This window comes from Ipomoea nil, unplaced genomic scaffold (assembly GCF_001879475.1).
Source record: "Ipomoea nil cultivar Tokyo-kokei standard unplaced genomic scaffold, Asagao_1.1 scaffold3105, whole genome shotgun sequence".
NCBI lineage: Eukaryota > Viridiplantae > Streptophyta > Magnoliopsida > Solanales > Convolvulaceae > Ipomoea > Ipomoea nil.
In genome coordinates this window covers 82,298-226,476 of record NW_017619533.1, presented here as the reverse complement: position 1 = coordinate 226,476, position 144,179 = coordinate 82,298, and the positions used below count along the sequence as shown (strand labels likewise).

General features: G+C 38.9%; 1 protein-coding gene, 3 long non-coding RNA genes and 1 pseudogene across 4 annotated transcripts; 4 read left to right on the top strand and 1 right to left on the bottom strand.

Moving 5' to 3' along the window:
* The first annotated feature begins 52,652 nt into the window (after positions 1 to 52,652).
* On the top strand, positions 52,653 to 55,144 carry LOC109166754 (annotated as a pseudogene).
* Positions 55,145 to 67,338: 12,194 nt separating this feature from the next.
* Positions 67,339 to 74,619, top strand: LOC109166740. Its single transcript, XR_002051718.1, has 3 exons — positions 67,339 to 67,513; positions 74,235 to 74,288; positions 74,366 to 74,619. It is a non-coding gene; the product is annotated as an uncharacterized LOC109166740 (long non-coding RNA).
* A 6,940-nt stretch (positions 74,620 to 81,559) lies between these two features.
* Positions 81,560 to 82,180, top strand: LOC109166753 (uncharacterized mitochondrial protein AtMg00810-like). The gene has a single exon (XM_019315644.1). The coding sequence runs from the start codon at positions 81,560 to 81,562 to the stop codon at positions 82,178 to 82,180; it is 621 nt and encodes a 206-aa protein (XP_019171189.1).
* Positions 82,181 to 93,431: 11,251 nt separating this feature from the next.
* Positions 93,432 to 94,375, top strand: LOC109166742. Its single transcript, XR_002051720.1, has 2 exons — positions 93,432 to 93,577; positions 94,142 to 94,375. It is a non-coding gene; the product is annotated as an uncharacterized LOC109166742 (long non-coding RNA).
* A 9,894-nt stretch (positions 94,376 to 104,269) lies between these two features.
* Positions 104,270 to 127,419, bottom strand: LOC109166741. The gene is made up of 3 exons (XR_002051719.1): positions 127,409 to 127,419; positions 109,323 to 109,325; positions 104,270 to 104,342 (listed from the first exon to the last, which is right to left on the bottom strand). It is a non-coding gene; the product is annotated as an uncharacterized LOC109166741 (long non-coding RNA).
* Positions 127,420 to 144,179: the final 16,760 nt, after the last annotated feature.

Sequence of the window (144,179 nt, the reverse complement as noted above, 5' to 3'; positions counted from 1 at the left end):
GAGTATTCATCCGAGAAAGAAGCATAAAGAAATGATGTTGCAAAGAATGATAGGATGAGCCTAACGGCGAAATGGTAGAAGTCCTTACTCAAAATGATCACACCCGAGATTGATTCCCCTTAAGGACTTACTTTTACAAGTCAAATTTTCGGACAAGCACAATGTGCAAAAGAGCACGATGTTCACCAAGGAGCACAATGCTACCGAAGGAGCACAATGCTATCAAAAGAGCACAATGTATTAAAAAGAGCACGATGTATGCTGACAAGCACAATGTGTGCTAAGGAGCACAATGCTATCTAAAGGAGCACAATGTTCTACAGGAGCACAATGTGAACAAGCACGATGTGTCCAAAAGAGCACAATGTGACCAAATCAGAAAAGCACAATGTTCAAGTCAAAGGAGCACGATGTTCAAAGTCAAAGGAGCACAATGTGGCAAAGAAGCAAGATGAGCAGAAATTGAATCAATTCGAAGGAATTTATTCCAAGTCTACCCACATGCCACAAGAATCCAAAATTGCCTGAAAGACATTTGATCAGAACGGAAAAATATTTATGAAGACATGAATATAAAATTATCCTAGAAATAAATTCTATCAGATGAATTTATTTCAAAGATACGTTAGATATTTAATATGACAACAAAATAATATTTTGAACAAATCAATTGGAGATAAGATATTATTTTGTCAGGCAAGTTGACAATCAAATCAAAATTGAAGACCTACTATTGTCAACAATATCAGGCTATGAAGATTCAAATTTCAAATATCAAATTATCCCACTCCAACGGATATATTTGATTGCCTATAAAAAGCCATGAAGACTTGAAGACAAAGAAGTGTGTATGGAGCAGAGGTGTACAAGATAGACACAAGATAGAAGAGCAATACACACGAAAATTCAAAAAGTGCAAGTGCTCAAATATTCTTAGAGACTTAGTCTGAATAGTCTCAAATCTAGTTGGAGAGAGATACAATTACCTTTGTATTTGTAATTGTAAAAAGAGTATAGCTGTGTGAAAAATACTCTAGTGAGTGTAGCTGTGTGCAAAACATTCGTAGTTGCTAAGTGTAGCTGTGTGCAAGACACTTAGTTGGCGTTGAGTATAGCTGTGTGCGAGATACTCAGAGTTGAGTGTAGCTGTGTGCGAGACACTCGGAGTTGGGTGTAGCTGTGTGCAAGACATCCGGAAGAAGTGCTTGTGTAGCGCTTATTCACTATTGTAACTGTGTGTGGAAAAATAGTGAATTTCTCCTAGACGCGAAAGGAGAAAAGTGGACTAGGAAGATTACGTCACTTCCGAACCACTATAAATTGTCTCTCTCATTTACATACCGCACTTACATAATTTGCTCTACCTATCTATCTTATCCGACTAACCCGTTTACTATTCACAATCAATCTTAATCTTTCGGGTTTAGTGTGTCTTCACGTATGCATGTGACTCAAACTTCTCGAGCTTAAATATTGAATTATTCTAAGCAAGTTTGACGTGTTGCATGTAACATTCGTTACACGGTCGACGTGATACGATATTTATTTACAATCTTGAATATTGTTATTATATATTGAGTGAACCATCTCCTTTATATATTCAAGATCCCTCTGTCACTTTATTCATCTTACATGTGTATTTAATTCATTAATTGGGCATAACTCTTTACATACTACCTTTTCCGCTGTGCAGTTTAAACTTGCTCTATTTACTTGCTACTTAGAGTTGAAGTTACCAAAGAGTTATTTAAATTGTGAAAAAGTTTAGAAAGTCTATTCACCCCCCCCCCCCCCCTCTAGACTTTCTACCACCCTATCGGGACCAACACTATGCCACGCTCACCCAAGGGTGAACACACAGGCTAAATCTGCATTGTTTAAAATCTACAAGCATCCAATAGAGTACTAAGTCTAGATTGGCTCACAGGCCACAATACATATAAGGGGAGCTATACTAGCTGGCACTAGACTGCGCACTCGTCTAAGCATCACCTGAAAGAAGCATATAAAACACGGGACGACTCCCGGTCAGCGAATAATGCTGGTAACCCACCAATACATGTGAAATATCATACATAGATAAGGTATAAGTTTATAAAGCCATTTTCGAAACGGAATACATATATATAAGTCAAAAACCAAGAGTAATAGTCAACACAAGACTCAACACTCTCAACAAGAACACGGGAACACATCCCAAGACTACAAGGAACAACAACGACTCACAAGAAGCCTCAAGGCATAATCTATCATCACACAATAGATTAATACCAGACATGCATAACTCAAGGAATAAAGACACAACAAACAGAAACACATGCCTTTGTGACTACACACGTAACAAGAAGAGAACTCACAACAATGGCTACACAAGCCTCGTGACATCACCCATCACGAGTTGATATGCCTTCCTTATGCCCGGTTCCAACCTTATGGCTACACCCAAACTTATATCTTCTTCCAACCATTACCTCCAGGACCCCTGTACACCAAGTCCAACCTTTTCCCTCCGAGGACCGTCGTCCCCATCCGCCAACGACCGCCAACAAAACCACCGATTTCATAGTACACGAAGGTACCGTTCACGCACACGGCAACACATGCCTCTCCCAAAATACATGAACCTGACACACAGGTCACAACTTCATAATCACGTCATGGCCACCACGAGGACCACTGCAATACCTTGGTGACTAGTGTCCCATACCACTAATCGTGCAATCCAGGTAAATCCACACACACATCAGACCTCAACAGGAATCAATCAACGGATCACAACGAAGATATGAAACCATACTCAATCAAGGAATGGATCACAGTCCAACAACAATGATGATTAACACAAGTCATCATCAACAATAGGAAAGTACAAACAATACACACGCTAGCATTTAAACGTCGAACTAGCATGCTTAACAAACGGGTAAACCAAACGTAGTTCCGAAGAACACACAAGACTCATCACGGTTCAACGAAACACAATGTTGAACACTTAGCACGATTCAAGACACCAAAACCTAGATGGATTCCTACCATATAATTCTAGACATACGAAACATCAAGAAGACACTCAAATAGTTCCACAAAAGAACATCGGGATGTCAAAAGACCAAATACCGAGTCAAAAGAATCACGGGGAACAAATCCTTGCACAACCAACATATGTACCCCGCAGGTGGGCCCACGGGTAGGCCCCTACCCGTGGTTCCGCCCGCGGGTACAGGCCCTCCAACTTCTTGTACCCCGCGGGTGGGCGGCGGGTTGGACTCCTACCCACCGTTCCGCCCGCGGGTACACATACCTGCACAAACAATCCCTTCGGGGATTTTCAACTCCAAGCTCAAATTCAAGTCCAAAACATGCCAAATCTCACCAAATACAACAAAACGACTTCAATCAAAGGAATAACCAAGGAATGGAACACAAGAACCCTAATATCAAGCTCTAGATATGCATTTTCACAAGACAATGCATAAACACTTACATTTCATAGCAAAACACATGTAGAATCCAAGAAATATTCACATAGGTAAGCAAAATAGATTTTGTAGAGCATGGGTTACCTCTTGTAGACCAAAAACCTTCACTTAACACCTCACTAAGCACTTATCAAAGCTCACCTTCCAAACCCACTTCAAGAACACACCAAAAGATCATAAAGATCCTATCTTTAAGAAAAGACACCTTAGAAAATACTAAAAGCACAAGATGAACTTAGATCTTACCCTCCTAGATGCCTAAATGTATGAAAGGTAGAATCTTGGAGACAACTCTTGAAGTTTTGGCAAGGCTTAAATCTTGGCTTGGAAGAAAAGCTATCTACCTTTTTAGAGAGAAGGTGGAGCTAGAATTTAGAAAGTGTAAGGAAAGAAATGAGGGTGGTCTACTAGGTTAGCTTACAATACTAACACCAAGTGAAAGGTCAAGAATACCCTTACTAACATAAGGAAGTGTAAGGGAACAGGGGAACTCCTTTTAAAGCTCAAGGTACAAATTTGACTTTGGGGTTGACTAGTCAATTACTAGTCCTCGACTATTGAATTTCAGGAATTTAAGGAATTAGATTACAAATTGAAATAGGTTTAATTACTTAATTAATCCCTTAATCGAATTTTGATTTCGGGGTGTCACAGTGTGCTCAGGGGTTTAGTGCACTGGAAGGACTTGTGTCCTTCTCCCCCGTAGTTGAAGCACCGCTAGGGGTTCCCTAGGCAGTCCTTGCCTCTATGGTTCTGGTTGCATCTTCGGCAGAGGAATGGTCTTGTATTCGCTTCATTGTTTCTCATGGGCGGCCCTTGGCTAGTTGGGTTGACTGTCCTTGCGTTAGAGTCGTTTCTAGTCCTTTTTACAGGTGGCACCCCGCCTCCTGTGTTACTCTTACGGATCTGTTCCTGAACTCCCTGTTGTAGAAGTTGGATTCGATAGAGGTTGGCGGCGCTGGTGTAGGCATTGTTAAGGGTTCGGGGTTTGCTTACGATTAGGGTCTTTTGGGTTTCGAAGTTGAGGCCTGTCACAAACTTCTCTATCTTGGTTGTCTCCGTAGGAACTAATTCGGGTGCTAAACGAGCCAACTCGAGGAATCGTTTGTGGTATTCCATGACGGTGGCCATCCCTTGTTTTAGGTGGAGAAATTCCTCATACGCGAGGTAGAACTGTTCCCGTAGCCGTGCTTTTAGGCACTCCTAGTTGAACCCCGGTTCTTGCCTATAAGAAGGTCCTTCGTGGATCCACCAAAGATCGGCCTCGTGTCCGAAGTGGAATGAGGCTATCTCTAGGCGGCGTTCCTTTGGGCATTCTACTACCTCGAGGATTTTGTCGAAGCTTTGGATCCATTCTTCGAGGATCGTGGGGTCCTCTTCTAACACCCCCTAAAAACATGCTATAAAAAGCCTTAAAACATGCAGATAACGGAACTAAACATACAACACAGCGGAAGTCTGAACGATAGATAGATAGGTAAAGTCTGAAACACAGGGTGTTATGCCATGTTCACCATAATGATGAACGCACAGGCAATATCTGCAATGTTCACAACTAAACCCATAAGTTCAAAGTTCTACATCTACACTGGCTCACAGGCCACAAAACGAGGGGAGAAATCTATTCTAGCAAGTACTAGACCGCGCGCTCGCCTAGACATCACCTGAAAGAACACAATAAAACATGGGACGACGCCCGGTCAGCGAATAATGTTGGTAACCCACCAATACATGTGAAATATCATACATAGGTAAGATATAAGTTGTAAAGCCATTTTTGAAACGGAATACATAAGTATATAAGTACAAAACCAAGAGCAATAGTCAACACAAGACTCAACACTCTCAACAACAACACGGGAACACATCCCAAGACCACAAGGAACAACATGACTCACAAGAAAAGTCAAGGCATGATCTATCATCACTCAATAGATCAAAACCCGACAAGCACAACGCAAAGGAATAAGATTCACCCAACAGCAACACATGCCTTTGTGACTACACACGTCACAAGAGAAGAACTCACCACAATGGCTACACAAACCCTCGTGACATCACCCATCACGAGTTGATATGCCTTCCTTATGCCCGGTTCCAACCTTATGGCTACCCCCAACCTTATTTCTTCTTCCAACCATTACCTCCAGGACCCCTGTACAACCAAGTCCAACCTTTTCCCTCCAAGGATCGTCGTCCCCATCCGCCAACGACCGCCAACAAGACCACCAATTTCATAGGACACGAGGTACCGTACACACACACGGCAACACATGCCTCCCAAGAAATACGTGAACCTTACACAAAGGTCACAACTCCATAATCACGTCACGGCCACCACGAGGACCGCTGCAATACCTTGGTGACTAGTGTCCCACACCCCTAATCGTGCAATCCAGGTAAAGCCACACGCACATCACACCTCAACAGGAATCCATCAATGGATCACAACGAAGATATGAAACCATACTCAATCAAGGAATGGGTCACAGCCCAACCACAACAACGATGAATAACAAAAGTTATCATCAACCAATAAGAAGGTACAAACAACACACACGCTAGCATTTAAACACCGAACTAGCATGCTTATCAAACGGGTAAACCAAACGTAGTTCCGAAGAACACACAAGACTCATCACGGTTCAACGAAACACAATGTTGAACACTTAACACGATTCACGACACCAAAACCTACATGAAATCCTACCATATAGTTCTAGACATACGAAACATCAAGAAGACACTCAAATAGTTCCACAAAAGAACATCGGGAAGTCCAAAGACCAATTATCGAGTCAAAAGAATCACGGGGAACAAATCCCCAAACAACCAACATTACGTACCCGCGGGTGGGCCCACGGGTAGGCCTCTACCCGCGGTTCCGCCCGCGGGTACAGGCTACTCCACCATTGTACCCCGCGGGTGGGCGGCGGGTTGGACCCCTACCCGCCGTTCCGTCTGCGGGTACAACCCTGTACCTCAAAACAACACTTCGCGGATTTTTCATCTCCAACTCAAATTCAAGTCCAAAACATGCCAAATCTCAACAAATACAACAAAATGACTTTAATAAAAGGAAATGCCAAGCAATGGCACACAAGAATCCTAAACACAAGCTCTAGATATGCATTTTCACAAGATCATGCATCAGCACTCACATTTCATAGCAAAACACATGTAGAATCCAAGAAATATTCACATAGGTAAGCAAAATAGATTTTTTAGAGCATGGGTTACATCTTGTAGACTAAAGACTTCACTTTACACCTTAATAAGCTCTTCACAAGGCTAACCTTCCAAACCCACTTCAAGAACAAACCTAAAGATCATAAAGATCCTACCATTAAGAAAAGACACCTAAGATGAAACCAAAAACACAAGATGAACTTAGATCTTACCCTCCTAGATGCGTAAATATAAGAAAGGTTGAATCTTAGAAGCAACTCTTGAAGTCTTGGCAAGGCTCCAACTTGGCTTGGAAGAAAAACTACTCATCTTTTTAGAGAGAAGGTGGAGCTAGATTTTTAGAAAGTGTAGGGATAGAATGAAGATGGTCTACTAGGTTAGGTTACAATACTAACACCATGTGAAAGGTCAAGAATGCCCTTACTAACATTAGGAAGTGAAAGGAACAAGGGAACTCCTTACAAAGCTCAAGGTACAACTTTGACTTTGGGGTTGACTAGTCAATTATTAGTCCCCAAGTATTGAATTTTCAGGATTTTAGGAATTAATTCACTAATTGAAATCGGATTAAGTACTTAATTAATCCGTTAATTGGATTTGGATTTCGGGGTGTCACATCCTCTCCCCCTCCAAAGAAGCTTCGTCCCCGAAGCTTGGGTACGACGAATTAAAAGCAAACGGTGATAGGAAACAACATTGTGATAAGAGGTTCAAAAACACGCTCTTGTGGTCAAAACTCAGAAGATCTCACAAGAGTTTCAAAACGAGAATGAAAGCATATTAAATCAAGGATTGGCAAGAGTTTAACAAACGGATAGATTGAACATCAAGAACTCTAGCCCCAACACAAACACCAACTTCTAGCTAACCACTAAAGACAAAACAACCAACGCAAAACACCAACTACCAAGCTAACTAAACAACTAGGCAACAAGCAAAAACAAGCAAGCACACAAGGCAAGCAACAAACTACCACCAAACTAACAACGGCTAAAAAGGAAACAACAACAAGGAAAAAGGCGAACAGGATTACCACAACACAAGCTAGAACTCCTCACTCTCCGACTCCTCGGCCTCCTCAGACTCCTCTTCGTCTTCGTCTCTGCGGCTCGAACTGGCCTCAATCTGATTTAGCCTCTGATGCACGGCAACGAACTGCGTTTCATATAGGCGAAACCCTCCTCGATCATGCGGTTCTGCCGGCGAAGCAAGGCGACCACGCGCTCCTCGTGTGCCATGGCATCATGCTCCTTCTTCGTGCGAGTTTCTTTCCTTCTCCGATTCTCCTCACTATCCGAATCACTTTCTTCAGCTTCGGCAGCTTCCGGTGCTCCCACCACATCGTTACGATCGGCTTCATCTTCGGCTTCCTCATCACCTCCCAAACTCTGAACGGCGAGGCTCAACTTCCCGGCATGGATTCCCAGCTCGGTTGCCAACTTTGCTCTTTCTTCAGGTACTTTCCTTGCCACTTCTTCAAGCGTGATGTACTCGCCATCATCTAGCTAAAACAGATTACAACTCCGAAGATTGGTGGCATCCAACACCATCTTCCCCATGGCCTTCGGAAGACAACCATCCACGCTTACACCTTTTCTAACCAAAATCCAGCTCAACACCATCCCGTACGGTAGACTTTTCCGATTGTGATCCCGACAGAAAACCATGTGTTGCAACATCAGAGCTAGCAAGTTGAACTTAACCATATTCTTGATGCAAAAGGCAAAGGTGCACTCCAACTTTCCCAACAAACTGCTTTTTGTTGTTATTAGGCAACAAACAATCCGATACCAACATAACCAAGATCCTCTGTTCCGCAGACAACCACTTTTTCTCCGACCTTGAAGCTTGAGTGAAACCACTCGTACGGCCCAACAGATAACTTAAATAGTCCCGGTACCCCATGGTATCCGTACTAATCCAAGAATGACCACTGTACTGAGCAACTCCTAAAGCAGTCAAACTCAAAAGCTGAGCCAGCCTCTTTTCAGATAACACAACCTTCACACCTCTAACTTTAGAAGTGATCTCAAGCTTATCACCTTCCTTTGTCACAACCATGTGACGATAAAATTCCTTAACCAAACTCGGGTAAGTCTCGGCCCTTATGGCGAGAAACCCATCCAACAAACCCTGGAATCTAAGCATATCCAACAAAGAATTAGGAAAAGATTCCAGATCAAAGGCTTTACCTTCAAGAACGAGGTAATGGGCATCCACCCATTCCGCATTTCTAGCTAAGCTTGACATTCTAGGCATGGTAGGAGATGACCCAAAGCTCAACAAAAGGTGCCCACAACTTTCCTCTTCTTCCTCGCGGTTCTCTCTCACTCCCTCGCTGCTCTCTCTCTCTCTCTCTCTCGCTCGGCTTCTCGGCGATGAAGCAGCGCGACGGCGGAACTCCGACAGGCGGCGCACAGCGGCGGCGGCAGGCTGCTGCGTCAGTGGTGGTGCGACGGGCTGGCGGTGGGCGACGGGTGGGGGTGGTCTCACGGTGGGTCACGGGTAGGGAGAAGAAGAAGGGAAGAAATTGGGAAATTAGGGATTGTGGGAAAAATTGGGGAAAAAGATGATTTAATTTGGGGATTTGAGTAAAGTGGAAATTTATGGTTTAGATGGAATTAAAATTGAGTAAGTTCCAAGGAAGACAATTAGTTTAATTGGTTTAGATGTTGGGTTGATAAATCATAGGCTTGGGTTCGAAACTTAAAGGTTATAATTAAACATTTTGGCTTGGCTTTTAAGCTACACAAGAAAGGATTTTTGGTATGGAATTACTAATCTCAACTTTCAAAGAATACTTGGGAAAATTTTAAAGGATCTCTCAAAAGGATAGTTACAATCAAAGAATACTTGGGAAAATTTTAAAGGATCTCTCAAAAGGATAGTTACAAGAATGACCGAATATAAGGATTGTAGGATTAACCCAAGCATACTCATTCAAAATATGGATAGCCAACTTCACAACGAAACTTATTTGCAAAGCTAAGGAAGTCACTTAACAAGAAGAGCTTACACCTAATTCCAAGAAAATCATTACCAAAGAAAAGCATGCCAAGGATTGCCAAGTAACTCATATAGACAACAATGAAACACAAGGTAACACTCAAGACAACAAAGGACACGATACTCGCGAAAACAAGGATAGGCTAGGAAAGGATTACCTGCCAGCTCTTCTTCCACCAAACCCTCAGACTCAGCCTGCGATCGCGCCATCATGAAGACCCTCCTAGATGGCCTAGCTCCAACTGCTCCACGACCCGAACTACCATCCGATGCTCCTCCGGCTCCCGGGGGCGGCGGCAACGCTCTCTGACCAGCCTGTTGGGGACACTCCGCGACTTTGTGATCACGATCTCCACATTGGTAGCACCGAAACGCTTGGCCATTGCAATCTTAGCCCGCGTGCACCTTCCCGCATCTACGGCAAACAACCGTCTTGGCTTGATCCCGATGCTCCATTCTGTTAGGTCCTTGAGGCGAATATGACACGCTGTTGTCTTGAAAACTCAGTCGGGGCTTCTTGAAGGTGGAAGAACCTCCGCTCTCAACCCTCTTCCTGGCTAGCTCGTACGATCCCCTCTGAAGCTGTTGAACGCGATACAGATCCGCGGCACTCAGATACGCATCCTTAAGGAAAATTGGCCTATTCACTATCAACGCTTTTCGTGCCTCATAATTCAGACCGGCAACGAATCTCTCAACTTTAGCAAGCTCCGTAGGCACAAGCATCCTAGCAAAGCGCGCCAACTCCAAAAACTTCTTGTGGTACTCGACCACAATTAGGGACCCTTGCTGCAGGTGAAGGAACTCATCAAACATGGCGGCTCGCACATGCGCTGGGTAAAACCTCTCGCGCATCCTGTCCTTCAGCGCAGTCCAACCAAACTCAGGCTCTTCAAGGAGGGTCGGACCTTCATGGACCCACCACAGATTCGCTTCTGGCAAAAGTAGAACGTTGCCAATTCCACTCTTTTCTCTTCGGGGCAACCCACAACTGTGAAGATCTTGTCGAACACCCTTAACCATTCTTCCAAGACTACCGGGTCTTCCTCATCGACAAAGGTTGGCGGCCTATGCCCCGACACCAAGCGACCTATATCATGGTGCCCAGCAGGTGGAGGAGGCGGCACAGCGTGATTGTTGTTCAGCAAGGCTTCACTGAGCGTCTGCATTGTCTGTGTCAGCTGATGGAGATTCTGAGCGAGCTGCTCGTTTGTCGGGGTCGCCGGGGTGCGTGCTCGGGGACGAGGATGCATCGCAAACATATACAACAACAACACGGTTACCAGAAGATAACAAACAAGTAAAGAGCAAAAAACAACACTCAGCTCACCGTGCAACCTAGAGTCCTAAGCCTAACACTTAGATTCTTAAGGTCGCTTAAGGGTCTCAAACCACACTTAGCCACTAAGAAAGTCTAGACTTACTCTTTCCTAGGCTCAAACCTAGGCTCTGATACCAACTGTAACACCCCCTAAAATCATGCTATAAAAAGCCTTAAAAGATGCAGATAACGGAACTAATCATACAACACAAGGGAAGTCTGAATGACAGATATATAGGTAAAGTCTGAAACACAGGGTGTTATGCCACGTTCACCATAATGATGAAAACACAGACAATATCTGCAATGTTCACAATTAAACCCATAAGTTCAAAGTTCTACATCTACACTGGCTCATAGGCCACAAAACGAGAGAGGAAATCTATTCTAGCAAGTACTAGACCGCGCGCTCGCCTAGACATCACTTGAAAGAACACAATAAAACATGGGACGACGCCCGGTCAGCGAATAATGATGGTAACCCACCAATACATGTGAAATATCATACATAGGTAAGTTATAAGTTGTAAAGCCATTTTTGAAACGGAATACATAAGTATCTAAGTATAAAACCAAGAGCAATAGTCAACACAAGACTCAACACTCTCAACAACAACACGGGAACACATCCCAAGACCACAAGGAACAACATGACTCACAAGAAGAGTCAAGGCATGATCTATCATCACTCAATAGATCAAAACCCGAAAAACACAACGCAAAGGAATAAGATTCACCCAACGGCAACACATGCCAAGGCAACACATGCCTTTATGACTACACACGTCACAAGAGAAGAACTCACCACAATGGCTACACAAGCCCTCGTGACATCACCCATCACGAGTTGATATGCCTTCCTTATGCCCGGTTCCAACATTATGGCTACCCCAACCGTATTTCTTCTTCCAACCATTACCTCCAGGACCCCTGTACAACCAAGTCCAACCTTTTCCCTTCGAGGACCGTCGTCCCCTTCCGCCAACGACCGCCAACGAGACCACCAATTTCATAGTACACGATGTGTAACACCCCGAAATTTTGAAACTTTTAAGACTTATATAATAAAGGTAAATTCTCATTAAATCCCAAAATAGAGTATTACTAAACATAAGGGTGCGGGGTGCTATGCCACATTTGAGCTGGATAACTCAGATGCATAGGCAAAACTAACTAATTATCCTCGATACATCATTGTGGCACGCAGGCTAAAAAGGAAAACTATCTATCTACTACAAGCTTTTCTAGCGCGCTCTGGGATCTAATCAGCTCTGCCTGAAAGCCAAATATATCTGTTCAGCGAATGATGCCGGTAACCCACTCCAACGCGTTGAAATACATTATAGATAGATATATATAGATATACGAAAATCATTTTGAAGCAGGAAGATATATGCTTAAGAGACACTAGTTTTGAAACCGGGAATAGACTCAGCAAGTAGGGACAAGAACATCAAACAATGATAAACAGTTAAGTAGAGATAACATCATAAGGAATACGCATCTAAGGTCACAGAACACTTCTCAATTCCAATCCACATCATCATCCAATCATCATTCATATCACATAATCATCGATGGCGCCACGGGACCAATCGCATGCCCCGAACATGAGGGTTAATGCCTATAGCATTAACACGGCCCCGCAGTACCCTACCTCAGTACCGCGGTACGAGGGGAGTTGATCGCAACCAACCCATTGAGAACTGCTGACGAACTCAACGTCGGACCACGATCCGACACACTGCTGACGTGCCCAGTCGGTGGACCGCGATCCCCTTTACAAGGGGGGACTTACGACCCTACACACCGTTGATGCGCACAATCGGCGGGCCGTTGCGGATCAAGCCCGACACACCGCTGAACTAAACTCAGTTGGTGGGCAAAGATCCTCGGAGACTACGGTCCTACATACCGATGTCCAAGCACTTGGTGGGTCGCAGCCAGTCGTAGCCTTACACACCGTCTGATTACTCAGGTCGGTGGACTACAACCTTCCTCGGCTTGTTGGCCCCATACCGCCTGGCGCGTCCCGGTTGGTGGGTCATATCACCGAGGCCCATGCGGACCTTCAGTCCTATACATAATCTTTATATACCTGACCGGTCTCTACCAGCCTGGTTAACAGTTGGGATGGTTCTCAACCCATTCAACTGCCCGTATAGTGGACTTCAGTCCTATATCATATTAATATCCCTGACCGATCTTAACCGGCCTGGTTAACAGTTGGGATGGTTCTCAGCCCATTCAACTGCCCGTATAGCCCAATTGATCTTAACCAAGTTGGGGCCATGCATCACGTAACACACAATAGCACATAATAACACATAATTCACATAGGGAATGGGGGAGACATATAATTAAGCTTACATGTGATCATTCACATACTAAGAATAATTCCTAAGGGCTCATATAACTTCCACCTAGGTCCACGGGTTACCAATTCAACTAGCATGCATTTCCTAAGACTCGTTTAACCTACGAATGGTACCCGAAATTCCAAACTAGACTCAGGCACGACAAATGGGGTCCGTTGGGACACCATGGGGAACGGGGAACATCAAACGGGGAAGCCGGGGACCCGGGGTGGGGTATGGACCAGCGGGTAGCCGGCGGGCTGCCGGCTGCCCGGTGGCTGCCTGCTGCTGGGCAGCGCCCTTTTGGGCAGCGGGTAGGTGGTGGGTTCCCCCACCCCCACCTACCCCCCACTGACTCATTCGTCACAAATTTGTCCCGGGATCCTTTGTGGAAACCGAAACCATGCTTAGACACTTTTAAACGCAAATAACGACATCACATAAGCAATTAATGGATCAAAAGCAAGAATCATGTAGGACTTATCCTATATATAAACAACACCCGATCATGCGAATTCCCACCCAAATATAAATCAAGAACGTCACAATACAAATTCCAAATCTGACCAAGAGCTCTAATCCCACCAAAATCATCAAGAACATATTTTATCTTTAACATCAAGAAAATATCAAGATTCGTCAAGAATCATCACATCATAATCAAGAATTTCCTTTTAACATCAAGATTATCAAGAAAGCATATAAATCATCTTGTCAATCATCAAGAACATAACATAATTATCATAGAAGAATTCAATCGAGACACAAGAATATAGAGGGAGGCCAAAGAAGGAGATTATAGCGAAGAAAATAGGTTTTGTTGAGACATGGGTTACCTCTTAGCCGTAATTAATCATCCCTTGGCTATTAAGCTTCTTCCCTAAGATTTCCATCCGTTTTGATCTCCCTTGGCTTGGTAGTGGGGAGTCCCTTGGGAATTCTTGTGTGGTGATATCTATTGTGGTGTGACTTCTAGGTGCCTCCTATATCCTTATATATATATATATATATATATATATATATATATATATATATATATATATATATATATATATATATATATATATATATATATAGGAGTCCTAATTAAGGTCTGAATGGTATGGGTTTACTAATTCTATTCCTTATAGGACTAAGGACTTGTTTTAGGGATAAGGGTCCATGGTCCATGGTGGACCATATTAATTAATTAAAGAGAATCCTGACCATAATCTGAATAGTAAAGGTATACCTTCTTTATTCCTAATAGATGTGTAGGCCTAGGATTCCTAATTAGGATCTGATTAGTAAAATGTTGACTTTCTTTATTTCTAATAGGCTTATGCCTTTAGTTTAGGTAAGGGTCCACGATCCGTGGTGGACCATATTAATTAATTAAAGGGATTTCTAATCAAATTAAATCCTTTTTAGTTATTATTTATGGAATTAATTAAATAATTAATTCAGGTTTAAAGGCTGTAATACGGGGTGTTACACTCTCCCCCCTTACAAGAAGCTTCGTCCCCGAAGCTTGGAAATCATTTTGGGGTAAAGAGCCTGAATTAGTATAGTAGTTTATAAGGATGGTATTATATGGGAAGTATATACACATACGCATATAGATTCACTGGTTTTGAGCCTGACTATTCTGCTGGCAAAATGCACCAAATAACAAGGTCACAAATATGCAACACACAGTATGTAAGTTTTACGGGTGACTAATACACAACATAGAAGTTTTACACATGGCATGATCTTTATTTAATTATTTTTTTAATGATTTAACATATAGGATCACAAGTTGTACCGATCGTATACCTATTTATGTACCTAAATGAGAGGCAAATATCACGCGGGTGCAGATTCGGATAGCCACATAATTATTATAAAGTATATATGCACATATATCAACACAGGCGAACCTCATTTACGAATGGGTGTAGACGTTTAATTATGTAGTGTAGTATGTTGTGAGCCTAGATGCCATATATGTACGATCTATGTCTAATCCTTGTGCTTAGCAGATTATACCAACTATTAACAGTTACGAAGCAACAAGCCTAACATGTATGATAATTAACTATTTATGTTATATGCGAGACTTGTAAGTTGGCATGCCTATATGTGTTCAATCGTAATTATGCTAAACATGCAATTTCTTAAGCCTATGGGCATAGAGTGTGAAGGCATGTGGCCCTATTTTAAGTCTTAAATAATAACTAGTCATATGGAATCATAAAGCGCACATATGTATTATTCCACATGTTAGTCTAGTGCATGATTAACAATTAAATTCACGTACTTAATATAAATTCAGGAAGGTCATAAGTCATATAATAATTAGTCAAATAGCGAAAATTAGATTCCGAGGAAAAGATTGTAAGTAATTAGGAGGAAGGCTCTTGCTTCTTATGGGGTAAATAAATTCTGGGGAGGCAATAGAATTAGGATCTTTATTTTTTATTCCATGGATAACGGTGGTTGATCACATAACAAGTATTGGCACTTATATGTAGATTGCTTGTAATTAATAATTTTGTGTATATGCATAGTGGGATGCCTTATCACATACTTTTTTTTTTCTAGCATGCGTGTATATGTATATATACATGAATGTGTGTAAGTGTGTATTTTACATAAACATGTGAGCTATGTGATTTGACATGTAATGCACATGAAAAATATAAATTTCGACTTATGGTTTGGACCATGCAATTTGCATATAAATATTTTAGTAATTATGAGTAAGATAGCCTAGGTTCTCATGTACTAGAAGTTCTATCTTGAGAATTTAATCATACAAGCACTTAGGAAAATTAGTTTTATCTTGGTGGTAATTAGATTTTAGGTAGGCATAAATCTTACCTCTAGAAGCCCGGGATACCTAAACAACTTTAGAGTTGAAGACCCTTGGTTGCTAATTCCTAACTCAATTGATGATCTGATGATGAGGCTAGAGGTTTTAATTATTTAGGGAAGGTAGGAGTGGTAACAGGGAGGTCATGTGAGGGGAAAAGTAGAATTAGGGCTATCCAGGGTATGTGTATATATATAATAGTGATGTAGTTTGTACGGAATGATATTTCAGGGTTAGGATATGCTAAGGTCAAGCTTATAGGTGTGCAAAAGATTATTGTAGCTAGGGTGCATATGTATGGTTTGGGGGCTAGGGATTTATTGTATATAATGTAACAATTTATATGGATACGTATGAATAGGGGAGGATGTTCTATAGGCTCACAAGTTTATACACATATATATAGATTTAAGCGTATAGGGACGTACCGTACATGACGCAACCATTTTTAAGATTAGGCAAGTGATTTAGGATTAGGGTGTAATAAAAATAATAATAATAATAATAATAATAATAATAATAATAATAATAATAATAATAATAATAATAATAACAATTTGGTGTAAGTGTAGCATATGAACGTAATTGGGGTTCACTACATATCTTAGATATATATATATATATATATATATATATATATATATATATATATATATATATATATATATATATATATATATATATATATATATGATAGGAGTTTTAGGGGAGTATATCTAGGGTAGTAGTGATGTACTTATTTATGTATAAATGTTTGTTTAGGGGGGTCCTTATCTTAGTGGTAAAGGGTCCTAAACAAGGTATGGGAAGCTTGTGGTCTATTATGCAACATGGACCAAGGTCTAGAGGGATAGTTTTAAGATAGTTTCGGGGCGCAATATATATTTCCACGGATAATTTTTAGATGACCACTTGTTTTAGGTTTCTACCGGTCTCACTTAGATTGAATTTCGGGTCGAAACTTAATACGCAATGTATTCGAGGGTTTAGATTTCTAGAAATAGGATTAGTCCCTATAATTTCTATGTAACATATAAACAAATCAATTAGGAAGATAATTTGATTTTTATGTTTAAGCATTAGATTGTTATTTATATGTTTAAACACATAGGACGTATCAAGGGAGGCACACAAAGGCACAATGGATCAATAAAAATGAGAAGTCAAGAAAACATACCGGACCAGTGGGCGCGAGGTGGGCGGTCGACCGCCTGTCAAGTCCCCACTGGAATGTGGCAGTGGGCACGTGGTGGGTGGTCGACCTCCTGCCAAGGCCCCACTGGAACGTTACTGTGAAGGAGGAATCACTTCGGGAAAAGCCCCGAGAATGCACAATTTTAAGTTCAAGGAATTTCATACTTATGTGAACAACGAAAGGGGTTTGAATACAGGGAAAAACTCAAGGGATCACGTTATTAATAAGGAATATGGGAGACTTCAACTAAATATCATAAGGATCCCACACCCCATTCTTCCCCTTCTCAATTAAAGCTATGTTCCCCAAAATTTCCCTTTATGCAACTCATGTAAGTACTTATCGGGCTATTTAGTGAGTTAACTATATTGGTCAATTATGATAAGGACAAGTGAGCCCTTATAAGCTGAATAAAATTACTAATTACAAGTTCCAAAATACTTTATCAAGTAACAGATATCCAAATAATGCATGTTTGATCAAATAGTTAAGTAATAATATGTAGTTCCTAACACGGTCTAAAGTCAATTAGGAAAATATGTTTAAGCAAATAAACAAGTATGATAATCAAAGAGTGATAAGCAAAAAAGCAGGTAAAAGTATGCAAGGACATCTCAAATTTCTAGGGCCAGTATGCGGAATGAAGAGTTAGTGTGTTGTACCCTTACCTTGATGTGATAAGCGAAGGGGGAAATTCTTTAAATTAATGTGGGGTAAAGTGAGGGGAGGTTATGTGATGATAGGTAGGTTCACAATCTCACCGCGCGTCCTAAGATTCCTGAATCCTATGTCCCTAAATACCTAGAGTTCAAGCCTAATGTCATAAAGTCTGGTCTTAAGAGTCATATCCTAGGGTCAAACTTAGGCTCTGATACCAACTGTAACACCCCAAAATTTTGAAACTTTTAAGACTTATATAATAAAGGTAAATTCTCATTAAATCCCAAAATAGAGTATTACTAAACATAAGGGTGCGGGGTGCTATGCCACATTTGAGCTGGATAACTCAGATGTATAGGCAAAACTAACTAATTATCCTCGATACATCATTGTGGCACGCAGGCTAAAAAGGAAAACTATCTATCTACTACAAGCTTTTCTAGCGCGCTCTGGGATCTAATCAGCTGTGCCTGAAAGCCAAATATATCTGTTCAGCGAATGATGCCGGTAACCCACTCCAACGCGTTGAAATACATTATAGATAGATATATATAGATATACGAAAATCATTTTGAAGCAGGAAGATATATGCTTAAGAGACACTAGTTTTGAAACCGGGAATAGACTCAGCAAGTAGGGACAAGAACATCAAACAATGATAAACAGTTAAGTAGAGATAACATCATAAGGAATACACATCTAAGGTCACAGAACACTTCTCAATTCCAATCCACATCATCATCCAATCATCATTCATATCACATAATCATCGATGGCGCCACGGGACCAATCGCATGCACCGAACATGAGGGTTAATGCCTATAGAATTAACACGGCCCCGCAGCACCCTACCACAGTACCGTGGTACGAGGGGAGTTGATCGCAACCAACCCATTGAGAACCGCTGACGAACTCAACGTCGGACCACGATCCGACACACCGCTGACGCGCCCAGTCGGTGGACCGCGATCCCCTATACAAGGGGGGACTTACGACCCTACACACCATTGATGCGCACAATCGGCGGGCCGTTGCGGATCAAGCCCGACACACCGCTGAGCTAAACTCAAACGGTGGGCAAAGATCCTCGGAGACTACGGTCCTACATACCGATGTCCCACCACTCGGTGGGTCGCAGCCAGTCGTAGCCCTACACACCGCCTGATTACTCGGGTCGGTGGACTACAACCTTCCTCGGCTTGTTGGCCCCATACCGCCTGGCGCGTCCCGGTAGGTGGGTCATATCACCGAGGCCATGTGGACCTTCAGTCCTATACATAATCTTTATATACCTGACCGGTCTCTACCAGCCTGGTTAATAGTTGGGATGGTTCTCAACCCATTCAACTGCCCGTATAGTGGACCTCAGTCCTATATCATATTAATATCCCTGACCGATCTTAACCGGCCTGGTTAACAGTTGGGATGGTTCTCAGCCCATTCAACTGCCCGTATAGCCCAATTGGTCTTAACAAAGTTGGGGTCATGTATCACGTAACACACAATAGCACATAATAACACATAATTCACATAGGGAAGGGGGGAGACATATAATTAAGCTTACATGTGGTCATTCACATACTAAGAATAATTCCTAAGGGCTCATATAACTTCCACCTAGGTCCACGGGTTACCAATTCAACTAGCATGCAATTCCTAAGACTCGTTTAACCTACGAATGGTACCCGAAATTCCAAACTAGACTCAGGCACGACAAACAGGGTCCGTTGGGACACCATGGGGAACGGGGAACATCAAACGGGGAAGCCGGGGACCCGGGGTGGGGTATGGACCAGCGGGTAGCCGGTGGATGGGGGCCACCCGCCAGCTGCCCGCCGGTGGGCACTGTTCCGGGCAGCGGGTAGCCGGCGGGCAGCCGGCTGCCCGGTGGCTGCCTGCTGCTAGGCAGCGCCCTTTTGGGCAGCGGGTAGGTGGTGGGTTCCCCACCCCCACCAACCCCCCACTGACTCATTCTTCACAAATTTGTCCCGGGATCCTTTGTGGAACCCGAAACCATTCTTAGACACTTTTAAACGCATAAGCGACATCACATAAGCAATTAATGGATCAAAAGCAAGAATCATGTAGGACTTATCCTATATATAAACAACACCCGATCATGCGAATTCCCACCCAAATATAAATCAAGAACGTCACAATACAAATTCCCAATCCGACCTAGGGCTCTAATCCTACCCAAATCATCAAGAACATATTTTATCTTTAACATCAAGAAAATATCAAGATTCGTCAAGAATCATCACATCATAATCAAGAATTTCCTTTTAACATCAAGATCATCAAGATTATCAAGAAAGCATATAAATCATCTTGTCAATCATCAAGAACATAACATAATTATCATAGAAGAATTCAATCGAGACACAAGAATATAGAGGGAGGCCAAAGAAGGAGATTATAGCGAAGAAAATAGGTTTTGTTGAGACATGGGTTACCTCTTTGCCTTAATTAATCATCCCTTGGCTATTAAGGTTCTTCCCTAAGATTTCCATCCATTTTGATCTCCCTTGGCTTGGTAGTGGGGAGTCCCTTGAGAATTCTTGTGTGGTGATATCTATTGTGGTGTGACTTCTAGGTGCCTCTTATATCCTTATATATATATATATATATATATATATATATATATATATATATATATATATATATATATATATATATATATATATATATATATATATATATACATATATATATATATATATATATATATATATATATATATATATGTATATATTTAGGAGTCCTAATTAGGGGTCTGAATGGTATGGGTTTACTAATTTTATTCCTTATAGGACTAAGGACTTGTTTTAGGGATAAAGGTCTATGGTCCATGGTGGACCATATTAATTAATTAAAGAGAATCCTAACCATAATCTGAATAGTAAAGGTATACTTTCTTTATTCCTAATAGATGTGTAGGCCTAGGATTCCTAATTAGGATCTGACTTTAGTTTAGGTAAGGGTCCACGATCCGTGGTGGACCACATTAATTAATTAAAGGGATTTCTAATCAAATTAAATTCTTTTTAGTTATTATTTATGGAATTAATTAAATAATAAATTCGGGTTTAAAGTCTGTAACACGGGGTGTTACACGAGGTACCGTACAACACACGGCAATACATGCCTCCCAAGAAATACGTGAACCTTACACAAAGGTCACAACTCCATAATCACGTCACGGCCACCACGAGGACCGCTGCAATACCTTGGTAACTAGTGTCCCATACCACTAATCGTGCAATCCAGGTAAAGCCACACACACATCACACCTCAACAGGAATCAATCAACGGATCACAACGAAGATATGAAACCATACTCAATCAAGGAATGGGTCACAGCCCAACCACAACAACGATGAATAACACAAGTTATCATCAACCAATAAGAAGGTACAAACAACACACACGCTAGCATTTAAACATCGAACTAGCATGCTTATCAAACGGGTAAACCAAACGTAGTTCCGAAGAACACACAAGACTCATCACGGTTCAACGAAACACAATGTTGAACACTTAGCACGATTCACGACACCAAAACCTACACGGAATACTACCATATAGTTCTAGACATACGAAACATCAAGAATACACTCAAATAGTTCCACAAAAGAACAATTGGAAGTCCAAAGACCAATTACCGAGTTAAAAGAATCACGGGGAACAAATCCCCAAACAACCAACATTACGTACCCGCGGGTGGGCCCACGGGTTGGCCTCTACCCGCGGTTCCGCCCGCGGGTACAGGCAACTCTACCATTGTACCCCGCGGGTGGGCGCCGGGTTGGACCCCTACCCGCCGTTCCGCCCGCGGGTACAACCCTGTACCTCAAAACAACACTTCGCGGATTTTTCATCTCCAACTCAAATTCAAGTCCAAACACATGCCAAATCTAACCAAATACAACTAAATGACTTGAATCAAAGGAATGATGCGGCCCAACATAATGAAGATCCATTAAGAGTACCAATTCGGTCAATCACAATGCCCAAGTCCAAACGATTAAGACAACTCTTCATTGGTGATATTCAAAGATGGTGGAAATCCAAGTCAAGCCCATTTGCAAAAGATGAAGAAGAATTCAAGGCTTTTTATAATTGTTTAAGTACTGATTTTGGTGATTAAATTAGGCCCAAATCAGCCCTATTATTTTTGGTCATCATTAATTTAAATTGTTTGGCATAAAAGATAAAAACACTAGTTGTATTTAGAAAGGATTCCTTAAATCCTTTTCTAAATAAAACTCTATTTACTTGTTTTCTAGATTAGGTTTAGGACTCTTTTTCCCATTGTATTTAGAATTATAATGCTGCCCCTATACCTATAAATAGGGCACATCCATATCAATTTCGGGCAGGCTTCAATTCAATAAAACTCTTAAGTTTTTCTTTACACTTGTGTAAAAAACCTTATGGCTAATTGTGGACTCAATTAGTGGCTAGTCGTGGACTCGACTTGCAAATTGATTCGTGGACTCGAATCAATCTTACTTTCTTCAACCTTAGATTTAGGTTCGTGGACTCGTTCTTGGATCGAAGGAAACTAGATCCGACTCTAGTTGATTGAAGATTGCAATATCAAGGTACTTGAAGCTACATGGGATTCTTCCAAGTCTTTGAGGATTCGAGACAAAGGGTTTCTCGTGAGGTTTAAGGTATTTTGATCCATCTCTATCTTTACTTTGAGAGCATTCTTGGGACAATACTCCATCTTATTTGAATCTTGGATTAGGTTAATATCAATTTGGTATTCAGAGCCTAGGTTTATCTCATTCTTATCTTACATACTACTTTTTTTCGTGTCTTATTCATTAAAAAACCCCAAAAAAAATTTCTTTAGCATTCTTGATTGTGTTCTTGAATCTTGGTACATGTTCTCCAGTTTCTTGAAAAACAATCCCGAAAAAGTTTTCCCTTTTTCCCGTTCAATATCAATGAGACCTCACACCTCCTAAGCACCATATTACCACATATTCTATCAAGAAAACAACCCCATCTCACCCTTACCTATATCCAAAGCTCATATACGCGCAATCACGTCTCAATCACACCCTGTCCAGATTTCCGCGAGCTGTGACCAGTTTCAAAGAATTACCTATATCTCGAGATCCACTGGTTAGTTTTATCTGAAATTTGGATATGTTGTAGATCTCTTCTGGGGCGTTCTTTTGATATATTTTTCACTGTCTAATTCCTTCTTGTTTGTGAGATATTGATCTTCAACGTCAGGGAATTGTTTCTGTTTTTCTGGGCGATTCTTGAAATTCTTGATTCTATTTTGAAGGGGTTGTGTGGTTCCTCTTGGTCCGAAATTTTTGTTGTCATTTACAGTATTTATTTTGAGGTTACCTATAAAAAATCAAAAAAAATCAAGAAAGTTAAAAAAAAAAAAAAGAAAAGAAAGCAATAAAGAAGAAGAATAAGGTTGGGGAAAGAATCTGGTTGGTAGGAGAAATTTGGAGGGATAAGGAAGGGGAAAAGTATAAGGTTGGAAGGAGTTCTTGATATATTCTTATTTGGTTGTGGTACACTTGCACCCCAATTACATTCTATTTGTGTCTATCTTCTGATATTGGTCTTGCATATCTTTCTGCCATACTTCTTTCTTTGCTTCCTTTTTTTTTTTTTTTTTTTTCTTTCAAATCTTTCTTAGTTTCTTTGCTTGTATTGTCCTTTTTCTTTGCTTCTTGCTCTCAATTTTCTTACCTACCTCGCGATACACCTTACTCTCAAAGGCTTGTGAAGTTTTCCAAGGTACGTTTTCTTGAACTTTGAGGTTGAATCCATACCAACTTGAGTTCCGGACTAGAATTTTCTTTTTTGGAAAAAGGCTTGTGAGAGTATCTGCCACCTTGAGCGATACACGAGTGGAGTGTGTATTTGTAAGAGTGTGTAGTGCACCCCCAGAGCCATATAATCCACCTCTTACCTGCGAGTTGAGAATAGTGAGGGAGCGAGCCAACTTTTTGGTTTCACTAACGTGATTACTCACACATATTCTTGTTTTTTTGTAGATTTTTTTTTCCTATACAGATGGCTGATCAAGTTCCAAACTTTCCCCAGACATTAGAACAAAAGATAGACAGGTTACTCAAACGAATGAATAATTTGGAGCAACGCTCACAGCAAGTGCAACCACCACACAATGATGAGCGACACCTGCCACCAGTAGGAAGAGTGGATCCAATATGTCAAAGGATCCAGCAACGTAATGCGGCGGAGTTAGGAAACATTAAACATGAAATTCCTAACTTCACCGGTGAGAAAGGACCTACCGAATACATAGAATGGGAGAATGCTGTTGAAACTCTTTTTTATTTAAAGCAATATTCTAATCTTACAAAAATTAGGATAGTTGCTACATCTTTTAAGAGGTATGCATTATCTTGGTGGCGAAAAAGAAATATAGAAAGAGTTGCTAATTTTATTCCCTATGAATCTTGGGTTCAAGTGAGGGAAGATATGCGCCTAACCTTTCGTCCTAAATCTTTTTTCAATGATCTTGAAAGAAAATTGCAGGGAACGGTGCAAGGAAAAAAGTCAATTGATGAGTACTACCAAACTATAAGTATTTTGCTTAAACAGGGAGACATACATGAAGAAGAGACAAAAACTGTTGCTCATTTTGTACATGGATTAAACTTAGAAATTCGATGTGGAATGAGTATTCAGAGATATGACACCTTTTATGATGCCATGTATGCTTCACGTGAATCTGAGGCAAAAATCAAAGAGATGAAAATGTACAAGTCCAACAATGGTGGATCAAGATGGAACAACACTTGTTCCACCCCTCAAAGGCGTGGTGAACATCCTCCTCCAAGAGATGATTCACAAGACAAAGGTAAGGAAAAGGTAAGTGAGGCAGTGAGGCCTCAACATGATAGAGAATTGATTTGTTATAGATGTAATGGGAGAGGCCACATAGCTCGTGATTGCCCTAACAAGAGGGTAGTTAAGATAACAACACAATCTTAAAATTTTACTTCTTGTCTTGAATGTAAATCTGAGGATGAGGTTTGTGACCATTTTGAAACCCCCAATGAACATGTTGAGAGAGAACCATTCATACCTTTAGATTCTGATTCTAAATATGTTGATAGTGAGTCTAGTCATACTGTTGTTGTTAAGGAGGTTTTGAATGTTCACCCTTTAAAAGAAGATCAGTCTCAAAGAGAAAATATATTTTGTGCTAAAGGGTCAATTAGAGAGAATGTGTGTGCTATGGTAATAGATTCTAGAAGTTGCACAAATGTGGCTAGTGCAACTATGGTTAAACTTCTTCAGTTACCTTTGCTTAATCATCCAAATCCTTATTGTTTGCAATGGTTAACTGATGTAGGAGAAGCTAGAGTAACCAAACAGGCTCTTATTCCTTTATCTATTAACAGTTACTCTGATAAAATCTTGTGTGATAATATCCCAATGCAGGCTGCTCATATCTTGTTAGGTAGACCATGGCAATTTGACAGAAAAATAAGTTATGATGGAATGAGGAACACTTATGTGTTTCACATGAATGGAGTTACATATGTCTTGCCTCATTTGTATCCTAAACAAGTAGAAGAAATTCAATTGACATTGATGCAAGCTCTCAAACCAACATCAAAGGAAGAAATCAAAGAGAGAAAAGTGGAACCTCCATGTTTGGAATTGCAAGCACCACTCCAATCTTCTAACTCATTTTGTAGCCAAACAAAGGGACCACAATCAGTGATACAGTAGAAAGGACCAGCCCAAGGTGTCAAAGTGCAACCTCTCTTGGTAACTACAAAGGATATTAAGCAAGAGAAAAGAAGGGGAGTAACTATTTACTCACTTTTATTTGAAAAGCATGCATTAAAATTCTCTAGATTTGTTTGCCGTGTTTCTATTAATGACTTACTTGCTAGATGTGTTAGAAATTTGTTTGCATCCATACATCCGAGATTCCTTAATTTTGATCTTACTAAAACTTTATTTGATAGAGATAAGGAATCACTGGGAAGTTATAAGGCACATTTGAAAACTTCTTATGTGAAATACTACTTGCTCAAGGGGTTTTCGTTCAAAGTCAATGGGATTGGCACTTTTTGCTTGGATTTGAGAAATGGTTTAATTATAGATTCACATAAGGGACAATTTGATTTTCCAACGAGTGATGATGTTTTGCATGGATATTTTCATTGGCCAAAGAAGAAAAAAGATGTAGAATCTTATGTTCATAATTGTGCTACTTACCACCACAATGCATCTAAATCATTACTTGATATTTCCATGGATTTTGTGTTTGGTTTAGCCTTAAGCTCTAGACGGAAAGATCTTGTGCTTGTTGATAATTCAAACAAGATGGCTAAATTTAATATGTCTCATTTTGTTGAACTATTACCACTAAAAATGTTTAAATTTCATGCTGTGTCATTAGACTTAATGCCCTTGTTGATTGTAGGATGATAATTAGAGCTACTCGTGTCAAGCATCCCAAGAAAAAGTTCCATGAGCATGATAAAACACAAAGTGAGCGTGCTAATTTGTCTTTCATTGAAGATTTGGATTCGTGGACGAATCCTTTTCAAGAAGGGGAGAATAATACGAACCAGTACACATGGAATCCAATAAGGGTCTATAGTGGGCTCATCACAAGACCCATAACTATATCCTTAAAGAATCATTGGTGGAAGAAACAAGAAGGCCCAATAATAATTCCATTCGATAGAGGAAAGTATTATAGTGGCCCATTTCAAGTGATATCATGGATCGAAGACAATGCTTACAAGATTCGAGGTCAAATCATTTTCAAGAAGGGGAGGATGATGCGGCCCAACATAATGAAGATCCATCAAGAGTACCAATTGGGTCAATCACAATGCCCAAGTCCAAACGATTAAGACAACTCTTCATTGGTGATATTCAAAGATGGTGGAAATCCAAGTCAATCCCATTTTCAAAAGATGAAGAAGAATTCAAGGCTTTTTTATAATTGTTTAAGTACTGATTTTGGTGATTAAATTAGGCCCAAATCAGCCCTATTATTTTTGGTCATCATTAATTTAAATTGTTTGGCATAAAAGAGAAAACACTAGTTGTATTTAGAAAGGATTCCTTAAATCCTTTTCTAAATAAAACTCTATTTACTAGTTTTCTAGATTAGGTTTAGGACTCTTTTTCCCATTGTATTTAGAATTATAATGCTGCCCCTATACCTATAAATAGGGCACATCCATATCAGTTTCGGGCAGGCTTCAATTTAATAAAACTCTTAAGTTTTTCTTTACACTTGTGTAAGAAACCTTATGGCTAATTGTGGACTCAATTAGTGGCTAGTCGTGGACTCGACTAGCAAATTGATTCGTGGACTCGAATCAATCTTACTTTCTTCAACCTTAGATTTAGGTTCGTGGACTCATTCTTGAATCGAAGGAAACTAGATCCGACTCTAGTTGATTGAAGATTGCAATATCAAGGTACTTGAAGCTACATGGGATTCTTCCAAGTCTTTGAGGATTCGAGACAAAGGGTTTCTCGTGAGGTTTAAGGTAGTTTGATTATAACTGTGAATGTGCTTGTCCCTACTTGCCAAGTCTATTCCTGGTTTTAAGGCTAGAGTCTCCTAAGTATATATCTTCCTGCTTCAAAATGGTTTTCCTATATATATATATATATATATATATATATATATATATATATATATATATATATATATATATCTATGCCTATATTGTATTTTAACACGTTGGAGTGGGTTACCAGCATCATTCGCTGAATAGATATATTTGGCTCTCAAGCACAGATGATTAGCTACCAGAGCGCGCTAGAGGACCTCGGCTTAGATAATTAGTCTTTCCTTTCGGCCTGCGCGCCTTGATGATGTAATGACAATGTTTTAAAGGATAGTTAGTTAGAATAGCCTGTGCATCTGAGTTCTCCAGCTCAGATGTGGCATAACACCCCAGACCTTATGTTAAGAATACTCCATTTGGGATTTATTTAATAGAATTGCTTTCATATTATAGGATTAAAAAGTTTTAAAATTTCGGGGTGTTACAGTTAGGACTAGAGGTAGTGGAGCAAGGACAAGTGGAGGCCGAGATTTAGTTATTTAGCATGAGGGTCGTGCCCACACTGTTTGAGGAAATAAAAAATGACCAGCAGCAAGACCCCGAATTAATGAAACTAGGGTTTGGCGCGTCAAAGAGAAGAAAAGGGCCGTACGAGCTATTTGATGATGGTAGTCTTCGCTATAAATGAAGGTGGTGTGTGCCCACAACATGTGCATATCTGATGAAACGAATCCTAGAAGAGGGGCACAATTCACCATACTCGGTGCACCCTGGGGGCGACAAACTGTACAAGGAAGTAAAGAAATAGTTTTGGTGGCCTAACATGAAAGGGGAAGTGGCAAGCTACGTGAGTAACTGTCTGAACTCCCAGAGGGTTAAAGTTGAAAGGTGTAAACCAAAGGGACTCGTAAAACCACTAGAAATACCCCAAGGGAAGTGGGACTCCATTTCTATGGATTTCGTGGGAGGTTTACCCGTGACCCGGGCGGGAAAGGACAAGATATGGGTAGTTGTAGACCGACTAACCAAGACCGCACGATTTATCGCCATGAAGGAGGCTTGGACGATGAACCAATTAGCCAAGGCTTATATAAGTCAGGTGGTCAAGTACCACGGGGTTCTACGAGATATTGTCTCGGACAGGGATTCCAGGTTCCTATCCTAGTTTTGGAAATCACTACAAGCAGCTTTGGGGAAAAGACTAAAACTAAGCACCGCTTTTCACCCCACAACCGACGGACAGACTGAGAGAACAATCCAAACCCCAGAAGACATGTTGATGGCATGCATGTTAGACTTCCAGGGATCATGGGAAGAACACTTGGATTTGATTGAATTCTCCTACAACAATAGCTACCACACGAGTATTCGTATGGCACCCTACGAGGCTTTGTATGGTCAAAAGTGCAGGATCCCCTTATGTTGGAAAGACATGGCTAATCCAATGATTCTCGGGCCCGAATACTTACAAGACACCATCACAAAGGTCAAGTGCATTCAAGAGAAAATGAAGGCGGCGCAGGATCGCCAAAAGTCCAATGCCAATTTGGGAAGAAAACAGGGGCCGAATTTCAAGTGGGAGAAAAGGTTTGGTTGAAGATCTCACCCACATGAGGAGTAATGAGGTTTGGAAAGAAAGGGAAACTAATCCCTAGATTCATCGGTCCCTACGAAATCTTAGAAAGAATCGGGAATCTGGCATACAGCCCCGCATTGCTAGCCAAATTAGACCGAGTACACAACGTATTCCACGTGTCGCAACTAAAGAAATACGTGCACGGCGCGACCCATGTCCTCCAACCGGAAGTATTCTTCCTGGATAAAACCTTGTCCTATGAAGAAAGACCCATGATAATCCTAGATACGAAGACAAGAGAAACCCGCAGGAAGACCGTGAAGATGGTCAAGGTCCTGTGGTCCAACCATGAGACCGAAGCAGCAACTTGGGAGCTTGAAAGTGCAATGAGGGAGCACTACCCCAACCTGTTCACCCAAGGTACCCTAGTCTAAACGTTAAGATATGTAGTTTAGGATAAGTCTCGTTATGTCTAAGCTTCGGGAACGAAGCTTCCTATAAGGGGGGAGGGTGTAACACCCCGTGTTACGGCCTTCAAATCTGGATTCATTAATTAATTAATCTCGTTAACAAACAGTTAAAAATGATTTAATTTGGTTAGAAATCCCTTAATTAATTAATGTGGTCCACAATGGATCGTGAACCCTTGCCTAAACTAGAGCCTTAGGCATGTTAGGGATAAAGAAAGTGGGCCTTACCACTCAGATTCCAAATATGATTTCCTAAACTTATAAATAGGGATTGGAAATCATTTAGAACCTCTCTCACCTCTCATAACTCTAATACACGAATTGCTCAAGAAACCTGGCCAGAGGAATTCCCCACCACCAAGCCTAGGGAAATCAATCAGAGGGAAATCTTGGAAAAGAACCTTAATATCCAAGGGAGGATTAGTTAAGGCTAAGAGGTAACCTATGTCTTACAAAACCTATTTTCCTTGCTATTGTTTATTGATTGGCTCCGTTGAACGATTGAATGTATGATTTTGTATTTGTGCTTCGTTAGAGCTTGTCTTTAGGAATTTGTGATATGGATTATTGTTATTCTTGATATTCTTGGTGGCCCTGTAGGCCTTGGTATGTTCGTGTATTTAATTATGTTTAGAGCTTGTCCTTAGGGTTTACATTGTAAATCTTGTTGTTGTGATGTTCTTGATGTTCTTGGGTCGGTTTATGCATGCTCGGGTGTTGATTCATGGTTAGGGCTTGTTTTAGGGCTTTGCGTATAGGTTTCTTGATGATATTGAGGTTCTGATGCTCTTGGACCATTATGTGTTTAATCTCGTGTCTTGGCATGTTTAGGGATTGTGTTTAGGGGATAATCGTGGTGCTTCTTGGTTTAATTCTTGTGGTTCAAGTCCATGATGTTGTTGGTACATGTTGGGATGTGTTTGGACTTGGTTTTGGGTTTAATTGATGATTTCCCGAAGGGGAAAAATGACAAAGTTACCGTCGTACCAGCGGGGGGTCGGTGGGGGAACGATCCTCCACCTGACCACCAACCGGGTACCTACCCTCGTACCAGCGGGTGGACGACCACCCGCCGTGTACCCGCTGGTAAAGTACCCCCCGCCGGTGGGTGGGCCGTTGATGAGCATATTTTATACCTTAATTTAAATAAGATTTTATACGTTAGTTTTATTATTTATATTTTATATTTTATTATTATTAGTACATTTTGTTATATTAGGATTAGATAATTTAGTTAATAAAATTTAAGTATAATTAGGCTTATTAGTTAGTAACATAATTAAATAAGTTAATGGGTCCCACTTGATTAATAATTCCTAATTAGACTTTACTTCCCCTTCTTTATTTTGTTTTCCCGTAAGAAATAGTTAGTAATTTATAATATGTTTCTTTTTTGTTTTGTTTACACATGTTGCAGCAGAGGAACGTACGGAGGGAACGCAGAAGAGGTTTCGGAATGGCGACGCTTCTTTCGGTTCATTCGCGGAGGAATTTTAAACAAGATATTTGAAGATGAAGCTGGTAGAGAAAGATGCGGTAAGAGCAGTAATTTTAGGAAAGATTGTTGATTTGAAACCCTATAAAAGGAGAGCTATTCTGATGTATTTTGGCAGATTGTTCTTTCATATTCTTAATATTTTAGAATAGTTTGATCTATGTTTAGCTAAATTACCTTATTCTGATTCAAGAGATTTGAAGTTTTAGTTGTGAATTTAGGGAGGTTCTATTTCAATTAATTTGTTGGATTCATGTACTTCCTGCTCTTTCAGAGTTAATTTTTCAGGAAGACTGATGTTGGTCCAAAAGGGATGAGGTAAAAGTCTAGAGGGGGGGGGGGGGTGAATAGACTTAAACTTTTCGCGAATGCAACAAATGCTAAGGCAACAGAGATATCAAAACTCTTAACTAGATTGTTAGAGTCTTGTACGCAGCGGAATAATTAAAGTAAGCGTGTGTGATGATTTTGTCAAGTGTATTCTCGTGATAGCAGTAAGTAAATAAAGCAGTAAATGACACAAGGCAATTTATAGTGGTTCGCGAGGTGATGTAATCCTCCTACTCCACTTGCTCTTTTCTCCAAGAGCCAATTCACTATATCCACCACTTCTTGGTTCCAAGATACAATGAATTTCCGTGATCTAGTGCTTTGATCACTAAGCCCACACTAATCACGCCCAGTGCCTCCGACACTGCTGCTTCGGATTTCACAGCTCATTGCTACTTTCCAGGATTTCAAAGCTCCGTGCTACTTTCCCCCCATCTTCCATGATCCGGTCGACGTATCCCGTGATCTGGTGCTTTGATCACCAAGCCCACACCAATCATGCCCAGTGTTCTCCAACACTGCTGTTTCGGATCTCACAGCTCCGTGTGACAATCCAGGATTTCACAACTCCGTGCTACTTTTTCCCCCGTCTTCGACGTCCCGTGAACTAGTGCTTTGATCACAGAGCCCGCACTAATCACGTCCAGTGTTCTCCAACACCGTTGATTGTTTGTAGAAAAACAAGTTTCACTGGCTTTCCAACTTTGAGACTTCTTGAATAGATCTTCAATGTGCAGCAACTCTCTCAATGATGAAGAATTAAAACACTCTTGAATATTTTCTCTTTGAGCTCTCTGAGTGTTTTTCTCACTTGAATATTTTCTCACTTGAGTATAACACTTGTTCGTATATGCAGTTCGTTGCTTGTGTTGGAAGTTCTCTTCATCTGCTTCATTCTTCATCCTTATATAGCTGGTTTGAGAAGTTGTCCGTTGGAAAAAGAAAATCTCAAATTTGAATTGTAGATCTTCAAATTTGAATTCCAAATCTCAGATTTGAATTCTTGTAGCCTTTTGCAGAAGATCTGTAGCTTTTTCAGAGGATCATATTAAAAATAATATCTCTCTGATATTTCGGTCGTTGCTCTGTATGTGGTCCATGTGAAGAGACTTAAAATATTTCTACTGTAGATCTGTCTTCACGTGAAGGCTCTTAAAAATAATTCTGATGTAGATCTTGCCTTCTTGGACTTTCATCTTCTGTGTATTTTGTTCTCTCTGTATGTGGCTACTGATGAAGTGTTTTGACCAATGAGATGTCTTTGATCTGGGTCTCATTTTGATGGTGAGATTTGATTGAAACTTAATCTCCAACTTCAGCTCTTACTATTTATAGCTTTGGAACCTCTGCTCTTACTATATATAGCTTGATGAGACTTCATCTCTAACTTCATCTATTTTGACTTTAACTTGCAAACTGCTTCTCCAACTTCATCTCATACTGCATCTCTTACTTCATCTCTTGCTTCATATTGACTTGACTTATGAAGACTTGACTTTGCAAACCGCATCTCTTACTTCATCTCTTGCTTCATATTGACTTGACTTATGAAGACTTGACTTTGCAAACCGCATCTCTAATCTCTAAACCTCTTTTGAAACCTCTGCTCCAACCGCTGCTCTTACCTTGTCTCCAAGTTCTATTATTTAATTGATTTCGAAACTTCTTTGGAAACTTATGCTCCAACCTCTTCTCTTCCTTATTTTCGAAACCTTATTGAAACTTCATCTCTTACTTCATCTCCTTCTTAGTTTCAAATTTCTTGTATTTAATTTCCTCTTCTCTTGTATTTAATTTTGAAACCTCTTAACCTCTTTTCAAACCTCAGCTCCTACTTCATCTCTTGGAACTGATTTAAGGCTTCTTTATAAAATTATAAAGAGTGAGTTTTGAACCTGAAACCTTGCGATTTATACACCAAGCTTCCATCCATCTCGACTGTACAGATTATTAGTAAATATAGCATTCCTCTTGATGTATTTCTTTCTCTCTATAGATGCTTGAGCTTCAAGATTACTTTATGAAATTTGCGGTTGCTTCTCGTTTCTTCCATATGAGATCCATCACTATGACTTTCTTCTTTGAGTTGGGCGTGTGGGCTATTTTAGTATACATATCATACGCATACATCTTCTTCTTTGTATTTTTCCCTTTCTTCATATTTGTTAATTTTCCTTTTGTGGTCTATGACACGCCTAGACTTAACAAATAAAATTGGAGATTCTAAAATACAATTTGGCATATCAAAATCTATTACATTATATTCCTAACAATTCCCCCCTTTTGATAATGCCAAAATCCTATACTCAGTCATTAGCTTTAAGTCTTTTCAAAAAATATTTTTGCTCAATTTTATTTGACAAAGCCATGATGAGTTTAACAAAATATTTTCTAGGAAAAATAAATTGACTCGTGAATTAATTTTAGGCAAGTTCCTAATACGCAATTGCATTTTTAATTCTAGTCATTTTTCTCTTTTGTTATGCGTTTTACATGCTTGTCTTTTAATTCACATACTAGTTACAAGTTAAGATATTAAAAACAGATATAGACCACTTTAGGAAATTAACATAACTTGTACGATCATAATAAGGGAAAATACTTCAAAATTTCGAAACACCAGTTTTACAAAAAGTTTCGAAAAATAAGATCAGATTACCTCTTTTGCCTCTTATCACTTCTTCCGTTCTTCAAAACATCTTTGATGTGTTCTCTCATCTTGTACACATCATTCTTGATACGTTCACAGAAGAATTCCTTGTTGACTTGTTCGGCGAGGTAATTTTCATATGCTTCTTTCAGATTTGATCCCGGGACCCCAGCTTCAATCCATTCTATGCACTCATTGAAGCTTCTACCGTGACCAAGAGAATTTCCTGTGGTTCCAGTGAGTTTTTGCAACTCAAACCACATATCCATCTTCTTTCTCTTTAGCTTTTCTTCCTTATTCTTTTCACTTACCCAGTGAGCTACTTCAGCTGGGGATTGCTTCTTGATCATGGCAGGTGCGTTCTCTTTGGTCCACACGATAGATGGTATATCGGTTTTGGAGCAATAGAACCAATCATCAGCTTTTCTTTTGGATGAACCTGCACCTATACCAGAGTTAGAAAATTGAGCAAAACCTAACACACTTGGAGATGTTTGGCGTCCACGGCCTCGGCCTCGGCCACTTGGTGGTGTAGCTTGTGTTTGCCCAATGAAATCTTCATGCTGTTGAGCTGCCATATGACTGAGATATTCTTCCCCCCTTTTGGCTTTATCAGCGAGATAATTGAGAGTACGGGTATCTCGGTCTTGGTTGGCCATCACATGCTTGATTCCGTCATTAGCCACGTCAGAAGTATTCTGCAAAATTTCCAACTTCTGAGTCATAGATGATAGCTCAACTTCAAGTTGATTGATTCTTCGTTCTTGTTCTTTTATGGCCTTCAGTTGCCTGATATGTCTTTCATAATTTATCTTCTCCGCTTCTTCCTTCTCTTTCTTCAGGTTTTTGATCACTTCAACCAAATTGGCAGTGATATTGGCCTTCAAACGATCTTCAGTTCTTTCAATCTTGGATTCCAAAGACACATGCTTTTCGAACATCTGTGTGAAATTTGACCTTTTGTTGTCAAATTCTTGCATTGCTAAGTGTCCTTAATCTCTCAAAGTTGCTCCGATCTTATGGCATATCGTATCACCGAATTCGAATACTTTGGCAAATAAAGTAGTCAAGAGATCGTCTTCATCTTCTTCAGGCCGATGGTGTGCTGTCCAGTTCAGATTGTGTAAAGATCTGAGAAACTTCCTTCGTGAATCTGCTAGAACTGGAGTTTCCACAAGTTGTAGATTTCTTCCTTCAGATGATTCGGTCATGGTGGTATTTTCTCTACAACTGGTTTCTTCTTCAAGATTATCTTTTTCAGTGTTGACTTCCTCTTCTCCTTGATAATTATCAATGTCTTGTGAGAAGCTAGGATTTGAAAGAATTGGTTGCTCAGACAGAGGCATGTCTTCTAGTGGGGATTGGAAGATAGTAGTAGCTTTGACAGAGACATTTTGTACTGCCACTTCAATTAATTGTTCCCCCCCCCCCCCCCCAATTAATTCTCTATTTTCAATCTGAACTTCTTCTCTTACTGGTTCTCCCATCTCTTCTCTGTTCTCATCTCCAGCATCTTCTCTAATTTCTTCTCTGGATTGTGATGAGTATCCACAATTGATCTTTGCAGTGCAATCTGTAATTGAGCCTCATTGATCTTTTCCAACTGAGCCGGCGAGATTTGTGTCACATTTTGTTCGGCCACCGCTGCAACAGATTTGCCTCGTGCATTTTTCTCTTCAAGTTTTAATTTGTAAACTTGATCGATGTTCATCTTGAGTGCCTTTAGTATAGAATCTGTTCCACACCATTCCAAGGCAAATTCTTCACTTCCTATCAACTCTGAAGTAGTCTTTTGGATGAATGAATGATATTTTTCAGTTCTCCAATTCATCCATTCTTGGACTCTGTACTTCTCGTTCATCAAATCTGGATCATCTTGGATAGTGTTGAACACTACCAGTCCGGCACTTGCTTCTCCTGTTGATTGGCTCGAAATTCTTCTTTGTAACTCATTGGAAACTCGTACTTCGACTCCTACTAGTTTCATCCGTGTTGTGTCATCAATGGGTTCGGTTGGCAATCCCGGATGACAAACATTTTGAGCTTCATTCTCAATCACTCCTTGAAACGGTATAACTGCCATGGATGTGCTCGTGGTTTCTTGATCTCTGATTGTCGGGTTACTGGACCCCATAAAATTACTTGCAGATGATGCGGCTTTGTTGCTTCTAATTTGAGATCCTTTTGATTGAGGTGTTTTTGTGCTTGCAGAAGTTCCTCCTTTGGATGCTCGTCTCTTCTGACTTTTCTTCCCATAATCTGGTGAGTACTTCCAGAATAAATACCTATAGATTCCAACACTTTTGTGTTTTCTCAAAGGTATTTTCTTCTTCCTCAAGATTTCTCCAATAACAAGTCCATAGCCTACACCTTGAAAAAATTGATCTCCTTCGAGTGAACTTCCAATTGGCTTTGCAGCAAGAATAAATCCTATGATTTTTGTGAAAATGTAGTTCGCCCAATTGAACTTGATTCCACTCATGATTCCATTCATCAAGCAGATATATGGAGAGGAATAGTTATCCAAAGTTCCCAATTTATTGTCCAGAGCTTCGTAAATAACATCCACTAGCATCTCATATTCATGCTTCAAAAGTTTCTTCTTATCACAAGTATTTGGTATCACTGGTGCTTTAGGTCCTCGAATTTCTTCCCAAAATTCTTGAAGATCATAGTGATGATTGTCTGCCAAGATTTGAGAATTTGTAAAATTGAAGCAGCTTCTGATGTCTTCTTCTGAAATTTCAACTTGTGTTCCACCAACAGTAGATAGAATTCGGCCATTGTTCACGTTTGCATGGAGATAGAATTCTACTACATCTTCTTCGAATGCTCCAGAATACTTGTAGGTGAGAAAATCATATAGTCCAAAGTCTTTCAGGGCTTGTATGATTTTTGCGGCTAGAACCTTGTCTTGTGCTCCATTCATGAAGTATTCTTCATTGAGAACCATTCCTACCGTGAGTTGTTTCACAAGCACGGTCAAATCCATGGATTGTTTTGTTTGCGCCATTGTGAATGATTCGGACAGATTGAGTCGGTTGGGAGAGAGATTTAGGCTTTCTGAGTGATCTGAGATTTTCTTTTGGTAGAGAAGATGAATAGTTTTGTATGAGAGAGGGTTTTAGAGGGTTTTTCGAGGGAGAGAGGGTATGGACGATTAAGTCCTTTGAGTAAGGGTTCCAAAAGTGACTTTTTAAGGATAGATGTGTCTTTTTGGTAAGGGTGAGTTAGGAGAGAGAGAATGCAATCATTATTGGACAGCAGCATTTAATGCTCACAGTTTCTCAGAAATCCATTAAGCACGTAATTGATTCTCGAAAGGACACATAAGGTGGAGATTGAGTAGGAGAGGAGGTTTAGGATTTGATTTGGAGATATGAGAGGAGATTTGAAAGGAGATTAGGTTGGAGAATCGGTTTAGGAGGAGGATTCTCAAACAGATTGGTTAGTTCTCTCACAAAATAAACAAATAATATAGCATAAAATATCTCCAACTTTCAGAAATTGAATTTTCTTTAAAAACAATAACAACCACACGATAAATAATAATTTAAACACTTTGGTGGTATCAAATGTCTTTTGGGATTTAATTACCAAAAACAATTAGGAAACAATCACATTTATTTATATTTATATATATACACGCACACACGGCAATACATATATAAACCACACAAGTTTTGGTAAATAATTAAATTTGAAACTTCTTCCCAAAAACAAGATTTAGAAACCAAAAATAACTTCATACCAATTTTTGAAAAAGGTTTTTCGTATGACAATTTCTAAAACAACACAAATAATAATTAAACACATATATCACATGCAATTTACGTAACAAATATTTATCATGCCACAAATAATTTAAAAACAACTTAAGAGCGATTAGGCATGTAAATAAATCATTCATAAAGATTAATACACATATACGAAAATTTACTTGCAACCCAAGTAACGATTTAAACTAACATGCGATTAGCCTCAAAAATTCCGAAAATTGCATATTTATCAAAACAATTTTGCATGGCACATTAATATACGTAAAACATCACATGCAAATATATAAACACATAGATAACACATATTGCAAAATTATTCACGTAATTTTCAAACAAAAACATGAACAGACAATACTAAATAAATTAAATTGAGCACATGTATCAATTAGAATAAAGAAATTAAGTCCAGTGATACTTAACTCAATTTGATCATTCCCAATTCATGCCTTAACGTAGCATATCTCGTTTCACATAACGACTTTGTGAGAATGTCTGCAACTTGGTTCTCCGTAGGGATATACTCGATTTTTAGATCTTTCTTTTCAACATGATCCCTTATGAAGTGATGTCGAATGTCGATGTGTTTGGTTCTTGAGTGAAGCACCGGATTGTGAGTAATTGCAATTGCACTAGTATTATCAGAATAAATACTAACTTCATCACAATTTACTCCATAATCTTTTAATTGTTGCTTCATCCACAATATTTGAGCACAACAACTCCCTGCAGCAATGCATTCGGCCTCGGCGGTACTAGTTGCGATGGAATTTTGCTTTTTGCTAAACCAAGAAACAAGCCTTCCCCCCAAGAATTGGCATGTCCCGGAGGTGCTTTTTTTGTCTATTTTACAACCTGCAAAATCCGCATCTGAAAAACCCGTTAGAGTAAAATCTGTACCTTTAGGATACCATAGTCCTACGTTGATCGTTCCTTTTAGATATCTTATAATCTTCTTTGTTGCGGTGAGGTGGCCTTCTTTTGGATTTGCTTGGAATCTTGCACACACTCCCACAGCATAAGATATGTCCGGCCGTCTTGCAGTGAGGTATAGAAGTGAACCAATCATTCCTCTATATTTAGTTTGATCGACATCTTTTCCATCTTCGTCCTTGTCTAGCCTCAATGATGTACTCATAGGAATTTTGATCGATGATTTCCCATCAAGGCTAAACTTTTTGATCAAGTCGCGGGTGTACTTGGCTTGATTGATGAAAATTCCTTCTTTCATTTGTTTAACTTGTAAGCCCAAGAAGTAATTAAGTTCACCCATCATGCTCATTTCGAATCTTTTCTGCATAAGCTTTGAAAACTTCTCACACAAAGAATTGTTAGTGCTTCCAAATATAATATCATCAGCATATATTTGCACTAATAAAATATGATCACCATCTTGAATTCTAAATAAAGTTTTGTCAACTTGGCCTTTGGTGAATCCACAGCTTATCAAGAACATTGACAAGGTATCATACCAAGCTCTTGGTGCTTGTTTTAACCCATACAATGACTTTTTAAGTTTGTACACTTTGTTACCTTCGGCTTTTACCTCAAAACCTGGGGGTTGTTCGACATAAACTTCTTCTTCAAGTAATCCGTTCAAGAATGCGCTCTTGACGTCCATTTGATAGACAGTGAAGTCCTTGTGTGCGGCATAAGCTAGGAAAATTCTTATTGCTTCAAGTCTTGCTACGGGTGCAAAGGTTTCATCAAAATCTATTCCTTCTTCTTGCGAATATCCCTTTGCAACGAGCCTTGCTTTATTCCTAACAATTACGCCGTCTTCGTTGGCTTTGTTCCAGAAGACCCATTTTGTTACTACAACGTTATGATCACATGGTCTTGGAACAAGTTCCCAAACGTCATTTCTTTTGAATTGATCAAGCTCCTCTTGCATGGCCTCAATCCAACTCGGATCATTTAAAGCTTCGTCCACTTCCTTTGGTTCAATTTGAGATAAATAGCACGTGAACAATGCTTCCATGGTTGAGGATCTTGTCTTCACGCCATCGCGTATATTTCTAATGACTAAATCTGGAGGGTGATTTCTGAGCCATCTCAAATCTGGTTCAAAATGGTGCATGATACTGGATGGGTTCGCTGGTTGAGAATTGGAGTGCACTGTTCGAATTTCAGCATTAATTCCTTGGTCTCCAACTTGATCTTCAACCTCATCTCTAATTGGCTCTCCAACTGGATCTCCAACCTCTTCTCTAATTGGATCTCCATCCTCATCTCTATTAATATTATAATTAATTGTGCCACTTGCACTTTCTGGATGAGAGATGGGATTTTCTAGAGAATTGGTTTCCAGCTCATCTAAACCCTGCAAAACATCTTCACACGTATCATTAATATCACCAAAATCAATTTGACACCTGTTACCATTTTGCATGTCATCCACGTCCAGTGCATCATTTTTGACGTGTGATTTTTCATCAAACACCACGTGTATGGACTCTTCAACCACCATTGTTCTTTTGTTTAATATTCTGAATGCTTTGCTGGTAGTCGAATATCCTAGAAAAATTCTTTCACCTGCACGCTCATCAAAAGCTTTTGGATGCAATTTATCATTAATATGAATAAAACATTTGCATCCAAAAATATGAAAATAATTAATATTTGGTTTTCTCCCTTTGTATAATTCGTATGGCGTCTTCTTGTATTGCTTGTGAATCATGCTTCTATTTTGTGTGTAGCAAGCAGTGTTGATAGCTTCCGCCCAATATCTTTTCTGGAGATCGGATGCACTAATCATCACTTGTGCGGCTTCTTTAAGCGTCCGGTTTCTTCTTTCGGCTACGCCATTTTGTTGCGGCGTCCTTGCGGCAGATAGTTGATGAGAAATTCCTTGTACATCGCAAAATGATTGAATCATGCTATTCACGAACTCGGTTCCACGATCAGTTCGGATTTTTGATATTTTCATATCCTTCTCATTTTGTAGTTGCTTCAACAGCTTTGGTAGCTCTTGTTCAACTTCGCTTTTCTTCTTGATAAACACGGTCCAAGTGTACCTGGAAAAATCATCAACAACAACAAGAGTATATTTCTTACCACTCACACTTATTGGATCGACCGGTCCAAACAAGTCCATGTGTAGTAAGATTAGCGGTCTTGACGTTGACTCTTGCGTCTTTGATTTGAACGACGATTTAATTTGTTTTCCACGTTGGCATGCGTCGCACACTTGGTCCTTCTTGAAGACAATATTTGGTAAACCTTCAACAAGATTTTTCTTTGCAAGTTGATTGATTGTCTTGAAGTTTAGATGGTTGAGCTTCCTATGCCATTCCCAATTTTCTTCCTTCGAATTTCTGGCCATTAAGCATACTGACTCTTTGCTTGAGCTCCAATCAACAACGTACATATTTTTCTTCATTGCTCCAGTGAGTACTACTTCCTTTGTTGCTTCATTTTTGATTAGGCACTTATCTTTGGAAAATTCCACAAGATAGTCTTTATCACAAAATTGACTAGTACTCAGCAAGTTGAACTTCAATCCTTCTATGTACGATACATCTTCAATTTTTACTCCATTTCTTTCAATCGTACCAACTCCTTTGGTCATTCCATAATTTTGATTTCCTCCAAAAATCACTTTTGGTCCATCGATTTTCTTCAAATTCACTAGATATGATTTATTTCTCGTCATGTGGCGGGAGCAGCCACTATCGATGTACCAGACATCCTACAAAAAAGATTAATTATTTTTAGGTATCCATTCTTGTTTGGGTCCTTTGTTGTTAGTGATTTTTGGTAACCAAACCCACTTAGATCTTATTGAATTAAGATAAGGTGGTTTGTAACCATTTGAAACTTGATAATCATAATTAACTCTAGAAAATATTTTTGGTGCCCGGTTTTGAAAATTATTTTTGTACTTTGGCACCTGGGAAGTAGATTGTTGTTTTAGCCTATGAAAAGCATTAAACCTGGACTTGGTCCATGGTTTATAGTCACACAACCAATCTTGCTCAGTGGGATATAATCTCCCAGCCCCAATCCTTGGAAAACTTCCCTCTTTCCTATGAGGTCTTTTTGCACTTAACTCATTAGCATATCTTTTGTACTTAATGATTCTTGAATGCTTAGCCGTGTAATTAACGTGGTTCGGCCTAGCAGTATTCATCTTTGCATTTGGTTGATAGCCAAGTCCTCGTTTCATTCTGCTATTCTGACTCTTAACAAATTTTACCACTTGAACTTTATTATTTAAAGTAGTAGCAAAATTAGTCAGATTTTGAGGGGTTTGAGAACATGTGGAGTCATAACCAATTCCGGTTCTATCTCCTGATGGCTTTTGCATGTTTACCATTTTATCCATTATTTTGGACGAATTAGTAAACGTAGCAATGGTAGCTCTTAGATTATGTTCTCTAACCTCTCTAGCTTTACACTCTTCTTGAAGGAAAATATTTTTACTCTTCAAGTTACTCACTTCAAGTAAAGCATCTTGCAATTTTTTATTCATCTCTTCTTTTTCAAGAATTAGAATATTATTGCGCTCCTTGAGTTGAGAATGAGTGGCTAAGATCTCTTGCCAATCTCGCATTAGATTGCCAATAGATTCATGAGAAAAGGAAGAACTAACTGTAGTAAAAGAATTAGATGTTACCTCTTCTTCCTCTGCTCCAAGTGCCATTAGATAATCTTCACTCAACCCATTTGATTTCCATACTAGTGCTCTATCATTTTCTGAACTTGAACTTTCATTGCTTGATGACGATTCGTCGGACTCATCATCTTCATTCGGCTCATTGCTAAGTAGCGCCTTTCTTTTGTCACGTTTGAATCTTCGATCTTTGTTATCGAATTTATTCGGTGTAGATTCAACGTTTTTGCCTTGATATTTGCTAACGATCGGATGCGGACAATTTATTTTAAAATGTCCAGGTTTGCGGCAGTTGTAGCATAGATCGTTCATTTCATCAACTTTTTCTTCATTCGGCTTCCATGCGGCATTTTGATTTCCACGAGAGAAATTTTGATTTCTTCGTGATGAATATTTGTTGTCTCCTTTTCGCATGAATTTCCTGAAATTTTTAACAAAGAGAGCAAACTGTTCATCAGTCATAAAATCAATATTATCTACTGACTTGGAGGTTGACGGTTGTTCGACTAATAGAGCTGGATTTCGAACTTCATAATCTTCATCATTTTTGGCTTTCATTTCGAACTCATATGCTTTAATATCACTAAACAATTTGTCGGTTGACAACGTTCTTAGATCTCGGTGATCTCGCATAGCCGTAACCTTCATGTCCCATGCGGATGGTAAGCCTCGTAGAATTTTGAGATTAATTTCTTTTTGGCTAATTTCTTTGCCAAGATCATTAATCTCTCCAAGAATTTTAATCATTCTTGCTTCCATATCAACAATTCTTTCACTTGATAGCATTTTAAAATCTTCGAACTTCTTCATGGCTATCGTGAGCTTGTTGTCCTTCTCTTGTTCATCGCCTTCACCGATCTTGATGAGAGTATCCCAAATTTCTTTCGCAGTTGTGCATTTTCGAATTTTTGGGAATATTGTATCATCAACGGTTTTGAATAGAATATCTTTGGCAACGTTGTCAAGATTATTTCTTTTTCTATCGTCTGATGACCATTCCGGTTTCGGCTTTGGTACATATTGTTGAGCATCGGATGATAGAAGAAATGCCGTGTTGACTTTCAGTATTTCTATCGGTCCATTAGAAATGACTTCCCACATTTCATCGTGTAATGCCGATAAATGAACCTGCATACGAACTTTCCAATCATCAAATTTATCAAGTGAGAATAATAAATTCTGTGCCAAATCTTTATTCATTTTCACGTGGGAAAAGAATAATACAATCCAATCACACACTGGTAAAATGGATCTGTCAAGCAGTCAGAAACAAGGTTGACCCAAATAGGTAACTTGCTTTGAAACAAATTGACCCAAATAGACAACCTGCTCTGATACCAATTGTTGGTATCAGTTAAAGACAAATGCTGACTCGGATAGGCACCTGCTCTGATACCAATTGTTGGTCCCAAAGGGGTGAGGTAAAAGTCTAGAGGGGGGGTGTGAATAGAGTTTTAAACTTTTCGCGAATGCAACAAATGCTAAGGCAACAGAGATATCAAAACTCTTAACTAGATTGTTAGAGTCTTGTACGCAGCGGAATAATTAAAGTAAGCGTGTGTGATGATTGTGTCAAGTGTATTCTCATGATAGCAGTAAGTAAATAAAGCAGTAAATGACACAAGGCAATTTATAGTGGTTCGCGAGGTGATGTAATCATCCTACTCCACTTGCTCTTTTCTCCAAGAGCCAATTCACTATATCCACCACTTCTTGGTTCCAAGATACAATGAATTTCCATGATCTAGTGCTTTGACAACTAAGCCCACACTAATCACGCCCAGTGCCTCCGACACTACTGCTTCGGATTTCACAGCTCCGTGCTACTTTCCAGGATTTCACAGCTCTGTGCTACTTTCCCCCCGTCTTCCACGATCCGGTCGACGTATCCCGTGATCTGGTGCTTTGATCACCAAGCCCACACCAATCACACCCAGTGTTCTCCAACACTGCTGTTTCGGATCTCACAGCTCCGTGTGACAATCCAGGATTTCACAACTCCGTGCTACTTTCCCCCCCACCCCCCCCCCCCCCCCCCCCCCCCCCCCCCCGTCTTCGACGTCCCGTGAACTAGTGCTTTGATCACAGAGCCCGCACTAATCACGTCCAGTGTTCTCCAACACTGTTGATTGTTTGTAGAAAAACAAGTTTCACTGGCTTTCCAACTTTGAGACTTCTTGAATAGATCTTCAATGTGCAGCAACTCTCTCAATGATGAAGAATTAAAACACTCTTGAATATTTTCTCTTTGAGCTCTCTGAGTGTTTTTCTCACTTGAATATTTTCTCACTTGAGTATAACACTTGTTCGTATATGCAGTTCGTTGCTTGTGTTGGAAGTTCTCTTCATCTGCTTCATTATTCATCCTTATATAGCTGGTTTGAGAAGTTGTCCGTTGGAAAAAGAAAATCTCAAATTTGAATTGTAGATCTTCAAATTTGAATTCCAAATCTCAGATTTGAATTCTTGTAGCCTTTTGCAGAAGATCTGTAGCTTTTTCAGAGGATCATATTAAAAATAATATCTCTCTGGATCTGTCTTCACGTGAAAGCTCTTAAAAATAATTCTCTGATGTAGATCTACTGCATCTCTTGGAACTGATTTAAGGCTTCTTTATATAATTGTAAGGAGTGAGTTTTGAACCTGAAACTTTGCGGTTTATACACCAAACTTCTATCCATCTCAGCTGTACGAATTATTGGTAAATGTAGCATTCCTCTTGATGTACTTCTTTCTCTCTATAGATGCTTGAGCTTCAAGATTACTTTATGAAATTTGCGGTTGCTTCTCGTTTCTTCCATATGAGATCCATCAGTATGACTTTCTTCTTTGAGTTGGGCGTGTGGGCTATTTTAGTATACATATCATACGCATACGTCTTCTTCTTTGTATTTTTCGCTTTCTTCATATTTGTTAATTTTCCTTTTGTGGTCTATGACACACCTTGACTTAACAAATAAAATTGGGGATTCTAAAATACAATTTGGTATATCAAAATCTATTACAATATATTCCCAACAACTGATAATAAATTAAATTGACGACTTAGTTTATTATTGTTTATCCTATTGCTATCTATGAGTTTATGATCCGTAATTGTCATAGATGATTAGACCGAGTAACTTGTATTAATTATATTGATGTGATTATTACATAAAGGCTAGGAAGACTAAGTTGGATATTGTAGCTATCTCAATATGTAATTTAGGTTTAGTTATTTTCCATTAAAGTGTATTTATGTTATTGGCTGAATATGGAACGCTATCGTCCCCAGTTCATTCAATAATAGTTGTTGGTTCGAATGCTTGGTTTGAATCAGTTAATTCAGAGAGATCAAAGGCTAGTTACGGCTATCCTAATTAGTCTTTGGCTAAGTACTTGAATCTAACTTTAATTTTTAAGAGCCGATGATCTGAGTCACATCTTTAAAATTCATTTTCCCTTGAATCAGAATTCAACATCTCTGAACTCGTTATTAATTATTGTTTATTTTATTTATTTTATTTATTCTTCTCAAATCCCCCAATTTTCCTTACTTTGAGTCATTTTATTTTAATTAAAGAAACGAAATTCATTAGTTCTCTTGGGATTCGACCTGGTCTTGCCACTACTACAAATTTGTGGAGTGAGCCAGTATTAAATTTGTAGGGCTTCGACAACCTTGCCAGATTTTTCAGTTAATTCAGGGAGATCAAAGGCTAGTTATGGCTATCCTAATTAGTCTTTGGCTAAGTACTTGAATCTAACTTTAATTTTTAAGAGCCGATGATCTGAGTCACATCTTTAAAATTCATTTTCCCTTGAATCAGAATTCAACATCTCTGAACTCGTTATTAATTATTGTTTATTTTATTTATTCTTCTCAAATCCCCAAATTTTCCCTACTTTGAGTCATTTTATTTTAATTAAAGAAATGAAACTCATTAGTTCTATTGGGATTCGACCTGGTCTTTCCACTACTACAAATTTTTGGAGTGAGCCAGTATTAAATTTGTAGGGCTTCGACAACCCTGCCAGATTTTGGCGCCGTTGCCAGGGAACTAAAATCGTTTCTTGAGTTTTTCTTTGTGATTGTCTCTGTTGTCCTTAGTGTTGCATGACTCGCTCCTCTCATTCAGGAGAATTGCAATATATCCCTGAGATTGAGAAAGTCGCAAGGCAACTAAGGAAAGAAAAAAAGCAAAGGAATAGCTCCTCGAGTTCTAAAGAGGTAAATTCAACCTGTGATCCAGTAAACGAGGAGGTTGTAAGTAAAATGGCTGAACCAAATAATAGAACACTTAGGGAGTTAGCTGCACCGAATCTAAACCAACAACCTTTATGTATAACAATACCAAATATTGAGGTTGATTTTGCTTTAAAATCTGGTTTGATTCATTTACTCCCTATTTTTCGAGGTTTGGCTGGTGAAGACCCACATAAACACTTGAAAGAGTTTCAAGTAGTTTGTGCAGGTATGAAACCACGTGGGGTGACTGATAAGCATCTAACACTAGTACAAATTGAACATAGAAGATTGACCATAGGCCACCATTTTTAAAAGAATGGTTGCCTAATCTTAGCCCAAAAATTCGCGATGGCAATTTTGTAAATAAGTGATCACTAATCCGCCACCATTGTTAGTTGTAATGGTTGCCCATTGTATTTTGTATTTATTTAAAAAAAAATTGATTTATAATAGACAACCATTTCAAATAAAAATGGTTGTCTTAAAATAGCAATTGTTTTATAATAGACAACCATTTCTATTAAAAATGGTTGTCTAATATTAACCCTAGTTCTACTACCTTTATAAAAAATGGAACGCATCTCAGATCTAAAACGATCTTCATCCACAGGTCGATCGCTGCTCCCTGCTCTATACCACCACAACCATCGTCGCAACCCCGCCGCGCCGACCACCAATCGATGTCACTCCCCGAGTCGCCGACACAATGACACAACGACCGCCACCACCGCCGAATCAGGTTCGCCTTCTTGCTCCCTTAATCCCTTTTTAGTTTTGGAAGCTATGCCCCTTCAGGTCTTGCACAATATTAGTGTGTCTCTCTTTTAGGGCTTTTCCATTTTCCACTGTAAATCCTTGATTAAAATGCTTTAGAGGAATCTCCCCTTGCCTAGTCGTAGGATGTTGTTAGCGAGTTTCTTTATGCCCTTACATTTTTTTTATAAGTGAATGTTTCACTTTAAAGTGACTTTTCACTTGATCGAAGCTGCCAAATGGCTACAGGTATACTTTAAGAGATTTTGTTCACCCACTTTTGCATTGCAATTTAAGACAGGATTTTTGAACTATGGGAGCTACTAGTTTAGACTAGAAGATGAACTGGTCAGGCTAAGTTGAGCAACTCTTTAGCTTTTGCATCCGTGTTTAGGATTGTTCAAGACCGCCCCTAAACTCACCCTATTTGGCTTCTACTTCTTGCTTGCTTTTGTCGGCGCCACTAGTAAATTCCTTATCTCTTTCCTTCTTCCTCGAATTGAATTGCATTGAATTTAATTTAATTGAATTTCTTCTAGCTATATATCCTTTTTTTTTTTCCTGAAATTTTATAAATTAAGGTGATATTCATTTTGGTAGTAAGATTTACGGAGTAATAGATTGCTAGCAACTTTAATTTCTGCAGCTAGTTTCATCTATGCTATATTTCGACTTGAAATAGTTGAAAATATTAATTGTATTTATCATGCTGTAATTTTTATTATTATTTTTTCATTTTATTCTGCCTTTAGCATTATGTTAACTGTAACACTGATCTTTACTTGTGGTTCTTTCAATGCTTCAACTCTGCCATACAGTTCCAGCAGGCATTTATGGTAATTTCCTCCCACTTTATAGAAAACTTGCTATATTATGTCTTCATTTTGAAACTTCTAATAGTCTGTCATTTGACAATGCAGGTCTTTTGCCTTGTTGCTATGGAGAAGCCTATTTCTCTTAAACTTGAGCACATACGAGATGAGAAAGTGAAGGTGCGTATCTAAGAATTTTCTAGATGTATTGTTTATGCATAAATATAACATATCTCATTATATTTTCTTCTGTGCTGATAATTGCTTATAACAAAAGCTATCCTCTTGCAATCACCAAGGTTGAAGAGTCTGGAGAGCACACAATTTTGGGTACTGGAGAGCTGTACCTAGATTCCATAATGAAAGACCTATATTCTGAAAGTTGAAGTGAAGGTGTTTCTTAAACCCATTGTATTGGATTGTTCTCTATGTCGAATGTCTCCTTAATTCATGGCTTGATTTGTTCCTTCTTCCATAAACATAGGTTGCTAATCTAGTTGTCTCCTTTTACGAAACAGTGGTGGAGTCTTCTTCAATGAAGTGCTTTGCTGAAACTCCTAATAAGAAAAACAAAATCACTATGGTACGACTCTTTGGCACTGATCTATGGATTATTAATCCTTGAAAACTTAAGTTCCCACTTCACTTGTTGCACTTGGAATTCTGTAGATTCCTGAACCACTAGAGAAAGGACTTGCTGAGGACATTGAAAATGGTGTTGTGAGTACAGATTGGTCGCGAAAGAAACTTGGTGACTTTTTTCAGACAAAGTATGACTGGGATCTGCTTGCCGCACGATTTATTTGGGCATTTGGACCTGATAGGCAGGTAATGTAATCTCAGAATTGCCTTCCCTCTAATATAGTTTAACTTTCACTAAGGAATTGCTTTTAGTTATATTTATATCATGTGATCTCACTTATGATGAGGTTTGTGTTGCTGGCTGATGGTTCAATGCACTAACAGGGACCTAACATTATGCTGGATGATACCCTTTCAAGTGAAGTTGACAAGAGCTTCTTAAATGATGTTAAGGATTCTGTTGTAACCTAAACTATTTCCTCTTCATATTTCATGATTTGGGTCCTTACCTTGAAATGGGACTAAATTCTTTTTAACAGGTTTCAGTGGGGTGCTCGAGAAGGACCCCTTTGTGATGAGCCCATCAGAGGTGTCAAATTCAAAATAGTTGATGCACCTGAGCCATTGCACCTTGGAACAGGCCAGATCATCCCAACCGCAAGACAGGTGGCTTACTCATCCTTCCTTATGGCTACCCCAAGGCTTATGGAACCTATATATTATGTGGAGGTATATTTTGTTAGACCAAAATTACAAGTTTGATGTTGCATAGGAACAAGCTGAATATTTAATGACTTTATTTCCTAGATTTGTTTGCTTAGCCATTGTATTTGCCAATGGAATAGCTTGTTATTTGCATGCCAGTCCATGTAAACCTTCTCATTATCTACTTCTAGATTATGAGCCTATGTTGTGCTCTTAGTATAATCTACCATCTACCATAGCTTTGTGGTAGAAGTGCCTAACAGTGACAATATAATATACTTGTCATTTGTTTGTTTTACTTACTAGCTTATGTGATAACTTTGCTTACTTTACCAAAACCTGTAAAATCTCTCCATGATATATAAACCATCTTATTGTATAGAGACTGAAGTTTTGAAATCATGGACTTGAATGTTGAAACTAAGATCTAATATTTTCTTTTGTAGCTTTCAATTAATTTTAATTTAGAATTGTAAATATGTAATTGTACATGGTGCTTTTCTGTCTTTCTCTTATTGGTTAGTTAGCGGATTTCTGCATCTGTTTCTTAACATTTGAATCATTGGAAATAGAATATTTTATGAACACATTTCTGACTTTGGTGCAGGTATGCTAGTGCACTAGAGCGAAATCCAGAAGATTACGATGCACTCTACAACTGGGCACTAGGTCTTCAGGTATAGTTATTTTCATTTAGGGTTTTTTCCTTAAGCTTCTCTTCCTGACATTTTTCTTTTTTACCTCCCTGCTTTAAACTTTCACTAACAAAGCAGTGATTCTGTAAATTTGAATTAATTTGTCTCTAAACCATATATTTTTTCCCTCCTGTAGGAAAGTACGTGCTGACAATGTTGGTCCAGATTCTGGTACACCTTCAAAAGATGCTTTGCTTGAAGAGGCATGTAAAAGGTATGAGGAGGCAACTCGGCTTTGCCCTAGACTAAATGATGTAAGCATATAGACCTTCATTTGGAGTGCCATTTTTGACAATTATTACATTAACTCACTCCAGAAAGTTCACAATTCAATATGTCGATGACTGCTGTTAGAGTTTGAGATGTAATCATTACCTGAAATGTGTTCATTGAGAGTGCAGGCTTATTATAATTGGGCTATATCCATCTCAGATAGAGCAAAAATGTGGGGTCGTACAAAAGAAGCAGAAGAACTTTGGAAATAGGTAAATTTTTAGCTGTATTATGGAACCATACTGTATGCTTAGTCATTTGTCAAATATCTTCATCCTTTTATCCACATATGAGTCAAATGTATTCCTTAAAAAAATTATATACACTATGATAATGAAATTTTTCACTTTGACTCAGTTCTTTACTAGTGAATTTTATATGCAAATTTATTCAACAGTAATGAGTGAACAATTTGTGGTGCAAACCTTGTTACTCTCCATTGTTTTGTTCTCGGTTAACATTATGATTAATTTTAATCAACAGAAAATCTTTAAATGTTTTCCAGCTATTTTTAACCCTTACCCTTGCAATTTTCAGGCAACTAAAAACTATGAAAAAGTCGTTCAGCTCAATTGGAACAGTCCTCAGGTAACCTCTAACTCAGCCCAACTTACCCATGTTAAAACACTTTTTTTTCTTTCCAAATTCTATTTGTAGGTTCTATCTACCCAGGGATACCTCATCTTTATATCATAATTTCCCATGCCCTTATATCTTTTTTGTTGTCAGTTCTTTGTTACTTTCTTTTTATAGCTTGCAAAATTGTTGTCTCATTATTCTGATGCAACTATATTTTTGAAAGTTTCTGAACATCTCTTGATCTGAGTCATCATGTAAGCCTTGTTAGCTGGCTAATGCTGCCTTTTAATTTTTATTTCAAAGTATTTCTCTTCTCTTACTTAAATTTTTAATCCAGGCACTCAACAACTGGGGACTGGCTCTGCAGGTATCCCTACTTAGTCATTGCTTAATATTCTTTAATATGTTAGAATCTTACCATATGTTTTATATTTTTCTTGTGAAGGAACTTAGTGCAATTGTCCCTGCTCGATAAAAGCAAACAATTGTTAAAACTGCATCGTTGTCTTTGTACTTGCAAATTTTATTCCCAGCATTTGGGATGCATTCCATCCGAATCCCCAACTCATTCCCCATATGTGTTTTTTAAAGTTAATCTACGAAATTAGTTATATCTGTTCAAATTAGATTAGATATGGAGTAAATATTTGTGTTATTACTTATTAATTTAATTTAATTTTGGTGAAATTAGGTATTCGGAATTGTGTAGAATGACACATAAGCTGGTGAATATACTGAAGCAAATGGACACAAGAGATCCGTTTCGTATTGAAATGACCGATGCCCTTCTCGAAAAGCTGTAAGCTTTTTAATGCTTCGCTACTTAATTGCTTTTCTTTGCCATTTGGTTTTTTATTAGCTCCCCATAATTAGTTTGTCATAGAGAATGCCATTTAAGCTCAAACAATGTTGGGGAACTTAAGAAAAACATAAATGAAAGATTCAGTGCAGACATTTCAGATGAATAGAAAAGAGAGAAAGGGGTATACTTTCTGCATACCATGGGTTCAGGCTTAAGTATACTTTAGTGTGATGGTATATATTAACATATGCATCGCTTTTGTTTCTAGTCATGAAGTTAGGGACCCAGTGGTTTAACTGGGATTCAATTTTGTAGCAAATTCAGAAGATGAATGAAATTTAAAAAGGATAAGTAATAAGGGCTTCTTTTCTGCCCAAACCTTCTATTTATCCAGTCTTTATATTTTGTATTTCATGTCATTGAATGCAATGTCTTAATATATGCTCCTCTTTGCTTTTACAAGTATAACATGGGTGCGATATCAGAACGGAAAAGTTTAGCTATCAGTGTCATCCTTCTGTAGGTAAGTAAATATTTAGATGTCCTATTGCAAACATGATTTATGTACATTATATATCTGGAACTAAGCTTAACATGATTTATTTACGTCCTACCATGTTTTTAGGTTGCCGATGTACTCGCTCAGATAGAAAAGGCCAACAAGAAAAGGCTGGGAATTGAGGTATAACATAATATTTTGTACATAATCTGTGTGCATTTTGGAAATGTATAAACACCACGGAAGCTGATGATGAAGCTGATGACCCTGGTGCCTTAGCTGCAGTTGGTTGTTTGCGTGCCATAAGCACAATTCTTGAGTCAGTGAGTCGGCTTCCACATCTTTTTGAACAGATTGAGCCAACACTTTTCCCTATCATGCGTAGGATGCTTACGTCTGATGGACAAGGTACAATTTGCTTCCTTGAGCATTTCCTCTCTCTTTTTTCTCTGTCAAAATGTTTGAGCATTTCCTCCCTCTTTGATTTGAATTAAAGTCCTGATTTTAGTCAATCTATACTTCTGTAGATGTCTATGAAGAGGTTCTGGAGATTGTTTCTTATATGAAATTTTACTCGCCAAAAATATCAATGAACATGTGGAGTCTCTAGCCATTAATGATGGAGGCCCTTGCAGACTGGGCTATTGATTATTTCCCAAGTAAGTTTGTTAAGAGCTCTGCTCTAATTATTATTTTGATTAATTGTATTTTTTCTCCTGTTTTATATTTGATGGTTTGTGGTAACTTTACTAATATGTCCCAGAGGACTTCACCTCATGCATGCATTTAACATGTATTAAACACTTCATTTTATTTTGCAGACATATTGGTTCCATTGGACAACTATATATCGAGGAGCACTGAACATTTCCTTACTTGCAAGGAACCAGACTACCAGCAAAGCCTTTGGAACATGATCTCAACTGTAAGCTAATGCCTCTATTAGAAATGTACCCTTTTCTTTAATCTGCTGCTGACGATTGGCAAGTGAAGTGTATTTCTAATATGGATTTATTTATTCTTTCTTTTCTTTGCAGGTCATGGCTGACAAACACTTAGAAGATAGTGACATTGAGTCTGCGCCTAAGCTCATTGAAGTTCTATTCCAGAACTGTAAAGGACAGGTCAATCACTGGGTTGAGCCATATCTCAGAATCTCAATAGAACGTCTGCATCGAAGTGAAACACCATACTTGAAGTGCCTCCTGATCCAAGTGGTAAGATACTTAAATATTTCTCTGTTTATACATATTCATTTGTTTCCCTTTCCCAGTCTATAAAACATGGTGTGTGGCCTTCTTTTCCTGTGAAATAACTTCTGAGTTTGTTTCTTATTGACAGATTGCTGATGCTCTTTACTATAACCCTTCATTTACGCTGAGCATACTGCAAAAGCTTGGTGTTGCTACAGAGATCTTCAATCTTTGGTTCCATATGCTACAACAAACTAAAAAAAGTGGAGCTCGGGCTAATTTTAAAAGGTAGCTATATGTTGGTCTTGTAGTTCTTGTGGAGAGATGTAAAAGGCATAAGAAAAATGATGGGTTTCTAATTCTTGCCATGTTGGTATTGCAGGGAGCATGAGAAGAAGGTTTACTGCTTGGGCTTGACCTCATTGCTCAGTCTTCCTGCTGATCAAATGCCAGCAGCAGCCTTAGAGGGCATTTTTAAGGCTATTCTTGATCTCCTTGTTGCATACAAGGATCAACTTGCTGGTAAGTAACCATGTTTTTCCTATACTGGTTTTTCTATTTGCACTTTAGATGGTATATTCTCTGAATGTTTGATATCATTTTCTACCTTGTATATCTTCAGAAGCTGCAAAGGCTGATGAAGATGAAGATGAGATCGAGATAGATGGGTTTCAAAGTGACGATGACGAGTCTGATAGAGACATGGCGGATGATGATGAGGACGGAGATGAAGCTGACAGCCTAAAGCTCCAAAAGTTGGCAGCACAGGTAACAGAATTAAGAGACGAATTGTATCATACCCATCTAAGCATCTTGTTCCTGCTTGTTTTCTGTTCATTGCCTTTATGAAATCAACATCATCTCTACATGCTGAAACTTTGTGGTTTTCAGGCGAGTGCTTTCCGCGCCATTGATGACGAGGATGACTCGTCTGATGATGATTTCAGTGACGACGAAGAGTTGCAGTCACCCATTGATGAGGTGGACCCTATTATTCTCTTCGTTGATTCCATCAAAGGTATGCCTATTTCCATCCTTTTGGGTTAATTAGTTTTTGCTATAGTATGTGATCAAAGTATAGTTTTTTTTTTTTTTTTTTTAGTTAATAGAACAATCGTGTACTATTACACTTGAAATACTTTGATCGTTTATGTTTTGGCTGTCTCGCTTGGTAACTTGAAGTTTGTATGCATTTGTTACCTGTCAAAAGAGTCCCGGAGAAGGTCATGACATCAATGGAGAAACCCCCGTATACAATGCGTGTTTCAAGGAAGTCAGAACCGGATTACTATTTCGGCCAAGTACTGCCAGTACTCCAGCGAAGACGTGTATGTAGGCGAGCTCGTTTCTGCTATTAGTTCTTTTCCAATGCTCAAGAAAATATATTTTTTGGCAGGTTTACCTCTTGTAGACAAAATTCATATGTTTTGATGATATTATTGTATTAAAGTATGAGGATTTTAAATATTATTGTGTTTTGATGATAGTATTTGCATTGTGTTAAATGTATTAGTGTTTAATTTGATGATAGATAAATTGTATTGTGGAGTACTGTTGATATGGATTTTAAGCTGTAACAGGTACAGGAATTATAAAAAAAAATTAGAGTTTTTAATTAAAATAAATTAAATACTAAACCTTTCAAAAAAAAATTAAATATTAAAAAAAAAAAAGTCATCCGCGACCATTCCTAGCCAAAAATGGTCGCGGATGACTAATTATTAAAATAATAAAAAATGAAAACACCACCATTTCTAGCTTCAAAATGGTTGCGTTTTACCTTCGAATTAAAACAAATAATAATAAATAAATACAATACGCGACCATTCTTTGTCAAGAACGGTCGTGTATTACTAACAATGCGCGACCATTTCAAAATGGTCGCGTAAAGTCCATGACTTTACGTGAGCCTCTCATAGGCAACCATTGTACAATGGTTGCCTATTGTCTTTTACGATGGTTGCCTATCTGCAATTTTGTACTAGTGTAAGTTTTAGAGCATTTCCATTTTCATTAAAAGATAAAGCAAAGGATTGACTCTATAATCTTCCCCCCGATTCAGTTAACACGTGGAATGATGTGAAAAAACTATTTCTAGAAAAATTCTTCCCAGCATCTAGGGCAACTAATATTAGGAAGGAAATATATGGGATAAGGCAATGTACGAAACATTGTATGAGTATTGGGAAAGATTCAAGGAGTTGTGTTCTAGCTGTCCACACCATCAAATCTTAGACCAACACCTGATACAATACTTTTATGAAGGGCTGTTACCTACGGATAGAAGTATGGTAGATGTAGCTAGTGGTGGTTTTTTGGCTGACAAGACACCCGCGGATGCTAGACAATTAATATCAACCATGGCAGAAAATTCTCAACAATATGGGACACGTGCGGATGGATCTATTCGTAGAGTTAACGAGGTAAGTACTTCTCAACTTGAAATTAAAATTTCAGATTTGACTACTCTTGTGCGTCAAATGGCTGTAGGACAAATGCAATCTACGGGAGCATGTGGAATATGTTCATTTGTCGGGCATCCCACAGACATGTGCCCAACATTGCAAAATCCAAATTAAGAGTTGAATGCAATAGGTGGGTTTCCTGGTTAACCGAACCGAAAATATGATCCCTTTTCCAACCAGTATAATCCCGGATGGAGAGATCATCCAAACTTGAGCTATGGGAATCAAGGAGCGCAACCAAGGTTTCAAAATCATAATTTTAGACAATTCCAAGCACCTCAGCAATCTCAACCCCAAGCTTCAAATTCAGGTATGTCTTTAGATGAAATTGTTAAAGCACTTGCTAATAACACTCAACAGTTTCAACAAGAAACAAGAGCTGGTATTCAACAATTGGGCAATCAAATTTCCCAATTAGCCACATCTGTTAGCAAGTTGGAAGCCCAAGCTTCGGGGAAACTACCATCACAAACGGAGGTAAACCCTAAAGAAAATGTGAATGCAATCACATTGAGAAGTGGTAAGCAACTTCAGCCTGAATCCCCATTACCAGTGGAAGAGCAAAAAGAAGGAAAATCAAAGGAGGAAAGTGAGTCTACGGCTAATGAAAAATCCAAGGTAAGTTCTAAATCTTCTTTTGGTCAATATGATTCATCTCTACCCCCTTTTTCCTTCAAGGTTAGCAAAATCAAAAGAAGAAGAACATGAAAATCAGATTTTGGAAACCTTTAGAAAGGTAGAAATCAACATCCCCTTACTAGAAGCCATAAAGTAAATTCCTAAGTATGCAAAGTTTCTAAATGAACTTTGTACCAATAAGAGGAAGTTGAAGAGTAAGGAGACCATCATATTGGGTAAGAATGTTTCAGCCATGATATGTAATGATCTACCTAAAAAGTGCAAGGATCCAGGTATGTTCACCCTACCTTGTATAATTGGTAATAAAGAGATTAAGCGTGCCATGTTAGATTTAGGTGCATCAATAAATGTCATGCCATTTTCCATTTATCAAGCTTTAAATATAAATTCTTTGCAAGAAACTAAAATAGTTGTTCAATTAGCTTATTGTTCTTGTGTGCATCCAGTTGGAGTCATAGAGGATGTTTTAGTGCAAGTTAATGGGCTGGTTTTTCCTGTTGATTTTTATGTTTTGAAAATGAATGATGATGCAATAGATCAATTAACTCCAATTCTGTTAGGTAGACCATTTATGAAAATTGCTAAAACAATGATAGATGTTGATAAGGGTATTCTTTCTGTGGAGTTTAATGGAGAAATTGCTAAATTTAATATTTCTGACTCAATGAAGTACCCTGATGATTATCATTCTCTTTATCATGTGGATGTAGTTGAGTCACTGGTGCAGGATGATTTTGAAGATGTTTTTGAGAGCCATTCAGGGATGCGTCGGGCATAACGACGTTAAACAAATGCGCTCTTGGGAGGCAACCCAATTCAATAATCCGTTTTTTTCTTTATTTGTTTACTTATTTTTATTTTTCAAATATGTCTTCTTAGAATATGCTCAAATTCTTTGTGAATATGTGAAGTTTTTATGTGTGCATACATTGAGGACAATGCATGAATTAAGTGTGGGGGAGAGTATTGAACACTGATGATGGGTAAACAATGATAGTATTGGACTTGATGACTTGTTTTGATTACTTTCTTGTTATTTAGGGATATGTCTTAAGTTAGGATATATTTTTGGTTTAGAGTTTTAACACATGAGAGAAGCAAGCATGATTTTATTTAATTTTTCTTTTTCTTTTATACAAAAAATCAATATTTTAAAAATTCTTGTTAGTTTTATTGAATGAAAATGTGCAAGACTTGATGCAATTTAACCCTTTTGGTGAGCTTTTCAGCCTAAAGAGCAACACTTTGCTCAATTTTCTTTGTTGTGTGATATCAAGCATGGCTTGTGTATGCTAGAACTTGCTCTTAAATACATTTTAAGACCACATTCAAGTGGGTTAGAACATGAAGATGAAAAGGGAACTTAGGTTGAGTCACTTTTAGCCAAAAAGCTTACCTTGCATTTTAACTCTTAGTGAGCCACTTTGAGCTTTTAGCCTTTCTTTTCTTTTAATTACCACATTACAAGCCATTTTTCCCTTTCTTTGTTAATTTCCCTCAATAAATTTTGAACCCTTGAATTGAAGGAATCATATTGGTCTGTCTACACAAAGTTTTGCTTGTTCTTATGTGCAATAAATTGTTTACTGTGGGTTCAGGATGCAATTGGAAACTGAAATTATAGCTCTTATTATTGAGAGTTGAATTAATTTATCCAAGTGATGATTTTTTTTATTTGAAGTAATGTTCCTTCTTTGAGGAATAAAGTTGGGAAGTTTGTAAAAGGGAAAGAATGAGGAGGGTTGAGGAAAAGTGTTGAGAGAAAAAATTTTGAAAAAAAAAACAAAAACCAAAAAAAAAAAAAAAGAAAAGAAGAAGAAGAAGAGTTTGAATAAAGCTATATACTAAAGGCGGCAAAATGGTTTGAATGATGAAGAAAGTATAAAAACATGAAAATGAAATGGGAAGGCAATGGAGGAATGAAGGTTTGTTCAGAGCTTTGTGATTTGCTTAGGGTGAAATTTTGTGTTAAAGGCTTATGTGATTCCTTCAACTTGATAAGCCTAAAAATTCCTTTTACCATATCCCTTTTCCCTAGCCAAGTTATAACCTTTAATGAAAGACCCTTTGATTCATGGTTTAATTCATTTTTGCTAGTGGTGGAGATTTGATTTATTTGCAAGCTTATGGGATTACTTGCTATGTTTTGATTGGAGAGTTTGATACTCTACACCTTAAAAACTATGAGTGCAATGAGTGAAATTTGAATCCTTGTGAGGGTGTTAAGTCTTGTTCATTGACTTTTGATAAAACTAGTAAGTTATTTTATTTTATTATTATTAAGTATTATCAATAAACCATGCATGTTCTCTTGAGTGTGTTTCAACTTCTAGCCCTTAAATATGTAATAATTTCTGAGATATTTCTAGGTAGCTTTGAAAGGAGTTGGAGAAGTTTATGTTAGAAGGATGAGGATATGCTTGAGGGCAAGCATAGTTTTAGTGTGGGGGAATTTTGATGAGCATATTTTGTTGGTGATAATGAACCACAATCGATTTAATATCCGTAAAATAATATTTATATATATACACACGAAATATATATAAAATATTCTTGGATATATATCCGAAATATATATATACACACAAATATATATAAAACGGACCCAACGGTTATATATACATGTATATCTACGAAAAAGATATACCAATATATATCAACCAAAAAGAAAATATAATCCTTAGATTATAATTCCAAAACAACAAGAAAGAACGGGTTTTTGCTTAGAGCATAATCCAAAACAAGAAAGAAGAAGAAAGAAAGAAATGTACGAGTTAGGCAAAGTGCCTGTCTTTCCTTAAAACCTTATTTGCCACCTCCCAAAAGTGCTAGGAGCGTTGTGGCCTAGGTTTCCCAGGATAAAACGTACAACGGTTCGACGTTTGAGCACCCAAACGAACGAACCCGGCGAACTAGAGCACGGGCAAAACACAGTAGCTAGAAAGAAGTAGGAGTAGAGTTTTGAGAAGAAAATGTGCTTATCTTTGTGTGTTGTGTCTCTCTTGTTCTTCCCTCACGTTCCCTTCCTTTCTAATCTTATGTTCAAAAAGGTTGCTCCCACCACATCTTTATATTAGAGATTGGTACTAAATAGCATCATCATGACACATTAACCAACATAAATTCAATTTAAAAATTGAATTATAACGTTTGAAATGGTCGTACTTATTATCGAAATAATATCAACGGTCACGAACTTAATATCCGATTAATTCGTACCGACCATAACGACCCGTTTCAAATATCTGAGTGACCGAGAAGTCCGTACAAACCCGAAAGGTTAACGAATTGGGACCGAAAACCACACCCGAATGGTCCGCAAAGTACCGAAATGGTGTGGCACGAATCAATGCACATAGCATTGACTCGTGCAGCACGAAAGATAGCTCACACGAAAGGAGCTTAATTCACTAATTAAACTTGCTTAATTACATGTAGCATCTTTCGTCCATGCATAACATTCGTCCATGCAAACTTTCGTCCCAATTCCTATTTCACTATTTTAAGCTTTCCAAAGCTTAAAATAACATTCGAATTACTTAACGTAAAAGTCATTTTGGGGGAAAAACACCCCGATGTGTAACATCAAACATAAACTTCAAAGTCTACAATCCATCAAAAGAACAACATAAGAATAAAGAGAGTTTGGACTACTATATCTACTAGACTAGTCTAACTCGATCATCTCTCAAACGCTGGGCCCACCTGAAAGAGGTTTTACAAAACAACACGTAGACAAGTAGGAAAACACCCGTTAGCACGAAGCTAAGTATAACGACTGTAACACCCCCGAATTTCAACAACTTTTAAAACTTAATTTAAAGGGATTAACAGTCTAAACATCAACGTAAGAAAAGCGGAAGCTAACTACATAAATCCGGGAGATGTTATGCCACACCTACACAACCTTAAGTGCACAGGCAAACGCTAACTACTAAGCAGTCTAACAGTTCAACAACTTAGGCTCACAGGCCTCTACAACCATTAAAGGAAGATATCTAATCTATCTACAGGCCACTAGCGCGCTCTCCAAAGCTACTCAACCTGTAAAGCAACATAAAGAAAGGGGACGACGCCCGGTCAGCGAATAATGCTGGTAACCCATCAATACGCGTTAAGTCTCATACATAGTTAGTATTATACAAAATCATTTTCGAAACGGAATACTGTATATATCAGTTCAAAGCCAAAGATAGAAGTCAACTGCAAAAACTCTATATCACTCACAACAAGGACAAGGGGAAACCCATCCCAAAACACATCAAGACGAAATAACGACAACACAAGTAAGGCTCAAGGCGTATTCTACCATCACTCAGTAGAATATCACCCGACATGCTCAACACAAGAGAATAAAGAGACACACATTGGCAACACATGCCTTCGTGACATTACTCGTCACGAATAGAGAAACAGACAACGGCAACACATGCCTTCGTGACATCACGCATCACGAATCATTAATCCTTCCTTTGCCTGGTTCCAACCTTATGGCTACCCCCAACCTTATAGCTAGTTCCAACCTTTACCTCCAAGACCCCTGTACTCCAAGTCCAACCTTATTCCTCTGAGGACCGTCGTCCCTACTCTGACAATCTCCAACAATACCACCGATTTCATAGTACACGAGGGTACCGATCACACACTTTGGCAACACATGTCTCCCAAGAAATACGTGAACCTTACACACAGGTCACAACTCCATAATCACGTCATGGCCACCACGAGGACCACTGTCGTACCATGGTGACTAATGTCCCATTCCATTAATCGTGCAATCCAGGTACAGCCACACACACAACACAATCATAGGAATCAATCAACGGATCACAACGAAGATATGAAACCATACTCAACAAGGAAAGGATCACAATCCGACAACAACGATGATCAACACAAGTTATCATCCACAATAGGAAAGGACAAACAACACACGCTAGCATTTAAACACCGAACTAGCATGCTTATCAAACCGGTAAACTAAACATAGTTCCGGAGAACACACAAGACTCATCATTGGTTCAACGAATCACAAGGTCGAACACTTAGCACGATTCAAGACACCAAAACCTACATGGAATCCTACCATATAGTTCTAGACATACGAAACATCAAGAAGACTCTCAAAAGCCCAACAAAAGAACATCAGGAAGTCAAAACATCAATTATTATTATTATTATTATTATTATTATTATTATTATTATTATTATTTGCGGTGAAAGTTGCGAATAAAGGAGAAGAGAAAAAAGATTTTAATTGGGAAGGGTAAATTATGTCATTTTTTTAAAATAATAAGGATAAAGATAGAAAAAAAGTTAGGAAGCTAGGAGCTTATTTTGAAACGCTACCTAACGTAGCGTTCCAAAATAAGCTCTTTTTTTTAAGCTAGGAGCTTATTTTAGGAACATTACCAAACAGAGCTTATAACTTATTAGTAGTTTAAAATAAACTATAAGCTCCTAAATAAGCTCTGCCAAACAGAGTCTCAGTGTTTCTTTTTTTTGATTTTTTTTTTTAGTCAGACCCCAAGACATCTAGAACAGGTCCTAATAATAGGAGGCACCTTTAAACCCTTACTATACTCAAGACTAATCTCAATTCTAGTTTTGTTACATTATTATGGTTCATTTACTTCGTGTATTAATCTAATTAATACCATTAAACAATATAATCAACCAATCAAAATCAAAATAAATTGTTTTTCCAATTATAAATACTCCATTCATTAATACTAAATAAAAAAACAACAACACACAAAAGTAACACAGTAACATACAGCATACTCCAATTCAAACAAGTTCTAAGAAACATGACAGCAAATTGCAATGTCAAATCTTTTCAGTAATTTTAAAAAGATGATGAGAAGTTGTAAGGCCAAACTTGATTGAAATCAGCATGCATCAGAGAAAATCATGTATTGATGAGTATCCTCACCACCACCGCCGTCGCGAGTCGGCGGAGGCGCCATGGCCGGAATGAACCAAGATGCAAAATCCGGCGCAGGTGGTGGCGGAGGGACGCCGCCAATGCTTGCAGCGGCTGGCAGGTCATTGCGTAGCTGCAGAAGAAATTGCTTCCTCTTCTCCAACTCCTGCATCTTCTCACCAGCCAACGATTAGCTATTAATTTTAGCAATTATTTGTTCAAATTCAAGCAATGATAACATCAAAACACATAAACGATTCAAAACATATGTTTAATTGCACTATATAATATTTAATTTTATAATTTAAATAATTATATATTCATCCAAATATTCTTAATATATTACAACAAATTCATTCTGTGCATTGCACGTGTGAAAATTCTAGTTATGGATAAAAAGATGAAGATTGAATAGAATTCTCCTAGCATAAACTTTAATAATAGCTAATATGATTGGGTAAAAGTTTGTTTTTAATAGTTCTATTCGCTTATAGGGGTGTGACACATGCATTTATAAACTTTACCTTATTGTAGCTATTAAGGGAAGATTTTATATTCTATGTATGTCACATACACCTTTTATTGATTATTAATAATATAATTTTTTATGTATCTAATATAAATAGTATGGTTTATATGTACATACTAGTCGCGGGCACGCGCTTTGCGCGAAACTCATGTCCAATGATCAATTGATGTATTCTAATTTTAAATGATAATATATATAAATTTTAATAATTATCGTATGAATAAATAAAAGCATACATAAATACATTATTTAGGTAGCAACATGATACAATTATAACTCTAAACATGATCATGATAAATTAAACACTAATAATACATCATTATTAATAACAAAATGTTGTATATAATATATAGACTATTTTAGTAATCTTTTAGAACATTACAACAAATTTGAACTCTTACTAACATTAGATTAATTAATTTAATGAACATATTATTGGTGGACATTATTTTTTACTATGTTGGTGGATGTTTTGAAAATCTCATATTCTAAATGCACAAAGAATTGGTTTAAGGGATATATTTATGGAAATAACAAAAAAAATTAATTTAAAAATCATTTTAAAATTAATTTTAACATAAAGAAAAAGAAACATATACAATATGTAAACATGTTATTTCACCCACCCACCGTTGACTATTTTCAAATCATAGCACTGATTATTATAATTTCTGAAAATATTAGCAATCAAATTTCAGAAAAAAAAATAATCATTTGTAAATCATGGCATCGAAGTAATAAAGCATGCACATTAGCATGTAAACATATAGATATCTTTTGGAAGCATGTAAATGCAAAATGGTGCATCAATGGAAGATTCAAGTGATGCATATTCATTGAGAATATAATCGAGGTACGAATTGAGTAGTTAATGTTTCTATGCAGCATGCTCGGAATTGAAAGGTGCTTAATTAATTGCCCTCATCCAAATTGCCACTTCTACTCTACTCTCAATATTGATGAAATTTAAATAGACTGGTGTTGCAGGAATACACATGTCCTTGTAAATTGTAATGTCAGAACATTTCTCATTACCAAAATCACAATACTATCCTAAAACAAGTAATAATTTAAAAAAATAAATAAAAAACATATAACAATAGAGCTGGTTCAGAGGATGTTACCTCACAAATGAAAATAGTACCCCAATGGGTCACAAGAGAATGTTCCAAATCATCAAATTTGATCTATAGACGTGGCTTGATTGCTTAACTAAGTTCTTGACTTCTTCGAAAATCTACATCAAACTGCAAAACGTAAGCCTAATCAAACTAATGGCACAGGACCATCTTTGTCTCGCTCTTCCATGAAGCATGTGATGACTTACTCTTCATGGTCGACCCTTCTTTCTTCCCCGCCTCTGTATTTGCGTCTGCAGCACGACGATCACCACACATGGGGCAAACTATTCCTCTGGAATGTGAGTATATCGTCAAGCATATCCTATGTAACAATGTGTTGGATCAATAATGGAAATGTAAAAATAACTTTACAGTAGCAAGTTACGACTCCAAAAAAAATATACTCATTAGATGAATTTATCATTTTCAAACTGCAAGTTATCACTGCTACTAAGATCCACCAAGCCTTTGCATTATTATCCACCAACTTTGAATCTCCCATACCCATGATTTCTCAAAGATAATTGCAAACAAATAGTCATTTAAAAAAAGGCATACTAAAGAATTCTAAATCCAATGTATAAGTGAATCATAGTGCGCCACCTAATAAAAATGTAAAGTCAAATTTAATTGAATCTTTTTATGCAAATTATAATAATTTTTAATATATTACTCCATACTTACTTTCTTTTATGAAAAACAATTGTTATAAAGAATATTAATCAAATTAACCATACCTATCCCTAAATCCCTAAGCTACGCACAGACACACCGTCTTCTTCACTGTTCTTCGTGTTGGGTTTCTTCATCGACCCTCTTCCTAGAAAGGCACCGTTTTTATTTTTTTGAAGGGAATAAAGGAACCGATTTAATTTTTAGATATTCTGTGCTGCAAGCCTGCAAGGTTTCTACTCATCGTATTCCAATTTCCATGCAAATTAAACTTCTTAATGTTCCTTCTTATCCATGTCATCTGTTTATTATCTTAAATTAAAAGCATATGAAAAACTCAACACTACGTCACTACCAATTATCAATTCCGAAGAAAAATTCATAGAAGTATATATTTGGGAGAAACTAAGCAAAGAGAAGAACTATAACCATTGTATCCTATTGAGTGAATTTATATTCTAAGCAGACACAGACAAGAAAAAAAAGAGAGAGATGCATCTTTGAGTCCAAACAAGTAGTGAAGAAGAAAATTTCTTATCCAAAACCTCAAAAAAAAAAAAAAAAAAAAAAAAAACAGCCGTAGAAAGAGAGAATAGGAAAAAAGAAAATAAATTTTGATTAGTAAAGTTGAAGTAGGTGATTCCAGAGCTAGGCAACCAGCAACCGATGAATAGTGTAATAAATTATTATATGATGAAAAATGATCTTGAGGACTTTTATGTCTTTCTTATCTCTGGACAGTTATAACTGCCAAGCTCTACGTCCAAAGTATATATGTTGCTTATGTCTGTTAATCTTTTACTAGAAATAATAACCTTATTCTCTCTACTCTCGTTCCCTCCCTCCCTCTTCTTTTCATGCGATAGACAAATCGACATGGTATCAGAGCAGCGGCGCAATTACACCGCCGTACTCACCGGCATCGGCGACACCAGTCATGTGGCTACGCCGGTCAACCAACCTCCGGCTCATCCAGTACCTGAGTTGAATCCGCAGGGGATTACAACACCTCAGGTTCACAGAAACTTCAACTCTGGAGATCTAGAAGATCCTCTATACTTAAATGCCAACGACAGTCCATCGGCCGTCCTCGTGACTCCGTCGCTTGCCGGCAGCTCAAATTATTGCACCTGGAGTGTCTCTATGCGAATTGCTCTAGAAGTGAAGAACAAGTGGACGTTAGTGGATGGGAGCACAACGCCACCGAGCAGAGATCAGCAACATTATCCGGCTTGGAGGAGGTGCAATTTGATGATCTGCTCTTGGATCTTCAAATCGCTACATTCTCCGATAGTGCAAAGTGTGATGCACTTTGATCACGCCAAAGACATATGGGAGGATATGAGGAAACGCTATTCGCAGAGGGATGCACAACGAATTTCAAGTCTACAGAGTGAGATCCACAATCTAAAACAAGGAAACCTATCTGTTAACGATTATTACACTAGGAGCAGAACCTTGTGGGAGCAGATGAACAACCTAAGGCCAATTCCCGTGTGTAAATGCAATCCGAGATGCTCTTGTGATCTCGTTGAAGTCATCAGAAGTGAAAGGGAAACTGATTAGGTAATCCTATTCCTTCAAGGTTTGAATGATGATTATGATAGTCTAAAATCAAGTGTGTTGGTCCTAGATCCTTTGCCGGGGGTATACAAGGATTTTGTTATGGCTGAAAAACTAGAAAGGCAGATTAGTTTGAGAAATTTGAATCTAGGAAACCTAGTTATTAATTAGTCTAATGTTGTTCAAAGTACTTTGAGTGAAGAAACGGTGGCTGCAACTTCATATAATGGTAGAAGAAACAATGGTCACTAGTACAAAAAACATCAATAAAATCGACTAATTCGCGTCCAAAGTTAGAACTTTGGATGCCTAAAGTGTAATGCGGTGGCATTTTTATAATTAAAATGTCACTATATAATTAATTTCTTTTTTTTTTTTAATTTTAAAACAGTATTGGCGTCCAAAGCTCTGTACTTTGGACGCCAATAATAAAAGTCTTCTATTATTCGCGTCCAAAGCTCAATACTTTGGACGCGAATAATAGAATCTCATCCATCACTCGCGTCCAAAGCTCAATACTTTGGATGCGAATAATAGAATCTCATTCATACTCGCGTCCAAAGTCGCAAACTTTGGACGCGAATTATTTTTTTAATCCAAACCCTAGCAACCCAGCGTAAACCATCTCCATCTGCTCTAATCTTCATCCGCTCCGACCTTCATCCGCTCCGACCTTTCTCTCTCTCTCTCTATGGCATCTTCCTGTTTCTGCCCACCCAATCCCGCCTTCTCCCCACACTCGCACCGCCAGAGTTCTCCGTCTCAGGACAGCGTGGCAAGGCCATTGTGGAGAATGATGATGGTCGCAGTTCTTCGTTGTCCTCCTCTTCTATTGGGAGGATCAGCTATGACTCTGCAGCTGCTGGTGATGTCGACGGTGATGGTGAGGAAGTGCAGAGCTCGGCAAAAGGTGGTGCTCTCGACAGTTTGGAGCACTTGGAGGAAGCTTTGCCGTTGAAGTATGTAGCGTTGATCCCTTTCTCGTATTTTATTAAACTTTTTCTTCAAATTTTCCTATATTATGTAATGCCATGTGATTATTGCTGTTAATTTCATAGTTTGGCGGTACTTTTGACAGTAAATTTGATGTTATAGTTAGGTTTATGTGTTAGTATATGTGCATCATTTAATTGCAGTTAAATGTTACCACAATGTTAGGACTTTTTGCATTCTATTTATGTATGTGAACTATTGAATGTTAATTCATTTCTGTATTCAGTATGATGTGGATTAAGAAATAGATGCATGTGTTTTCTTGACTAATGTTCCACTGACTGTGAAGGGTTGAAATTATGAGCTTACTTCATTAGAATCTAAATTAGATATGTTAATGTATTGCATCTTCAAGAAATCAATTTATGTAACTCGCAGTATTTATCATAAATGTTACACACAATAAATGGGGTTAGCAATCAAGAATGTACTGGATTTGAAAGATAAATTACTGGCCAAGAACCTACAAAAGTTTCATTATTCAATATATGGGCAGTGCATGCCATAGATACTGGCCAATAGAAAAAATGTAATCTGAAAATTAATTTTATTTTTAAATTTTATTTTAGGGTTTAGGCTGGTAAAACCGTAAAATTATTGTGATGGCAAGAAGAATATGAATAATGACTTGCATGTTTAGAAGGTCTACAAGTGTCATTAGGGAAAGGTCCTGGAGTATTTTCTTTCTGACACTCAGATAATGTTCTTAGGTGATGTCCAGTGAATATATAATTATATGATAAAAAATATATCCAGATATTTGGTCCACATTTGATCATGCAAAAAGAACCTGATATTTTCTGAAATGCTGCAATCTTCACTACTGCTTATTTCTCTGCTTGGATATATTGAAGTTGAAATCAATTGGACATTTCCTTGTATCTTTCACATGTAGGGCTGAGCATCGATCGGATTCGGACGGATTGGATGTCCAATCCGTCCATCCGATCGGATTTCGGATTTCTTTTGTACCCCCCTATCCGTTTATTTTTTTGGACAGATCCTATCAGATTGCATAGGTTCGGATTTCGGATATCCGTTGTCGGATTTCGGATTGAAATCGGATATAATAAATTAAAATAAAACAAATTCTAAATTCTAAAAATTCTAAAATAGATAATAGTAATACTGAGTTTCATTACCATAGCGTAGCAACTAGCAAAACATACTACTATACAACTATAACAGTTTCAAACTAAGTTAATAATTACATATTTTCGAATTCCAATGATTATACAAAAAATCATAGACTTGAGCTGTCAGCACCGGTACTCTTCAGTTCTTCTTTCAGCAATTCAGCAAAATCAACACTAATATAGTCATCTAGATAATCTACTCTTCTTCCTGCTAGTATTCAAACTTAAAATGATATTAGTGTTTAGAGTTTAGAAAACAGACAATCAGACATTTAGAGTAACAATACTAAGCAATTATTCACTACGCTAAGTGGCTCAGAGTGCATTTTTCCATATCAAGTAAGAATGTGGGCAAATTGCTCTGAATGTGTTATATTAACACATTGGCAACATACCAACTCCATTCCATTTATTCAGACAATAGTGGAAGCTTCATCATAGCCACCAAATAAAACAAATACATTCAAACTGAAAACAGAGCAAGGAAGAGTTATACCATAATTCCAGAGTGCAGAGAAATGGGCAAAATTGGGCTCAACTCATCTAATGGCAGCAACAAATCAATAACAGAAAGTTGCCAAGCCACTTAGAGGCTAAACACCACTTGCAACAACATGAGTACATAACATAATATCAAACTCAGTAAAGAAATGAACACATTGTAAACTGATATTAAAAACATTACAGTGATTGTAGGCAACATTGATGGTATAGTAGATGAAGCTCCAGTGGGCAATTCTGCAAAAGTGAAAAACATAATAAGTAAGAAAGAAAGTGAAAAGGAAATAAACTTAGTATAATAAAAAAAAAAAGTAACTAAGAAAGTGATAAGGGTTACCTTTCTCTAATCTTTCAACCTCCTCCAGGTTCTCCTCAACTTGGATTGGCTAATTAGGTGCCCTCAACCAATCTTGAGTACATATTAGTGCTTCCACTATTTTAGGAGTCAAGGAACTCCTAAATGGATCAAGTACCCTTCCAGATGTACTAAAACAACTCTCAGAAGCAACTGTGGAGATAGGAACTGCAAGGACATCTCTAGCCATTTTGGAGAGAATAGAAAATCTCTCACTATGGCTCTTCCACCACTTTAACACATCAAATGGGACAGATTCATCATCCTCCACAAGACTTTCACTTAAGTATACTTGCAGCTCAGTTTGCTTACTGCTTCCACTACTTTCCAATCTCTTTTTTTTAAGTTGGCTCTTCAAAGATGATTGAGGCCTACCAACTGTACAAGTAGTAGCCTGGTTAGCCTCACACTGGACTGCTTGAGTAGAGGATGCTGTCTGGGTAGAACTGAGAGAGTATGTAGCTGCATAGTCATCATATAAAGCAGCCATTGCAGATTGGACCTTGGTAAAACAAGCTTTGCCTTCCTCTTCTCCATACAACTGGACAAATTGATGAGGCATGTACTCCAACTTATCTCTGGGATCCAGAATATTGGCAAAAAAAATGATAGAGTTCATTTTTTCTGGATCCCCCCAATATTTGTCAAACTTGTTCCTCATTTGTGTCCCCATTGCCTAAAACAGAAAAAAAACAATTTATTAGTTAACAGAATTACAGGAAATACAAAAAACAATAAGCAAACAAATTGAAAGATAAATGAGATTACCTTTTCAGTCCCCTGCTCAGAGTTCACCATAGCTTCAAGCATGCAACTAAGATCAGAGATCTCAGAGAAGAATGTGTTAGATGTGACATAAAGTGAACCAGAGATCCTCACTGTCATATCATAAAATGCTTTCAACAGCTTCACTAAGCTTTCCACAGAACACCAATCCAAGAAGGTAGGAGCACTCCCCAAGTCAGTAGAATAAGAGGGGTCATTTCTCTCATATGCATCAAACACTACTTGATATTGAATTGCAGTGTTGAGCATAATGTAGGTGCTGTTCCACCTTGTAGGGACATCAAGATGCAAAGCTGATTTAGCTTCCACACCAAACAGTTCAGCAAACTCTCTGAACTTTGTCAGCCTAGCTGGTGAGTTCCTAACCCATCTCACTGCATCCCTCACCTTCTTAACTAACTCATCTGCAAACTTCAACCCATCTTGGACCACTAAATTGAGGATATGGGCTATGCACCTCATGTGCATGTACTGAACCTTAACAGAAGAAGAACCCCAAGATAACAGTTTACTCTTAAAAAACCCCATAGCTGTGTCATTAGAGGAGGCATTATCCACTGTTACAGTAAATACATTCTTAATTCCCCACTCTAATAAACAACTCTCTAGGGCTTTTGCAATGTACTCCCCCTTATGAGAAGAAACTGGGACAAAGGATATAATTTTTTTTTGAAGCTTCCACTGGTCATCTAAAAAATGTGCAGTAATGCACATATAGTTGATTCTCTGGACAGAAGTCCATGTATCTATTGTTAGACTAACCCTTTGAGTTCCCACTCTAAACAACTTCTTAAGGTTTAGCCTCTCATCAAGAAATATTTGGTAGATGTCCCTAGAAATGGTCCACCTAGAAGGGATAAGAAACCTAGGACAAGCAACCAGAATAAACCTCTTGAACCCCTGGCCCTCTACAAACCTAAAAGGGAGCTCATCTATGATTATCATCTCACAAAGGGCCCCCCTAATGGCATCTTGATTAAATACCCATGTCCCCAAAACACCCACAGGAGCCTCTGTTCCACCCTCAGAAGTGGACAGAGTGTTGAATGTGAGTAGAGACTGCCTTATATTCTTTGAATGGGGATTTTTAAGACAATTGCCCATATGATTTCTTAATGATGATGTGCCATGTTTTTTAGTTTCACAAAAATACTCTTTTGCACAGTAAAGGCATTTGCCTTTAAGCACTTTATGAGTTTCAGGATCTTTGATCTGTTCAAAGTGCTCCCACACTATGGATCTAGACTCTATTTCCTTCCTCTTCTTAACAGCAGGAACTTTAGGAGTGGCCATAGGCTGTTGAGCACTTGTCTCAATGCCTGGGGTTTGTACTCCTTGTTCATCCACTGTTGAAGATGGAAGAGGTCCAGTTCCACTTCCACTTATATTTTGATTGCTCTCCATCTATAAAGATTTATGGATGAGCAAATAGGATTCAAATTTCACACAAGCACACATAAGGCCATACACTGTCATAGTGATATGTATTGCATAATCAGGATTCATGATTCATGAACTCCTCATTTTATGGAGTCCTGATTTTAGGACTTAATTACATATAAGTATATAACACATTAACAAATTCATTCCATAATCAGGAGTCATGATTCATGAATCATTAACTCATCATTTTATGGAAATGGTCACAAATTAGGGCTTAACACTTCCATAGTCAACCATCAACAATTCAAGTATTCAACAACATTCAACAGTATTACAATTTACAAATTCAGTATGCTTCCAACGTGGACATCATAAATTCATAAGCACAAATTCATAATATCAATTACAAATTCAGTAGGCTTCCACAGTTCCACACTTCCACCACCACCATACATTTTGAAATAACAAATTTAAGGGTCCTTTAACCATAAACTTACAAACACATATCAGAATAAGCACAAATTCATCACATATCAGAATAAGCACAAATTCATCACGTATGTGGAAACCCCTTAAAATTAGGGTTCAATTACAAATTAGGGTGCATACAACATCATAGAACTAGAACAGAACAGACAAACTCACAAACATGCAACAGGAAAATAAGAAAAAAATGACAGAGTTACATTTTACTTGTTTTCTTAAAGGTTCCCTCTGAGATCTAGGGCTTCAAGGCGTCAAACTTCCACTTCCACTGTCGTCCGGCTTCTTCCTTCTTGCCGTCTTTCCAGTTTGCACAGAGCCACAGACACTTCCACAAGATTCCCGACACTTCCACAAGATTCCCGTCGAACTGTCGAAGACTCGAAGCCTCGAAGGAGTCGAAGGGGAGTTCAGAACCACAGATACTCTCAGACTCTCAGTTGAGACTCAGAGTTCAGACTTCAGAGAATCAGAGATTCACCGGAGAAGGAGATTAAGGAAGAAGATTAGATGAGAAGGACTGAAGATCGGATGGGGATGGCTAGAGGAGAGTAGGAGACTAAGGAGATTTCGAGAAGAAGCTCTGGGGAGTGGGGAGTGGCCGAGTGGAGAATGAGAGAATGGCAAACCCTAGGTCTACGCAACGTTTTATACTTAGGCCATATTTCGGATCTCGGACGAGTTCGGATGGGATATTTCCTAACCCTACCCGTCCGTCTTTAATAGCCACGTTGCGTGGGGTCGGTTCGGATATGACCCGAACTCGTCGGATTTCATCTCTGTTCGGTAAGCGCTGGTTCGGGTCGGGCGGATTCTTCGGGTAGTTCGGGTATTGCACAGCCCTATTCACATGTGATGAAATTTCTTTAACTAGTTAATGTTTATTCCTAGGGGAAAATGCGTTAATAGAGTGTTATGCTAGCTTCATAGTCCTCATATTTCCTCTTTTCCCATTTTGAGGAGAGGTATATCGAAATTCTATGATGGTAAATCCAAATCTTTTACCAGTCTATCGGATGTGTCTTCCCATTCCTCTCTCAAAGATATTGTCAAGCCAGAGAATGCATACACACGAAAACGCAAAAATTTGCAAGAATTTCTTTGGCATCAATAGTAGTTACCAGCACAGTTGTGGTGTGATTTACAAGAAACCTTCCAACTCTAGAACAAAAAGGTCTAGGAATGAATCCTCCTCATCACTACCGGAGCAGAAGTTCTCAATTCCTAGCATAACCACCATGAAGGAATAGATAAGATACATTGAGTGTAGCTTGATTTTCTGTCACCTTATGAACCTTATTTCATATAAATGTTCATGGTGGTGGGAATATATTATAAGCAGTTTTTGGCTTTCAAGATGTGGCTGTTGCTCCCTTTGGTTATTGCTCATGGGCATTTTCAGTATGTACTCATCTATATAAATTGTTTTACCTTTGGTTTATCTATTTTAGGTGCTCTATTTAGACTTTACTTCTCTCTTACTTCAATTTGCTCTGACCTAGAGAATTCCTACTATTTTTTGTCAAAGATGAAAGCAATAAGGTGATGTGTACATGCATTTTTTGGGATTGTGCTAAGCATTTGTGTGTTATAACCCCTAGCATACCTCGGAAAGTCTTTCCCAGGTTTGCTGGATATCAGTACTCTCTTTGTTTTTTGATAGGGAGGGCTAAACTATTGTTTTGTCCTTTCGTATGATTAAGAAAATTGATTCTAAAATCTTTATTATTATAATTGATTTATGATTTATTTCCTTTAGAGATAGCGATTAATTATGGTAAGGAGCTTTAATGCTTCTCCTTTCCTTTTTATGTTTTATTTAGTCTTTGTAACCCTCTGGGGATTTCCATTTTAATAAAGGGGACAAGCAAGAAAGAAGTTAAGTTAAAATCAGATGTGGGAAAACTCTCAAAACGTTCCTATTATCCTTGCTCCCTAATCCCTTTACTTTATCTCTCAACATAGACAACCTACAAACAACCCCCAATAATCGTAATCGCCATGTGACGTGTGCGTTTGCCCGGGAACATAACATCCTTGCAGGGAGGGGACCTGGTCACTCTCATTACAAGTCTTGTTACAATATTCTGATTCTTTGTAACATAAAGTTGGTGCTTTGTATTAAACTTCTCGGAAGTTGACAGTTCTGTTTAATTATTCAATTCTTTTGGCAGCTTGGAGCCTTGGACTGTGCATCAACTCGATTTTACAATGGTAGAGATACTCAAGCTATTGTAAATGAAAAGCATTGTAAGCAAAAGTTACCATTTCCAAAAGGACAGGATCTGTGGCTCAGCTAAAAAAGACAGGAAATGGTGGCAGTGGTTGAGAACTGGAGTATGGATTGCCAGCACAAGATCATTTAAGGTATGGGATTTAAACCTGGCAGAAGGTGTTTTGGAATGATTTCTTTGATATTTGCTATTTTTATTCTCTGTAATAAAGTATATTGTTAGTTTCTTTTTTCTGCATTCGCAACAGTAAATAACTGCCATTAAGTATGCGGTTTATAGAAGCGCAAAACAGGGCTTGACTGGAATTTACAGTGAAAAAAAGGGGCAATGCAGTCTCCTCTTAGTCCACATTTAACTTTCTAAGAATGTGCTACTTTTTTTTTGAAAGGAAGAATGTGCTACTTAAGACCTTTTGAATTAGGTTTCTCTTTTCACCATTTTCTGACAATTTTGAGTTGTGATTGTATTTTATGAATGTCTAACAGTTAAAATTATCACTTAAAAGCAATAAAGCATTAGGATTGCAAGCAATTCAAATCAAGGCAAACATGATTTGGTTTGATTTGAGTGTATTCAAGCTCCCTGTATTCTTTGTAACACGGTCCAAGGCGATTATGCATATATACAGGTCAGGAATACAAAAGTTCATTTAATTTTACAAGACTATTTTATTAACAGCATTCCCAAATTGTAGATTTATTTTCATGAAATACCGGACTCACCATTGATAAACTGGTGAGTGATTCTTGACTTTAATGGGCAAACTTACACAGGTTGCTATTGCAATTTTAACTTTTAGGCTATTGTTGGCCATGTAAACTAACCAATTTATATGGATTGTGATTATGGTAATGCTTTTCTTGCTTAGGTGTATGGAGCATTCAGCCTTCTTGCTCTTTCAACAAGATCTAATGCAAGGTCCAGATCTTCTATTAGCCATTGCATTTATGGTTTAGAACTTTATATAGATGCTTATAACCCATTGTAGTAACACACTAACACTTAAGAATAGACCAATAGTTAACAATTTATTAATTTATTCTCCTGAATTAGTATTTTTGAATTTGGGTAAAGGTTAAAGCTTTGTTATGTCTGAATGAGTTGGTTGATTCCATGTGTTTAACAAATGAGGCAATGATGTTGAACTACATTACTCCATTTAAGAGAGCTCTAACCATCCCTGGTTAGATATTTAAAAATAGAGTGCAATTCAACCTTTGTTGCTTGATTTATGCTTCAAGAAATATCTCTAATAACTCTTTGAGGGTAGCTATTCAATATTTCATATGTTTTGCATATTGTTGGGCTTACTTTTGAAATATCTCTAATATGGTGTTAAGATCAAACTGTTTATGCTATCCAATTTCTCCATTGTTTTCTAATATGGTGTAAAGATCAAATTGTTATGTTATCCAATTTCTCTATAGTTTTCTAAATTGTATCTAGAACCCTGAAAATGATGGATCTTTTGCAGTTGAGTTTCTCTAATTTTGGTGTTTTTCCTGGAAAATTCAACCAGTGCTGCCTGTTTTCTTTCTGAATTTTTCTAGTTTTTTAAAAATGGATATGGGTGGAAAGGATGAGTTCGAGGCGGAGAGGAGAGCTGATGATGATGATGATGATGATGATGGTGTGAACTTGTTCAACTCAATAAGCAGAAGCGGGAAATGGATTCAAGGATTACCAAATTGGGGGCAACACGGGGCAACACTTATCAAGTTAAAGAATGATTTGTCAGAGGTTGAGGAGAGTGTGAAGGAACTCAAATCAACAATACAAATGACAAGTAAGGAAATTAAGCATTACAAAGAAGAAGTAACAGGTATGTAAATCAACTTTAGAATTATTTTCACTTTTGGTCCCATGACTAATAGGTCACTTCTACATTTGATCCTCAAGTATTACTTTTGCCACATTTGGTATAAACCAGTCAAAATTCATCACATTTCTAGTTCAAAACCATAACAGCTTCAACGCTTTGACACTTTTGGGGAGAAACTATATGGTCTTGAATTGGAAACATGATGTAAATATGTAATCGGGTTTTCTACTAGAGGTTTGGTTGGAAAGGCCAAATGTGGGTTATGTGGCAAAATTTACTTCATTCTAAGGTGTTGAACTGAAAATTTGTTTTTTTCTCTAAAGATGTAATTGAGAGGCTTAATGTTTTGAGGGCAGAGGCATGGCTTCAATGTACTCTTGGTCTTGCAAGAGGTAAAGTAGTCCCAAGTGTTTGTTTTCTTGTTGTTTGTGTGAATTTCAGCTTTTAGGCCTTAGTTTTACATTGATTTTGGGTATTGAACTTCTGTGATTGTTTGGATTCCCAGGACATTTTTCTTGCTTTGAGCATGAGGATATTTTATGTGGTTGATAAAGGTTATCACAATATTACATCTTAAGTAATTTATTTTAATTGTTAACATTTAGAATTTGTAGTTTATTTGTAGTAAAATGTTATTAGAATTGAAATTTTAGATTGGTGTGTTTTAGTTGATAGAATTGGTGTGTAGTATACATCTTAAATTGATTAATGTTGAAATATATTATTTGGTAGTTATGTTGGGATGTACAGGAATTTTTTTTTTTTAATTTCTTTTTACTATACTCGTCCAAAGTTTAGAAACTTTGGACGCGTATAGTATTTTTTTAAAAAATAAATAAACACTATACGCGTCCAAAGTTCACGAACTTTGGACGCGAATTATCATTTTTCGCGTCCAAAGTTCTTCAACTTTGGACGCGAATAATCATTTTGCGCGTCCAACGCTACTTTGGACGCTGATTGTTTATACAATCAGCGTCCCTGCCATCTGCGTCCCAGCTACTTTGGACACGAATTAGCCTTAACTTTGGACGCGAATGACTGTTTCTGTACTAGTGGGTGTTGCTAAGGCAAAGTGTACCTACTGTGGCATGACTGGTCACACAGTAGATAGATGTTACAAGAAACACGGCTTTCCTCCTGGCTGGATTCAAGGTTATAAGTCGAAGAATAAACAATAAACTACAACAACTGTTCTTAATGAAGCAGGCCTGGGGATCACTCATGAACAACTGCATAAATTCATCTCAATGTTGTAGAGCCATTCTGCTCAGTCATCCGGATCCAATTCCAAATTGACTGCTGCAACAACTCTGACTCCCATTTTCAAAGAGCTACAGGCATCTGATGAAGGCAAGCTCTCTATTAATTCTCTATACTTAACTGCTTCTGTAACACCCCTGGATTTTTAAAACTTTTAAAGACAATATAATAAAGGTAAATGATTCTAAATCCCAAAATGCGTTTATAAGGTCACGGGGTGTTATGCCACACCTGAGCTAGAGAACTCAGGTGCACAGGCTAAGTTCTAACAATCTCAATCAGTATCAATACAAATCATGGCACGCAGGTCGAAAGGGAAGAACTATCTAATCTACGCCCCAACCTCTAGCGCGCTCCAGTGATCTACTCGTCCGTGCCTGAAAGCCAAATATATCTGTTCAGCGAGAGATGCTGGTAACCCACTCCAACGCGTTGAAATATAATACATATAGAGATATATATAGATATACGAAAACCATTTTGAACATGAAGATATATCCCACGAACTCTAGCTTTTAAAACAGGGATAGACTCGACACATAGAGCTAAGCACAAACGGCAGTGATAGCAAGCATATATAGTTCGCAACAGGCAAGGTAGATAAGGCTGAGCATAATCAATAATCATAACCCAACATAAACAATCCCCAACGTAAATCCCGTAGTCACATCCCCAAGATACTCATAATCACAACTCATCCATATCTCATCACATAAGCACACTTTGTTGGCGCCACAGGACCAATCGCATGCCCATACATGAGGGTCAGCGCATATAGCTCTGACACGGCCCCGCAGCACCCTGCCCCGTCTCACAATACGGAGGGGTCGATCGCAACCGACCGATGAACCACAGCTCATCATAGTTTGATCGCAACCAAACAGTGGACCGCAGCCCAAGAGTATGTCATCTGACCGCAGCCAGGAAAATGAACCGCAGCTCATGTAGAACGGTGGACCGCAGCCCTATATAATATTTATATACCTGACCGATCGCAACCCGCCTGGTTAACAGTCAGTATGGTTCTCAACCCATCCGACTGCCCGTATAATCCATTTGATCGCAACCAAACGGTGGACCGCAGCCCTATATAATGTTTATATACCTGACCGATCGCAACCGGCCTGGTTAACAGTCGGTATGGTTCTCAACCCATCCGACTGCCCGTATAACCCGATTGATCGCAACCAAATCGGGGTAACATGTACATATAACACATAGCAAGCACATGCAACCCACATTAGCACATTGGGAAGGGGGGGGGGGGGGGAAACGTATAACAAAACCTATGCGTGATCCTTCACATACTAAGAATAATCCTAAGGGGTTCATACTTCTTTCACCTAGGTCAACGGGATACCAATTCAACTAGCATGCAATATATAAGACTTATACGACCTACGAACGGTACCCGAAATATCGAACTAGACATAGGCACGATAGACGGAGTCCGTTGGGACACCACGGGGGTCGGAGGAACATCAAACGGGGAAGCGAAAATCCCGAATTGGGGTGCAAACCAGCGGGTAGTCGGTGGGTGAGGGTTCACCCGCCGGCGGCAACTATTCCGGGCAGCGGGTGCCCGGCGGGCAGCTGCCCGCCCGTTGCCGGCGATGCCACTTTTAGCCGCGGGTAGGTGGCGGGTCCCCTACCCCCCACTGACTCTTCTTCACAAATAAACGCCCCGGGAATCACCGTGGAACCCGGAACCATGCTTAGACACTTTCAAACGCAATTGATAACACACGTAGACAATTAACGGATCAAAATCAAGAAACATACGGCACATAACGTATCATGCTTTTCTAAACATAATCAACACCCAAACATACAATTTCCCACCCAATCTACCAAGAATAATACCATATGAATTCCACGATATAACCTAGGGTTCTAATTATTTTTAAATCAACAAGAATACAATTCATCTTCTAATATCAAGATTCGGTAGGAATATTATATAAACATCAAGAACATCATATAATCATCAAGAACACCAAGAACACCATATAATCGTCAAGAACCTCTTATCATCAAGATTACCCATGGAATCATAACACCAATTATCAAGATCATTATAACGAATCATCAACACACAAGAATATGGGGGAAATCCTAAGAGGGGAATCATAGCTATGAAAATAGGTTTTGTTGAGACATGGGTTACCTCTTAGCCTTAATTAATTCCTTGGCTATGAAGGGTCTTTCTTTAACCTTTCTTCTTTCTTGATTTCTCCTAGGGGAATTCTTGGAATTCTTGGTGTGGTGAGAGATTATTGTGGTGGGGGTTCTAGGTGCCTTCTAGGTTCCCTATTTATATATCCAGGGGTCTTATTTAGGGTCTATTCCTTCTAGGACTAGGGGTTGGGTTTGGAGATGAGGGCCCACGAACTATGGTGGGCCTTTTTCCCAATTAATTATTGTAATTTAATTCTCTCTTGGGCAATTGATTAAATGATTAATCTGTCTTAGGGGTCGTAACACGGGGTGTTACAGCTTCAACTTGGATTCTTGACTCGGGGGTCACTAATCACATAGTGTGTTCACTTGATTGCTTTATCAATTATCATGTGGTTAATGGTGTTGAAGTGAACCTTCCCACTGGTCAGTGCATAGCAGTTCAGCACATAGGAGATGGAAGGCTTAATGACAATTTATATCTAAAGGAAGCATTACATATCCCCACTTTTAAATTTAATATCATTTCTGTCAGCAAGCTCATACAAGATGCTGCCTATAGACTAATCTTTATGGCCAAACAGTGTGTGATCCCGGGGACTCTTGGGCAGACAACTAGTATAGTTAAGGAAAAGGGAGGCCTCTATGCAGAATAAGCAGCTTGTTGCACAGTGCACTAACTTGGAAACTTGGCATCAAAGGGGTTAGGCCACTTTCCAACCAACTAAATTCATCTCCTATGTGATGTGGATACTTCAAAGGGAAGTACTCTAGCTTGTGCTGTCTGCCACCTAGCTAAACACAAACGATCTCCCTTCCTTTTAAGTAATACTAGCTAGAGTAATTGCTTTGATTTGATACATGTTAACATTTTGGGACCTTTCCCGGTTTGTTCTTTGAATGGAGAGTATTATTTTCTTACTATAGTTGATGATTATTCTCGATTTACATGGATTCATTTGATGAAAACTAAAGCTCAAACACGGCAGTTTGTCAAAAAATTTCATGCATATGTGGTTACACAGTTTGGGAAGTTGATCAAAACCATTCGAAGTGATGTTCTGGGAATGATATTAGCTATGAAAATGCAGATGATAGTGTATCACATGGGAATAGGCATGCAGCTTATAGTATATTGCATGGGAATTAACATACAGATGATAGTGTATCTCATGAGGATGAACAGACAGTTAATGTTCAGCCATACACTAGTGTCTCGGAGTCTTTGTCTGAGATACAACCTACAGTTCCTGTCTCTGTTGATATTCAACCTCAACGTTCTGATAGAAATCGTCATGTTCCGAACCGGCTCTTAGACTATTACTGTGATGCAGCCACATCACAAGGTACTTCTCCTCACAAGCTATCAAAAGTTATCTCATACAATCATCTTCCTATGCCACACATGCAATTTTCTATGGCAGTCACTTCTATCAATGAGCCTAGAACTTATAATCAAACCATAGGTAATGATTGCTGGAAAGAGGCTATGACTGCTAAAATCAATACACTGGAAGATAATCACACATGGATCTTGGTTGATCTACCACCCAGGAAAACTCCAATTGGATGCAAATGGGTATACAAGGTGAAGCTTAAAGCGGATGGCTCGGTGGAACGGTATAAGGCCAGGTTAGTAGCTAATGGCTACACCCAACAGTTGGGAATTGATTATCTTGAAACTTTTTCACCCATAGCAAGGATGACCACCATACGCACTTTCTTGGCTGTGACACCTTCAAAAGCATGGCATATTCATCAACTAGACATCAATAACGCTTTCCTCCATGGGGTTTAGATGAGGAGGTCTACATGGTGCTTCCTCCTGGCTTCCAAGAGCAGGACACTGGCCAAGTATGCAAGCTCCTACGATGCTTTATGGCCTAAAGCAAGCTAGCTACCAGTGGAATGCTAAGTTGAGTGCCGCACTAATTCACAAAGGTTTTGAGCAATCGAAATTTGATCCATCCCTATTTACTACGGGCAATGGTGCATCCTTCATAGTTATCCTTGTATACGTAGATGACATTCTTATCACCAGTTCCAGTCTAACACTCATTCAAGACCTCAAATCTTTCCTTGACAGTGAGTTCAAGATTAAGGACTTGGGAAGCTTGGGGTACTTTCTGGGCATTGAAGCTCATATGAATACCAGTGGATTAAATATATGTCAAAGGAAATATGCCCTCGATATTTTAGAAGAGCCCGGTTTTCTCAACTGCAAACCAGTTGCCACCCCAATGGTTCCTGGACAGAGATTAACCAAAGAAAATGGCTCTTCTCTTAGTGATGCAGCTCCCTACAGACGACTAGTTGGTCGCTTATTATATTTGATGGCTACAAGGCCGGATCTTACATATGCCACTCAACAATTGAGTCAATTTGTGGACTCTCCAACTTCAGAACACATGAGTGCTGCTCACCGTGTTCTTTGTTACATTAAGGGAGCTCCTGGGCAAGGTCTATTGTATCCAGCAAATAGCAGCATTTAGCTGCATGTCTTTGCAGACTCTGACTGGGCTTCTTATCCAGAATCGCGCAAATCCATTACGGGATTCTGCATTTTCCTAGGATCTGCTCTCATCTCCTAGCGATCAAAGAAGCAAATGACTGTCTTACGTTCCTCCTCAGAAGCAGAGTATCGTTCCCTTGCATCAACTGTATATGAGACACAGTGGATAACATCTCTGCTCAGTGACTTACATTGTCCGTGAAAGACTCAATCAAGGCCTAATCAAACTGTTACCCGTTCCTTCATCTTCGCAAATTGCAGATGGACTTACCAAAGCTCTGCCCTCTACTGCGTTTCAGCTCTTCAAATCTAAACTGGGCATCAAGGACCTATATGCTCTAGTTTATGGGGGGGTATTAGATGATGAAAAATGATTTTGAGGACTTTTATGTCTTTCTTATCTCTGGGCAGTTATAACTGCCAAGCTCTATGTCTAGAGTATATATTTTGCTTATGTCTGTTAATCTTTTACTAGAAATAATAACCTTCTTCTCTCTATTCTCGTTCCCTCCTTCCCCTCTTCTTTTCATGCGATAGACAAATCGACATAAATCATAAAGGGTAAGAACTTTGCCTCGAATAGTCACTTTCTTATTCCTTGGCAGCGGAGTAGATTTGCATGAGAGTCAGAGATCTGGTTTCAGCTACTCCGATTGTCAACGGGACAAACATTGTGCTAGCTTGTAGGTTTTTCACTACTCAATATATTCAATGGCAAACTTGTAATTTTTTTAAAAATTGAGGGCAATTGGAACAAAAGAAGAAATCTAAATGTTAGATAAAAAATTGCAGCCACATGACTTAGGATCAATGGCATGGCTAGTAGGGGTGTCATTTTTGAGGGGCAATTGGCACACTTCCAAATATAAGTATAGGGAGAAAGTCAGTACAGCCGAGAATTGAATTCATGACCTTCCATTTAAAAGAGTCACTCCATGCCACTAGACCACAAAGTCGTTGGCAACAATAACGCTTCTCTTTGTACTAGCCTCTACAAATTCTAACCTTCCTCCCAAAATATACATTTGATAGTCGTGTTCAATAATAGGACCTAAACTGGCCGAAGTTAATTAAAACATGGGAACTAAAGGAGTGTACACATACAAGTTTGTCTTGTTTTTGTTTTAACACTCCTTATTTGTCTTAACATTTTGAATATAATACTCTAATGGAAGGACCAAATTTAATAAATTCTACATAGTCCCTAACCAAATATATATATATTATTAAAAGTTGATAGTCAATAATTTGTTCAATTATACTAAATTTGTTTACTTAATATATAGCATTCTAGGTTATTTTATTTCTTTAGGTCAGACCACACGATGTTCTGGGCATGCCCTAACTGTTGGAGTCACGCTTAAGCTCTACCATACTCAACTAATCTCCATCCCCATTTTTTGTTACATTATTATTGATTCCATATCATCTGTTATTTTCGAAATTGATTTACTATTTTTCTAAATTGAGTTATTATTTAATATTTAATTAACATATATTTAATGGTGTAAGGATATTTTATGTCTGAAAATATAAAATACAACATTTATAACATGATGTACAACTTTACGAACACAAAGAATATGAACATCATATAGTGGTGTAACATGCATTGACTCTTATAACTTAGTTATTAGATGTAAAAATAAATACAGTATATAATATGGATATTATTAATAATAAATATTTAACTATGTTCATCAATATATAACTGGTTGGTAAAAAATTTTCTACCACCAAAGTCAAATTATTACACACAAATACATGCATTTCTTTTAGTGATTTTGAATATTTTGAGTTTTTGTCAAAAGTAGTCATAATTTTTGAAAACTTTTAAAAGTTTACCTCCACATTTTAGGTGTTTATGTGTTTATAGTTATCACGTTATAGTCTTCAATAACGCCGCCTTCTTCCGTCCAATCACCCGTTTTCTCTCCCTTTCACTCATCATCATCAACTTAAAATGATGACCAACTTTTATTCCTCCACTTGCATGCATGGTTGCTTGAATTCTTGGTAACACCTCTACCGACCAGACTGCTTTTATAATAATTTATTATATATATCAAACTTTTATCCGTGTATTTATAAATAGATAACTTTGGTACCAGGTTTAAGTAATTATGTTATACAATAATGAGATTTCTAAATTCGTCATCGAAATTACCAAATATGCTAACCAATTAAGATTTTTCTTGGAATATAAATAGATTATGGTGCCCGTTTAAGTAATTATGTTATACCATAATGAGATTTCTAAATTGGGGATCCAAATTACCAAATGTGAAAATGCAAAATGAAAATGCTAATTAGGTTAACTGATTTATTATTTACTATTTAATTAACACACTTCTGATTCTTTAGAAAGTAGTATCTATTCTATACGACTATACTTTATCAAACATTTTTAGGGCAAAGAATCTAAAACCTCCTCCACCAGGGTTCAAACATATGACCATCCATTTGGAATGTTAATCGAGATGGCCATCACGCTATATGGTAATGGATGTATTTAACGGTGTAAGGATATTTTTTGTTTGGAAAAAATGAAGTACAATATTTTTAACATGATGTACAACTTTACGAGCATAGAGAATACGGATATAATTTTGTAGTGTAACTTGCATTGACTCATATAAATTAGTTAGATGTAAAAATAATATAATATGAATATTATGAATAATAAATATTTAACTATATACTCATTTGTAACAAATTAAAAAATTATTAAAGGACGGAGCGCAGCATGCAGTGTAGTGCAGGCAATAGGGGTGTTACTGCTACAAGGGGAGGTGGGGGTTACCAGTTGATGGGAGTGCCACCACTGCAACTAGCCTTGAAAAATCAAATGGTACACCATGCTTATGAACAATAAACCTAGGCAGCTTGTCAAACATCACTGGTCTCCCTCTAAAATTCATAACCACAGGATTAGCACTCTTGAAAACGTTAGAATTAAATCAAGAAAACCAAATTTTTTTGTAGATACTCCGCTTGTAATCATGCCACCAAACGGTGACGATGTCGCAAAAGTGGCGCACAAGCTTTTTCCATCAATGTTAACAATTAATGTTTGTGAACCTACTACTAAGCCACCGACTCTTCACAAGTAGACCTCTCCTCTCTGGTGTCGTTGCCCTACCTGTGCCTGTTATCCATATCCCCACTTGAAGAATCAACTCACAAAAACCATAAAATCTAAGCAAAAATCTAGCAATTAAAGTGTGGATTCTAAAGCTTTTCTTTCACAATTAATTCAAACAACTTTTTTTTTTTTTTGGTAAAAGTTCAAAAAATATTGATGAATTATTTGGGGAAGACAAAATGAGAAACAAAAACAAAAAATTTCTAATTACAAAAATGAAGGAATAATTGCAATAGGTTGTGCTTGAAAAGACTATAGAAGACGATTCGATTAGGACATATATATGTTGTTAGTTGGACAGATTTATGTGAACTGAACTTTGAATCTATGTTAAATTATAGGGATCGGATTGAATTTTGACTTTACACGAAATTTACTATATTGGGCGTAAAGCCCTAAAGTGATGTGAATTCTTACACAGATTTACACATATGTGAATTTTACTATATAGAATGACACTTATAACTACATGAATTGCACGACACGTGCACGATAATATAGTAATTGCGCTGCCATCGGTGACAATGCAGCAAATACGGTGCACATGCTTTCTCCATCTCCTCATTCATTAAAAAAAAAAAAAAAAAAAAAAAAAAAAAACACACAAAAGTAACACTGCAACAGCATACTTCAACTCAAACAAGTTCTAAGAAACATTACAATTAAAGGCAAACATGACAAGATCAGAATTAAAGGCAAATTGCAATGATAACTCATTATAGTGATCGAGTTTAAAAAGATGATGAGAAATTGTAAGGCCAAACTTGATTGAAATCAGCATCAGAGAAGATCATGTCATGATGGGTACCCTCACCCCCACCGCCGCCGTTTGCCGGCGGAGGCGCCATGGCCGGAACGAACCAAGATGCAGTTGCTGGCGGAGGAGGGACACTACGCTGCTGCAGATGATGTTGCTTCCTCTTCTCCAGCTCTTGCATCTTCTCATCAGCCAACGCATACAAACCCATAAGCTGCCTTAAGTAATTAATTTTTTTATTTTCTAATTTGGTCGAAGCATTTATGATTTTCCTAATATAAATATATCGGCATAATATCATAGTAAGTGTAATCTCATCGGCATAATTATATCATATTATATCCATGTCAAATCATATCATCATAATATCATACGGTCTCCTATCATCATCATATCAATCCATAGTATAAAAGGAGGAGTTTTCAAGTATTTTCAAGCCCAATAGAGTCGTAAATTAGCCCCAATAGTTTAAAATCATCTCTATCTCTATATATATTAAAGCAAAATAATTGTCCCAAAAATTTCCCTCCAAATGTGAAAACATATATTCTATTCATATTAATTTATAAATATATTCATGTAATTCCCAAAGATTTTCCCTCCAAATGTGAAAACAATTAGGTATAACGGTCAAATAAGCCCTCAAACTATACTCAAATGTGTAATTAAGCCCTTCAACTTCAAAAACCTCCAATTAAAACCTTAAACTTACAAAAAAAGTGCAATTACTCTATTTTGTAGGTTACTTCAGGTTACCTTCAGGTAACTTCTAAATTATTTATTTAATTTGATTTTTTAAGCTTATTTGCAGGTTGATTACACATATATTTAAAAAATGATATATTATATTAAATTTTTATTTTAATTAACTAATTAATAATAATAACAAATTTTAAAATAATTTTCTTCTCGGAGGATGGCATCGCTGTCTTTTTCAATTTTAAAGGGTAAGCTCCTGAATTGGAAGAAGGTCCAGCCTCCTCGATGAAGACTTCAGCCAATGAAACTTGCAGAGTAAGGGTAAGATAAGCTCCAAAGAAAGGGAAAAAAAAAACATTTTCACCCTCAAAATTGACTTTGTCAATGTTGATCTTTAAAACAAAGGTGCATCTATCTTCTTCTTCTTATTCCATATTACCGTAAAGGATCCTCTTCCCTGCTCAATCTCAACCATTCCAAACGGATGCTTCACTGCATCAGTTGCCCATTTGGCCATGCTCTTCACTTGCTCCCCCGTCTGGTGAAGAAACCCTCCCGTCTTCTCTTTCCCCGCCTGCACCGTCTCCTTCGCCGCCTCTGCCATCTCCGTTGCATTCTCCCTCGTCGCCTGCGCCGCCCCAAAGACTTCTCTTTCGTAGTCTCCGTCATCCTCGAAGCCATCTCTTTCGCACTCTGGGCCGTGTCGGAAGCTTTGTCCTTCGCCGACTCAGTCTTCTGGCTGGCGCTGCCCGTCGTCTACTGCTCCCGCTCCTTGGCGGTCTGCGAGTCATGTCGGATGCCTTGTCCTTTGTAGTGCAGAACATCACAATGAAATTTGCTAATTAGTATTAATTAGTTAATTAAAATAAAAAGTTAATATAATATATATCTTTAAAAATATGTGCCACGTCACCCCGCCAAATAAACTTAAAAAATCAAATTAATAAATAATTTACAGGTTACCTGTAGATAACCTACAAAATAATCTAATTGAACCTTTTTTTATAAGTTTGAGGTTTTAATTGAAGCTTTTTGGAGTTGAAGGGCTTAATTGCACATTTAAGGATAGTTGGAGGGCTTATTTGACCCTTATATTGTATTCATATTAATTTATAAATAGATTCATGTAATTCATGTAATTTAACATGTTGAGATAAGAAGAATATAATATTAGTTACTATTATCGTTGATTCCAACGGTAGTGTTGTCCTGCCGTTGACTGTCCAAAAGTCATAAAACCAACATCGGCGCCGTCTATGGGGTTCGATACGAAAAGTTAACGTTCGTTCCTCAATCCTAAAACACACGATCAAAACCCTAATCATGGGGATCACTCAACGTGGCACCCGCACTGGCCGACCCATTCGAGATCTGCAAGAAACTCTCAACCAGCCTACCTCTCGCATGCTGCACAGTCGGTTAGTGCTCCTAATGGAAGGTGTCAATCTGGAGAATCATCGAGAAGAGGGGGAGATCCATCCGATCACACGCCCACCGGTCACTAGCGTCCTACAGACCCAACCGGTCGAACTTCCTCTTACAGTAGTAGAGGCCACTGAGCACCTCCTAAGAGTCTTGCAGCACGACTGCATACTGAGAGGCGAGTCCCCCTGGACCCCCTCGTCAATATCATTCGGACAGAGCATACAACAGGGACCGACCACCCGAGAAAACGCAGGAATTGGACTCACCCAGAGATCATCGCTGCACGGTCTCAATCCTTCACTGCCTAAGACATTCAGGCCAACGACCCCCCACCGGACGACTGGGACAAGACAATCCAACAGTTGAACGGCCGCGATGGAAAATAACGTTCAACCCTCAATGGCGAACGAAAGCCGCTCAAATGGCATCCACGCGCAGGAATCATAAGGTGAGGAGCGTAATAGAAAAGGCTCTCTAGATTGCCTGGTAGAAAGTTGTGGTGAAACCCCCGACCTTCAGATGGAGACTAAGGGTAGAAAGGACAGACCACTCGATCTCCGCTGTCCACCAACCCATTCTCCATATAAATCCAAGAATATCGCACACCAAGAGATTTTGAATGAAACAAAGCCTGGTCGGTCGCAGCTACCGACCGACATCATTACGGCTGGCCAGTTGCTACCGACCGGCGTCGTTGCGGCGGGCCAAACCAGCCATGCCGCGGGCGATGACCGGTCTCCTCCAAAAAAAAAATAAAGATGAAGAAGAGTATATATATATATATATATATATATATATATATATATATATATATATATATATATATATATATATATATATATCTGACAGAACTGCATTAAACTACACCATCTTCTGAGGCAGATGTTCTTGGTAGTGTATCTCCACAAACAGAATTGTTGATTCGATCTTAGTACAGTCAGATGTAGGACAGGGAATGGGTTCTCTCGCAAATGATTCTTTGGAACAAGTTTGCAAGGTGCCTAAGCCAAAACCCCTCACAGATTCAAGTGATATTGAGAAAGAACAAATTCCAATTATGCAAACTAGTGAGATACAGTCTGCAAGGCAAATCACAGTTTTCAAGTCCCTCTCAGGGTCGGGCCTGCCCTTGCCCAGGGCCGGGCCTTCCCTTGCCCAGGGTCGGGCCTGCCCTCAAGTATTCATCACCTACTCGTCCGTCATTACTAACCCTCGTAGTACTATAGCTATTTCTTTTGAATAATTTAAATCAGCTTAATGTGCTAAGCACCTTGTGCTCAGATAACACATGTAACTCTCCTTGGGGAAAGATCACAAGATCGAACAACCCGGCGGTAGAATATTGACTCTTTGAGCTACAACAGATAGAGAAAGTATAGAACAAATACTATCTTGTAATAGAGTCATTTTGTGAGCGATTAAGTTTTGATGATGTTAAATACACACGCTTTTTTCAACAACAAAAAAAAAAGCATAAGACCGGGCCTGCTTGAGGTGATGAACCTTGTTTCTAGGTTTATTTATAAAGAATACAGAAATGTGAACTATTTTGGTTTAGGGCTTATCACTATTTATGCAAATACAGAATACAGAAATCTGGACCTTTTCTATGATTAACTCTACAAATAAATAATAATAATAATAATAATAATAATAATAATAATAATAATAATAATAATAACATTTAAGTACATGTATCGCACTACACATGCACGATAATATAATATGTATAATTGTGGCTATGTAAAAATTACACATACACATGTAAATATAGTTATGTTTTATTTAATATATTTTTATTATTAAATAGGAACTCCCTGCCTCATTGGGACTAAACATTCAACGGTGTCTTCCTCATTGCAATCACCCATTTTTTCTCCTTTTCACTCATCATCATTAACTTCAAATGACGACCAACTTTTATTCCTCCACCTACACGCATGCTTAATTGCTTCAATGCTTGATAACACCTCTGATCTGCAGACCAAACTGCCTTTCATATTTATATATAGATTATGGTGCCCGGTTTAAGTAATTTTTTTATTTTCTAATTTGGTCGAAACATTTAATATTTTTCCTATTATAAATATAACAGCATAATATCATAGTAAGTGTAATCTCATCGGCATAACCATATCATATCATATCCATGTCAAATCATATCATATTCATGTCAAATCATATCATCATCATATCATTCCATCTCATATCATCATCATATCAATCCGTATTATAAACGAAGGAATTTTCAAGTATTTTCAATCCCAATAAAGTAGTAAACTAGCCCCAGTAATTTAAAATGACGACTAACTTTTATTTTTCCACCTACATGCATGGTTGCTTGAATTGATAACACATCTGATTTCACGTCTTAGACTGCTTTTTGTACTGTATTTATAAATAGATAAATAGATTATTTTCTCCCATTAAAGTAATTATATTATTTTCTAAATTTATCAAAATAATTCGATCAGATTTTCCCTATCATCTGTTATTTTCTAAATTGATTTACTATTTTTCTAAATTGATTTACTATTTAATATTTAATTAACATATATTTAACGGTGTAACGACATTTTTATTCTGAACAAATAAAGTGCAAAATTTTTAATATGATATACAACTTTATGAGCACAAAAAAACTCTTTCGCTTGCTTCAACAATGCCGCATTTTTCCTTTCAATAGCCTGTTTTCTCTCCCTTTCACTCATCATCATTAACTTCAAATGACGACCAACTTTTATTCTTCCACCTACACGCATGCTTAATTGCTTGAATTGATAACACCTCTGATCTAGTATTGAACAACTACTTAGATTTTTGTATTTATGAATAGATTATGTGCCCCCATTTAAGTAATTTTGCTATTTTCTAAATTGGTTGAAGCATTTAAGATTTTTCCTATCATAAGTATAACCGTTTTAAAGTCTCGCAATACCAACAATAGTAAGTATAATCTCATTGGCGTAATCAGGCCTGGATTTTGGGCTGTGCAAGCTGGGCTATCGCACAGGGCCCCGAATTTTAGAGGGGCCTCAAATTTTAGAAGCCCAATATTTCATTTTTACCTAGTTAGTCTAGAAATAAAAATTAAAAGTTTTCAATTAAAATTAAAAGGCTCCATGAAGAAATGTTAGGAACATGTGTTTATTGTATTTCAACTTTGAGGTCTAAAGTTTAAAACTTGTGCACACTATTATTATTGTGATAATTGTAATTTATTCCATAATACTATTATTATTATTACTAGTAGTTGCACTCGTGCGGTGCACGACAATATGTATACATATTATAATATATAGTATAAGATTAAAAAAAACAATTGGGTAGACAACTATTTGAAATTTATTAGACATTATCGAATATTTCTTTATATACGACATTTGTAGTCGTATTTTGAGATTTTACATTTTAATCACAAATAAGAATTTTTAGTCTCTTAGGATTATTAACTCTTGGCACTGCTACATACATTTGACCATGATTAAAAATCGGTCTCTTCAAAAACAAACCTACGTTGGATAGTGTTTGACCCTGACTTTTATTTATTGTCATGGCATATGACAACATTAGCGAAAATTGCTTTCTTTGGAACTTAAACGACAATTTTGGATCAGAAGGTGCTAAGGACATTATTGGAATTAAGACCTTTATACCAACATGTGATAGTGTCTGTCCTTGACTTCTTTTGACTTTTGTTGGTTGTCATGGCGTATGATAGCATAACTGGAAATTGTTTTCTTTAAAATTTAAAAGGAAGTCTTGGATCTGAAGGAGTCAAGGCAAACCGTGGTATTAAGACATTAGTACTTGCGTTGTTTCCACATAGAACCTGCACCTCGATAACATGGTTTCCCAACTTTGTAACAATCAAACGGGTCCCATCACAAAGACCCAAAGAGTGCTCTATATTTCTCAGCAGCATAATTGGAGATCCAACCTTTAGTATTAAATAATGATTCGGAACATCTGAACATCTCAAACTGTTTAGAAATTCGATTTTGTGAACCTCATATTGCATATCAACATTTGTATCAGTCTCGCACACTGAATCACAACTCAAATATGTGTTTGACGATGCTTCATTAATACCATTCATATATATATATATAAGTGTAATTAATCATTTTATAAAATAAAATAAACAACATATATATATATATATATATATATATATATATATATATATATATATATATATATATATGTATGTATGTATATATGTATATATATATGTACACATTACGCTACTTATCTACATCTACATATATATAGAGGAAGGTTCAAGTGAGGCAGTGTACTTAGGTGCGGCGGTGTGATTAATTGTAGGCCATTAGATTAGATAAATCCAACGAATCACATTCATCCAGGCTTTTCCGATATTTTCGCGCACGTTCTCACATTACGCGAACTGCAAGGTTAAAGTCGTCATTGGGCACCTGAATATATCAAATCATAGTGTTGTGTGTTTTATGTTCGTTATTGGTGCATTATTAACCTTACCGTGGTGTATTTGAGGATTCGTGTTGGTGCCAAGTTCAGGTGCGCCCGCGCCTTCTCCTGCGGTTAGTGCGGGTGCACTAATAGTTATACAAATATACAGCATCCATGTTAGAAAATGCACACCAAAAAAGACATGCACAAATTAGATGCGCATCACCAGAACGCACCATTAGGTATGAATAAAAGCATCACACAGTGTTCAGAAATACACCATTGGGGTGGTGAGTTATATGGTGTATTTTTTGGGTGTGTTGTGTGTTTTTTGGTGTATTTGTGCATTTCATTGTGGTGCTTTTTCCTAACACTATTGGTGTATTTTGTTAACACTGTTGGTGTATTCTGACAAGTGACTGATATAAATGACCACTACAATTACCATAACAACCCCCCCCCCCCACTTATCAGGACGCGCTTAAATCTTTAAATCTTCATAAATTAGCCGCTTCCGTTAGATTAAGCAAAATGGACGATGCTGATATAGCCGCACCGCCGCACCTAAAGCCACTGCCGCATTTGAGCGCTAATCCATATATATATATATATATATATATATATATATATATATATATGTGTGTGTGTGTGTGTGTGTGTGTGTGTATATATATATATATATATATATATATATATATATATAATAAAAAAAAATAAAAGAGGGGTTGAAGGCTCTAGAAGCCGCTTCAGCCCTCTTACGAGCCAACTTCATACCTCGCCGTTGTCCGAAGAGAACGACGATGCTCTCTCTTCTCTCTCTATTACCGTCTACACTTAGATCGATTACTACCTGTCCTCACAACCTAATCTGAAGCAATTTCTCAACCTAAGCTACTTTTTAGATCATCCAAAGAAAGGTATGAAGTTCCTTCGCTAGATTTCGCAGATTACGTTTAGGGTTTAAGTCTAAGATCAGTGTTCATCATATCCATGTTTTAGATGTTTTTTTTTGGATTATTTAGTATCTTATTCTTTGATTTACATGAATTCGCTCAAATCTTGTGTTTGTGCTTTTATTCTGGTAGATCTAAGTCCGAACCCGTTTTTATGAACAATTTCTTCACTATTATATTAAAACTATGTAATTATTCTAATTTGTTGTTTGTTAAAATATGTAATTTAATTATTGAATTGAAACTATGTTCAATAATTTTCGATTGGCAGAATCTCTCCTCTAAGCTACTAATTTTTTTTTTTTACATATTTAATGAATATTTATCATTACCCCACAAAATTCTATCCTACTTATTAAAATGTCAGGCCATCTTTGTTTTAAAAAATGATTTTTTGTTCGTAGAATACTGTAATTTTACTCTTATTTTTTAGCATAAATACTAATCCTTTATATTATATATATATATATATATATATATATATATATATATATATATATATATATATATATATATATTGTGTGCGAGGATGAACTTGGTGACATGAAAAGCAAATCAGTAGGTGACTAATAAGGAAGCTTTGGGGAGAATACAGAAGATGCTATGGAAACTAAGAGATTAGTTTGCAATTTTACCTTTATTTTCTACAGTTTGTTTTCTTTTGTTGCCTATAATGGTAGACTCTGTAATTTTCCTCATATTCCTCCAAAGACAGAAAATTTCTGAGCAGGGATAGTTTTGATATGTTAGTTAGTGTTTGTTCCATGATTTAGCAGTTAGAATATATTTAAGTAATTGCTCAGCCATTTTTTCAAATTTTGTTTCATTTTCATAATTGTGATCTTTGTTTCTGTCCGTGGAAATGAAAAATTTTCTTGCAGAGTAATGATTACTTTGATAAACACACATGTCATCATAGCATTTTAACAGTATGTTGTATTACTAATAACTTTTTTTGACATATTAAATCAGTTCAATTCACTAATTATGTATGAACACTAACAATTTAGTCTTAACTTCTTTTGACATAATGAATCAGTTGTTTTAACTAATTATGTATGAACACTAACAATTTAGCATATCTCTCTTTTGTGTGTTTTCATTTACCAAAATAGATGGAGACAAAACGCCATTTTTTGTCTACCTTAGTAGGTTCATATCACTTAGACTGTTAAATGTCAATTAGAAGTAATACTTGAATTCTGTAAATCCACCTTTAACAAATAGGATAAAGTTATTTCACAGCCGAAAATTGGTGTCATTTCCTTGTGATGAAATGTTAATTTATTTTAATAAGGAATTTGATGATCTACTAATATCTTCAAACACTTATTTGATACTACTAATATTATTCTTTAATTGTTATTTCATGATTGATGTTAATATTATGCCCATACATAAGACACAGCCCAAGATTTTCATTAATTAATATCACTGAGTTTGTTAGTTAACACCATATATCAACAGTAGCATGTTATGTTGTTAAAGATGTTCATTTTACAGGGTTTAGAGTACTAATATTACTAATCTCAGTTTGCCTTCATTTGTCTTCCAATTTTGCAGGATTCAGCTCATTCTTTTATATTAAGTGAAGTGGAATGTGTCAAAAACTGGATGCATTTCACTGTTAAATGTGAAAATGTTGTTAAATATACAAAAAGGTACATATGATATAATTATTATTGACTAATTTATTTGTCTAGATTGTCAATAGCAAAATGTAGTGGCCTAAGTTACACATTGCCTATACATAGTAGTCTATGTCCTATCTGTCAACATTTTGTCTTTCCAACATGTTCCTTGAATCTTTCTTTATTCCTTTGCATCACCATCAATCTTGAATCTGCACCTGAAAATAAGTTAAGAAAACTGCAAGATAGATAACATAAATCTGTCACATATAAACCAATAGCTCAAACTTAAACATCATTGCCACTTGGGCCAAAAATCACAGTCCAAAATTGTTAGGAATATAGCGGAATAATACGGAAGCGAAGAATCGAAAATTGAGAATTATAGAAGTTAAATAATAGGAAAAATATATAAAATGACAAAAATAATTAATAAAGTGGGAATATATAAATATATATATATATATATATATATATATATATATATATATATATATATATATCTACGTGAAGAAGAAAACAAATTAGAGAAGGATGAATTGAAATTGATGCGTTGATTACAAAGTAACCTAAGCTATTTATACAATGAAAACAAGAGAAAAAAACGCATGGAATAGGAGAGCATCATGCAGCAGTTGCGGCAGTTCTGTGGAAATCCAATATATTCGGTGAGATGTGTAGGAAGTGCAGCAGGCAACGTGGACATAATCTTCATGAATTAGAGCCACTAAATTATTATTTCCTAACAATCTCCATCTTGGATCAAATTCATTATAGAATTAACAATTGAAACAGCCGACTAAACTCAAGCACTGCTTGAACTTAGCAATAAGAAGAACCTTAGAACAGCAGGATGGATCACCGGCCATCAACTTCCTATGCGACTGAAAGAACATAAGCAACCATATTGGTTTCATCATCACTAGCATACCTAGCAGGTTTTTTAATTGTCCTCCTAGGACAATCCATAGCATTGGAATACTCTCGTTGTGGCTCGACGAGAGGTGCGGTGCTAGTAGACGCATTATCTTTAGTATTACCATGAGTGGTAGTAATACTGTCAATAGGCCTGAACTCAAACTCCACCTTCTCAACAGTATTTTGCGTCTCATCTGTACTTGGAACTTTTCCAGAAGAAAGTAGTGCATTTTCATCAAAAGTGATATCTCGACTCAGAATGTGATGTGATCCTCGGGCTGGAGACGAAGTTTGGAAACCTTGCGTTCTCGTTTGGTCCTCGGGCTTTTTCACGTCTCTAGTAGAACGGAGCTGGCATTGTCTCGGTTGGTTTGTGATGTGGTTCTGTTAGACGGATTTGGGTTGTGTTGCGGGAAGGGTTATGGTGTTTTCTAAGATTGGGATTCGCCCACACCTGGTTTGAAGGTGATACGAAGAAAGAGACGCCACAAGGAAGAAAACAGTCCTTGATAAGTCGGGAAGTCTTGAAGAACTCAAGAACAAGGCAAGGCACAAGTAGTGCTCTTGTTTGCTATTTCTCAAAATCTGATGTGTGTCCTTTACAATGAGATTAGGAGTGTTATATATAGCTCCCTAGCATGCCTCTTGCCTAAAGACTAGGACATGGATAGTTTGAATTCAAACATAGCACTAAAGTCTAACTAAAAACAAATAACTAGACTACTTATTATAAAAGAAATAATATGCTACTCATTATTTGAATACTAATGGATAGTCCAATAAATTTATTTACTATCCATGTAATCAGCATAGCCCAATTAAATTAATTTCCCTCGAACTGAACCCCAATTAGATTAACCGGCCGCTCCTTGTCTTCATCAAATTGATCCATATCCCATTGAGCGCTAGGCAGCCCTCCAACGACATCTTGTAATTGTTTAGCCTTTGCCCTTGTCATTGGACCATCTACTAGGACTCGTAATGGATCATCGTTGTCCTCAACAGAATGATTTTCTGAGAATCAGGAGACCATAGACGATACCCTTTTGACTCAGAGGCATAGCCAAGGAAAATGCATTTGACAGCTCTCGGGTTTAATTTACCCGTAGTGGAATGAGCATAAGCAGGACATCCAAAAACTCTTAAGACAGAGTAGTCAACAGGATTACCTGACCAAACTTCTTCTGGAATTTTGAAATCAAGGGATGAATCTGGAGATCTATTTACCAAATAGCAAGTAGTAGAAACGGCCTCGGCCCAAAAATCACGCTATTTCCGTAACCCAGCATTAGAGAGCATACAACGAGCTCTCTCCAATAGAGTCCTATTCAAACGTTCGGCAACACCATTCTGCTGGGGTTTACCAGGCAAGGTCTTGTGCCTGACGATTCCATTTGCCGCACAAAAGTCATTGAAATCTGACTCACAGAACTCCAAGCCATTGTCTGTCCTGAGCTTCTTGACTTTTTTACCTGTCTGAGTCTCAACAAGTATTTTCCACTTCTTGAAAATAGAAAATGCCTGATTTTTATGTTTCAGGAAATAGACCTAGACTTTATGAGAAAAGTCATCAATAATAGACATAAAATATCTACAGCCTCCCATAGACTGGAATTTAGTTGGTCCCCATAAATCAGAATGTATGTATTCTAATACATCTTTGGTACGGTGTGTAGCAGTAGAGAAACTAACCCTCTTTTGTTTCCCAAAAACACAATGCTCACAAAACTGTAATTTACCCGTACCTGAACCACTAAGGAGGCCTTTCTTGCTCAGGAGATGCATGCCTTTCTCACTCATATGCCCCAGACGCATATGCCATAACTGAGTAAGATCCGCATCAGACACCGATGAGGATACCACTACTGAACCTGTCACAGTACTACCATGCAAGACGTACAAGCTTCCAGAACGAGAAGCTTTCATGAGAACAAGAGAGCCTTTTATGACTTTCAGAACTCCACCTTCAGCTATGTACTTGCACCCCAGAGATTCTAAGGTACCCAATGATATCATATTGCGTTTCAAATCAGGAATATACCGAACATTGGTAAGAGTCCTGACAACGTTATCATGAGTTTTAATCTGCATACTTCCAATTCCACTAACCTTGCTGATGGATTATATGAACCCGGGGGTCCAGATTATGCAACCCAAATGTATGTTGAATATGATGGACAAATAATAAAACGGTAAATATTGTATTAATTGGACACAAAATGCTATTACAGAGGTTCGGGACATGTAATAACAGTACAAATGTTGTCAGGAAGTATGAGATGCCTTGTTAGGACACCGGGGGGTGTTTATATACCCCCCGGGTGGCTCGGGCCCTGGGCCCGCGGCCCGCGCCGCGAGACTCGCTCCACGCGAGGACTCGGCCATTGGCCGAGCACGGAGCTCGGCCAATGGGCCGAGCATGGGCTCGGCCGAGCTCGGGGAGGTCGGCCTACGCCGACCCCCACTGGGCCGACCCGGGGTGGTTGGCCGACCCCGGGGTGGTTCGTCCTGCTCCGCGGGTGGGCACGGGTCCAACCCGGTTTGTATTGCATTGCTCCGCTCCGGCTCCGTGATTATTCCATCATCAGTCCCCCACTCTCGAGGCTGCGAGGAGTCGTCAGCGCGAGAGAGTAAGAATGAATTTAATAATTACGGGGCCCTGAATTATATTCCCAAAAATTCGCCCCTTCCTCTCGTAGAATTCTTAGCACGATAGGACTCCCAACCGGACTGGAATTCAGGCCTGTGTAAATCCTTATCAGTTAAGAGTTCTCATCCTAATACAACCCTTCCACTTCCCCTTTAAATACCCTCTCCATCTCCCCAAAACCTCCTCACATTCCCAACACACACTTTTCCCTCTCCCCAAAATTTCCCCCCCTTTTCCCAAAAAATGTCTTCTCTTTTTCCCCCCTTTTTTTCCCCCTTCCTCCCTTATATAAGGTAGCCCTCCCTTCATTCCTCACCCACACAAAGCTTCCACCAAACTCAAAAACTCTCCCCCTCTCCTCCCAATTTTCCGGCCACCTCCCCGCCGCCGACCGCCGCCGCCAGCCGCCGCCGTCCAGCCGACCCCGACCCCCGCCGAGGCCGACCCCTCCCCCCCCTGCCGAGGCCGACCCCCCCTGCCGAGGCCAAGCAGCCCCCGGCCGACCCCCACCCCGCCGACCGCCGACCGTGCTGCGTCCTCCTTCCGCCCACTTCGTTTGTCCCCTCCTTGCTTGAGTCGGGTGAGTTTCGTGCAAACCCTCTTTTAGAGTTCCATAGCTAGCTTTATATGAGCATAGTGCCTCTTGTCGAGGACACGCATCCGGTAGACCTACCCGTGGTTCTTTGTTATCGGACCGTCCTAGATTCCATTGACTACGCGGACCTCCCGCCTAGCGATGACGAGTCCATTGACTTAGACCGGTTTCCTTCCCCCTACATTGAGCACTATTACATTGAGTACCCGTATATAGATCCGTTAGCCACGCATCCCCCCTTCATGTTGACTCCTACGCCTCTCCCAAATCCATTCCCCTTGAATCAATACACTGTCCTTGACTCCGCTATCCCTCGGGGGCTTAGGTCCTCCTTGAGTCCTCATGAGATCGCCGTGGCGAAGGCCTTGGTCGGCCCGTCAGCCGTGGTCCATGTCCCGCCTCCCGGGACGAGTATCCTAGAGCCTCCCGGGCCCAATTTTTTTGGGGTCCATGTTACTTCCCTCCTCATGGGCTTGGCTTTCCTGCTTCACCCCTTCATGACTGAGCTCCTGAACTTTCATTGCGTGTCGATGGGTCAGCTAGTCCCCAACTCCCACTGGGCGGTGGCGGCCTTTATTGTTCGATGTGTTGAGGTGAATATCCGCCCAAACCTAGCCCTATTCCACTTTTTTTTCACCACGACCAATTCATCATCTAAGGAGAGTAAGGGCTACATGGCGTTTTCGGCTCGGCTGGGGACGCGGATTATGGGACACGTACGAGACTTCAACAAAGGTTGGAAGCCCCGCTTCGTGTTTGTCTCTACGGGCGAGGCGCTCCCTTTTGAGGTGCCTTGGGGAGGGTACTTCCGTAAGTGCCGCTGCCCTAAGTCCACCCTGGAGCTTGAGGCCCTGGTTTTGGAGTTCTTGGGTGACACGGACGATATGTTGGACTCCCAGGCCCTCGTTGAGCACGAGTCCTTGATCAGGGCGGGCTTTTCTCGCGACCCCCCCTCCGCCGCCTCCTCGTGGTGCTGCCCCCCCTCCTCCAGACTCCGCGAGGGAGACCGTGGAGGAGTCAGCGAGCGATGATTCAAAGGATGATGAAGTTATTGAGTTGCTAGCTGGACATTCGACGCCTCCTCCTACCAGCTCTGGTTTGTCACCTTGTCGACGTGCCTGCGTGCCTGCTTATTTCTGTGTTTTCATTAGAAGTGCTCACTGGCTTGTCTTTGTGTAGGTATGGCTCCCCGTCGCACCGCTATCACGAACCTTATCGAGAGCTTGCGGAACCGTGGCGGCGAGGACCCGAAGCGCCGCAAGACTGGCGAGACTAGCCATGCTACCTCGGGCGTCCGAGTTCCCCCAGGTCCCCGGGTACCACGCCGCCGCGAGGCGAGGTCCGCTACTGACGAGGACCACTTGTCGGATGGTCGTCCGGCCGACCCCACTCCCCGAGCTCCGCTGACCGCAGCGCCGCGTCCGGGTGCCTTGACTGATTGGTCCATCCACCTCCCACCTGCAGCTTCGATACTTGGCGGGGATGTCCCCCCGGAGGCCTTGGCGCGCAGCCTCCTCCTGCCCCGCGACGCTGCTTTGCACGAGGACCATGCCATCTTCCGCCCTTTGGTGGAGGTACGTATCCTTTTCCGATGACGATGTGTTTTTGATTTTTGTTCCCTATTATCTTGTTTTCTGCTCATGCTTGCCCTTGTATAGGCGGTTGTCCGTGCCGCATCCATGGAGAAGGTCATAGTGAGCACCCGCGAGCAGCTGGAAACCGAGACACGGGCTCGCCAGGACGTGATCACAAAACTAGCGGCGCTGGAGGGTCAGCATGATGAGTTGATTGCCAGCCGGTTGAGGGAGTGCGCAGCGCATCAGGTGGCCCTGAAGGAGGCCTCGAGGGTGGCTATTGCGGGTTACAAGGATTCCCAGGCCTTTGTCGAGGACACGAAGGCCTATATCTCTGCGCACCCCCAGGAAACTTTTACTTATCTTTCGAGCTTCCCCGAGGGGAATGAGTGTTTGGGTTTGCAGGGGATGGAGATGTACGAGGCGGGGGAGTCCTCCATGCAGAGCAAGATCTATTCTATCCTTCGCGCTAGGGATGCATCTTTTGACCCCGCGGCGTGGGGCCTGCCCGAGGAGCTGGCGGAGGAGCCAAGTGATCCCATGGATGTGGCGGTGGGAGAGGGTGGAGCGCCACCCCCCCCCCCCCCCCCCCGTTGGACTCGGCGGCCGACCGCTCGTCGAGTGCAGACTTCGCGGCCGACCTTCTTCGTTTTGCAGGCGTGGATGCCCCCCAGGAGGAGACTCAGGCTGACCTCGGAGGTGATGGCGATGTCCGCGAGGCTGCGCAGTCTTGATGTCCTTTCACGCTGGCGGCCCCTTGTCTTTATTTTGTTGCTCGTCTAGACTATCTCTTTTGTTTTGCTTAGATTGGTGTTATTTTGGTGTTGCGGGTTTGTTCCATCACTTGCATTGGGTATCATTACCCAACAAGACAACTCCACCATCAACCGGTTCCAGAGAGACGAACCAGTCTTTGTGAGGACACATGTGGAATGTACAACCAGAGTCCAGAATCTACTCAGTTTCGCTCCGTTTGCAACCGGAGCTGACAGATAACATAACATCGCCTTCTGAATCACTTTCAACAACACTAGCTTCAGCGGACTTTTCTCTCTCTTGCTTGTTTTTCAACTTGAAGCATTCAGTCACATCGTGACCCTGCTTCTTGCAGTACTTACAGGATTTGTTGGACTTACGTCCTTTGGACTTGGACCTAGAATTTTTATTGCTACTCCCTAATTCAAGTGAACGACCCCTTACGGTCAAGCCTTCACCTTTGTCCTCAGACTTAATTTCAAAATCAAACTTTTCTTTGGACAATAGGTTTGACTTAACATTGTCGAAAGTAAGGGTATCACTACTATTACCATACAACATAATTTCTTTGAAATGCTTGTATGATTTAGGGAGAGAGACAAGCAATAAAACAGCGCGATCCTCATCTTCAATTATGACATCAGTATTTTCCAAGTCCAATAAAATAGAATTGAATTCCTCCAAGTGAGATTTAATAGAAGTACCTTCCGTCATACGGATTGTGTACAGACGCTCCTTCAGGCGTAGCGTGTTCGCCAGAGTTTTGGCCATGTAAAGCGTATCCAGCTTGGACCATAAATCTGACGCAGTCGTCTCACTTACTACCTCACGTAGAACCTCTTTAGACAGGCACAAAAGAATGGTTGAACGTGCCTTGTCATCCAAATCTTCCCATTCTTCATCTATCATTGTAGCCGGTTTCTTCTTCTTCCCAGCTACCGCTTTCTTCAAACCGTTCTGGGTTAGAACGGCTTCCATCTGAACCTTCCAGATAGAAAAGCTAATTTTCCCGTCTAACTTCTCGATATTGAACTTGGTAACAGTCGACATCTTTGAAAATAACTCTCAATTAAACCGCTCTGATACCACTTGTTAGAAATATAGCGGAATAATACGGAACCGAAGAATCGAAAATTGAGAATTATAGAAGTTATTAAATAATAGGGAAATATATAAAATGACAAAAATAATTAATAAAGTGGGAATATATATATATATATATATATATATATATATATATATATATATATATATATATATCTACGTGAAGAAGAAAACAAATTAGAGAAGGATGAATTGAAATTGATGCGTTGATTACAAAGTAACCTAAGCTATTATACAATGAAAACAAGAGAAAAAAATGCATGTAATTGGAGAGCATCATGCGGCAGTTACGGCAGTTCTGTGGAAATCCAATATATTCGGTGAGATGTGTAGGAAGTGCAGCATGCAACGTGGACATAATCTTCATGAATTAGAGCCACTAAATTATTATTTCCTAACAAAAATAATGTTTCAGAGGTCAAACAGGGCAAAATACAGTTCTGAATATTGTATCATAGCCCTGCAGTACCAAAAGTTTTTTTCAGAAACCAAACTACTCTAGGTCATTTTTTCCAGCTTCACAGTCACTCGCTTATTCTTCTTTGAGCTTTGAGTGGATGATAATTCATCCAGAAGATTTCTTTTCACTGAACCACTTCTATCACCACTCAATTCCTTCACTAGCTTCAAAGAAGTTACAGGACTTTCAGCCTCGTTATCATCCTCTTTGAAGAAGTCCTGAAAACATTTTCCAAATTAGAGATTATATTCCATTTAAGAAAATAACAATTAGTTATAGATTAGAATTATATTAAGTTAGGAACTGGCTGTAGGATCCATGCTTTGGGAATCAGGCAAGTCTGGACAGTGAATTGTAAGTAATGTACCCTAAATGTAAGCTTTCTTCCCTATTTGCCTTATCTCTTTGGGTTTTGACATGCCTTTATGTGCCCACTTTCAAACTGTGTCTGATCTCTTGGGTTAAATGTAAGTAGAAATTTCTGAGTGTTCTTTAATTTGGTCTCTCATTTACTTCAATTCTAAGTGTTGTTTATGTTATTTAATTCATTCTGATTTTTCTTTATTTTTATAATTACTTATCTACAAATAATGTTTCTTGAGTGTTGACAAAGAAGAAATGACAGAAGAAATGATTTCGTATTTTCTGAGTGTTCATTACTTTGGTGTCATATTTACTTCATTTTGATTTTTCTTTCATTTTATGATTACTTAGCTACAAATAATGTTTCTTGAGTGTTAACAAAGAAGAAATGACAGAAGAGGACAGAACAAAAGACACAAAATGTTGATGACATTGGATAAATGTAAGCATTTCTGAACCTTATGAATTTATTTGGTTGATTCCAGTAATACTACATTATGGTTTACCTGATATGCATGATCAAATATTATATCAAATACTTACAAAAAATTGTGTGTACCTTACTCTGTGTGTTTAATCAAACTGCCATGTAAGTAGCATTTATACTTATACTTGAAATTCCATATTTCCTTATGGTATCCTAAGTCTGTAGACTTAGCAATCTGGAGAATACATTTTCTGCAGTGTTTTTGAATCATGCCCACATGTCTTACATTGCAAAGATCTTTGTGGATAAAGATTAGGTTGCACTTCTTCCATTGATAGCTTGACTGCCAGTTTGATTCAATCTTCAACCTTAAATCTTGATCTTGATTAGTACACCATTTTAGACTTGCATCTCTTGATTCCTGCACAAAAAAAAAATAAAAAAAATAAATAAAAAAATAAATAAAAAAAACACAAGCATATTAAACTTTCTTTTATTGATCTAGCATGTCTTTGATTTTTTGGGTTCGAGTAACGTATTCTTCGCAGGCGGGTGATATAAAAACTACGGTATTGCTATGATTGTTGAGGTTAAAATCTGTTTTGTCCAAAAAGTTGTACTTATCTAGGGTTTTCCTAGAGTAGTTTATGAACTAATTTATTTTTCGAATTACTTCATCCAGGGCTTCATATCTATTTTATTTAGGGTATAAATTTTCTATCAATTGTTTTGCTCAACAACGCCACTCATCTAGAATTTCATATATATGTTAATTTGCATGCTTAGATCTGGAGTTTCTAATGTTCAGTCTAATACTCCAGAACTCAAACTATTCTGTCAATTTTGCTATCTAAAACAGTTTAAATGGGTTGCATTATTGTAAATAACTATTGTACTCTTTTGGCTATGAGTCTCTGTTTTACGGTACTTAACACCATATTTTGCACACCTAATAGATGTATTTAACTATAAAATCTGCTTAAAATCACAATGTGTTACTTTTTTCAAACTATTGAGAAAAATGCTTTTAGTTGACACCTTTATTCTGAGAAGGGTGTTTCATTTACCTCCATATCACAGCTGATCTGGTAAGTTGCTTCATTCTTCTTAGATGCAGTTTTTATACAAACTGTGTCACTCTCCTATCTGTACTATACTTTTATTTCTACAGCTAATTATGATAGTTAATTTTATTCACCATTGTCACTGTACGATGAGACTTTCTGTTCTTTTTTATTAATTGCATAGTGTTTAATTTCATCTTTGAATGTGTGTTTTATTATTGTACAAAAGTCTATTTCTAGAGATGAAATTGTATTCTGATGCTACCTACAGAATGCAACCTAATCGTTGTCCTCAATGCCTATAGAATATCCTCAATGCTATATATATGCTATCTACAGAATGCAAATTGTTTTACATCTCTTGCATTCTATTAGTTTTTGAATTTAACTATCATCTCTTTAAAGTTTTGACTATTGATTAAGTTTTAAAAGTGTGCTATCACCAGAATACTTTTTCTGTTTTGTTAGATTCAAATCATAAAATTGAAAAACACTATAAGACTAAAATACAGATAAAATTGTTGCATCAATGCTCAATATATGCCATCTGTGTCACTATATATTTAATTTTTCACTTTAGATCATATACTGTAACACCCCGTGTTACGGCCTTTAATCCCGAATTAATTATTTAATTAATCCCGTTAATAATAATTAAAAAGGATTTAACTTAGTTAAGATTCCCTGTAATTAATTAATATGGTCCACCATGGACCATGGACCCTTGCCCAAGTCCTAAGCCCAAATGTATATATACATGAACATATATTCCATACTTGGCCTAGAATCCTTCTCTAGCCCAACCCACAATACTAATACTACTTCTATTGCTATAAGGAGTATTAATCTGGACCATTCATCTCGCTTAAATCAACGTCCGGAATTGTCAAATTTTTTTTTAAAAAAAATGCGGTGGCAATTTAGTAATTTTTGCATGTAGGTAAAAATTAAGGTGAGCGGATCTGTGATTAATGTGCGTGGGGTTTGTGCTTAATGTGCGTGAGATTGTGCTTAATGTGTGTGGGGTTTGTACTTAATGTGCGTGAGGTTGTGCTTAATGTCAATAGTTGTTGAAACTTAAAATCTGTGAGTTAATATATTAAAGTGCATGGGGTTTGTGCTTAATGTGCGTGAGATTGTGCTTAATGTGTGTGGGGTTTGTACTTAATGTGCGTGAGGTTGTGCTTAATGTAAATAGTTGTTGAAACTTAAAATATGTGAGTTAATATTTAAAGTGCGTGGGGTTTGTGCTTAATGTGCGTGAGGCTGTGCTTAATGTGTGTGGGGTTTGTACTTAATGTGCGTGAGGTTGTGCAGACGCTATCATTTGTGTAGACGCTACTCATTTGTGTAGACGCTATCATTTGTGTAGACGCTGTGTAGGCGTTATCTTCTTCCCGACACGCGTTTTTTTTTTTCATTTTTATTGATTTGAGTCGTTGATCTAAATTTGATCAACAGCTCAGATCTAACCGCACAACCGCACGGGAAGATATACCCGCACCTGAACCCTTCCCTATATATATATATATATATATATATATATATATATATATATATATATATATATATATATATATATATATATATATATATATATATATATATATATATATATATATATATATATATATATATATATACAACACATACGGGTACATACCCGCATACCTATCCCCTCTATATAGAATACTTACACACGAATACGTACGCACAACCACCGGCGAACAACCCTCCCCCACCCTCTCTCTCGTCCTACACCCCCAACCTATGCTCCATCTTCGTCCTTTGTCTCCCCCTCCGTAGTAATCAAGAAACGAAGCGTGACGGCAGCAACAAGGGTGGCAAGGCCGTTCGGACACCTTCCCTTCTCTGAGGAACGATGGCGATCTACGGCGGACTTCGCAAGCAACGAACGGCGTGGTGGTGACGATTGCCTCTCTGGCAAAGCTCGAACCAACGACCACGGCAGCGGGGTGGCGGTCTTCGTCTCCTCCTCCCGCGGGCGTAGCAGCAGGTAACGCCTTATAATTCGATAGTTTCAATAGGCAGTAACGTCGCATGAACACTGCTATTAGGATGGCAGTGTTGGGCGGGAAGAAGATGATAATGATGGGGCGGTATGTTGGCTCATTAGGATAACAACACGGTTTAAGAATAGACATGTGATATTGGCATAGTGGTTAGGACTCTAGTTTGTATAAAGAAAAACCTGGGTTTGAATCCTACCTTATCATATGTTTAGATATGGTTATTATCCTTTTCGGTTATTATTAGATGGTGACTAGTTGGATTAATTGATTATTATTAATAAGGGATAATTAAGATATGATAAGTGTAGATTTGTGGGATACGTTTAGACCGGGAGGAGGCTTAACTATTTTATTAGCTCGATTACGTAGTGAAGATTGAACTTGATTTACAGGTCCCTTTAACGTTGTATTGGATGGATAAGCGAATGAGGTAACCCATGTCTCAACAAAACCTATTTTCCTTGCTATGATCTCCTTCTTTGGCTCCCTCTATATACTTGTGTCTTGATGAATTTCTTTATGATATTGGTGATATAATCTTGATTGATTGATGTGATGATTTTATGAGGGATCTTGATGATCTTGATGTCAAAAAGAGGTTCTTGATATTCATGTGATGATTTCTTGATAATGAAAATAAAATATGATTTTGATGATTTGGGTGGGATTAGAGCCCTAGGTTGGATTGGGAATTGATATTGTGATGTTCTTGATTTATATTTGGGTGGGAATTTGCATGTTCGGGTGTTGTTCGTGTCTAGAAGTCGTGTTAGGATGTGTTCAATATGATTCTTGCTTTAGATCCATTAAATGCCTATGTGGTGTCGTTAATTGCGTTTAAAAGTGTCTAAGCATGGTTTCGGGTTCCACGAAGGATCCCGGGACGTGTATTTGATAAAAGAGTCAGTGGGGGGTAGGTGGGGGTAGGGGTACCCGCCACCTACCCGCTGCCCAAAGTGAGACCGCCAGGCAGCGGGCAGTCATCTGCCTGCCGGGCACCCGCTGCCCGGAAGTTGTCACCGAGGGCCACCCGCCGACTACCCGCTGGTTTGTCACCCACCCCGGGTCTTTGGCTTCCCCGTTTGATGTTCCCCATTCCCCGTGATGTCCCAACGGACCCCGGTTGTCGTGCTTGAGTCTAGTTTGATGTTTCTAGTACCGTTCGTAGGATAAAAGAGTCTAGGAATTGCATGCTAGTTGAATCGGTAACCCGTTGGCCTAGGTGGAAGCCGTATGAACCCCTTAGGATTATTCTTAGTATGTGAATGATTACACGTAAGCTTATTTATGTGCCCCCCCCCCCCCCTTCCTAATGTGCTATTATGTGCTATGTGATGCATGATTCCCCAATTTGGTTGCAATCAAATTGGCTATACGGGCAGTTGGATAGGTTGAGAACCATCCCAACAGTTAACCAAGCCGGTTGCGATCGGTCAGGTATATAAATATTATATAGGGCTGCGGTCCACTGTTTGGTTACTTATGAGCTGCGGTTCATTCTCCTGGCTGCGGTCAGTGATTCACTTCTTGGGCTGCGGTCCACATGGGCCTCGTGTGCTATGACCCACCGACCTGGACGCGCCAGGCGGTGTGTGGGCCAATAAGCCCGAGGAAGGCTGTAGTCCACCGACCTGAGTAATCAGGCGGTGTGTAGGGCTACGGCTGGCTGCGATTGTAACACCCGTCAAAACAAGCTATAATAAAAGCCTTAACGCATGCAGATACCATAACAAAACACTAGCACATGGGAAGATAAAAGGGTAACTGGATAACATAAAATCCGAAACAGGGGTGTTATGCCACGCTTATCAACACGATAAACGCTACGGACAAATCTGCATGGTATACAACTATCCAAAAACTCATAGTCTAAAGCTAAACCGGCTCACAGGCCGTAGACAAACAAAAGGAGCTACATTATCGGGCACTAGACATCGCGCTCGTCTAGACATCACCTGAAAGATCACAAAGATAAACATGGGACGACGCCCGGTCAGCGAATAATGCTGGTAACCCACCAATACATGTGAAATAACATACATAAGTAAGGTATAAATTGCAAAACCATTTTCGAAATGGAATACATATATATATAAGTGTAAAACCAAGAGTCAAAGCCAACATAAGACTCAACACTCTCAACAAACAACATGGGACCACATCCCAAGACCACAAGGACAACACGACTCACAAAAGAGTCAAGGCATGATCCATCATCACTCAATAGATCAAAACCCGACAAGCACAACGCTAAAGGATAAGACTCAAACACCCGGCAACACATGCCAAGGCAACACATGCCTCCGTGACTACACATGTCACAAGAGAAGAACACACAACACCGGCTAAAATAGCCCTCGCGACATCACCCATCACGAGTTAGTATGCCTGCCTTATGCCCTGTTCCAACAATATGGCTACCCCCAACCTTGTTTCTTCTTTCCAACCATTACCTCCATGAGCCCTGTACTTCTTAGTCCAACCTTTTCCCTCGGGGACCGTCGTTCCCCACCAACGTCCACCAACGAGACCACCAATTTCATAGTACACGAGGTACCGTACACACACACGGCAACACATGGCTTCCCAAGAAATACGTGGGCCCGTCACTCAGGCCACAACTCCATAATCACGTCACGGCCACCACGAGGACCGCTGCAATACCTTGGTGACTAGTGTCCCATACCACTAATGGTGCAATCCAGGTAAAGCCACACACACCACACCTCAACAGGAATCAATTAACCGATTACAACGAAGGTATGAAACATACTCAATCAAGGAATGGATCACAATCCAACAACAACAACGATGAATAACACAAGTTATCATCAACCTATCGGAAGGTACAAACAACACACATGCTAGCATTTAGACACCAAACTAGCATGCTTATCAACGGGGAAACCAAAGACAGTTCCGAGGAACACACATGACACATCACGGTTCAACGAAACACAATGTTGAGCACTTAGGACGATTCAAGACACCAAAGTCCTACATGGATACCTACCATATAGTTCTAGACATACGAAACACAAGAAGACACTCAAATAGTTCCACAAAAGAACATCGGGAAGTCAAAATACCAAATACCGAGTCAAAAGAATCACGAGGAACAAATCCCATCTCAACACCACTGTGTTCCCTGCAGGTGGACCCACGGGTACACTACCCACGAGGCCATGTACCTGCGGGTGGGCGGCGGGTAGGGCTCTGCCCGTCGTTGCGCCCGCGGGTACATCCCTGTGTCCAAAAATAATCCCTTCGGGGATTTTCAACTCCAAGCTCAAATTCAAGTCCAAAACATGCCAAATCTCACCCAATGCAACAAAATGACTTGAATCAAAGGAAATGCCAAGCAATGGCACAAATGAACCCTAAACACAAGCTCTAGATATGCATTTTCACAAGACAATGCATAAACACTCACATTTCATAGCAAAATCACAAGTAGAATCCAAGAAATCACATATAGGTAAGTAAAATAGGTTTTGTAGAGCATGGGTTACCTCTTGTAGACTAAAAGACTTCACTTTACACCTCAACAAGCTCTCCACAAGGCTCACTTTCCAAACCCACTTCAAGAACAAACCAAAAGATCATAAAGATCCTACTTTTAAGAAAAAGACATCTAAGATGGAACCAAAAACACAAGATGGACTTAGATCTTACCCTCCTAGATGCCCAAATAGGTGAAAGGTTGAATCTTGGAAGCAAATCTTGAAGTCTTGGCAAGGTCTCAACTTAGCTTGAAGGAAAAGCTACTCACCTTTCTAGAGAGAAGGTAGAGCTAATATTTTAGAAAGTGTAAGGGGTGAAATGAAGATGTCTTCTAGGTTAGATTACAATACTAACACTTGATGAAAGGTCAAGAATACCCTTACTAACTTTCGAAAGTGTAAGAAACAAGGGAACTCCCTTCAAAGCTCAAGGTACAACTTGACTTTGGAGTTGACTAGTCAAATACTAGTCCCCAACTATTAAATTTCAGGATTTTAGAAATTAATTCCTCAATTGAAATAGGATTAATTACTCAATTAATCCATGAATTGAATTTGGATTTTTGGGGTGTCACATCCTCTCCCCCTTCAAAGAAGCTTTGTCCCCGAAGCTTGGGTACGACGAATTAAAACAAACGGTGATAAGAACAACATTGTGACAGGAGGTTCAATAATAAGCTCTTTTTGGTCAAAACTCAAAAGGTTTCACAAGAATTCCAAACAAGAGGGAAGGCTTATATCAAATCAAAAATTGGCAAGAGTTTACAAAGGGTTGAATTGAGCATCACGAACTCTAGATTTAACACCAACACCGACTTCTAGACAACAACCAAGAACTAGACAACCACCTCCAAACACCAACTACTAAGCTAGCTAACAACAAGGCAACAAGCAAAGCAAGCAAACACACAAGGAAGGCAACAAACTACCACCAAGCTAACAATGGCTAAAAGGAAACAATAAGGAAAAGGCAAACGGGATTACCACAACACTAGCTAGAACTCCTCACTCTCCGTCTCCTCGCCCTCCTCAGACTCCTCCTCATCTTCGTCTCTGCGGCTCGAACTGGCCTCAACCTGGTCTAGCCTCTGATGCACGGCAACGAACTGTGTCTTCATAAAGGTGAAACCCTCCTCGATCAAGCGGTTCTGCTGGCGAAGGAAGGCGATAACGCGCTCCTCGTGTGCCATGGCATCATGCTCTCTCTTCGTGCGAGCTTCCCTTCTTCGTCGGTTCTCTTCACTATCCGAATCACTTTCTTCAGCTTCGGCAGCTTCCGGTGCTCCCACCACATCCTCACGATCAGCTTCATCCTCGGCTTCCTCATCACCTCCCAAACTCTGAACGGCGAGGCTCAACTTCCCGGCATGAATGCCAAGCTCAGCTGCCAACTCGGCCCTTTCTTCGGGTGCTTTCCTTGCAACTTCCTCCATCGTGATGTACTCACCATCATCCATCTGAAACAGATTACAACTCCGAAGGTTGGTGGCATCCAACACCATCTTTCCCACAGCCTTCGGGAGACAACCATCCACACTGACACCCTTCCTAACCAAGATCCAACTCAACACCATCCCGTACGGTAAGCTCTTCCGATTGTGATCCCGGCAAAACATCATGTGTTGCAACATTAAAGCTGGCAAGTTGAACTTAACCATATTCTTGAGACAAAAGGCAAAAGGTGCACTCCAACTTTCCCAACAAACTGCTTTTGTTGTTATTAGGCAACAAACAATCCGATACCAACATTACCAAAATCCTTTGCTCTGCAGACAACCACTTCTTCTCCGGCCTTGACGCTTGAGTGGAACCACTCGTACGGCCCAACAAAAAGCTCAAGTAGTCACGGTACCCCATGGTATCCATACTAATCCAAGCATGACCACTGTACTGAGCCATTCCGGTAGCAGACAAACTCAAAAGCTGAGCCAGCCTCTTCTCAGAAAGCACCAACTTTACACCTCTCACTTTAGAAGTGATCTCAAGCTTATCTCCTTCCCTTGTCACAACCATGTGACGATGAAACTCTTTAACCAGACTCGGGTAAGTCTCGGCCCTTATGGCGAGAAACCCATCCAAAAATCTTGGAATCTAAGCATATCCAACAAGGCACTAGGAAAAGATTCTGGGTCAAAAGCTTTACCTTCAAGAACAAGGTAGTGGGCATCCACCCATTCCGCTTTCCTAGCCAAACTTGATCTTCTAGGCATGGCAAGAGATGACCCAAAGCTCAACAAACAAAGCCCACAACCTCCTCTTCTTCCTCCTTACACTCGCTGCCCCTCTCTCTCTCTCGAGCTCACTCTTTCTCTCGATCGGCTCTCTCGGCGACAGCAGGTCGGCGCGGCACGGCGGAGCTCCGGCTGCTGCGACGGCGGCGTGGCGGTGGCTCGGCGACGGTGGGGCGACGGGCTGGTGGTGGTGGCGGTGAAGCTACGGGTTGGGGGTGGGGTTTAGGTGATCTCACGGGTAGAGAAGAGAAGAAGAAAAGAGAATGTGGGATTTTAGGGATTTGGGAGAAATTGGGGAAAAAGATGATTTAATTTGGGGATTTTGGGTAAAGTTGGAATTTGTGGTTTAGATGGGATTAAAATTGGATAGGTTCCAAGAAAGACAATTGGCTCAAGTAGGTTAGAGGTTGGGTTGACAAAGAATAGGCTTGGGTTTGAAACTTAAAGGTTATAATTTAAACATTAGGCTTGGTTTTTAAGCTACACAAGGAAATGTTTTTGGTATGAATTTTGCTATTTCCAAATTCAAAGAATACATGGAAAATTTAGGGAGCTCACAAGGAATTGTTGTAAGAACAACCAAGTATAAGGATTGTAGAATTGGCCCAAATCACAAAACATTACAAGGATGGATTGCTAACTTCACAACGAAGCTTATATACCAAACTAAAGAAATCACTTAGCAAGAAGAGTTTACACTAAGCTCCAAAAGAATTGCTATCAAGGAAAAACATGCCAAGGATTGCCAAGGAAAGACAACTACGAAACACAAGATAACACTCAAGGCAACAACGAACACTATGATCACAGAAAAACAAGGATAGGCTAGAGGAAAGGGGTTACCAGCCAACTCATCCTCCATCAAGCCCCCCGACTCAGCCTGTGAACGTGCCATCACAAAGATCCTTCAAGGTGGCCTAGCTCCGACTGCCCCGCGACCCGAACTCCCTCCCGAATCTCCTCCGACTCCCGGGGGTGGCGGCAACGCTCTCTGACTGGCAAGCTGGGGACACTCCGCGACTTTGTGACCACGATCCCCGCATCGGAAACACCTAAACACCTGGCCATGACAATCTTGGCCCGCGTGCACCTTTCCACATCTACAGCAAACAATCGACTTAGCATGATCCCGATGCTCCACTCTGATAGGTCCTTGAGAAGAAGATGATACGATCTTGGCCTGGAAACCGGGTCTTGGCTTCTTAAAGGTAGAAGAACCTCCGCCCTCGGTCCTCTTCCTAGCTTGCTCGAACGATCCTCTCTGAAGCTGCTGCACGCGATACAGATCGGCGGCACACACGTATGCGTCCTTAAGAGAGCTCGGGCTACTCATAGTCAAGGCTTTTCGCGCCTCATAGTTCAGACCGGCCACGAATTTCTCGACTTTAGCGAGCTCTGAAGGCACGAGCGTCCTCGCAAAACGTGCCAACTCCAAGAACCTCATGTGGTATTCAACCATAGACATGGATCCTTGCTGCAGGTGGAGGAACTCTTCATACACGGCGGCGCGCACATGTGCTGGGTAGAACCTCTCACGCATTCTGTCCTTGAGCGTGATCCAACCGAATTCGGGTTCTTCAAGAAGAGTCGGACCTTCATGGACCCACCACAAATCCGCTTCTTGGCAAAAGTAGAACGTTGCCAGTTCTACTCTTCTCTCTTCGGGGCAACCCACAACGGTGAAGATCTTGTCAAACACCCGTAGCCACTCTTCCAAAACTACCGGGTCTTCTTCGCCGGCGAAGGTTGGCGGCCGATGTCCCGACACCAAGCGACCTACATCACAGTGCCCAGCAGGAGGAGGAGGCGGCACAGCGTGATTCTTGTTCAACAAAGCTTCACTGAGCGTCTGCATGGTCTGAGTCAGCTGGTGAAGATTCTGAGCGAGCTGCTCGTTGGTCGAGGTCTCCGGGGTGCGGGCTCGGGGAAGAGGAGGCATCGCAACTTCTACAACAACAACAAGGTTACCAAAAGATAGCAAACAAGCAAAGAACAGAAGGCAACACACAGCTCACCGCGCAACCTAGAGTCCTAAGCCTAACACTTAGCTTCTTAAGGTCGCTTAGAGGTCTCAAACCACACTTAGCCACTTAGAAAGTCTGGACTCAACTCTTCCTAGGTTCAAACCTAGGCTCTGATACCAACTGTAACACCCCCTCAAAACAAGCTATAATAAAAGCCTTAATGCATGCAGATACCATAACAAAACACTAGCACAGCGGAAGATAAAAGGGTAACTAGATAACAAAAAATCCGAAACAGGGGTGTTATGCCACGCTTATCAACACGATAAATGCTACGGCCAAATCTGCATGGTATACAACTATCCAAAAACTCATAGTCTAAAGCTAAATCGGCTCACAGGCCGTAGACAAACGAAAGGAGCTACACTATCGGGCACTAGACATCGCGCTCGTCTAGACATCACCTGAAAGATCACAAAGATAAACATGGGATGACGCCCGGTCAGCGAATAATGCTGGTAACCCACCAATACATGTGAAATAACATACATAAGTAAGGTATAAATTGCAAAACCATTTTCGAAACGGAATACATATATATAAGTGTAAAACCAAGAGTCAAAGCCAACAGGACAACACGACTCACAAAAGAGTCAAGGCATGATCCATCATCACTCAATAGATCAAAACCCGACAAGCACAACGCCAAAGGATAAGACTCACACACCCGGCAACACATGCCTCAGTGGCTACACATGTCACAAGAGAAGAACACACAACACCGGCTACACTAGCCCTCGCGACATCACCCATCACGAGTTGGTATGCTTGCCTTATGCCCTGTTCCAACCTTATGGCTACCCCCAACCTTGTTTCTTCTTTCCAACCATTACCTCCAGGACCCCTGTACTTCTTAGTCCAACCTTTTTCCTCCGGGACCGTCGTCCCCCACCAACGACCACCAACGAGACCACCAATTTCATAGTACACGAGGTACCGTACACACATACGGCAACACATGCCTTCCCAAGAAATACGTGGACCCATCACTAAAGCCACAACTCCATAATCACGTCACGGCCACCACGAGGACCGCTTCAATACCTTGGTGACTAGTGTCCCATACCACTAATGGTGCAATCCAGGTAAAGCCACACACACCACACCTCAACAGGAATCAATTAACGGATTACAACGAAGGTATGAAACAAACTCAATCAAGGAATGGATCACAGTCCAACAACAACAACGATGAATAACACAAGTTATCATCAACCAATCAGAAGGTACAAACAACACACATGCTAGCATTTAGACCCCAAACTAGCATGCTTATCAACGGGGAAACCATAGATAGTTCCGAGGAACACACATGACACATCACGGTTCAACGAAACACAATGTTGAGCACTTAGGACGATTCAAGACACCAAAGTCCTACATGGATACCTACCATATAGTTCTAGACATACGAAACATCAAGAAGACACTCAAATAGTTCCACAAAAGAACATTGGGAAGGCAAAAGACCAAATACCGAGTCAAAAGAATCACGGGGAACAAATCTCATCTCAACACCACTGTGTTCCTCGCTGGTGGACCCACGGGTAGGCCCCTACCCGTGGTTCCGCTCGCGGGTACACTACCCACGAGGCCATGTACCTGCGGGTGGGCGGCGGGTAGGGCTCTGCCCGTCGTTGCGCCCGCGGGTACATCCCTGTGTCCAAAAATAATCCCTTCGGGGATTTTCAACTCCAAGCTCAAATTCAAGTCCAAAACATGCCAAATCTCACCCAATGCAACAAAATGACTTGAATCAAAGGAAATGCCAAGCAATGGCACAAATGAACCCTAAACACAAGCTCTAGATATGCATTTTCACAAGACAATGCATAAACACTCACATTTCATAGCAAAATCACAAGTAGAATCCAAGAAATCACATATAGGTAAGTAAAATAGGTTTTGTAGAGCATGGGTTACCTCTTGTAGACTAAAAGACTTCACTTTACACCTCAACAAGCTCTCCACAAGGCTCACTTTCCAAACCCACTTCAAGAACAAACCAAAAGATCATAAAGATCCTACTTTTAAGAAAAAGACATCTAAGATGGAACCAAAAACACAAGATGGACTTAGATCTTACCCTCCTAGATGCCCAAATAGGTGAAAGGTTGAATCTTGGAAGCAAATCTTGAAGTCTTGGCAAGGTCTCAACTTAGTTTGAAGGAAAAGCTACTCACCTTTCTAGAGAGAAGGTAGAGCTAATATTTTAGAAAGTGTAAGGGGTGAAATGAAGATGTCTTCTAGGTTAGGTTACAATACTAACACTTGATGAAAGGTCAAGAATACCTTTACTAACTTTCGAAAGTGTAAGAAACAAGGGAACTCCCTTCAAAGCTCAAGGTACAACTTGACTTTGGAGTTGACTAGTCAAATACTAGTCCCCAACTATTAAATTTCAGGATTTTAGAAATTAATTCCTCAATTGAAATAGGATTAATTACTCAATTAATCCATGAATTGAATTTGGATTTTTGGGGTGTCACAGCGATCCACCGAGTGATGGGCCTGCGGTGTGTAGGGTCGTAGTCTCCGAGGATCATCGCCCACCGACTGAGTCCCCCAGCGGTGTGCAGGGCTTGATCCCCTATGATCCACCGACTGTGCCCGTCAACGGTGTGTAGGATCGTAAGTCCCCCCTTGTAAAGTGGATCACAGTCCACCGACTAAGCGCGTCAGCGGTGTGTAGGACTGTGATCCGCCGCTTTGTTCGTCAGCAGCCTATAGGGTTGGTTGCGATCAACTCCCTTCATGCTACGGTATGATGTAGGGTGCTGCGGGGCGTGTTAGTGCTATATGCACTAACCCTCATGTTAGGGGCATGTGATTGGTCTCGTGGCGCCACCAAAGTATGATTGTGTGATACGAATGATGATTGGATGATGATATGATTGATTTGAAAGTGATCTGTGACCTTAGATGCATATTCTTTATGATGGTTGTCTCCACTTAACTGTTATCATTGATTATTATGCTTGCCCCTAATTGCTGAGTCTATTCCTAGGTTTAAAGCTAGAATCTCTTAAGTATATATCTTCTTGCTTCAAAATGGTTTTCATATATCTATATATATCTATCCATATTGTATTTCAACGCGTTGGAGTGGGTTACCAGCATCATTCGCTGAACAGATATATTTGGCTTTCAGGTACCGATGAGTAGACCTGGAGCGCGCTAGAGATCCGAAGCATAGATTAGTTAGTTTCCTTTCGGCCTGCGTGCCATGATTATGTAGTGACATTTGTATTGAGGATTTCAGTTAGTTAGCCTGTGCATCTAAGTTCTCCAGCTCAGATGTGGCATAGCACCCCGCACTCTTATGTTTGATTTTGGGATTTAATGTGAATTCACATTTATTATATAAGTTTTAAAAGTTTAAAAATTTCGTGGTGTTACATATACTATTCAAATATTTTAATATTTTAATTTGTATTTTTTTACACTTTAAATTCATGGATGGGTTTTGGATTGAAATGCAGATTATGAGAATTACATATTTGTTGGTTGCCTTGTTCATACTTTTTTTTACAATCATGGAGATTTGAAGGCAGCCCCAAAATATTAAATCACACAGCATGGATATTACCTGGAACACCAGAAATCACACAGCAGACCTATTAGTAAGGAAATATCCTCATCATTAAGCACCATGGCTTTTGTAAGTGTATACATTCCCCATCTCCTTGTTATTGTTATACTTGTAATTTATTCCATAATACTATTATTATTATTATTATTATTATTATTATTATTATTATTATTATTATTATTATTATTATTATTATTATTATTATTATTATTATTATTATTATTATTATTATTATTATTATTATTATTATTATTATTATAATTGCAATTGCAATTTATTCCATAATATGTTTTTTGGCTTTTTCTTTGTCCACGGTAACATTTTACCACATTATTATTATTATTATTATTATTATTATTATTATTATTATTATTATTATTATTATTATTATTTTTACCCGGGCGTTGCACAGAATAAATTTGTTATAATCTTTAAGAATATTTTGATCAATATACAAATATAAATCATAACAACGTATATTATACAGTGCAATTGACGAAATGGGTTGTATCACTTATGTTTTTTGATGTTATCCTTGCTTGAATTCGAGCAAATAATTACCCAATTATCCATGCAGTGCGCGTGTAATGCACGGATAAATTTTTTTTTTATTATATATTTAGATAATAAAATTGTTACTATTTCTTTAGATATTATTATGCCGCATAATCATATCATAGCATATCCATGTCAAATCATATCATCATCATATCATACCTTCTCATATAAAGGGTGGATTTTTCAAGTATTTTCAATCTCAATAGAGTTGTAAACTAGCACGGTAGCCCCACTAACTTAAAATGACGGCCAACTTTTATTCCTTCACCTGCATGCATGGTTGCTTGAATTGAGAACACCTCTAATCACCCGTCTTAGATTGCTTTATGTATTTATAAATAGATTCCAGTGCTTCCGTTTAAGTAATTTTGTCATTTTCTAAATTTGTCGAAATAATTAAGATTTTCCCTATTATCATCTGTTCTCTTCTAAATTCATTTACTATTTTTCTAATTTGATTTACTATTTAATAATTAATTAACATATATTTAACGGTGTAACGACATTTTTTGTCTGAAAAAAAAAGTACAACATTTTTAATATGATGTACAACTTTACCAGTACAGAGAATACATATATAATTTATTAGTGGTGTAACCTGCATTGACTCTTTGAGCAATGGCGAGATAAGATGCAAGTGAGCGGGAGAAAGATTAACCTAAAAATTTAGGTTAAAAATAGGTTAAAAGAAGAAAATATAATATAAACCATATTCCTGAGCGTTCAATAATATGCTAATACCTGTAAATTATGCTATGGAACCGTGCTCACCTTGCACTTCCACAACGGCGTCGTTTTCATTGAAAATGACGCCATTCTAATTATAAAAAAAAATTATTTTTCACTTGTCGTTAATGGTGTTTCTCTCTTCGCAATCGCACAATTTAGAAATTATAAATCTACTGTATTTAAATTATGAATCTACAGTATAGAAATTATGAATCTACAGTATTAGGTTTGTGAACATATGATAGTTTATGTTCATAATTTTATAAATATATGTTCATAATTGTAGAGCTATATGTTCATAATTTTCGATGTTCATATTCTCAATTATTGAACTTTGTATTCATAAATCACAGTATTATGTGTTCATAATTTGATAACTATACAGTTTAGAAATTATGAATCTACAGTACAAAAATTATGAATCTACAGTACAGATATTATGAATCTGCAATATAGAAATTACGAACCTACTGTATACAAATTATGAATCTACTGTATTTAAATTATGAATCTACAGTTTAGAAATTATGAATCAATAGTATAGATTTTAATTATGAATCTACAATATAGAAATTATGAATCTATAGTATAGAAATTATAAATCTACAGTATAGAAATTATGGAGAATAACGGTGCCATTAACGACACCGTTACTCAACCACATGAAAACAACTTCATTTGGAACCGTGCCCACATTGCAAGGTCGGCACGGTTCCACATTATAACGCTCCCCTAATACTTGGGGGGCCAGTACTAGCTATTCCGCCCAGAGAAGGAATGGGCCATTCCCAGGAACAATGTTCCTCAGCTACGACAGCCCATGATGCGTGGCAACGTCTTGTTGCTAGTTACGCCAGTGCCTCACGAGGACGTATCATATCCCTCAAGGCCAAACTCATGAGGAATCCGCGAGGGTCTTGGTCCATCACCACTTATCTCAATGACATGCGAGCCATAGCTAATGATTTAGCGTTGGCTCAGTGTCCCGTATCTGACGAAGATCTGACCGTCTAAGTATTGACTCAGCTAGGCGAGGATTACAATTCCATCACATCAGCCATCCGTGTTCGTGAGAAGCCTCTTTCTTTTGGCGAGTTGGCAGATGTGCTGACTGACCATGAACGTCAATTGACAGACACAGATGCTTTGCGTCAGTCCTTTTTTACAACTGCTAATGTTACTCAACGCACCTCGTCACCCCCGTGGCGTAACCACCAGGCCAACACCAACCAGAGGGCCCGCAACAATAACAATCACTATAGCTCCAATCGGCAACAAGGGAAACACAATCGCTCCGGTATCGTCTGTAAGTTTTGTTATCTTATGGGTCATGAAACAAGGGTGTGTCGCAAGCTAGCCCGGTTTTTAAAGGAGTATAATGTTCCTTCTATGCAATCCTTTGTACCTCCTATAACCAATTCGATGACTGGGGCTTCTCCTCCCTGGATGTTTGATAATGGGGCGTCGCACCATGTGACACCAAACCTCGCTCCTCTGTAGACTTTCGCCGAGTACAGTGGATCGGATGAAATACGCCTGGGTGACGGTAATTCCTTACAAATATCCCACATTGGCCAGTCTGTCATTCCCACTCCTGCTAATGTTCTCACTCTAGATAATGTATTGCGTGTCCCACAGTTACACACTAATTTAGTTTCTATTTCCCAGTTATGCAAGACTAAACGTGTGTCTGTTTAATTCTTTGACTCTCATTTTCTGGTCAAGGAACTTCGAACGGGGATTCCGCTGCTACAGGGGGCGAACATTAGTGGTGTCTATTTTGGACCAGTTGCCTCTCACCCAATAGTTCATGTTACGCAGTTGGCTCGTTTGTCTTAGTGGCACCAACAACTTGGGTTATGAACCTCTTAGGACTATTCTTAGTATGTGAATGATCACACGTAAGCTTATTTATGTGTCTCCCCCTTCCCAATGTACTATTATGTGCTATTGTGTGTTATGTGATTCATGATTCCCCAATTCGGTTGCGATCAAATTGGCTATACGGGCAGTTGGATGGGTTGAGAACCATCCCAACTGTTAACCAGGCCGGTTGCGATCGGCCAGGTATATAAATATTATATAGGGCTGCGGTCCACTATTTGGTTACTTATGAGCTGCGGTTCATCCTCCTGGCTGCGGTCAGTGATTCACTTCTTGGGTTGCGGTCCACATGGGCCTCGGGTACAATGACCCACCGAACTAGACGCGCCAGGCGGTGTGTAGGGCCAATAAACCCGAGGAAGGCTGTAGTCCACCGACATGAGTAATCAGGCAGTGTGTAGGGCTACGGCTGGCTGCGATCCACCGAGCGATGCGCTAGCGGTGTGTAGGGTCGTAGTCTCCGAGGATCTTCGCCCACCGACTGAGTCTCTCAGCGGTGTGTAGGGCTTGATCCACTACGCTCCACCGACTGTGCCCGTCAACGGTGTATAGGGTCGTATATCCCCCCTTGTAAAGGGGATCACAGTCCACCGACTGGGCGCGTCAGCGGTCTTTAAAGGGTTGGTTGCAATCAACTCCCTTCATGCTGCGGTATGAGGTAGGGTGCTGCGGGGCCGTGTTAGTGCTATATGCGCTAACCCTCATGTTCGGGGCATGCGATTGGTCCCGTGGCGCCAGCTCAGTGTGATTGAGTGTCACAAATGATGATTGGATGATGATATAATTGATTTGGAAATAGACTGTGGCCTTAGTTGCGTATTCTTTAAGATGATTCTACTTAACTGTTATCATTGATTATTGTGCTTACCCCTACTTGCTGAGTCCATTCCTAGTTTTAAAACTAGAGTCTCTTAAGTATATATCTTCCTGCTTCAAAATGATTTTCATATATCTATATATATCTATCTATAATGTATTTCAACGCGTTGGAGTGGGTTACCGGAATCATTCACTGAACAGATATATTTGGCTTTCAGGCACAGATGATTAGCTCTCAGAGCGCGCTAGAAGAACTTGGAGTAGATAGATAGTTTTTCTTTCGACCTGCGTGCCATGATGATGTATTGAGGATATTTAGCTAGTTTAGCCTGTGCATCTGAGTTCTCCAGCTCAGATGTGGCATAGCACCCCACACTCGTATATTTAGTATTACTCTGTTTTGGGATTTAATGAGAATTGACCTTTGTTATATAAGTTTTAAAAGTTTCAAAATTTCGGTGTGTTACAATACCAGTTCGTTTTGAGATGGATGGTGCAAAAGTTGTTTCAACGCCACTTGCAACATCAGAAGAGTTACTCCCTGCGTAATCCGGTACTGCTACGGTGGATGTAACTCAGTACCGGCGTCTTCTTGGCTTGTTGCAGTACCTGGTTGTAACACCCCCAATTTTCACAATTTTCAGATTTAGTTTGTTTAACCTTAGCATGTGCAATCACCGTGAAGGGTGATTGTGGTGGTGACACCTCTATTAAGTTGTTTAGTAAGTTTATTCCGCTGCCTTAGTTTATCTTTCAAGGTTAAGTCTGTTAATTAAGTTTAAGAAAAGTGGGGTGTTTCAATCACTATCAAGAAGCAAGGCGGCCGAGATGTCTGGTTGTTTCCTTGACCTTTTGTTCTACTTTTTCAGGTCATCGCTCGGCTAAACCTAAAAAAGTGAGGGACTAGTGATAGATACCCGCAAATCGGACACCCAGCCGGGATGACGAGGCCAGGCGGTCAGGCGAGGGCGCGGTGCGACACTTAGCAAATAGGCAACACCCGCAATTTCAGGAAGAACACTCGAAGATCATAGCCAGCCAACTCCCAACGACCGACCACCAAGGAGAGCGGCTGCCCGCCTAGGTGGAGGTCAGTCGGTTCGAGTAAAGTGACCAGCATTGGTAGCCGGTGTGACACCCCAGAAATTCATTCCCTAAAACCCGAATTAATTCCTTGTGGCTTTACAATTCTTATCCTAATTTCCCTTTGAAATTAGTTGAGGGACCTAGTTTGACCAAACCCCTTACTCTTTTAATTTGGTCAATGAGTTGTACCTTGTGCTTTAGCCCTTGTACTTTAGACTTTGTCTTTCTCTTAACAAGTTTTGGAAGGAAGGGACCCTTTTGGTCATTTCACACAATGCTAGCATTAAAACCCTACCCTAACCAAGGAATCCAAATCATTTTTCAGGATTTCCCTTCTCTCTACATCTCTTTCTTGCCCCCTACTCCTCCTTCTCTCTAGGAAATCCTATAGTTGATCTTCACAAGTTCTTCAAGAAATCCCAAGCCAAGATTCCAACTTTCCAACACTATAAGGCTAGCAATGGTAAGATCTATCCTTCCCTACCTTTTCCTTACAAGATTCTTCCATCTTTTATCAAAATCTTTCTTCTACCTTGTGGGTTTTGGGAGTTTGTAGAAGATCTAGTGGTGGGTGAAGTGCTAGGTTGATCTAGAGGAGCTTTGGTCTTGCTTTGAGGTTGAAGAAGGTGTTCTTGGTCTACAAGAGGTAACACATGCTATACAAAACCTATTTTCTATTGCTATGAATGATTTTTGACTTCTATTTGATGTTCTTGGTGTGATTTGTGAGATTTGATGCATGATCTTGTGATGATGCATGTTTAGAGCTTGTATTTAGGTTTCTTAAATGTCATTGCTTGGCTTATTATTGGGTTCAAGTCATATATTTGTTGTGTGTGAGATTTTAGGTGTTTTGGACTTGAACTAGGCTTTGTTGATGAATTTCCCCGAAGGGAAAAATTGTTGTACAGGTGGTACCCCGCAGGCGGAACGGCGGGCAGTGGCCTACCCGCCACCCCACCCGCGGGGAACGTGGTGGAAAAGGGTATGTACCCCGCGGGCAGGCCCACGGGTGGGGACCTACCCGTGGCCCCACCCGCGGGGAACAATTGATGTTGATGCAGGAATTTGTTCCCCGTGAATCCGTGATTCATTTCTTCTTGGTATTGATGTTTTGACCTCCCGTTGTTGGATTATTGAGTTATTTGTGAGTCTTCTTGATGTTTCGTATGTCTAGAACAATGTGTAAAAATCCATGTTAGGATTTGGTGTCTTGAATCGTGCTAAGGGTCCAACTTTGTGATTCGTTGGGCTAATATGAGTCTTGAAGGTTCGTTGGAACCCTTTTGGTTTATCCGTTTGATGAGCATGCTAGTTTGATGTCGTTTTGCTAGTATGTGTGTGTTTTGTTCCTTCTTGTTGGGGTTGGCAACTCGCGTTGTCAATCATTTTGATGATGGATTGTAGTTCTTCGTTGTTGAGTATTGCTTCATGTCTTCATTGAAGTCTCTTAATTGATTCTTATGATGTGAACTTGTACAAATCGTTGTACACTTTGTTGATACTCAATTGGGCTATTGATGAGCTTCAATCTTCTTGATGATGATGATGACTGTGTGTGATTACGATTGAGATTGGTGGTAATATCATTGAGGTTTGCTCACGAGATCGGTGGCAATATTGTGACTTTATAGTACCCTCGTGTACTATGAGATCGGTGGTAATACGGTTCTGATTGGTGGTAAAGGTTAGTGGGGGATGACGGTCCCAGGCGGAATAAGGTTGGACTCATAAGTACAGGGTGGCACTAGGAGGTAAAGGTTGGAACTAGTTATAAGGTTGGGGGTAGCCATAAGGTTGGAACTTGGTTCTATTATGTGAATTGTCATTATGTGATTGTTGTACTTCTTGCCGTTGAGCATGTCTATGATGAACTCTACCTTGTGTATGGTAGGTTGCATCAAGAGTTGTGTTATCCTTTGTTTTTTGTGGATTTGTTGTCTTGATTGAGGTTGATGATCCTCGGTCTTTGCTGAAAGTGTGATGACTCTTTGATGTTGATCTTCCTTTGGTTTTAAAATGACTATATACTGTATTTCTCAGTTCCAAATGGCTTTGACTATATCTATCTATACTATATTATTTAACGTGTATTGATGAGTTACCAGCATTATTCGTTGACCGGGTGTTATCCCCATGTTTTACAGGTTTTGAGTAGATGACGAGCGCGCTAGATGTGGACTCTAGATAGTGTAGCTCCCGTGCTTAGATGTTTTCCTTTTGTTGGCCTGTGTGCCTAGACTTATGTTATGTTTAATGATTTCGATAGATTTAGCCTGTGCACCCATGGTTTATGGGTGTGGCATAAGACCTTCCCGATTTTTAATAGCTTCCGCTTTGTGATTGTTTTGATGATTAGCTGTTTACCTTTGAATTTAAGCTTTTAAAATGTTGGTAAAATCGGTGGTGTTATAGCCGGTGTGTCCCTGACTGAATGCCATGCATGCAGAATTCGGATGGGCGACCAGGCTTTGCAGGTGGCATGTCCCTGACTGGGTACCACTCAAGAGATCAATCGGGCGACCAGGCTCCGCGGTCGGGGTGTCATTGCCCGAGTACGACGGACCCTCAAACCATCTCCTTGGCAACTGGGATATTCCCTGGCTGGGTGTTTCCTCTAGGGGTGTTTAATCGGTTAACTGAACTGAATTAACCGAAAAATTTTTTCTTTAACCGTTCACCGAACCCGAAGTTTGCTCTACCGAATTAACTGAACCAAAATTTTTGTCGGTTAATCGGTCAATTAACCGAAATTTTTAAAGCTAAAATTTTAAATTCTAAAAATAACACCTAAAATAATAAATCCAATTAAAATAAAATACATATCATAATAAATTCATAACAAAATATACAAAAACATGAATTATAAACTCCAAACATCCATAACTTCAAATCTTCAATCCAAAATTCAAAGTTTAAACATCCATTACAATTTATATATATATATATATATATATATATATATATATATATATATATATATATATATATATATATATACACATATAAATATATATTAAAAACTTGGGTTAACCATTCAGTTAATTCAACTAATCGATACTTTCGAACTGAATTAACCGTTAACTGAAGTTTTGAAATTTCTTTAACCATTAACCGAACTGAAAAAGTTCGGTTAATAAACGGCTAACCGACTTTGTCGGTTCAGTCGGTTAACCAAAAATTCTCTGAAGTTTGCACACCCCTAGCTCCCTTAGAGGCGGTTATAAACAGAATCCGCAGAAATTTACTTTCCTCATTTAATACAGGTAGCTTCCTCTATGAGTTTAGGCAGTTATGGCGTCATAGAGGCCAGTTTCCTTAGCTAATTCGGCCCTACGTCAGCCCTACTTTCCTTATAGATCTTGGCTCAACGCCATCCCTACTTTCCTTGTACGGGTTTGTATTCTTGTATAAATATCCCCCGGGATCATCATGTAAGAGGGTCGATCACTTTGGCTTCTTTTAGCACTTAAGCGGCCGAAGCCCTAGAGAAATAATATCACTTTATTCTCTCCATTGCTTTATTGTCTGTCCACATAAACTCTTGTTTATAGTATTTTACGATAGTGTTGGACCGCCGACCTGCACCCGAGAGCTGTAAAACTAACAAATACCATTAACAAAATATGGTAGTTAGTAATAATTAAACTCAATAAATATGTTATAAATCCAAAAGGAGCTATAATTATTATTAAAATATCAATCAAAGTGGTGGGATCATACATTAATGACCCAATATAGGTCCCAAATAGCTTGTTCAAAGTAAGTTCTAAAGTCCCATAGACACATAAAACGAAAATGTGTTCAAAATTAAAGGGAAATCAAAACAAGCTACCTTTAATAGGCCGTAATGACTAAAATTGGCCTAAAGATCCAAAATTGAATGATTTTTTGATAATGAAGTTATGAGTTAATAATACGCTAAATCCAATCTTAATGCATGCTTTCATGAATGTATAATTATAATAATAATTATTTAATATATATACATAGCATGCTTGAATTACACACATTAATATATTATTAACCCATTCTAAATAAATTGCAATACTTGGCAATTTAATGTGGACCTCAATATTAAAGTAAAATTCAAATAGCAAATTAAACTTAATATTTTTCCTAAATTGAGTTATAATTTAATAATAACTGAAAGAGGAATTAATTTGATCAATTGGCTAGAAGAGGTCCAAATATGATGATAGAGAACTAAAGCAAATAACTTAAGTAGGCCCAGGTTTTTTTTTAAGGACCAGGTCTGCCCAAAGTGGGCCTGACCCGGCCCAAGTTTAATTTCCATCATCATCTCCTTCCTTCTTCAAAAGACAGCAGCCCTAGTTGCCATAGCGAATGGCAGTTGCGACTGAAACTAGGAGGAGCAGTAGCTTGATGTCGTCAGCGTCGCCTGAAGGAGGGAATTGAGCATCAACTTCGCCGGGGAACCCAACTTCGCTCTGCCGCATCTCCTCTTCGCAACGCCAGAGACAGCCGTTGTTCGCCTATGCTCGCGAAGCCTCCGCCAGCCGACGACCTTCCTTACAGCGTCCGATGATCATTGCGTCGTTCGCTTGTCGCCATCGGCCCTTCGTCGTCACTAGAAAAACCGGTGCCATAGTGACAGCTCGTCCAAAGGGAGAACAGGGCAGAGATTTATTTATTTAGTTTTTCTTCCGCCGTCACTCCAGCCATCTCGGTGGTCGTCGGCATCAGCTACAGTCAGAGTAAAAAATTAACTGCAAACAGATAAACTATAGCAGTAGGTAAACAAACTTGGGAGAAACTGTAATCTTAATGTCAAAATTAAATTCCAACAGTCCCAACACAATTAATTCTCCAATAAAACATACACAAGTCATTCAATAAATCATAACCAAATAGAGATATCTTGTATGTGAATTTTGAAGAATTAATATACAAAACCATATACCAAAATCTGATGTATATGAAAATCCTAATGTTGATTTTAAGCAATACAATCAACTAGGTAGAGATCATAAAGGGAGGATCTGATACTAAATATTAGATCTAAATAGTCTAACTATACTGAATAATAGTATATGAGAGACCTGACCTCGTATAAGCGGAAGCAACAGTCATGTTGATATCCAGCCACAGTTGATGTTGTTGTTGTGTTGCCTCTTGAACGGTAAACCGTTAACCATAGTTTTCCTCATACCTGACTCAGAACCCTAAATGGTGTATTGGTGTCTTCTGAGCAGTATGAGTACCATAACTAAATGTGCTATATCATCAAAACATCATGTATCCCATCAATCCAAGATTATACTAGGCACACCGAGCTTGGTGGACTAACAACTTCTAGTTATTCAATCCAACCAGACCCCTTAATAAGCCTAGTCAACTTGCACCACTTAATTAAGGTCCTAATATATAATATATAATATATATTATTTGGGAAAATCTTACAGAGGGATGAAGTGGAGAGGAAGGAGATGAATGTGGTGATGAAAAAGGTAATCCAGGGAGAAAGCAGATTGGAGGAGATAGTGGATGCAAGGCAGCTTTTGGGTTTGTATGCGTTGGCTGGTGAGAAGATGCAGGAGCTAGAGAAAAGGAAGCAAGATCTGCTCCTGTAACACCCCGTGTTATGACCCCTAAGACAGATTAATCATTTAATCAATTGCCCAAGAGAAAGAATTAAATTACAATAATTAATTGGGAAAAAGACCCACCATAGTCCGTGGGCCCTCATCTCCAAACCCAACCCCTAGTCCTAGAAGGAATAGACCCTAAATAAGACCCCTAGATATATAAATAGGGAACCTAGAAGGCACCTAGAACCCCCACCACAATAATCTCTCACCACACCAAGAATTCCAAGAATTCCCCTAGGAGAAATCAAGAAAGAAGAAAGCTTAAAGAAAGACCCTTCATAGCCAAGGATTAATTAAGGCTAAGAGGTAACTCATGTCTCAACAAAACCTATTTTCATAGCTATGATTCCCCTCTTAGGATTTCCCCCATATTCTTGTGTGTTGATGATTCGTTATAATGATCTTGATAATTGGTGTTATGATTCCATGGGTAATCTTGATGATAAGAGGTTCTTGATGATTATATGGTGTTCTTGGTGTTCTTGATGATTATATGATGTTCTTGATGTTTATATAATATTCCTACCGAATCTTGATATTAGAAGATGAATTGTGTTCTTATTGATTTAAAAATAATTAGAACCCTAGGTTATATCGTGGAATTCGTATGGTATTATTCTTGGTAGATTGGGTGGGAAATTGTATGTTTGGGTGTTGATTATGTTTAGAAAAGCATGATAGGTTATGTGCCGTATGTTTCTTGATTTTGATCCGTTAATTGTCTGCGTGTGTTATCAATTGCGTTTGAAAGTGTCTAAGCATGGTTTCGGGTTCCACGGTGGTTCCCGGGGCGTTTATTTGTGAAGAAGAGTTAGTGGGGGGCAGGTGGGGGGGACCCGCCACTTACCCGCGGCTAAAAGTGGCATCGCCGGCAGCGGGCAAGCAGCTGCCCGCCGGGCACCCGCTGCCCGGAATAGTTGCCGCCGGCGAGCAGCCGGCGGGTGAACCCTCACCCACCGGCTACCCGCTGGTTTGCACCCCAATTCGGGATTTTGGCTTCCCCGTTTGATGTTCCCCCGACCCCCGTGGTGTCCCAACGGACTCCGTCTATCGTGCCTATGTCTAGTTTGATATTTCGGGTACCATTCGTAGGTCGTATAAGTCTTATATATTGCATGCTAGTTGAATTGGTATCCCGTTGACCTAGGTGAAAGATATATGAACCCCTTAGGATTATTCTTAGTATGTGAAGGATCACGCATAGGTTTTGTTATACGTTTCCCCCCCCCCCCCCTTCCCAATGTGTTAATGTGGGTTGCATGTGCTTGCTATGTGTTATATGTGCATGTTACCCCGATTTGGTTGCGATCAATCGGGTTATACGGGCAGTCGGATGGGTTGAGAACCATACCGACTGTTAACCAGGCCGGTAGCGATCGGTCAGGTATATAAATATCATATAGGGCTGCGGTCCACCGTTCTACATGAGCTGCGGTTCATTTTCCTGGCTGCGGTCAGATGACATACTCTTGGGCTGCGGTCCACTGTTTAGTTGCGATCAAACTATGATGAGCTGCGGTTCATCGGTCGGTTGCGATCGACCCCTCCGTATTGTGAGACGGGGCAGGGTGCTGCGGGGCCGTGTCAGAGCTATATGCGCTGACCCTCATGTATGGGCATGCGATTGGTCCTGTGGCGCCAACAAAGTGTGCTTATGTGATGAGATATGGATGAGTTGTGATTATGAGTATCTTGGGGATGTGACTACGGGATTTACGTTGGGGATTGTTTATGTTGGGTTATGATTATTGATTATGCTCAGCCTTATCTACCTTGCCTGTTGCGAACTATATATGCTTGCTATAACTGCCGTTTGTGCTTAGCTCTATGTGTCGAGTCTATCCCTGTTTTAAAAGCTAGAGTTCGTAGGATATATCTTCATGTTCAAAATGGTTTTCGTATATCTATATATATCTCTATATGTATTATATTTCAACGCGTTGGAGTGGGTTACCAGCATCTCTCGCTGAACAGATATATTTGGCTTTAGGCACGGACGAGTAGATCACTGGAGCGCGCTAGAGGTTGGGGCGTAGATTAGATAGTCCTTCCCTTTCGGCCTGCGTGCCATGATTTGTATTGATACTGATTGAGATTGTTAGAACTTAGCCTGTGCACCTGAGTTCTCTAGCTCAGGTGTGGCATAACACCCCGTGTCCTTATAAACGTATTTTGAGATTTATAATCATTTACCTTTATTATATTGTCTTTAAAAGTTTTAAAAATCCCGGGGTGTTACTGCTGCAGCTGCGCAATCACGGTGGTGCGGCTGGTGTCCCTCCGCCACCACCTGCGCCGGATTCTGCATCTTGGTTCATTCCGGCCATGGAGCTCCGCCAGCTTGCGACGGCAGCGGTGAGGGTACCCATCATGACATGATCTTCTCTGATGTTGATTTCAATCTAGTTTGGCCGCCTTACAACTTCTCATCATCTTTTTAAACTCGATCATTGTAATGATTTATCATTGCAATTTGCCTTTCATTCGATCTTGTGATGTTTAATTTCTTACAACTTGTTTGAATTGAAGTATGCTATTACATGTTACGTTTGTGGTGTTGTTGTTGTTTTTTTATTTATTTATATTAATGAATGAAGTATTTATAATTGGGAAAAAAATTATTATGATTTTAATTGGTTGATTATAGTATTTAATGGTATTAATTAGGTTAATACATGAAGTAAACGAACAATAATAATGTAACAAAAAATGGAGATTGGTTGAGTATGGTAGAGTTTAAACGTGACTCCTACAGTTAGGGCGTGTTCAGGACATCGTGTGGTCTGACCAAAAGAAATAAAATAACCTAGAATGTTATATATTAAGTAAACAAATTCAGTATAATTGAACAAATTATTGACTATCAACTTTTCTAATCTATATATATTTGGTTAGGGACTATATAGAATTTATTAAATTTGGTCCTTCCATAGTGTATTATATTCAAAATGTTAAAGACAAATAACGAGTGTTAAAAAAAAAAACAAAACAAAAACAAAAACAAAACAAACTTGTATGTGTACACTCCTTTAGTTCCCATGTTTTAAGGTCCTATTAATGAATATGACTATCAAATGTATAGTAATTTTGGTGTTATTTTGGGAGGAAGGTTAGAATTTGTAGAGACTAGTACAAAGAGACGCCTTATTGTTATTGCCAATGTATCCATACTGTTTATATATATATATATATATATATATATTATATATATTTGGTAGAGGTTTATATATATTAGATACAGTAAAATGTATATTATTAACCAATAAATTAAAAGATGTGACATATATATAGAATAATAAATCTTCCCTTACTACACAATAAGGGAAAGTTTATAAATGCATGTGTCACACCCCTATAAGCTAATAGAACTATTAAAAACAAATTTTTAACCAATCATATTAGTTATTATTAAAGTTAGTTTATTAGTTTATAGTGTTTAGGAGGTTGTATAATCATCCTACTGCACTTTTTGATCACCCAGATACAATAGTGAGTACAAATATCAGTTCTTCAATTCAGCATTTCCCGAGTGTCTTGTATAAAGTTATACTCTTACACCACGAGTGCACTCTTACACAACGAGTGCCTCACACAAAGCTACTGTAACACCCCTAAATTTCAAGATATTTAAAACCTATAAAATAAAGGCTAATCTCTTATTAATTCCGAAATAGAGTATAAACTAGACATAGTAGTCAGGGTGCTATGCCACATCTGAGCTGGAGCACTCAGATGCACAAGCTAAACTAACTATCAAAGCATAAATTATAACTAATACCCAAATACAAATCAAGGCACGCAGGCCATCTCATCCAGGCTAGAACTATCTAAACTAAGTCCACGAATCCACTAGCGCGCTCCGAAGCTACTCACTGTCCCTAAAAAACATTCGGTGTAACAACCATCAATGAATAATGCTGGTAACCCACTCCAACGTGTTAAGTACAATATAGGTAGATATAAGAAACTCATTTTGAAACTGGAATACATATATACTTATGAGACTCTAATTTAAATCCAAGATCAAGACCCAAGACACGTTAACGACTCAATAGTATCAAATAATCATAAATACTAACATGCATCCTATGAACGCAATACAAGGCATACCAGACAGATAAGCATATAAAATAGCAATTAGAGGCAACGAATGCATTCAATACAATCAATTAGCAAGTAGTCATCAGAGCACACAATTCATCCTCCAACCTTATACCAAGTTCCAACCTTGTAGCTCCCCTCCGTCCTTATATCAATTCCAACCTATACTATAAAACCCCTAATTTTTAAAACTTTTAAAGCCTATGAAACGAAGGCAAATCTATTATAAGTTCCCAAACAGAGCATAAACTAAACATAATAGTCGGGGTGCTATGACACATCTGAGCTGGAGAACTCAGATGCACAGGCTAAACTATCCAAACATAAGAAATCCTCAAATCAATATTCGATAAAACTTCAAGGCACGCAGGCCGATAATTGAACTAATCTAACTAAGTCCAGGCTCTAACTAGCGCGCTCCAAAGCTAAGGCTCATTACCTGAAAAACATTCGATATAACAACCGTCAGCGAATAATGCTGGTAACCCAATCCAACGCGTTAAGTACAGTATAGGTAGATATATGAAACTCATTTTGAAACTGGAATACATATATACTTAAGAAACTCTAATTCAAATCCGAGAGCAGACTCAATCAAGCAATAGCAGATACTTTCAACACAATTAGACACAACCATAAAGATTCTAGCACGCACCCTAAGGTCATACGACTACACAGTACCAATCATACCATTATTCAGTCATCATCGCACAATCAACAACAAGACACGTAATGGTGTGCACACATATGGTGGTGTCGCAGGACCAATCACATGCCCATACATGAGGGTCAGCGCATATAGCTCTGACACGGCTCCGCAGCACAAGGAGATTGATCGCAACCAATCAATGAACCGTAGCTCCTTTGTATCATAAACGTTTGATCACAACCAAACGGTGGACCACAGCCCTATTATCATATATGTCTGATCGCAACCAGATTATGGCCCGCAGCCCTATTTATATATATAACAGTCGTTTGTTCTTAACCAATCCAACTGCATGTATAGCCGACCGATCGCAACCGGTCGGGTTAAAACCTGGTGTGTGACACCCCGCAAATCCAAATTGTATTTAGGGATTAATTAAGTAATTAATCCTAATCCAATTGGTTATTTATTCTTTAAATTCTTGAAAATTCAATAGTCAGGGACTAGTAATTGACTTGTAACACCCAAGATTTTCAAGACTTTTAAAACTTATATAATAAAGGCAAATACTCATTAAATCCCGAGCAGAGCAGTACTAAACATAAGAATACTGGGTGTTATGCCACATCTGAGCTGGACAACTCAGATGCACAGGCTAAACTATCTAATCATCCTCAAACAACATCATTACATCATTATGGCACGCAGGCCGAATAAGAACTATCTATCTAAGCCTTGGGTCCTCTAGCGCGCTCCGGAGCTAATCGTCTGTGCCTGAAAGCCAAATATATCTGTTCAGTGAATAATGCTGGTAACCCACTCTAACGCGTTGAAATACCGTATAAGTATATATATACATATATATATATATATATATATATGTATATATATAAATATATATATATATATATATATATATATATATATATATATATATATATATATAAGACTCGTTTATCCTACAAATGGTACCCGAAACATCAAACTAGACTTTAGGCACGATAAACGGAGTCCGTTGGGACTCCATGAGGGTCGGGGAAACATCAAACGGGGAAGCCGAAGGCCCAAGGTGGGCAAATTCCAGCGGGTAGCCGGTGGGTGGAAGGCCACCCGCCGGCTGCCCGCCGGCGACCAGTCTCCGGGCAGCGGGTGCCCGGCGGGCAGTCGCCTGCCGACTGCCGGCGACGCCCTTTTCGGGCAGCGGGTAGGTGGTGGGTTCCCCTACCCCCCACTGACTTTTTACCAAAATAAACGTCCCGGGATCCGTTGTGGAACCCGAAACCATGCTTAGACACTTTTAAACGCAATTGATGACACCACGTAGACAATTAACGGATCAAAAGCAAGAATCATATAGCACATATCCTATCATGACTTCTAAACATAATCAACACCCGAACATGTGAAATCCCACCCAATTATATCAAGAATAACACCATACGAAATTCCCAATTTTAACCTAGGGCTCTAGTCATATTTAAATCAATAAAACCATAGTTCATCTTTTAATCATCAAAACATTAAGATTCATCAAGAACATCACATAATCATCAAGAATCTCTTATCATCATCAAGATCATCAAGATCACACATAAAATCATCTCATAAAAATCAAGAACTCATCTTCAATATCATAAATGATTCATCAAGACACAAGTATAGAGAGGAGGCTAAAGAAGATAATTATAGCAAGGAAAATAGTTTTTGTTGAGACATGGGTTACCTCTTAGCCTTAATTAATCATTCCTTGGCTATTAAGGTTCTTCCCTAATTGATCTCCCTAGGCTTGGTGGTGGGGAGTCCCTTGGGAATTCTTGTGTGGTGATATCTATTGTGGTGTGACTTCTAAGTGCCTCCTATGTCCTTATATATATATTTAGGATTCCTAATTAGGGTCTGAATGGTATGGGTTTACTAATTCTATTCCTTATAGGACTAAGGACTTGTTTTAGGGATAAGGGTCCATGGTCCATGGTGGACCATATTAATTAATTAAAGAGAATCCTAACCATAATCTGAATAGTAAAGGTATACTTTCTTTATTTCTAATAGGCTTATGACTCTAGTTTAGGCAAGGGTCCACGATCCGTGGTGGACCACATTAATTAATTAAAGGGAAATTCTAATCAAATTAAATCCTTTTTAATTATTATTAATGAAATTAATTAAATAATTAATTCGGGATTAAAGGCCGTAACACGGGGTGTTACACTCCCCCCCCCCCCCCCCCTTACATGAAGCTTCGTCCCCGAAGCTTGGTAATTATTTTGGGGTAAAGAGCCCGAATTAGTATAGTAGTTTATTAGGAAAGTATTATATGGGAAGTATGTACACATACACATATACATATAGATTCACTGGGTTTGTGCCTGACTATTGTGCTGACAAAATGCACCAAATAACAATGTCACGAATATGAACACACAATATGTAAGTTTTACGGGTGACTAATACATAACATAGAAGTTTTACACATGGTCATGATTTTTATTTAATTATTTTATAATGATTTAACATATAGGGTCGATCGTATAATTATTTATGTACCTAAATGAGAGGCAAATACCATGCGGGTGCAGATTCGGATAGCCACATAATTATTATAAAGTATATATGCACATATATCAACACAGGCGAACCTCATTTACGAGTGGATGCCGACGTTTAATTATGTAGTGTGGTATGTTGTGAGCCTAGATGCCATATATGTAGGATCTATGTCTAATCTTTGTGCTTAGCAGATTATACCAAATATTCACAGTTACGAAACATCAAGCCTAACATATATGATAGTTAACTATTTATGTTATATGCGAAACCTGCAAGTTTGCATGCCTATATGTGTTCAATCGTAATTATGTTAAACATGCAATTTCTTAAGTCTATGGGCATAGAGTGTGAAGGCATGTGGCCCTATTTTAAGTCGGGCATAGAGTATGAAGGCATGTGGCCCTATTATAAGTCTTAAATAATAACTAGTCCTGTGGAAATCATAAAGCACACATATGTATTATTTCACATGTTAGTCTAGTGCATGATTAACAATTAAATTCACGTACTTAATATCGTGGCATAACCAAACTTTTGTCATGTAAATTCAGGAAGGTCATAAATCATATGATAATTAGTCAAATAGCGAAAATTAGATTCGGAGGAAAATATTGTAAGTAATTAGGAGGAAAGGCTCTTGCTTCTTATGGGGTAAATAAATTCTGGGGAGACAATAGAATTAGAATCTTTATTTTGTATTCCATGGATAACGGCGGGTGATCACATAACAAATATTGGCACTTATATGCAGATTGCTTGTAATTAATAATATTGTATATATGCATAGTGGGATGCCTTATAACATACCGTTTTTGTCTAGCATGCGTGTATATGTACATGAGTGTGTGTAAGTGTGTGTTTTGACATAAACATGCGAGCTATGTGATTTGTCATGCAACACATATGAAAAATATAAGTTTCCACCTATAATTTGCATATAAATATTCTTTAATAAGTACGAGTTCACGAGTACTAAAGGTTTTATCTAGGTTCACGAGTACTAAAGGTTTTATCTTGAGAAATCTTAACAGAATGTAATCACACAAGCATTTAGGAAAATTAGTTTTCTCTCGGTGGTAATTAGGTTTTAGGTAGGCGTAATTTTTACCTCTAGAAGCCTAGAATATCTGAACAACTTTAGTGTTGAAGACCCTTGATTGCTAATTCCTAAATTAATTGGTGACCTGTTGATGAGGCTAAAGTTTGTAATTATTTAGGGAAGGTAGGAGTGGTAACAGGGAGGTCATGCGAGGGGGAAAAGTAGAATTTATGGTTATCTCAGGACATGTGTATGTATATATATAAGAGTGATGTAATTTATACGAAATGGTATTTCAGGGTTAGGATACGCTAAGGGCAAACCCATAAATGTATATAAGATTATCGTAGCTAGGGTACATGTGTGTGGTTTGGGCTAAGGATATTGTTGTATGACGTATGAATAAGGGAGGTTGTTCTATAGGCTCATAAGTTTAATATATATATATATATATATATATATATATATATATATATATATATATATATATATATATATATATATATAAAAGCATGTAGGGACGTACCGTATACGGCTCAGCTATGGAAGGTTTAAGATTAAGCAAGGTGATTAGGGTTAAGGTGTAATGATAATAATAATAATAATAATTTTGATGTAAGTGTAGCATATGAATGTAAATGGGGATTTACTACATACTTTTAGGAATGTATACATACATACATACATATATATATATATATATATATATATATATATATATATATATATATATATATATATATATATATATTAGAAGTTTTAGGGGAATATATTTAGAATAGTAGTGGTATACCTAATTATGTATAAATGTTTGTGTAGGGGGTCCTTATCTTAGTGGTAAAAGGGTTCTAAACAAGGTATTGGAAGCTTGTGGTCTATTATGCAACATGGACTAAAGTCTAAAGGGATAGTTTTAAGATAGTTTGGGGACGAAATATATTTTTCCAAGGATAATTTCGAGATGACCACTTGTTTTAGGTTTCTACCGGTCTCACTCATGTTGACTTTCGGGTCGAAACTTAATACGCAAAGGTATCCGAGGTTTTAGATTTCTAGAAATAGACTTGGTCCCTATAATTTCTGTGTAACATATAAACAAATTAATTAGGAAGGTAATTCGACTTTCATGTTCAAGCATTAGATTGTTATCTATATGTTAAACACATAGGAAGTATCAAGGGAGACACACAAAGGCATAATGGATCAATAAAAACAAGAAGTCGTGAAAACATACCGGACCAGTGGGCGCGAGGTGGGCGGTCGACCGCCTGTCAAGTCCCCACTGGGATGTGGCAGTGGGCACGTGGTGGGTGGTCGACCTCCTGCCAAGGCCCCACTGGAACGTGACTGTGAAGGAGGAATCACTTCGGGAAAAGCCCCAAGAATGCACAATTTTAAGTTCAAGGAATTCCATACTTATGTGAACAACGAAAGGGGGTTGAATACATGGAAAAACTCAAGGGATCATGTTACTAATAAGGAATATGGGAGGCTTCAATTAAATATCATAAGGATCCCGCGCCCCATTCTTTACCTTCTTAATTAAAGCTATGTTCCCCAAAATTTCCCTATACAAGTACTTATCGGGCTATTTAGTGAGTTAACTATATTGGTCAATTATGATTAGGACAAGTGAGCCCTTATAAGTTGAATAAAATTACTAATTGCAAGTTCCAAAATACTTTATCAAGTAACAGATATCCGAATAACGTATGTTTGATCAAATAGTTAAGCAATAATATGCAGTTCCTAACATGGTCTAAAATCAATTAGGAACATATATGCTTAAACAAATAAACAAGTATGATCATCAAAGAGTGATAAGCAACAAAGCAGGTAAAAGCATGCAAGGACATAACAAATTCCTGGGGCCAGTATGTGGAATGAAGAGTCAGTGTGTTGTACCCTTATCTTGATGTGATAAGCGAAGGGGGAAATTCTTTAAATTAATGTGGGGAAAAGTGAGGGGCGGTTATGTGATGATAGGTAGGTTCACAATCTCACCGCGCGTCCTAAGATTCCTGAATCCTATGTTCCTAAATACCTAGAGTTCAAGCCTAATGTCCTAAAGTTTGGTCTTAAGAGTCTTATCATAGGGTCAAACTTAAGCTCTGATACCAACTGTAACACCCCAGATTTTCAAGACTTTTAAAACTTATATAATAAAGGCAAATTCTATTTAAATCCCGAGCAGAGCATTACTAAACAAAAGAATACGGGGTGTTATGACACATCTGAGCTGGAGAACTCAGATGCACAGGCTAAACTATCTAATCATCCTCAAACAACATCATTACATCATTATGGCACGCAGGCCGAATAAGAACTATCTATCTAAGCCTTGGGTCCTCTAGCGCGCTCCGGAGCTAATCATCTGTGCCTGAAAGCCAAATATATCTGTTCAGCGAATAATGCTGGTAACCCACTCTAACGCGTTGAAATACCGTATAAGTATATATATATATATATATATATATATATATATATATATATATATATAAGAAAAGTCATTTTGAAGCAGGAAGATATATCCTAGGAAACTCTAGTTTCAAAACCGGAATAGATTCGACAGATAGGGGTAAGCACATTTTAACAGTTATAACCAAGCATGTAAAGATATGAGCATATATCCTATGGTCACAGATTCACTTCATCTCATTCATATCATCATTCATCTCATCACACAAGAACACTTTGATGGCGCCACAGGACCAATCACATTCCCATACATGAGGGTCAGCGCATATAGTTCTGAAACGGCCCCGCAGCACCCTGCCTCGTATCGCAACACGAAGGGGTCGATCGCAACCGACCGATGAACCGCAGCTCATCATAATGTTTGATCGCAACCAAACAGTGGACCGCAGCCCAAGAGTAGTCATCTGACCGCAGCCAGGAATATGAACCGCAGCTCATGTAAAACGTTTGATCGCAACCAAACGGTGGACCGCAGCCCGAGAGTGTAATTCTGACCGCAGCCAGCTTCTGAACCGCAGCTCAGGAATAACCAATTTGATCGCAACCAAATTGGGGTATCATGCACACATAACACATAGCAAGCACATGCAACCCATATTAACGCATTGGGAAAGGGGAGAAAACGTATAATGAAACCTATGCGTGGTCATCCACATACTAGGAATAATCCTAAAGGGTTCATACTTCTTTCACCTAGGCCAACGGGATACCAATTCAACTAGCATGCGATATATATATATATATATATATATATATATATATATATATATATATATATATAACGGAAACCATGCTTAGACACTTTTAAACGCAATTGATGACACCACGTAGACAATTAACGGATCAAAAGCAAGAATCATATAGCACATATCCTATCATGACTTCTAAACATAATCAACACCCGAACATGTGAAATCCCACCCAATTATATCAAGAATAACACCATACGAAATTCCCAATTTAACCTAGGGCTCTAGTCATATTTAAATCAATAAAACCATAGTTCATCTTTTAATCATCAAAACATCAAGATTCATCAAGAATCTCTTATCATCATCAAGATCATCAAGATCACACATAAAATCATCTCACAAAAATCAAGAACTCATCATCAATATCATAAATGATTCATCAAGACATAAGTATAGAGAGGAGGCCAAAGAAGATAATTATCGCAAGGAAAATAGGTTTTGTTGAGACATGGGTTACCTCTTAGCCTTAATTAATCATTCCTTGGCTATTAAGGTTCTTCCCTAAGATTTCCATCCGTTTTGATCTCCCTAGGCTTGGTGGTGGGGAGTCCCTTGGGAATTCTTGTGTGGTGATATCTATTGTGGTGTGACTTCAAGGTGCCTCCTATGTCCTTATATATATATTTAGGAGTCCTAATTAGGGTCTGAATGGTATGGGTTTACTAATTCTATTCCTTATAGGACTAAGGACTTGTTTTAGGGATAAGGGTCCATGGTCCATGGTGGACCATATCAATTAATTAAAGAGAATCCTAACCATAATCTGAATAGTAAAGGTATACTTTCTTTATTTCTAATAGGCTTATGACTCTAGTTTAGACAAGGGTCCACGATCCGTGGTGGACCACATTAATTAATTAAAGGGATTTCTAATCAAATTAAATCCTTTTTAATTATTATTAATGAAATTAATTAAATAATTAATTCGAGATTAAAGGCCGTAACACAGGGTGTTACAGACTAGTCAACCCAAGTCAAGGTGTTGTACCTAAAGCTTTGTGAATAGTTCCCTTGTCCCCTTACACTTTTTCATTTTAGTAAGGGTAAAGATGACTTTACACCTCATGTTTGTATCCAAGCTAACCTAAGGTCATTTCTCATTCTTCTCCTAACACACTCAAAACATAAAACTCTTCATTCTCTCTAGAATTTAGCTAGCTTTCTCTCCAAGCTAAGTTTGAGCTTTCCAAGATCTTCAAAGTTTGTCTCCAAGATTCCATCTTTCCTACCCTTGAGCATCTAGGAGGGTAAGATCTATGTTCCTTTTGTGTTTTTTGTGCTTTCTAAGGTATCTTTTTCTAAAGATGAGATCTTTATGGTCTTTTGGTGTGTTCTTGAAGTGGGTGTTGAAGGTGAACCTTGTTAGGAGCTTTGAGAAGTGTTATAAGTGAAGGTTTAGTCTTCAAGAGGTAACCCATGCTTTACAAAATCTATTTTCTCTACCTATATGATGATTTATTGGATTCTACATGTGATTTTGCTATGAAATGTGAGTGGTAATGCATTGTCTTGTGAAATTGCATATCTAGAGCTTGTTCTTAGGGTTCTTGTATGTCATTGCTTGGCTATTCCATTTATTCAAGTCATATTGTTGTGTTTTGTGAGATTTTGGATGTTTTGGACTTGAATTTGAGCTTGGTGTTGAAAATCCCCGAAGGGATTATTTGGTACAGTGTTGTGTACCCGCGGGCGGAACGGCGGGTAGGGGTCCACCCGCCGCCCCACCCGCGGGGTACAATGGTGTTTGTGTGGGGATTTGTTCCCCGTGATTTTTTTGACTCGGTAATTGATGTTTTGACTTCTCGATGTTCTTTTGTTAGGCTTTTAAGTGTCTTCTTGACGTTTCGTATGTCTAGAACTATATGGTAGGAATCCTTGTAGGTTTTGGTGTCTTGAATCGTGCTAAGTGTTCAACCTTGTGATTCGTTGAACCATGATGAGTCTTGTGTGTTCTTCGGAACTATGTTTGGTTTACCCATTTGATAAGCATGCTTGTTCGGTGTTGAAATGCTAGCCTGTGTTGTTTGTCCTTTCCTATTGTGGATGATGACTTGTGTTGATCGTCGTTGTTGTCGGATTGTGAACCTTTCCTTGTCGAGTATGGTTTCATATCTTCGTTGTGATCCGTTAATTGATTCCTATGATGGTGTTGTGTGTGCGGCTGTACCTGGATTGCACGATTAATGGAATGGGACATTAGTCACCAAGGTACGGCAGTGGTCCTCGTGGTGGCCATGACATGATTATGGAGTTTGTGACCTGTGTGATGGGTTCACGTTTTCTTGGGAAGCATGTGTTGCCAAAGTGTGTGATCGGTACCCTCATGTACTATGAATTGGTGGAATTGTTGGTGGTCGTTGGTGGGGGACGACGGTCCCAGGAGGGAAAATGTTGGACTCAGAAGTACAAGGGTCCTGGAGGTAATGGTTGGAAATAGCTATAAGGTTTGAGGTAGACATAAGGTTGGAACCGGGCATAAGGAAGGAATATGATTCGTGATGTGTGATGTCACGAAGGCATGTGTTGCCGTTGTGTGTTTCTCTATTCGTGACGAGTGATGTCACGAAGGCATGTGTTGCCCCTGGGTGTCTCTGATTCTCTTGTGTTGAGTATGTCGGGTGATTTTCTACTGAGTGATGGTAGAATACGCCTTGAGCCTTACTTGTGTTGTTATTGTTACGTCTTGATGTCTTGGGATGTGTTCCCTTATTCTTGTTGTGAGTGATATAGAGTCTTGTGGTTGACTTCTATCTTTGGTTTTGAACTTATATATACAGTATTCTGTTTCGAAAATGATTTTGTATATACTAACTATGTACAATACTTAACATGTATTGGTGGGTTACCAGCATCATTCGCTGACCGGACGTCGTCCCATTTATTTCTGTGCTTTTCAAGTCCCGAGTAGTGGCGAGCGCGATCTAGTGATTAATAGTGTAGTTCCCTCAGACTTTGTTAGCTTTGCTATGGGCCTGTGTGCCTTTTATGATGAACATTAGTTTGTTGTTGGATTTGTAACACCCCGAAATTTTTAAACTTTGAAAACTTATATAATAAAGGTAAAATTCTCATTAAATCCCAAAACTAAACATAAGAGTGCGGGGTGCTAAGCCACATTTGAGCTGGAGAACTCAGATGCACAGGCTAAACTAACTAAATATCCTCAAGCAATGTCAATACATAATCATGGCACGCAGGCCGAAAGGAAAACTAACTAATCTACGCGCTCCGGGGTCTACTCATCTGTGCCTGAAAACCAAATATATCTGTTCAGCGAATGATGCTGGTAACCCACTCCAACGCGTTGAAATACAATATAGGTTGATATATATATATATATATATATATATATATATATATATATATATATATATATAGGAAAAT

What these genes read in the sequence shown, in the direction of transcription:
- LOC109166753 (XM_019315644.1), top strand. Translation starts at nt 81,560, where the DNA reads ATGCTTTATGGCCTAAAGCAAGCTAGCTACCAGTGGAATGCTAAGTTG.